The sequence below is a fragment of the Rhinatrema bivittatum genome, chromosome 2 (assembly GCF_901001135.1).
Source record: "Rhinatrema bivittatum chromosome 2, aRhiBiv1.1, whole genome shotgun sequence".
NCBI classification, from domain to species: domain Eukaryota; kingdom Metazoa; phylum Chordata; class Amphibia; order Gymnophiona; family Rhinatrematidae; genus Rhinatrema; species Rhinatrema bivittatum.
In genome coordinates this window covers 42,106,048-42,213,967 of record NC_042616.1, presented here as the reverse complement: position 1 = coordinate 42,213,967, position 107,920 = coordinate 42,106,048, and the positions used below count along the sequence as shown (strand labels likewise).

Below are 107,920 nucleotides of genomic sequence, written 5' to 3'. Positions count from 1 at the left end.
GTGGGAGCTACTCCCAGACGAATTGGATCCCTGACTGAGAGGTCTAGAAGTGTGGGAAACCATACTTGTCGAGGCCAATATGGGGCCTCGACAAGCATGAACCCCTTGCCTGTTGTTGCTTCACTAGAGTTTTAGTTATGAGCGGTATCAGAGGATACGCGTATAGTAGGCCTGAGTTCCAAGGATGAGCAAAGGCATCCTTGGCTGGCTGGTTCTTCTGTTTGTGAAGGGAACAGAATATGTCCACTTTGTGATTCAGATGTGATGCAAAGAGGTCTATTGTTGGTTGACCCCAATGTTGAAAGATCCTGGTCGCTACTGAGGGATCCAGGGACCATTCGTGTGGTTGGAATTGACGACTGAGTCGATCCACTAGTACATTTTGAATGCCTGCCAGATAAATGGCCCTGAGAAACATTGTGTGTTAAGGCCCAGGCCCAAATCTGTGCAGCTTCTTGACAAAGGAGATAGGAGCCCATGCCTCCCTGTTTGTTGATGTACCACATGACTACTGTGTTTTCCGTTTGGATGAGAACAGTCTTGTGTGAAAGGCAGTCCTTGAACGCATGCAGCGCATAACGTATAGCTCGAAGCTCTAGGAAATTTATTTGAAATGTTGCTTCGAGGTTTGTCCAAGTCCCTTGTGTTTGGAGATTGTCTATGTGAGCTCCCCAACCCAAGGTGGATGCATCTGTAGTTAGTTATCTGTGGGACTGGTTGCTGAAAAGGTAGGCCCTTGCGCAAGTTGTCCATGTTTGTCCACCAAAGTAGAGATGATCTTAGTTGGTGGGTCACTTGAATTGGATAATGTAGTGGTTGAATGGCCTGGATCCATTGTGATCTTAAAGTCCATTGGGTAACTCTCATGGCGAGTCGGGCCATGGGAGTGACATGAACTGTGGAGGCCATGTGGCCTAGTAAGGTTAGAAACTGATGAGCTGTCGTTTTGTTTCTGTAAGTAAATGGATCTTGCTAGTAGAGTAAGTGTCTGTGCCCGATCTACGGGTAGAATGGCCTTTGCTAGATTGGTGTTCAATTCTGCTCCTATGAATTGGAGTAGGTGAGGTGGAGTGAGATGGGATTTTTGATAATTGATAAGAAATCCCATGGAGTGAAGAAGAGCAATTGTTTGAGTCAGAGAAGTGAGAGCTCCTTGCTGAGTTTGACTTCTGATGAGCCAGTCGTCCAGATATGGGAAAACATGGACACTTTCATTGTGCAAGTGTGCTGCTATTACTGCCAGACACTTGGTGAAGACTCTGGGAGCAGATGCCAGTCTGAATGGCAGAACTCTGTATTGGAAATGTCGAAGGCCCACCATGAAGCACAGATATTTGCGATGAGGAGGGAATATGGGAATGTGAGCGTAAGCGTCTTGAAGATCCAGAGAACAAAGTCAATCTCCTCTTTGAAGTAGTGGAAGCATGGTGCCTAGAGAAACCATCCTGAATTTTTCTTTTTTTAGAAATTTGTTGAGATTTCTGAGGTCTAGGATGGGACGTAGGCCTCCGGTTTTCTTTGGAATGAGGAAATACCGGGAGTAAAATCCTCTGCCCTGTTGAGTCCGGGGCACTGGCTGTACGGCCCTGGCTCTCAGAAGGATGGATAATTCTACTTGTAATTGAATTAGTTGAGAATTTTGCTGGGGAAAGAAACTTGGTGGAGATTCTAGAGGAATTGAGAGGAAATTTAGTTTGTAGCCTCGAGAGACTATGGACAGTACCCATTGGTCTGATGTTATGTTTATCCAATGTGTGTGAAAATAGGATACTCTCCCTCCCACTGGCAGGTCTGGTCGGGGATTTAGAGTTTGGGCTTGTTCTCTGGCCTGTATATCAAAAGCCCGCCGCTGGGCCTGTCTGTGCAGGAGGTTGCGGGCGGGTAGGCCTAGGCTGTCTTGCCTGGGACCGTTGTTGAGGTCTAGTTGATCTACCTATAGAAGTTTGGGGGTAGTATCTTCTTGGCCTATAGTAAGAATGCCTGTTGTCTCTTCGAGGTAGGCGACGAGAAGATTGTGTAGTGGGATCTTGTGGTATTTGAGACAGTTGAAGTAAAGTCTCTGTAAGGTCTTTAAGCTTTTGTACTGCTTCTTGGACCTTTTCTCCAAACAAATTGTCTCCAAGACATGGTAGGTCCACAAGATTTTCTTGGACCTCAGGCCTGACGTCCGAGGCCTTAAGCCATGCCCATCTACGAGCGGTGATTCCAGCTGCTGCTGCTCTGGAAGCCGTCTCAAAGTTGTCATATACCGCCCTCACCTCATGCTTTCCGGCTTCTAGGCCTTTGTTGACTATGGCCTGTGCTGGTTCTTGAAATTGCGTAGGCAAAGAAGTAATCATTTCTTCCATAGGTTCCTCTGATATTGTGTTATATACAATTGGTAAGCAGAGATTTTTGTGTTCAAGATGGCACTTTGATACACTTTTCTCCCTAATGAATCGAGAAACCTAAGGTGTGGTAGTTGTTGCTTCTGATATCCTGGAGCTGTCATTTTGTGTCATCTGCAAATTTGATTATCTCACTCGTCGTATTTCTTTCCAGATCATTTATAAATATATTGAAAAGTAAGGGTCCCAAAACAGATCCCTGAGGCACTCCACTGTCCACTCCCTTCCACTGAGAAAATTGCCCATTTAATCCTACTCTCTGTTTCCTGTCTTTTAGCCAGTTTGCAATCCATGAAAGGACATCGCCACCTATCCCATGACTTTTTACTTTTCCTAGAAGCCTCTCATGAGGAACTTTGTCAAACGCCTTCTGAAAATCCAAGTATACTATATCTACCGGTTCACCTTTATCCACATGTTTATTAACTCCTTCAAAAAAATGAAGCAGATTTGTGAGGCAAGACTTGCCCTGGGTAAAGCCATGCTGACTTTGTTCTATTAAACCATGTCTTTCTATATGTTCTGTGATTTTGATGTTTAGAACACTTTCCACTATTTTTCCTGGCACTGAAGTCAGGCTAACTGGTCTGTAGTTTCCCGGATCGCCCCTGGAGCCCTTTTTAAATATTGGGGTTACATTTGCTATCCCTCCAGTCTTCAGGTACAATGTATGATTTTAATGATAAGTTACACATTTTTACTAATAGGTCTGAAATTTCATTTTTTAGTTCCTTCAGAACTCTGGGGTGTATACCATCCGGTCCAGGTGATTTACTACTCTTCAGTTTGTCAATCAGGCCTACCACATCTTCTAGGTTTACCATGATTTGATTCAGTCCATCTGAATCATTACCCATGAAAACCTTCTCCATTACGGGTACCTCCCCAACATCCTCTTCAGTAAACACCGAAGCAAAGAAATCATTTAATCTTTCCGCGATGGCCTTATCTTCTCTAAGTGCCCCTTTAACCCCTCGATCATCTAACGGTCCAACTGACTCCCTCACAGGCTTTCTGCTTCGGATATATTTAAAAAAGTTTTTACTGTGAGTTTTTGCCTCTGCAGCCAACTTCTTTTCAAATTCTCTCTTAGCCTGTCTTATCAATGTCTTACATTTAACTTGCCAATGTTTATGCTTTATCCTATTTTCTTCTGTTGGATCCTTCTTCCAATTTTTGAATGAAGATCTTTTGGCTAAAATAGCTTCTTTCACCTCCCCTTTTAACCATGCCGGTAATTGTTTTGCCTTCTTTCCACCTTTCTTAATGTGTGGAATACATCTGGACTGTGCTTCTAGAAAGGTATTTTTTAACAATGACCATGCCTCTTGGACATTTTTTACTTTTGTAGCTGCTCCTTTCAGTTTTTTTTCTAACAATTTTTCTCATTTTATCAAAGTTTCCCTTTTGAAAGTTTAGCACGAGAGCCTTGGATTTGCACACTGTTCCTTTTCCAGTCATTAAATCAAATTTGATCATATTATGATCACTATTGCCAAGCGGCCCCACCACCGTTACCTCTCTCACCAAGTCCTGTGCTCCAATGAGAATTAGATCTAAAATTGCTCCCTCTCTCGTCGGTTCCTGAACCAATTGCTCCATAAAGCTATCATTTATTCCATCCAGGAACATTATCTCTCTAGCGTGACCCGATGATACATTTACCCAGTCTATATTGGGGTAATTGAAGTCTCCCATTATTACTGCACTACCAATTTGATTAGCTTCCCTAATTTCTCTTAGCATTTCACTGTCCATCTCACCATCTTGACCAGGTGGACGGTAGTATACCCCTATCACTATAGTCTTCCCCGACACACAAGGGATTTCTACCCATAAAGATTCAATTTTGTATTTAGTCTCATGCAGGATGTTTATCCTGTTGGACTCTATGCCATCCCGGACATAAAGTGCCACACCTCCTCCCGAGTGCTCCTCTCTGTCATTGCGATATAATTTGTACCCCGGTATAGCACTGTCCCATTGGTTATCCTCTTTCCACCATGTCTCTGAGATGCCAATTAAGTCTATGTCATCATTTACTGCTATACATTCTAATTCTCCCATCTTACTTCTTAGACTTCTGGCATTAGCATACAAACATTTCAAAGTTTGTTTTTTGTTTGTATTTTCAGTCTGCTTTTTAATTGATAGGGATAAGTTAGAATTTTTTAGCTCAGGTGAGTTTTTAGTTACAGGCACTTGGACTGCTTTTCTAATTATTGGAACCTCACTGTCGGGATGCCCTAATTCTAATGCATCATTAGTATCCTTTAAAGATACCTCTCTCCGAACCATGCGTTGCTGAGCGACTGTCTGCGTTCCCCTTTGTTCTAGTTTAAAAGCTGCTCTATCTCCTTTTTAAAGGTTAGCACCAGCAGTCTGGTTCCACCCTGGTTAAGGTGGAGCCCATCCCTTCGGAAGAGACTCCCCCTTCCCCAAAAGGTTCCCCAGTTCCTAACAAAACTGAATCCCTCTTCCTTGCACCATCGTCTCATCCACGCATTGAGACTCCGGAGCTCTGCCTGCCTCTGGTGACCTGCACGTGGAACAGGGAGCATTTCGGAGAATGCTACCCTGGAGGTTCTGGATTTAAGCTTTCTACCTAAGAGCCTAAATTTGGCTTCCAGAACCTCCCTCCCACATTTTCCTATGTCGTTGGTGCCCACATGTACCACGACAGCCGGCTCCTCCCCAGCACTGTCTAAAATCCTATCTAGGTGACGCGTGAGGTCCGCCACCTTCGCACCAGGTAGGCATGTTACCAGGCGATCCTCACGCCCACCAGCCACCCAGCTATCTACATTCCTAATAATCGAATCACCAACTATGACGGCCGACCTAACCCTTCCCTCCTGGGCAGTAGGCCTTGGGGAGATATCCTCAGTGCGAAAGGACAATGCATCACCTAGAGAGCAGGTCCTTGCTACAGGATCCTTTCCTGCTACACCTGGTTGGTGCTCTCCCATCATGAGACCTTCTTCCTCCAAGGCAGCACCAGGGCTGCCAGTCTGAAGTTGGGACTTGACTACTATGTCCCTGAAGGTCTCATCTATATACCTCTCTATCTGCCTCAGCTCCTCCAGGTCTGCCACTCTAGCCTCCAGAGATTGGACTCGTTCTCTGAGAGCCAGGAGCTCTTTGCATCGCATGCACATGTACAACTTCTCACTGGTGGGTAAAAAATCATACATGTGACACTCGATGCAAAAGACTGGGAAGCCCCCCTCTTGCTGCTGAACTGCTGCCTTCATCTCAATTTTGATCAGTTCCTAGTTAAGTTTTAGGTTGCTATAGGAGTAGGAATGTGCTAACTTCCTTTAAATGTATTCGTGAATTCACTATGTGTCTGGTAGTGGCCTACCGGGGTCTGATCGAATTCTCAATAAAGTTTTTGTTGATGGGTTTTGTTTTTTTTTTGTGAAAGTGGCACCTGCCTATAAATTAAGGGTTGAGCTAGGGGTGGGTGGGAGGGTTGGGAAATACAAACAGTCTAACTTCAGTTAGTCAGCCTGAGTGACTCACTGCTCCCTTGATTAACAAATGTTGGTCCCTATTCAAACCCAATCACACTACCTCAACACCTTTCCAAGGTGAGTAACTGAGCTGAACTATTCAACTTTTTTACTTTGGTATATACTGCTCCTAGCTTATTTCTAGCTTCTGGCTACTTTTTGGGGTTTTTTTTTTGTGGGGGTTTTTTTTTTTTCAATACAAGCACTCAGTTAGTATTAAATACAAACACTCAGCTCTTTAAAAGAACACTCAGTTCTGCAGACTTTTAAAAATAAACACACTACCTACTGCTACCTTATTGACTGACTAAAAATACAAACAGTCTAACTTGTTTATTCACTGCCTACCTACTGCTACGGCTCGCGAGTTGAAAATCGGATGCTCAATTTTGCCGGCGTCCGGTTTCCGAACCTGTGGCTGTCAGCGGGTTCCAGAACAGACGCTGGCAAAATTGAGCATCGGCTGTCAAATTTCATCCCTCATTAACCATTCCTGTGTCAGGTTTTGATCCATACATTGATGGTGAAGTACCTCTTTGTTTTCCCCCACTGTATTTATGCTTTTGCTAATTCTTTTTCCTTGGTTGCTGCTCTCATTCTATAAAGAGGTTGGGTTTTTTTCTTGGACTGCAAATTGTTGCTTATTGTCTCAGATATTCTGGTAAATTCTTGCTCATTCCTTCTAATCATCAAAACACTTGTCCAAGCGTAAAAATAGAGTCCAATTTTGGCCTTTCACTTTTGTACTTGATCCCTTTTAGAGCATTTGGGAATGCTGATTCTGTTAAATAAGCAATTTCTATAAGGCCCATACCACATGCATTTCTGGGGATGTACAATCTATGCACACACAGGTTGCCATCTATCACCTGGTAGGCATGGAGTAGTTTTCTTTTTTTTTGTACTGAAAATTTTTATTGGATATTTATTGGATCCTTAAAAAGAACGATAAACAATCATCAAAAGCGTTTGTTCATAACAATCCCCAAGCCCTATATCCCATACCATATGCAAGAAACACAGATCAAATCATATCAAATATAACTGTAAAATAAAATAGAATAAAATAATGCTGATCAAAAATGGCCATGTAAACATAATTAGATTGATATTCAAAACAGAGCTATAAAGGAGAACTGCCCAGGCGCAGTAACACATTGTGTAATGCAACAAGAGGATTTCAACAGAACTCAACAATATTTGACCAGGGGAGCTCGAAATGTAAGCTAAGGACCAAAAAGCAAGAAGCATAAATGGAGAGTAACAGTAAAAGAATAGGTAGCACGGAGGGCTGTCTTTCCCCTGCAATCAGCAGGTATTGAACATTTACTGGCATTGGAACAGATGTCATCCCATGTCTCCGTCTCTAACTTTTCCCCCAGATCCAACTCCCAGGCATTAAGATGTGAGAATTTTTCATCTTTGCAATAACTGAGAATATCATACTCCTTGGATACTAGGCCCTTTAACTTATCCACTTGTTCACATAATTTCCAAACATTGATTTACCCTGTCTAATGGCCAAGGCCTTCTGCTGCCTATGGAAAAATGTCTGGCTTGTGCATACTGCAAAAGCTTTAGAGAGGTCATATGGTAGTGAGAAATTATGGAGTTAATTGAAATAACCTCATCACCCTCTATTAAATGACCAAATTTATATAGGACATGGGATTTCCAGCCTGAAAAGGCACGGATAGGTCTACAAATAGGGAAGGCTGTATTGTGAAATAAATGGGAAAGAGAAAAATAAGAAGCACTGCCCACAACCCTACGTCTCCACTGTTTCCAAACTCACAAAGTAGTTGATAATGCAATAGGCAAAGTGCACATGGAACGCCAAGTAGAAGAAGGCTGCCAGGGAAGCGCTGCCAAGGGCATTAAACCCACCATGCTTTGCTCCAGTAACATCCATTGTTTATGCTCTATAGAACGGTGGAGATCTATAAGCGCCCACAGTTGTGCTGCAGCAAAATACAAAGAAAGGCTTTCTTAGGTTGATATAGAATTGCCCTAGCTACATGTGGCGGGCACCTTCTCCAAAAAAATAAAACATTTTCTTTTGCCACCGACGTAGCAGAACAGTAGGTAAAAATATGGGGAGAGTGATAAATAAATAGAGAAACCTGGGCAAGATATTCATCTTAATAATAGCTATACTGCCTAGCCAAGAAAAGCAGTCTCTGTTCCATCTATCCAGATCCCTGTGCACCGCCTTTAATAGTGGTGTATAGTTCAAACCATGTAAGTCATCTATATGAGGGCTGATATGAATAGCGAGGTACTTCAGGGAAGCTTTTGCCCAACAGAAGGCAAAGGCCTTATTAAGATTAGACTGAGTGATTGGATCTAAATTGATATTCAAGAGTTCTGATTTATCCAAATTGACTTGTGATCTTGTGAAAACCTCTCATTTATATTAAAAATATATAATATTCCAAGATTAATGTTACTGTTATAATTTATGAGTAACAATAATAAAACAAAGTTATTGTGTTATTCAATTTACCTCTTTAATGAGATATATGAGCTTGATGGGATGAACACAGCTTTTGAATATTTGTTGTTAATAAAAAAGTCCAAAGGGTCTTCTGCGTAATTTTAAAAAGCTGGCCAGTTTCACACTATATAATTATTTGATAGCCTCATTCAACTAATGCTATATGGCTATGAGAGTGAAGTCTGGAATATATAGGCAGGGACAGAATGTCAATATAAATCCTGCACCTCCAGTTCTGTAACTGTGCATCCACTGAAATTCCCCCAAACAATGGAGCTTGGATGTTTCCCTTACAGCTCATCATACTAAAAGATATTTTCAAATTCTGGTGTCACCTCACAGTAACAGCAGCACAAATACCTTCCACTGCCAGGCACATTGTGAACTAACACAAAACCCCGAGAAAAAAAGACATTCAAAATCTATACTGCAGTCCCATCATAACATAACAGTAATAACGCCAAGGACTCAAACAACAATAACCCTACCTGTGAAAAAGCAAGGGTAAATATTACTTTGGGTCCTAGAATACAAATACACCACCTACTGAGGAAACAAAACAAACCCGATTGCTATAGATCCCTATGCTACCAGAATCTCTCCTCATGGTCACACACACAGAGCAGAGACAGACCCTCACCAAATACAGAATACAAAATAAAGGAGCACAAATTAGACAAAAACTGAAATGGAAACTCCAAGAAGCCAGACTCTGTGTATTAACAAGGGAAAAACAGAACCACCATTCCTCATAAAACAAATAAAATCAAGAAACATAAAGCATCAGTTATAATAGTAAAACCATACTAATAAAAGAATATTTTAAAACTACTGATAAATATAATTTCTATTAATTAAAATCATATACATTTTTTACAATTTCCCAAACACCAATAAAATATTTCAAAACAGCACATATATCAAATAACACCCAATAATTAAAACTAATAAGGATTTTAAAAAGCCCCTGCTGTCCATACGTGGGAGCTCTTGATTTCCAGTCACCCTGATATTGTCAAGGATTAGGAAGTTATCCTCTCTCACACAGACTCACATGTCCATTCTCTCTCACACATGCACTGTCACATACATACACATTCATGCTCTTATACCCACCATAACCTCTCGCTCTCACAGACACTGACACATTTTCAGGCTCTAAGACACTCTCTACCCCTCCACACACACCCCCCCCCACACACACAAACTCTTACTCTCCTGGATTTTCTAATACACACTCATGCTCTCACTCTCTCTGGCTCCCTCACATACACACAAACACACACACCCAGGCAAGCTCCCAGTCATTCTCACACCACTCCCTCACCATCCCCCAGGCATGCACACATTCATTCTCACACACACACATACACCACACACAGGTAGGCACCTATTCTCACACATACAAACCCCAGGAAGACACCCATACATTCTCATACACAGACACACCCTCAGGCAGGCACCCATGCATTCACACACATACACCCCCAGGCAGACTCCCATTCATACACATGCACTCACTAAAGGCAGACCTCCCCCCCCCTCTCTTTCTTTTGCCAGCAACCTCGGAGCCTCTCTCATTCCTCTGCTGCCAATGTCACTGATGCCGCATGGCTATTGGGGAGGCGCTGAATGCTGCTATTGGCACTGAAGCCCATTCTGCTGCCTCCTCTGTGCAGGCCCCTTGGGCTTCCATTTCCTCCATGTTGATCTCGTACATTGTGAGATCTGCATAGAGAAAGTGCTACTCTTGCACATTACCAAAGATTACATGTGCCAATCAGTAAAAAGTAATTTTTTTATTTTTTTTTACCTTTGCTGTCTGATCTTAGTTTTCTAATCGGTAGGTCACAGGCTTTTTCTACCTCCCCTTTCTTATTTTTTTTGCCAATTCCTTTCATATTGTCTTTTTTTCTATTTCTTTTCTCTCCATCCATCTTCTTCCCTCAAACATACAGTCAGGTTCTCATTCTCACATGCTTTCTCTCTCTCTCTCACACACACACAGGCTCTCACTCTCACATGCTCTCTCTCATACAATCATTCATACGCACAGGCTCTCACTGTCACATGCTGTCTCTCTCACACACACACAGGCTCTCACATTCTGTCTCTGCATTCAGGTCCTCACTCCCACACACAATCTCTCAACTCATCTCATACACGCGCAGACACATAATCTCTCAACTCATCTCATACACGCACCCAATCTCTCAACTCATCTCATACACACACTCTACGGGCCCTCAGCCTCTCTCTTACCTCTGGGCCTCCTCTTCACAGGTCGCTGCAGGATGGGCTCTGCAGCAGCCCTGATCTTCTCGGGCCGATCCGTGGCGGTGGCGGCCCTGATCTTCTCAGGCCAATCTGAGGTGGGGACCCTGCTACCGGGCCTCCTCTTCTCAGCCCACTACAACAACGCTGCTCCTCTTCTGCACGCTGCTGATGCTCCTCCTCCTTCCTGCCCGTGCGGTTCAGGCAACATTTTTCTTCCGGGGCCGAGTGGGCAGGAAGGAGGAGGAGCACCTGCACCTTTAGACGTGACCTTTTTCTTCGGGACATGGTGATGTGAGCTCCACCACAGCCCTGCCGATCTTCCTGCTGTGTGTCTCCAGCACACAGCACAGAGATTCTTCACTGCTCAGCCGCCAGTAGGATGAGGTCCACCGGCGGCCGCATTGGCTCCCATTTGCCGGTGTGTCACGTGTACCGGGCTTGCGCGACACACTGGCACACTGCAGGCAACACACTAAAGTGTCGCGACACACACTTTGGAAAGCTCTGGTATAGACCATTTGGATCAGAAAGACAAAAAAAGTACCTATGTGTGAAGAAATTAGAGATTAGGTTAGCAACACCCGCATATTTATTGCCCACTGAGCTAGCTGCAAAATGTTGATGATGGAAATCTTTAGGAGAAAGTAGGCATTCATACTTTTTCTGTAAGTGAGTTTCTTGGAGAAATGCAATGGCTATATTATGCTGTTTGAGTTCTGCAAATAAAAGCTGGCGTTTCCAAAAAGTATTAAGACGCTTGACATTCAGGGAAAATATTTTAGCTGTCATTGCATTACAATCACAGTTATCATAGGAGATTATGTGTTGCGCCTGAAGGCTCCATGAAATGAATACGTGCAATCCTCTCCAGCAACAGAAATATAAAGCAAATATAACAAATACCCACCCCAAAAATAATTCTGTATTTGATCTACCCCAACACCCTGGTAGATTCACCAACTCCTGGTGGACATTACTGACCGACCAATATAGAAAGAGAGCCAGGCCCCCCCCCCGACCCTTCAAATGAGACACTAACTAAAGTCAACCAACACAATTTCCCCACATACTAATTATTGGCCACAGCAGAAAAGGCTTTCAAAACATGGCACAAGAAGACTAAAAGTGCATAACCCAGCATATAAACAATTAAAGTTCATGTATAGAAAGGAAAAATTCAGGACTCCAAAAATAGTCCACAATGACAAACCGCTGCTGCAGAGAGCCCACATCTTCCCATCATCCCTGATCAGACATAGCATAGCAAGAGGTCTCTGACCGTCTTCGCAGTCTCCTTCCACCTTTGCCTGCGTGCTGCCATTTTGGGATGTTATCCACTTTTGCCACCTCGGTCGCCATCTTTGGGACTGGAAAAGTAAAGGAGATATTGGCTTGTTTGAAGGCAACTACCGCTTCTGACACTGTTTTCTCTCTGTACGTGAGTCCCTTGACCACGAAAAGCAGGCCAAAAGGAAAGGTCTATCTTAGCGGAGATGCGCATCCCATAATGCTTTGGTAACATCTCGCATCTCGAAACGTTTGCGGAGAGTAGAAGGCACTAGATCTTGGAAAATAGAACTAGAATGGCCTTCCCAAAGTAAATCAGACTGCTTTCTCGCCAGTTCAAAGATGAGTGATTTTTTAGCATAATTATGCAGGCAGAGTACAATATCCCGAGCCTTATTATCAGATATAGAGCCTAGGGCTCTATGCGCCCTCTCAATCTTGAATGGGTTAAGATGGCTGCCATCCAGTCCCTCTGTGTTGGTCTGAAATGAGAGGATATAAATGCAAATTTTTTTTGCCACTAACACTACATCTTTATAGGTATCAGATTCGGGATTCCCCTTATTGTAAATTGCAGCATCTGGAGCAGTTCTCCATGTCTTCTAATTTTTCTGCTAGCGCAGCCATGTCAATAGAGAAGAGTTTCTGCTGTTCTGAGAGATTTTGTAATACCTCTGCATGACCATCTGCGTGTGTTTCTAATTCATCAACACAATTATACAGCGCTGACAAGTCCTCCCTTATTTCAGATATAGATTCGAGTAGCTCTTTTTTCTGCTGCTTAAAATCTGACCTTAGCTCCATGAACCAACCCTGCAGCTCTCCTCTTGTCGGAAGATCTGTAAGGTCAGAAGCCGTCAGGGTTGTTGCAGATGCGTCGTCCATGACCGAGCTTGCAGAAGGATCTTCGGCCAGCCTTCTGGCCAGCCCAGAGAAATTGGCAGCAGGTCAGGAGAAAGAAAACTGCTTAAAGGTCGACAGTTTTGCATTTGGAAGCCATCCAGGTAGTAAAATCAAAAAAGCAGCCAAACAATCTTCGAATATATAATTTTACCAAGGGGAAATCAGCGAATAAGAAGATCGGGATTGCCGAGCTCAGCATTTATGCAGCCATCTTAGTCGATCGCTGAAGAACGCCCCCGCCCAGAGTAGTTTTCCTTTGTATCAAAGAGTTCAAGATCTTTGGGAGGTCTATTAATGATTGCAAAACTGTAGGAGAGTATAGAGTTTAGAAATTGATTTATCTTATTTCATGATGACAAAGCACTTCTCACAGTGTTTCAGTTACCTGTAGTATTCTTTGCTGATCTTTTCTCACAGTTACTTGTGCTTGTTGCACTGGAGGATAGGTGCAGGATAGGTACGGCTCTCTGATCGAACCCGGAAAGTGCCTGCCACCAGGAGGCGGAGCGCAGGAGGAGACAGAGGCTATCAGAAACTTCACCAATAGCAACCCGGGGTTCTCTCAGGTTGAGCCCTTGGTTACCCGGGCCTCCTGGTCTTAGGTGGGCCTCGCAGGGTCTCTGGGAGATGAAGCGCTGAGGAGTGCCCACCATGAACTAGGGTGCACGATCGATGTTCAGACAGGAAGGCTCAGAGATTACAATAGGCCAGAACAGAGTGTCAGAGTGGATAGCGAGGAGCAAGTCCAGAATGGTCAGCCGAAGCAGGGGTCATTACCTTTGGTCAGTCCGAGAGGAGTCAGGATACAGGCAGAGGTCTGGTTCCAGGCAGCGGTCAAGGATGGTCAGGAGCAAGCAAAGGTCAGTACCGTGAGATCAGTCTGAAGCGTATTACCAGAATGGAGAGACGAAGGATCGGGAGATGCTGGAACAGGAGACACTAGAGACGCAGGAACTGGAGACACAGGAGACGCTGGAATGCTGGGAAGGCAAACTAGATACACGTGAGTGTATGACCCGATTGCCAAGGCACCGTTCAGGGAAACAGGCCTTGCCTTTTATACTTGGAGGCAATAATGTCATCAGCGAGTGCCAGGTCCGGGTTTTCCGCGCTTGGCCCTCTAAGGGCAACGTTGGCCGCGCGCACGCCTAGGGGCAGGGACGAGAAGCAGGAAGATGCGGAGCCCCTGCGAGAGCTCCACTGCAAGGTCGGCATCAGCGATGGTGAGCGGGGGAGCCGGGGTGCCATGAGCAGGCCGCGGCGGCAGAGGGAGTAAGGCCTGCGCTGGTGGAAGGATGACAGAGGTGAACGGATGCGGCCAGGAAGCGCAACAGTGCTGGATTGTTGTATCATCTTCTTCTACTCCCAGATATTTATATACATTTTCCTGCTCAAGTTCTTTAGGTTACAGTCTATCAGACAGATGATTGTATTTTACTTAGTTTTCCTTTAAGGATAGCCACTATATTACATTTATCCAGGCAAATGTCACAAGAACTGTAATGCTTCAAATCGTCTACATATAAAGGTAATATGTTAAGTGTGGGTCATTAGTGTCTCTGAGATTAAGGCTAAATCCATAGCCAAAGGAGTCAATAAAAGTACTCACTGGATTCAATAAGATAATACAGGACTGGTGAGAGGTGACCTTGAAATATTCCTCACTGGTTCTTATGGTTGGGAATGAAATATTACCCATCTACATAATTCAGAGTTTAGTCTGAAACATTCATAGTAAACTTGATATACTCATTCAATTCAGGGTTCACCCTGGACATTTCAAAGTAATTTATTGTCCAGGAGTGTGGATTATAGTCAAACCATGCTGTATTTAGGTTTAGAGTTTTCTTACAACTGGTTATAATGGCTTTATTTAGAATTAGCTGATCTTTGGTTCCATGTACATCTGTTTTTTCATTACCTCTCTTCTGTCACAATGTATGCATTATTTGGTGGTTTCTGAGGCTTTCCTTCCTAGTGAAGCTTTTACCACACACAGAACATGTAAATGGTTTCACTCCTGCATGAATTTTCTTGTGGGCTGCGAGGTTTGATTTATGATTGAAAGTTTTACTGCATTCAGTACATGTAAATGGTTTCTCATTAGTGTGGATCCTCTGGTGGCATTTGAGGTATTTCTTCTGACTGAAGCTTTTACCACACTCAGAACATGTAAATGGTTTCACACCAGTGTGAATTACCTGGTGGCTTGTGAGATCAGATGTGCTTCTGAAACGTTTACAACATTCTGTACAAATAAATGGTTTCAATCCTGTGTGAGTTCTCTGATGAACTACAAGATATGACTTGCAACTGAAACATTTATCACACTCCGTACACATGAATGGTTTCTCACCAGTGTGTATTCGCTGGTGGCATTTGAGGTATTTCTTCACACTGAAGCTTTTACCACACTCAGAACACGTGAATGGTTTCACACCGGTGTGAATTCGCTGGTGAATTGTGAGATCTGACTTACTGTTGAAACCTTTACTACACTCAGTACATGCATATGGTTTCAGTCCTGTGTGAATTCTCTGGTGGACAGTGAGGTTTGACTTCAAATTAAAATGTTTACCACATTCAGTACATATGAACGGTTTCTCCCTAGTGTGGATTCTCTGGTGCCTTGTGAGACTTGATTTGTTATTGAAGCGTTCACCACAGTCAGTACATGTAAATGGTTTCAGTCCTGTGTGAATTCTCTGGTGGACTCTGAGATCTGATTTTGAATTGAAAGTTTTAATGCACTCAGTACATGTGAATGGTTTCAGTCCTGTGTGAATACTCTGGTGGAGTGCAAGGTTTGCCTTCCGATTGAAACTTTTACCACACTCAGTACATATGAACATTTTCTCACTACTGTGGATTCTTTGGTGGACTGTGAGTTCGGATTTGCTCTTGAAACTTTTATAGCACACTGTACACATAAATGGTTTCACTCCTGTGTGAGTTCTCTGGTGAACTGTGAGATTTGACTTCCATTTAAAACTTTTACTGCATTCAGTACATGTAAATGGTTTCAAACCTGTGTGGATTATCTGGTGGTTTGTGAGATGTACTTTCTGACTGAAGCTTTTACCACACTCAGAACATGTAAATGGTTTCACGCCTGTGTGAATTCTCTGGTGGACTGCAAGATCAGACTTACTCTTGAAACTTTTACTGCACTCAGTACATGTAAATGGTTTCACTCCTGTGTGAGTTCTCTGGTGAACTGCGAGATTTGACTTCCATTTAAAACTTTTATTGCATTCAGTACATGTAAATGGTTTCAATCCTGTGTGAGTTTTCTTATGGTTTACGAGGTGCATCTTCTGTTTGAAGCTTTTACCACACTCAGAACATGTAAATGGCTTCACACCAGTATGAATTCTCTGGTGGACTGCAAGCTCAGGCTTGCTCTTGAAACTTTTACTGCACTCAGTACATGTGAACGGTTTCACTCCTGTGTGAGTTCTCTGGTGAACTGTGAGATTTGACTTCCATTTAAAACTTTTACTGCATTCAGTACATGTAAATGATTTCAATCCTGTGTGCGTTCTCTTGTGGTTTACGAGGTGCATCTTCTGTTTGAAGCTTTTACCACACTCAGTACATAAGAAAGGTTTCTTAGGGAAGAATACTGTTTTTGTTATGAAGTATTTTTCACATTTAATACATAATGGTCTTTGATCAGAATTGATCTTGTGGTGAGATAATAACTTTCCTTTGCTTGTGAAACCTTTTGGACGTTTCGACCATGAAACGGGTATTTTTTTCCTTTTGATTTTCTGGTATGATAATTTATCCTTTCTGCTGATGCTATTATCACACTCAGTACATAAAAATAGTCCCTCAGTGGTATTGATTTTGCATTGTCTTTTACGGTTTATCTTCTGCCAATTTCTTCCAGACTCAGAACATGAAGAAGTATTCTCTTCCTCTTTTTCTGATAACATCTCGTTCTCCTCTGGATTCTCACTAACTTTGCTGTGGTTTGGTTCTGGATTATTGTTTCTGGATTCATCTTTTTCTAGACACAAAAAAGAAATCATTGGACATTATGATGTTTTCTGTAGAGACAGAATATGATATTTCAGAGATATGAAGGGCTCTGTTGTAACTAGAATTCAGATCAATAGGAAATAAAGGATTTTTTGATAATAATGGAAAGAAATACATACTGGGGTATGCCAAGTTCCAGCACAGAGCCTCTGACCATAGGAGAGGCGCAGGGACAATAATCAGGAGTGGCTGCTAAAGCGCGTCCTGTTTCCTTACTTTACTAAACCAGTAACATACATAGCTCTAAGCCAAAGAGACCTAACACTATCATGCTATGATTACTAGTCTAGGGGGATCCAACCCAAGAGGGAGCAGTTCATCTTACAGAAACCATGTCACAGGGCTTTGGATGTCTGGATTTGGAAAAGCTAACAAATATTATCACTTCCTTTTTTATTCCATTGATTCATTACTTGATTTACACTTAAATACTGTGAAGACTTGTAATACTTTTTTTTTTTAATTTAAGTTTTTATTGATACTTGAATACACAATAAAAAAGCAATATTGTATAATACAAGTAAGACGAGAAGGATTCAAGTCATTTTTTTAAAACTCCCAATCCCTTCCCTCCCTCCCGCCTCCCCCCGGAACAACAGTAACAAGCATAACTCGCACCTTTGTACATACATGAGAAACATACAACAAAACACGCAAGTTGAAAATAGCTGACACAATTGTATACTTCTGTGAACAGATAAGTAAATACATTACAGCAAAATATAGAGCACATGGGCATAAAATGAAATATCCTACTATCTAGTATCATGGGACACATACCATAGGTCACATGGGATCCATAAGGGTCTAATTACGAGACGAAGCATCATATAGAAAGAACACATGTAGAGTAAATTCCCTAAGAAGCAAGTTGAGAGGTTTAAAGTTGTGAGATATAATCTGTAAAAGGCTTCCAATTTTTCCGAAAAGAGGCTTGCCTATGATATTTGTCAGCGGTAAGGGACGCTAAATAACAAATTGAATGTAATTTTGCCATGACCTCAGAAACTGAAGGTAGAGCGGACGTCTTCCATCGAAGAGCTAGGGAGATACGGGCAGCTATGAATAACTGCGATCCAAAGTTCTTCTGATATTTGTCTAGGGTAGAGGGGAGCATATTCAGCAATGCTGCTTCAGCTGACGAGGTCACTCTCACACCTACAATATCATCTAGCAAGGCAAACATTGCTTCCCAAAATGGTTGAATACATGTACAGGACCACCAAATATTTTATTTATTTATTTATTAAAGGCTTTTATATACCGACTTTGATACAAATCAAATCAACTCGGTTTACATCGAACCAAGCAGTAACTATAACCAACCGGTCAACAAGAGACAATTTAAAGGAGCATAAAGTTACATTATAACAAGGATGCCTTAACTGGGAGGAGGAAAAAAAGAGATATAAGTATATATAAGTACCCTCTCCTTCACAGCACCGCCAGCAAGTCACTGGTGTGTTAGGATAAATTTTATGTAGTCTGTCTGGCGTAAGGTACCATCGAAAGATCATTTTGTAACAATTCTCCTGTAATCGGGCAGATATAGAGCAGTGATGTGCGAGAAGGAGAGCTTCTTCCCAAATCTTCAGGCTAAACTGCTTACCAAGATCACGTTCCCATTTTTGTCGGTAGTTGCAAGTAGCCTGGTCGGGGGGAAAGAAAAGTTGATATAGTTTAGAGGTTGCCCCAGTCAGGGCATCCCCTTTAAGAAGATAAGCTTCCAGTAAAGATCTGCCCAGTCTGAGAGAACTGCCACGAATGATGCATCGTATAAAATGGGCTATTTGTTCATACAGGAGGAAGTCTTGGTGGTCCATGTCATACAAGGCAAAAAAACGTTCCCTAGGTATGAGAGCACCTTGCTGGAGTAAATGGCCTACTGTAGTGATTCCTTGCTCTCGCCAATACCCCATACAAGAAGATTGGAACCCAGCAGTAAGTTGGAGATTGTGCGTTAGGGAGGTTTGGTAGATGTATTGATGATTGCCTATCATCTTTGGTTTAGTTAGAGCCCAAATCCGTAGAGTAACCCCCAATGAGCTAGGGATGCGAGTAATTGCTTGCCAAGTACGCCTAGGCTGCCAGAACAATGCTGCAGTCTCCATGGATCCCAATAACTCCTGTTCGATATGGACCCATTGCTTCGAAGGCACTTGGCGGGAAATATCAAAAACCGCCCTCATTTGTGCTGCATAATAGTACCATGTTAAATTGGGTACTGCCAAACCACCTTGGTTTTTGGGCAGGAATAAAACTGATCTGGTAATCCGGGGTGGCCTGCGCCTCCAAATAAAGTCAAAGACTTTCTTTTGCCAATTTCGGAGTAATGTGGACGGGATGAACACAGGTAATGCAGCAAAGAAATATAAAAATTTAGGCAGTACATTCATCTTGATGACAGCTATCCTCCCCAGCCAAGAGAAGGGTGCTTTGTTCCACCTGCTTAAATCAGTGGTCAACTTATTAACCAATGGTATATAATTGAGAGAAAACAGCTCAGACAGGTTGGCCGACATCAAGATGCCCAAATATTTGATATGTGTTTTGGCCCATCTAAAGGGAAACTGAGATTTAATGGATCCCTGATCTTGGGTAGATAGATTAATATTTAACAATTCAGATTTTTCTAGGTTGACTCGAAGACCCGCCACCTTGCTAAAATTAGTAAGTTCTCTCATTACTCCCTTCAGGGAGGTGAGAGGGTCAGTGAGCGTCATCAGAATGTCATCTGCGAATTAAGACAACTTATATTGTCTTCCCCTACTGCGACTCCCCGTATGTCCATGGCTGCCCGAATATATGCAGTGAGAGGTTCTAAATAGAGGGCGAATAGTAAAGGGGATAGGGGACAACCTTGTCTAGTTCCTCTACCGATGGCAAAGGGGTTCCCATATCCATTATTAACTTTAACTCTGGCTTGTGGATGATCATAAAGCAGTCTTTATCTAGGTGAGAAAGTAGGGGCCAAAATTCAGTTTTTGCAAGATGAGAAATAAAAAAGGCCAATGGACAAGGTCAAAAGCTTTTTCGGCGTCAATGGATAACAGGACAGTCGGTTCACCGGATTCCCGCACCCACCACATGAGGTCTAAGACCTTCCTGATGTTATCCGCAACCATTCTTCGTGGAACAAACCCAACCTGATCTGAGTGTACTAGATGTGGAAGGATTCTGTTGAGTCTGAGCGCTAGTAAGCGGGCTAATATTTTCAAATCCACATTTATGAGGGAGATGGGTCGATAGGAGCTACATTGAGTAGGGTTCCTGCCAGGTTTGGCTAGGACTGTGATACCGGCGACATTGGCTTGTGAAGCGATGACACTATCCTTTCTAAGGCTGTTGAAGTAGTCTGTTAAGGGTTCCACTACTGCATAGGAGCACTTTTTATAATATGCCCCGGGAAGACCTAGGGGATTTACCCGGTTTCAGGGATTTAATTACCTCCTCCACTTCTGATGCCGAAATGGGCAAGTCTAATAGTTGTTGAGCGTTGTTGGTTAGGCTAGGGAGATTTATTGATGCCAAGTAGCTCTCAATATCATCGTGAGATATAGTTTCCTCTGTGCTATAGAGCCCTTCATAAAATCGAGAGAAGGCTTCTCGAATTCCAGTGGAATCTATAATAATGGTTCCGGCCGAGTTAGCAATCCTAGAGATATGATTTTTGTGTTACTTTCGCCTTCAATTGGCATGCTAGCAGTCTGCCTGCTTTGTCCCCTCCCTCGTAATATGCTTGTCTAGTGATATCCAAAGCATGGAGTAATTGTTTATTGTCCAATTGCTGGAGTTTAGATTTAAGGCCCAACAATTTCTGATAACATGGTTGGGAATGGGTGCGCATATGTTCCTTAGAAAGCAGGCCAATCTGCACTAAAAGATCCTCCCTGTCTTGTAATCTCTGCCGTTTACATGCTGCAGCCCTAGCTATAAAAGTGCCTCTGTTTACCACCTTGGAGCAGTCCCATAACACCTCCGGGGAGATATCTGGATTCGCATTAGTGGTAAAATACTCCTGAAGCTGGGAGTCTAAGGACTGAACAAAGTGAGCATCAGATAAAAGTGACTCATTCAATTTCCAAAAGCGAACTCCAGAATCTCTCTGCCCCAAATCTACTGTTATACTGTTAGGGGCATGGACAGACCAAGTGATTAGTTCGATATCAGAGCTGCGCACTTGGTTGCTTACCAATTTGTCAACCAAGAAATAATCAATGCGGGAGTAGCTGTTGTGAGGGTGCGAGTAGAAAGTGTAAGAGCGGGAATGCGGGTACGTTTCTCTCCATACGTCTATTAATTGCCAATCATCCCGGAGGCCTTTGAGCCGTGCCCGGTGAGACCTCTGGGAGTGATGTTGCTGTACGGAATTATCAAGAACATTGTTTAAAGTTAGGTTAAAATCCCCTCCTATAATCAAAGCCCCTTCAGCGTGAGACAATAATATGGCCTGTAGGGATTGGAAAAATGTGGATTGATCCTTGTTTGGGGCATAGAGGGACACCAAAGTATAAATCTGGGCATTAATTCATATTTTAAGGAGGATAAATCTCCCCCCAGGGTCTTCAACCTTGGCTAACAGATCATATACTAAATGAGATGAAAGCAAAATTCCCATCCCTGTATATTTATGTTGAGAGCCACTGGCTGCAGAATACACATGAGGAAACTCTTTACAACATAATAAATGGCTGTGTCTACGTTTCAGATGTGTTTCTTGGATGAAGGCAATATCCGCCTTCAGGCGTAACAGTTCTTTCCTGAGTAAAAAGCGTTTCCTGTTTGTGTTCAGGCCTTTTACATTAAGTGAGATTATTACAACCATGGGAATGAGAGGGCAGAATGCCCATATGGTGATCCTAACATGTGCCAACAGTCCGCCGTAATATAAGCAAGTCCAGAATTATCCAATAGATTATAAAAAGCTGCCCAAGTGTTCAGTACAGTGAAAGTGTCTACAAGTGGTGCTGAAGATGTAATAATAATGAATCCAAAATAAGTCTGCCAAGTTTCCCCCTGACTATCATAGAGATTCGCTATATCTGCGCGAATCCCAGTGTTGGGGTAGCCAATCTTACAGCGCATGAACCCGATCCCCCCTCCCCCCCCGCCATGAAAATATAAACTCAACTGTAAAATGGTAAATAACCAAGCAACACTTTAAGAAAATTTAGCTCATGTCTAGAATCACCCATCAGCCATAACTAGCTGGGGGCTAACCTGATATAATAAACTGATACCAAACATAGCTGCAGTCCCCTTCAGCCTAGTCCATCGGGTGTTATGGCGGCTTGAGAACGCTGTCTGCGTAGTCTGCCTTTGCCCGGTCCTGGGCGACGCCATCTTGGGGCCGGCTCGGTCACTGTAGCTGAAGAGTGAGTCTTCGGAGCTGAAAATGGCGTCTCCAGGCCTGCTTGTTTAAAGCTCTCCACTGCATCAGATAACGATTTTATCCGGTACGTAACTCCTTTCCTCTGAAAAACAAGGGCAAAGGGGAATGCCCAACGATATCGGATTTCCTCATTGCGCAATGCTGAAAACATTTTTGTAAAGTAGACGGTGCCAAATCATTGTAGATGCTGATATCTAAGTTCTGCCATTTCAGGTGAGGTTGGTCTCTTGCCGCTTTGAGAATCTCTTCTTTAACTCGATAATGATGGAATTTTACAATGATGTCCCGGTGTTGGTTTTCTTTCCGAGGGCCCAGCGCCCTATGTGCTCTCTCGAGATCAATAGTAGGAATGCCATTTTCGCCCTCCACGGAACAGTTTGTGGAAGTTAAAATATACTGGCCGAGGGCTTTAACGGTGGCCATGCAGTCCTTAAAAGCCTCTGATTCTGGAATCCCTCTAATACGGAGGTTCGCTCTCCTCGAGCGATTTTCTAAATCCTCCACCTTTTCAGACAGTGTCTCAACTTCTAAAGATAGCTGAGACTGTTTGGAGAGCGATTCAGTTTGTATGCCCTGTCCCTCCACTCGGACATCCAAGTCATTGACCCGGTGGCCCAATGCATCCAAATCTTCTCTTACATTAGTGATGGATTCCAAGATTTCTGCTTTGTGGGACTTTAGGTCCGCTCTGACTTCTATGAACCAGTTGCGCATCTCGGATCTAGTTGGGAAATCTAGCTGGCCCGCTGCACCAGGGAGTGCCTCTGGTTGAGTGTCCGAACCAGTCACCAGTAAAATGTCCGCCGGACACGCCGCTTTCTCGGCCTGGCCGTCACTGTCAACCAGCAACTCCCCGGCGACTTTACTGAAGGCAAACTGCTTCAGGTCCAGATTTTTCTTGCAGGTCGCCATCCTGAGTTAATCCCACACCTGTAGCTCACAAAATCTCTTTCGCCGGTGCTGTATTGCAGCGGAAATTACCGTGTATAGCCGGGGGAGTAGGAGAGCAAAGCAATCAGACGTCCATTTTGCTGCGCTGCTCGCTAGCGCCCCCGACTTGTAATACTTTTATTAATTGTTAAGCCATACGCCTCTGAAAAATATTGTTTAAAAACGAAATTTTTTAAAGAAGAAGTGGAAAGTTTCATACATGGTTAAGCCACTACCACCCGTAATGTGCTTTCACTGTATAATCAAACGATCCACCTCTGTCCCTTATTTTTTACTTTTTTAATATATATATAGCATGTTAAACAAAAACTCATTTAAAAAAAAGTCCAAAGACTATCTAGAGATTTTTTGCTATTACAAAATTCTCGAAGCTATTGAATGCATTTATTACACTCATTAGACTGTATTGTTTCATTAGCGCCGAGACTTGATCTCAATATATACAAGCTCACTTCCAATGTAGCTCTTGTCTCAGGTGACCCAAAAACTTGAAACCTGACTTATCATGTACTCTGTTTGTCATCCACCCAATGGGGCCTTGTGTCAGACCTGATGGTCTTTCCTCAGGGGATGTCTGCCTGGTTCATAATGTCGGAATTTCAACCAGTTGCTTATAGCGCTATCTTCTCTTCACTGTCTCAGCTGTTAATTCGAGTGTTTGTGGCTTCAGTTTCGGAACACTCTAATCTGGCATGAAACTTTCCACTTCTTCCTTAAAAAATTTTGTTTTTAAACAATATTTTTCAGAGGCGTGTATGGCTTAACAATTAATAAAAGTATTACAAGTCTTCACGGTATTTAAGTGTAAATCAAGTAATGAATCAAAGGAATCAAAAAGGAGGTGATAATTTTTGAGTTAGCGATTATAGTGTAAATCCCTCCAAAATAGTTTTTGTGCGTGGTGGTTTGGATTTGGAAAAGGACATCCTGTGTGACTGATGCCTGTAACAGAAACCCTGTGAGTGTTTAAAGAGATCTCCAAAGGAGCTTGTGAAGGAGTCCCTGCAGTTCCCAGCTGCTCCTTCCACTCCTCCTCTCAGCAATTTTACCCCGGTCCCTCTCATTACTGAACTCACCTGAGCAGCTGCTTCTCCCAGTTTCTCTTTCCTCTGATCCCAGCTCATTCCTGATGTACGGCTCTTCCCCTCGTTCAATGTGGGATATAACATCAGGGGTGGCAGCTGAAGAGCCTGTTCCTGGGGTAAGGACACTGTATTAGGCTTCCCATCATTGAGTGTGAGTTGCTTAATTTTAGCAAATTGAAAAATGTTTTCAATCTGCATATATTCTCCAACATTAAGGAATAAAAATATTCAAACTATTGGTTACAGAGGATCACTTTAGAGGCCCTGTATATCTCAGAAAAGTCACATACAATAAACCTTCATTACTTATCCTTATAGTCTGGCTATCATCATAAAGAGTGCAATATGAGTCATTTTAAAATACATAAACTTCATTAACTTCAAAAGGTAGGGGAATGAATTCAAAAACATTAATTTTGCTTCATTCCATATGATTTTGTTTCTATGAATTTTAGAATGTGACAAATAGTTTTAGTACACTCCAAAACAATGTAACATATTTTTAAAGTATGAAACACAAAGTATTTAGTGCATACTAAACAAAACAATTTGGCTGAAACAGCGTAACCCTACTAATTGTCAGACTGCACCTCCTGCCTCTTCTGCTAGATGCACAGGTACTGGATATTATCAGCCTTTCAGGAAACCATGGAGGCAACACCTGCAGACACAACTGACTCTGACTGTTGTCAGTTCTCTCCCCTGTCAATTTGTAGCAGCAGACAGGAAATAGGAAGCAGTCAGCAGTTAGCCCTTTCCTCTACACAGACAGCCTGTGAGAGGGTCTTTATGGACTGAAGGTGTCCATGAAATTGCTCACACAGTTGGGAGCTAAAAGATCTGGTCAGGAGTGACCTAAACAGGTTCTGTCTCTCTCAAATCTTCCACATCCAGTCTGGGCAGGATTATTCACCGGCAGGAGGCTTCAGGATCCCTACAATATTTCCTCATTAGGAGAATCACCTACAGAGTCACAGATGAGTATATGAAAATTTCATACTGGATCTCAATTCATTTGATTTTAGTCATTTCATGATGGCAGCTGGCAGTCTGTGTTGGATGAGTTATATATATAATTATTTTATGCTAAGGTATTAATCATAGTGCTGCAGGATTATTATTAGATCTGGACAGGGGAAAAATGACTAATGAAATCAAGAATGCTGTGATTCTGAATTCTTCCCTCACCCAAAGCAAAGCCCATGATTTGGAAAATCTCTTGGAAGAGCACCACCAACATAAAATCCAAACACAACAAAAGTCCATAAACAAAAGACCAACCAGAGGTAGAGAGCAAAATAAAGATCAATTATTTTCCTAAAAACACAGGGCCTGGGTGTTGAACAGGACAGATCAGTCTCTCTTCTGTGCATCTTTCCTTACAATAGCCTAAAATTAAGGCTCAAGTAGTGATAGCCTCTGCTGAAATTATATGAACTTTCTAGAAATGACAGCCAGCAAATGACCACCTCACCTGAAAACCCATGACCGTAACCAGTCCCACCCTCTCCTCCATCTCAAAAAACTGAGAAAACCGGTATCACCTCATCTGGTATGTGACTGAGTTACTACACAACATGTGACCTATAACCAGAAAATGTTTCCTCAAAACTTTAAGAATAAAGACAGACATACAGACATATGAAGCAACAGATTCAGCAGAATACACAGACAGCCAGAGAAGCCGCCACCAGCATCATTCAGAAATCTGAGACCTGAGACTGCAGATGCACACAGACAGAGTATCAGAGTCCTCAGAACAAAGAATTCCTGCCATCAGTAAAGTTAGGTTAAAATTGAATTATTTTACAGAAAATCGTGCGCTCTTGCATATTTATCCTAACAGATTCTGAAAGAGAAACTGCAGGTATTTTAATGATATTAAGTATTCCTAAATTATAATACTGACAACTTTCTAAGTGATTGTTGTAACAAATAGCTAAGGGAGCATTTAATCATTTATTTTATAAAAAATATTGTTTTAAAACTAACAAGCTTGTTAATACTCATCTGTTTCTGGGAGGTTGTTCCATGCATCCATCACTTTTTTCTATGAACAAACGTTATCTGAAGTTACTCCTGAGATCTGACCCTTGTAACAATTTCGTAACAACCTGTGACCTTTTGAGGCACAGGGGCTGTAAAACTGTGGAAATCTGTACTGTTCTTCTGCCATTGTAGCAACATAGGGAAACTTGGTATCTGGCAGAGGACGGGTACAAGTGCCTGTGTATCACCACGACCCAAAAAGGTGAACCCAAAGTCCTTGTTTTACCTGTGGAAACTGTGCAAGAGAGCACCAAAGGGGAAATAGATGTGGGAAGTTAAGCTATTTGTAGAATGAAGGAAAATGTGTCCTGGCGGTCAGAAGGATGACAACTGACTGCATGCAGAGGGTTTGAGGTGAGACAGAGAAAAAAAAATAAACTGTATATAAGGAGTGGTTGGAATACTGGATATTTGGAGAAGGGTGGGACTCTATCAGCGTGTACACTGCGCTGTACCCTTCTCCCCAGCAAGACATTTTATAAAATACTTATAAACCTATTTGCATAAAATGAAACATGCTTGCTGTTATGATTCAATACTAATAAAAGATGGATTATCTGTAAAATTCTAAAAAGAAAAAGTCTTCTTCTGTGTTTTCTGAGACACAGATTATAGAAAAGGGATGTGGGAGAGAACCTTCCCCTTCCCGAAGGGTTAGCCACAGCAAGCAGTCTAATCTGAAAATACAGATAACTAATTAGAGAACTGAAACCCTTTGGAATAAGGAACAGTAAGGCTGAGGCTAAACAATGTGCAGTGCTTGGCAGGACCTCCAAGTGGCCACAGGGTAACCCTGCGTGGGTATCAGGAGTGGCGCTGCAGCATTACGTGTCACATATAATTTACCTGGAACTAAGGCAATCACTGAGGCAGGAGAGATCTCTGCAAGGACTGCATGTGAATCTTTGCAGAGGTCATCAAGTACATGGCTGCTGCTATCAAACCCAAGATTAGCAGTTAGTCCTGTGCCACGAAGCTTTGGTCAGATGTAAAATCGCACTCTGAATATTGAGAATTCTCTCTGGTTGTCAAACGTACTCTGCCCTTCTTCCTGTCAAACTAGACTGCCAAATATTCCAAAAACAGAACAGGTACCAGCTTGCTCTTTGCAAAAGTTCACTACCTTGTAAGATCTCTTAATACTCCAGTAGTAAATGCATGATCCTCCTCCCATTTCTTCATCCAGAAAAGACAATTGTTCAAGTAAGGAGGAACTGGAATACCCTTTCTGGTGCAAAGCCACTGACAACCACCATCACTTTGGAGAAAGGCCTGGGGGCTCTGAACTAGAAGTGCCCTCTGGACAATACAGAGCATAGGAATCTCTGATTTTCCACCCTTATGAGGATTTTAAGATAGGTCTCCATTAAATCTAGAGAAGAAAAACTCACAGTCTAACCACCTTCATGACTGACTTCAGAGTCAAGACGCCCTGTGAACTCTGTTGACCTGCTTCAGATCCAAAATGAACCAGAAGGACCTTAGTTCCTTCCTGAGTACCATGAAATAAATTGAATGCAGAAAAGGAACTACAGTTCCCACGTGACAAAGACACTACAGATTTACCTGAACCACTTCTCGTCTGCTGGAGTGACAGGGGACAGCAAAAAAGGTATCTGAAACAGGGCATGAAAACTGAAAGTTGTAACCATCTGACAGCAATCCAGACTGCCCTGTCTGAAGTGAACTGGACTCAACTCTAGTAAAACAATGGAAGGTGACTGCCTATCTGAAACTCCAGAGATAGGGCCTTCAAACCATTATTGGGAACTGTCATTACAACTGGTTCCACTTGTGGCCCCCAACATTTCTTCTCTTTTTTCCTCTCAAAAGGACTGTGACCTACAAACTTGCTAGGTTTGCTAAAACGCTAAGGATTTCCTGAGATGATATTGTTTTAACTCCCTGAAACGTGACATAGCTGCAGAAGGGTTGCATGAACCATTATTTCTATCCTCTGGAAGTTTGAGTATTCATATTTCCTCAACCTTCTCCTTTCAATAGCCAGTCTGTAAGCTAGAACAGAGCTGGATCTTCCCTTACCTCTGTGCCCTGTCTGCCTATGCTCATCCTGAGTGGTTTCTCCTTTTTTCAGCCTGATCAGATCTGCATAACAGGGGTATCTGGCCCAGTCCAGTGCCACTAGAATAACCAGTGTAGGATCTAATACTCTGGAAGGCCCCCCCTCTCATGGGATAATGTAGAAAATGCATACAGAAATTCTTCTGGTGGTCAAGGTTATATCAGGGCATCAATGCTTCTTTCAGTCAGCTGAAGAAATTCTTGGCCTTTGAATTCCAGCAGATTACCATCAGGTCCCACCACGGAGGGCCCATCTGGACACAATTTGTGTGAAGGCAGGTTCCACCAACTCCAGTTCCTCTGATGCATCTGCTCAGGAAGTCTGTCCACACATTGTCCACCCCTGTTATATACATTGCTGTATACTTCCACACATTGCTTAAGCTGGTTCATCTCCCTTGCCAGCTGAGGGCTCCTGGTGCCACCCTGCCTAATCACATAGGCTACTGCTGTGGCACTGTCCAATAGGATTCTTATCAACTAGTTCTCTATCATCTGGAGAAAACTGATCAATGCAAGCCTAATCACCCTAATCTCTAACTGGTTTATCATCTAATATGCATCACCTGTGTCCAGTGGCCCTGCACTATCTGCTCTCCATAATGGACCCCTCACCCCCCACCTGGCTTTTGTCCCTACCATGATTTTGTCTGGTTATTCTAGGTTAACTCCTTTTATTAGCTCGACTTCTGTTAGCCACCATCTTAGAATGTCTCAGGTCTTCCCTGGTGTGGGAGAAACTCTTCATAGCCCTGTGCATATGAGACCACTCACACGGGAAAGTCTTTTAAAGGGGGTGCACATGGGCTGTTGTCAGGCTTTCAGTTCTATGGTGATATATGGGAAGCCTAACATGAAGACTTTGGTTCAGAACTTTGGTCCACTCAGTTTATCTAGAATCCTTTGTTTTCTTGGCCTAACTGAAACTGCTGGCATACAAGGAACTCAGACTGACCTGAGCTGGCATGGCTACTGGGAGACATCTGGAAATAATTCAGACCTAGCCAGATATGATGAAGGATCATAAGGTTACAACGAACATATGGACTAAACTATGTTCTCACAGACTCCTTTCTCTCGATTGAAGAGACCCAGTGTAACTGGATATTCTCATAAGATTAGGAATTGGATCAAACGACTTGCACAGGAGTGACAGAACAATGAACTGCTAAGAACTACTAGAATGATTGATAGCCATCATCAGACACGTGACCTACTGAAACTAATCAGACATATGGGTCTCTGCTAGGCCTAATTGGATCTTAAGGTGGGAGGAGGGACCAGGGAGGTTTAGCCATAGGTCTCTGATGTGGGCACACATGGTACCTGATACTCTATGCAGTTCTATTAGGGATCATTTTATGTCCTATCTATAAAAGTCAGCATTGACTTACAAACGGGGAGATAGGCAGGCAGAGCTTGGAAAAATATAAAGCTCCCTCTCTATCTCCCAGGGGTCTCATAAGATTGGCTTTTAATATTAAATAAACTTAAATTGGTTTGTATTAAAGTTGGACCTCTGTGTCTTATTGGGGCAGAGCTTTGAAGCGGGTGATTCAACAATGGTAGCTACCACTGACCATAGCACCCAAAGGTACAATCTTACTCTGGGCATTCAGGCTGCCAGCAGCAACATCACTTGTGTCTGAAGCTTGGTGACTCTGTGTGGCATGATAAACACTGACCCTCTTTCAGTGTTGAATCTGATATCCAAATACACCAGGGACTGAGAGGACTATAAATCGCTCTTTCCTTTGCTGACATCCCAACCTAGTGATTCCAATAGCTACTGGACTCTGTGTGTGTACTGAATACTTTTCTGCAAGGACTTGGCTTTGATTAGCCAATATTCCCTCCTTATACAGGAAGGCTGCAACCACTATCATCACCTTCTTGAAGGTCCATGGTGCCATGGCAGAGTCAAACGTTATGAATAGTGTTTTCCATATATTTCTCTCCGATGGAAATACACAGATACACCTTGGATATATCTAGCACAGGAACTCTCTCTTCCATACCACTAGCATTATTTATTTATTTAAAATATTTATAACCTCATATAACAACTAAAATTGGGCTAGGCAGTGTACAATACAACAGGGTTTTAGGGTTTCCATTCAAAAATGTAGTGTGTGTTGACCCCTGTTGACAAATTTTAAGTCCAACACTGGGTGAAAAGTGACTTCTTTCTTTGGGACCTCAAAGTAGATGGAATACCTTCCACAAAGTAGATGGAATACCTTCTTGTTGATTCACCTTGCAGGAACTGACAGTATAGATTTCATCTGGATCAGTCACTATCATCCACTGAAAAGAGGGCCTCGGAGCTTGGTCTGCAAATTTGATGTGAGTTTCTGAAATAGGGACACTCTACCCAAAGACATATCCCTGCTGCTCAATCTCTGGGACCTATTTGTCTTTGGTGATCTGTGTCTACTTCTCGTAAAACAATTGCAGTTGGCTTTGACTAGCAGAGGCAAGGGGTGGACCTCCATAGTCTCATTTTGGATTTCTAGTCCCCATAAGGCTCCATTTAATTCCTTCCCTGCTCCTCTCTTCAGCTGCCCCAAAAAAGGCTGTGCTGGTGCCTATAATCTTCATTTTTGGAGGGTGCCAGAACTACCTGGTCTGTACAGGCTCAATTCCCTAAAATGAACATGGGATGCTCTTGATGTCCCCTTGCTATGTCTTCTGGTTGTCTTTGGGGCACAGAATCCCCATGTTCTTCACCAGTTTTTTCAATTCACTTCCAAATAATAACCAAGCCATAATCGGAAGCCTACTCAGGTGGGTTATAAAAGCAGAGTCCGCTGCCCAATTCCTCAGCTATAATAATCTCCTGGCTGATATGGCTGTCGCTATTCATTTGGCAGAAGTCCTAACTAAGTCATAGGAGGTGTCTGCTAAGAAGGCTGCCCCTATCTCAAACTTAGCCAATTTCCTGGGCAGGGAATGCTGGGTCCACGGTTCACTATCTGAAGGGATATCCTGGCTATCTCAAATGATCTTTTCATGAGTGATTCAATCTTCCTATTTTGGTAGTCCCTCAGAACCGTAACCTTTACTAGGATCATCGTCTTCTGTTAACAGTAGCTTGTGGCACGTCCACCTTCAGAAATGGAACACAAACTCTATGAAGAACTCCTGTTCTTCCTTTCCACTCTGCATTGCCTTTAGTGGATCCAGGGTCTCAATCATGCCTTTTACCAAATGCCCAAGTAGGTCCACAGTCAAGTCTCCAGCTACCTGGCCTCCCAGAGTTTTGGATGCCTCCTCTGTTTGGGGCTCACTCTATATTGGTAGCAACTCCTTCCCCCCATGCCTTACCCGCCTTCTATGGTGCCAGGCTCACTGTGTGCTCTGGGTTGCCACAGTTCCTGAAGAAGTAACCTGTGATGGAGCTCTGCCACTGACTCATGTAAAATAGGCACTTCCTTTCCTTTTCTTCCATCCATCTGGAAGGGAAAGGGTCTCCGAGAACAAAGCCTTCTCCCCAATGCTAGAGAGCTGTAGCATCTGGAGCTGGGAGCAATGCCTTACTACTGCTTCTTTCCTTTTTTTTTAAATTATTTTTTAAGCTTTATGTTCCAGTTGGGTCCCTACACCAGTGACCAGGCACAAACGGGAACTGCATTTATTTTCCCATGAAAGAACAGCCGCAACTGCTGCCCATCATCCTATGGTCTATGCATTTTTTTCTAGGTTGCTCCTGGATGCTCTAGGAAGATTGACCTCATAGGTTTTTGTCATAGAACTTTTTTGCCTCCTGCTATCCCAGTCTTGATTAATTTCATATTACAAAGCACATATTTGACATAATATCTGTCTTCATCATCTGCTGGAGGCAGAGAACTACTACTGGCAGCCTCTTCTGCTTTGTCAAGATATATAAGGAAACAAAAAAATGCTTGTGTTTTCTACCTCCATCTGCTGAGGAGGGAATGAAAGCCACTCATCCAGACTGGTCTGACAGGATAATAAGGAAAATACAATTAAAGAAATACAAAAAGCCTAGCAAGTCATCCCTCAGTAAGGGAAACTGAATTCATTAACTTAAGATTTTCAGCTAAATTTTACTGGCCGCCACTCGGTCAGGCTTTTAAAGACAAGCAAAGAATTTTAAAATAAAGCCTAACTAAAACAGGGAACCAGTGTAAATTTAGTAAGATGATGATTATGAGGTCCATATTCAAAAGCAGTTAGCCGGCTAACTGAAAAGTTAACCAGCTAAATGAATATTTGGGCACCTATCTGGCTTAATTCCAGCTGGATAAGTTAGGGATTTTACAGGGCAATAACTGGAAGGAGTTGAGCAAGCTGGATAAGTTATCTGGCTAACTCCAGTGTTCAGAGCTGATGGATGACTTATCTGGCTAACCTTGGTTGGCCTATTGAGTTGTCCGAAAGTTGGTCAGATTAATTTATCCAGCTAAATTTAACATATCCAGGTATATTCGACAGTGTGACCACACAACTGAATGTACAACATCTATTAGTTGGATATGTCTACCCAGCTAACTAACAAAGCCTCACAACAGCTGAATATGGACCTTTATGTGTTCCCCTGTGTTACAGCTGGAAATCTGCCAAGCAATTGTATTTAGAATTATCTGAGGACTTTGAATGTGTTTCTGAGGAAAGTCATCTATGAAAGAATTACAGGAATCCACCTGGGACAGAATCAGAGCCTACAGCACCGTCCTAAGCTGATTAGTCATCAGGTAGGATTTAAGCAGTCTAATCATATGCAGCTTAAATTAGGATTAATTTGTAACAATGAAGATATATTTCTCCAAGTCCTGCAGAAAATCTAAAACAATGTCTAGACTCTTTACAAATAAATGAAGAGGATGTACTACCCCACTGAGATTAATCTGCATGTCCAGTGTGTGTGCATGTTGCCATTACAGATCCACAGGATCTTTTTTAATGGTATGATTAAGTGTAAATTTTTCAGTAGCGTGTGATCACATTTATAGTAGGGGATTCAGTCTCTCTCCTTCAGTCTCCTCTCCAATTCCATCTCCCCCCAACCCTGATTCACCAGCAGTCTCATTCCCTTCTTCCCCTCTCCCCTCCCACACCCACCACCAAGTCTTCAGCAATCTTCCTCCCTCTGTCCTCTCTCTCCAAGACACAAAAGTCATTTGGAACTCATATGGCATTAGGCCCTCAGAAAGCCATGAAAAGCAAGTTTGCTTACCGTAAACAGTGTTTCCGTAGATAGCAGGATGAATTAGCCATGCTGTCATGGGAACTGCCAATCAGGGCCTGGGGGCGGAGCTTTAACAAGCAGAGATCAAACTTTTAGTCTCTGCAGCTGAGCGTGTGTTCCCGTGCCGGAAAGTAACAGATTCTCCTCAGTCTATAATTAAGCTGGAAATATAGAATATAAAGTCGACTACCAGGGAGGAGGGTGGGGACGCATGGCTAATTCATTCTGCTATCTACGGAAACACCGTTTACGGTAAGCAAACTTGCTTTTTCCCGTTGATAGCAGGGCTGAATTAGCCCTGCATAAGAAAATGCCATACTGGGTCAGACCAAGGGTCCATCAAGCCCAGCATCCTGTTTCCAACAGTGGCCAATCCCGGCCATAAGAACCTGGCAAGTACCCAAAATCTAAGTCTATTCCATGTTACCATTGCTAATGGCAGTGGCTATTCTCTAAGTGAACTTAATAGCAGGTAATGGACTTCTCCTCCAAGAACTTATCCAATCCTTTTTTAAACACAGCTATTACTAACTGCACTAACCACATCCTCTGGTAACAAATTCCAGAGTTTAATTGTGCGTTGATTAAAAAAGAACTTTCTCCGATTAGTTTTAAATGTGCCCCATGCTAACTTCATGGAGTGCTCCCTAGTCTTTCTACTATCCGAAAGAGTAAATAACCGATTCACATCTACCCGTTCTAGACCTCTCATGATTTTAAACATAAGTTGTTCGAGAACCACATTTAGGTTCCATGGTACTGCTGGTTTGACCATTGGTGGTCAAAGATGAGTTAGACCTTTGAGAAAACGAGATAGTAAAGTATGGACGGCAATCAGACTATTATGGACTTGCCTATGGTAGGCCAAAATGGCACTAAGGTGTACTCTTATGGATGATGTCGCTAGGCCATCTAGATAAAGTGAGTGAAGATTGTCTAATTTTGGGACTCATAGCTTAGGGCACAAGAACACTGCAATTCAGCAAGAGGTTTTAAAATTTAGTTTATTTTGGCTTTTTTAAAAAAGAGGCAAAGACAAGTGTTCTGGGAGATGCAATATGCCCTCTATCTATACCAACTAGCATCTCCGTGAATCTCTGCCATGCTCTGACTTATATAATCAAAATACAACATTCTCGAAGCTTCCAGAAAAGTGTAACTGCCCACAAACACATACTGTTGTCATGGCAATCTATCCTGTATAGGAAATGCTTGTGAGGACCTCCCTCAACTAAGAATTCTTCTAACCCTGTTTCTCCTCCCACTGTAAACAAGTTCCTGTATCATGCTGGCTTTTGATGCAAGTATTCTCTTCTTGTCTTCTGTTGTTCTTCTTTGTTTATTGTAAACACCTCACAGTCTGGGTCTTGAATAGAGCTTGGCACCAGGATTCATTCAACTTGGTTTCAGGTCATCGAAACCAGCATCTGCAAGATAAAGGCTTGCATCCTGGTTTCCTGCAAAATAAATTGCCATGTATTGTGGTGCAGATATTGTCATTGATGCCTTCCTGGCCTATAATTCTAAGGCTTTGCAGGGTTTACCAGTTTCCCAACTCTTCTGCATCCTTTGAATCTGTGATAGTCAGAAAGTCTCTCAAAGTTCATTCACCTCTGACAGGCCAGTACAGCAGAGGAGTCTGGGTATTCTTGGTTATCTTAATCAGACATATTCTTCATTTCCCTCTATGGGACACCGTTAATGGATAGGTGTCACATCAATCAGTCTTCGATGCTAAGCCATGACAGAGGAACTTAAAAGTGTAACCTAACCCCTAACCTTGGTATTTATCAGGTGTAGTGCATAGGTGTATGTCCCTCTAGATTCCTAATTAATATGAATGAAACTCCCACAAGCATTCACTAGTTAATCAAAAAATAACATCAAAACTAATTTTCACTAAGTAACTATTAGCTCTATAATGGAGCTATACAGATACCTGCATTATAAAAAGGACCTACTTCATAATAACATGATCACATATGTTATCTTTCAGAATCAAGTAAGTACATAATAGTGGTATAACATGTAAAGATAAGTAAAGATAAGTACACAGAGAGACTAGTATGAAAGTACTGTGTTTCTCATATAATACTAGGTATACTGGGCAAATCTTTTCAATGAATACTGTTGTTGTGAACAACTACCCAGGATAATATTCATTAAAATGGGAAACAGGGATATAATCAATGCACCTTACCAGAAAAGTAAAGAAACCAATAACATAGAAGAAAACCAAGAATCTATAGAAAAACTCATACTGTGTTGTGCATACATGATGTAAAAGTGTTGCAAAGCATAAGACATATTCTAGTCATATGCTGTAGTGATGGAAGATCAAATACAAAAGCATATGCATGATAGACAAAGGCATAGCAAAAGTCTGAAACATCATACTAATTCTGTAGGGTATGTATAATACTATCCAGTATTATGACAATAAACTGTAGCAGTGAAAGCACTCACTGTATGAACTGTCCTAATTCACTTGTGGCAGTCATATATCCAAGAGATAATACAGCTGTGTAGGGCAAGTATTAATTATTAAGGTAAATGATGACTAGTAATACTGCTTCGTCTTCAGATACTTCTAGGGGAAATGGGGCTCATACCCTTCTCAAATGATAGTAAGTCTAAATATATTGGGGATAATCATAATAATAGATGAAAGCTAACTCTGTGAGAAAGTCTTTAACATATTATGTGAACTACTTTACAGAATTGATAAACCATTAGTGTAAGATTTTACACAGGAAAAGAAGGAATGTCATATAAATAAAAGACAGAAATAAGGAAAATTATATCTTCCCCTTTGGAATCCTAAATAGAAACCCACTAGCTTATAAGTCACAGATAGAGTTTATAGTGAAAGGACCAAGATAAGAAGAAAAGAACAATGAGCAATTAATATGCCAAAAGATATAGTAATAGAATATTACAAATCCCTATAGCAGAGCTCCTCATGTGTAAGGTATATATTTGTTTTAAGGAGAAAAGAAATCTTTGTGAAAGAGAGTGAAACAGTCATTAGGTAAAATCTAGTAAATAGTGTCATAGGAAAAGATATTCAAAGAAGGGTTCAGCAAAGACATTAGAATATTGAAATATTAAAGATCAGCAAAGTGATTATCCTAAGTGCAAGCTGCAAAACCAAAGAATAGAAATAGCTTATAACTTAGGCTGGTGTGGAAGAGAAATATAAAGAGATCTCCCTCTTGAACCCTGAATTATCATATTTGAATCACAATGAAACACATCACCCTCTATGTGATCAAAGCAGCTTCCATAGATAAAGATAGAAAAAACCTAGTACATATGCATTTAACTGATTCAGCATATAAGTATTATAAAATCTAAGACTGGAAAATATTACTTAACTTGGAACATACAAACTAATAAAAACAGCATCACTTCAAATAATATTATTAACTTGAACACCTAAGTGCTGACAGAGAATGAAAGAACCCAAATTCTGCATAAAGTCATTCCCACAAAACATAAAAAACAAAAATCAGGTATAAATTGTAAGCCTTGCAGTCCATATAATATGTAAGAAAGTCTGTGACCATAATTTCTGCATTCAGTGCGTATATAGTTCTTTTAGTAGGATTCAGTGATGATGTCAAGGCAGAATCTCTTAGCTCCTTAGATTAGATGCATGTGTATGAATTCAAACCTAAATAAAAGTGCAACAAATCCGATTAAGTAGTAAGAAAATACTTTTATATCACGTACTCCCTATATTTAAGTTGCCAAATAATCCCCACATTATTTCAAAACATCATGCAATGGTCCAGACCACAAACATAAATACTCAAACTGTACATTAAAACATATATGTCACAGCACTGACCACATAATACATGCATTCATTCATTCCTCCTTGTACACATGTAACATGGAACAAACAACATGACAAACTTTTGAGCTCAAAAAAGAAAAACGTATTTTAAAATATAAAAGAATTGGATCGATCCACAAAAGAAAACAAAAACTCAGAATGAAAATTAAAATAGATCTATTCAAAAATTGAAAAGGAATCAAACTGGAAAAAACTGATCTTCATCTCCCATAGAACAGAGACAGATGCGCTTTGTGCTTTGGTACCCTGGAAAGAAATCTAATATATAACAGTTAATATAATGATTAAAATGAAAGTTAAAAATGACATTACAGGTTCCTTAAAAGTCAAACTACTGTTATACCTTAATTCAGCAAAAAGCAGTCATAAAGCTACTTTCCTTTCTATGATGGTCCACCCCTAAGAGGCGCTGTCCCCTGTGATAAGAGCTACTTCCTTTTACAAATCTAAAACCTTTTCTTTTTGTTTTCCTATGCTTGTAAACTCCTAACTCGCCTTCTAAAAGAAAAACTTAAAACAAACAACTTTGCACTTAATTAGAAGTCATTCTATTTCCATCCAATATGCATATGTTCCACAAAGTTCTTACTACCAAATCCTGCAAATACCCTAAATAGAAATACGAATCATTTCCAAAAGCACAGACATATCTCAGCTAGGAGTCTGGAAGTCTGAAAATAAAAGGATGGCACAGACTAATATGCATTAACCAAAAGTTTTTCTTACTGGCATATAAATAGATAATAGACATTGCTGCTTATTTCTCTGTTGTTCACCGTCTCACAATCTTTCTCCTTTACATATCATCTAACCAGTCCACAATACAAACATGTAATACCTGAACTCCCATCAAAATAAACCACCTAATTCATTTCCTTTCTTCTAAAAGGTAGCAGCTACTGAGGTATAATCAAAACTGAGAAATATTTATCATCCTTACTGCTGCATGCCGGCCGTTTATTTCTGACCTGTGTTTAAGTTAAAATAAATCCTATCGTCACACAATTAAATGCAACTGACTTACATCTTTTCTCTACCCAAAACAGTCTATATTGCTCAGCACACAGCCTTCTGCATATTCCTAAATCTCTTCCCTCTTTAACATTACTTCATCTCTCATCCCTAATATTCACTTGCCCCATACTTTCAACACAAATTTCTGTTTTCACATTAAACAGATCAATTCATTAGTCCCTCTTCTATCACCTGTGCACTCAGTCCTATAACATACTTAAACCTCAAACCTCTCAGCAGAACTGTAAAATCCATTTTAAAAGTGACTCACTCCCAGGTGTTTTTTTTTTTTTTTTTCTATCTCTCTGCCTATACCCCTGACCAAAGAACAAAACCATACATCCCTCTCCAATGATAAATCAAATCTAATTATGAATGGCTTTAAATAAACACAGGTTCATGCTTTCGTTCTTACCAAATGAAATAACACAATGCACAATAAACTCTCGGTAATCACACAATTCTAAAAACTTAGATGCAAATATGAGCATCTCTGCATTAATGGTAGGAAATAAAACCAAAAACTAAGAAGCTTACTGGGCTGATTATTCTTTTTCTACGTTTACAGTGAACATAAGAGTCCTTGTGGCCAGCCATGGCTACATCATTCAGCCCTGTACCTTGAGGGGGAGGGGGGAGAAGCAAAACACCATAAAACTGAAAAACTTCTCATTTCTCTGGTTAATGATACCCTAACAGCAATCACGCATTAACTCCAAAGCAAACGTAAATATGAACTGATAAAAATAAATCTCATAAACTAAAATAAACTGGAGACATTCATGTACCTCTAATCACAGACAGCTGTAAACTATAATATCCAACCATGCAGTTTCTAGTTTGAAAAGCACCGCATTTGTTTGTGTTTAACAACTAAACTTTGGTAAAAAATCCACTAACTAAAAACTCCTTATCATACTAATTATAACTTTCAACTTACCAATTGTAACTTATTCCCTCTTTCTCCTTCTGAATCTACACACTTACAACTGCTCTACTCAGCCGCTCCCCAGATGTAAAGTGAAAGTGAAAGTACTTGAGCGCAAGCCATGCGGTCTAAGAACAAAAGACCCCAGACTGACTAGTGCTGGCTACCCCTCTGTTTTTCAACTGTTCAATCTGAAAATACCAGAACTTAAGTTAGATTTTAATCAAATCATCAACTCATGTCCTGTCTCCCTAACATATATTAAAGAACATTGTGCAAAAAGTATTCTAAACCTGATATAACACACAAGCTATATACACTGTACAACAAATAAAATAAAAACATTGCTACTTACAGATTTTTCCTTTTTTTTTTTTTTCTTGTTACATACTCACAAAATAGATCCAACTTCATTCCACATCTGCTCTGAACTCATAATTCTCCGGGATAACCTCCAGTCTACCTGGGTAACTCAATCTTTGAACGGCAAGCCAAATTTTACCCTTCAAGAACCTAGTATTACCTTCGTCCGCCAAAAGCAATACTACAGCTTATTAATAATTAATAATTAATAATAACAACAGTTATTAGAGTCCCATCTGGGGTGCCAAAATGTCTAATTTTGGGACTCATAGCTTAGGGCACAAGAACACTGCAATTCAGCAAGAGGTTTTAAAATTTAGTTTATTTTGGCTTTTTAAAAAAAAGAAAAAGACAAGTGTTCTGGGAGATGCAATATGCCCTCTATCTATACCAACTAGCATCTCCGTGAATCTCTGCCATGCTCTGACTTATATAATCAAAATACAACATTCTCGAAGCTTCCAGAAAAGTGTAACTGCCCACAAACACATACTGTTGTCATGGCAATCTATCCTGTATAGGAAATGCTTGTGAGGACCTCCCTCAACTAAGAATTCTTCTAACCCTGTTTCTCCTCCCACTGTAAACAAGTTCCTGTATCATGCTGGCTTTTGATGCAAGTATTCTCTTCTTGTCTTCTGTTGTTCTTCTTTGTTTATTGTAAACACCTCACAGTCTGGGTCTTGAATAGAGCTTGGCACCAGGATTCATTCAACTTGGTTTCAGGTTATCGAAACCAGCATCTGCAAGATAAAGGCTTGCATCCTGGTTTCCTGCAAAATAAATTGCCATGTATTGTGGTGCAGATATTGTCATTGATGCCTTCCTGGCCTATAATTCTAAGGCTTTGCAGGGTTTACCAGTTTCCCAACTCTTCTGCATCCTTTGAATCTGTGATAGTCAGAAAGTCTCTCAAAGTTCATTCACCTCTGACAGGCCAGTACAGCAGAGGAGTCTGGGTATTCTTGGTTATCTTAATCAGACATATTCTTCAAGATAGTCTATGAGCAATTCTGGTGAACAGTCTAACGGTGGAATACTCTTAGCTGTACATCATGATGAATAACGCTTCCATTTGAAACTGTAATTGCGCCTGGTTGATGGTTTTCTGGACTCCAGAAGAACTAGTTGAGCCGATGCGGAGATACCCTGCTCGGTCAAGAGGATCCGTTCAACCTCCATGCAGTCAGATATAGGGACGAATGGAGTGGATAGATTAACTCTCCTTGGTGTTGAACTAGAAGATCTGGATGATTGGGAAGCCGAATTGGCGGTTCGATCGAAAGGCGTAAAAGGTAGCTGTACCATGGTTGCCTGGGCCAATTTGGAGCAATTAGAATTATTTGACTTCAGTCCTCTCGACATTTTTTAATCATCCTGGTGATGAGTGGAATCGGTGGAAATGCATATAGGAGAGTGGATTTCCATGGAATGAGGAACGCATCTTGAGCGATCCGTAGTTGCCTGGGACGGGTCGAGCAGAATCGTGGAAGTTGAGTGTTGTCTTCCGTGGCAAAGAGATCTATGGACGGAACACCCCACTGAGCGAAGATCTCTTGAGCTATGTGGGAATTGAGAGTCCATTCTTGTGGATGGAAAATTCGACTTAATTTGTCTGCTCTGGTGTTGGCCATTCCCGGAAGGTATGTGGCCTGTAGATGTATGGAATGGCGGTGAGCATGATGGAAGATTTGGAGGGTTTCCTTGCAGAGGGACCAGGAACCTGACCCTCCTTGTTTGTTTATATAAAACATCGCTACTTGGTTGTCTGTGTAGATCATCATTCTTCGCCCCCGGAGGTGATTTTGAAAGGTTTGAAGGGCACTGCATATCGCTCGTAGTTCTAATAAATTTATTTGACGTGATTGTTCCCATACCGACCGATTGAGCCCACCTCGACCTGTTAGAAACACCTTGTGTTTCTAACAGGTCGAGGTGGGCTCCCTAACCCTTGCAAGATGCATCGGTGGTTAGGATTGCGTTGTGTGACGGAGGATTGAACAGTGCTCCCTTGGTCAGTGTGGGTTTTAGAAGCCACCACTTGATATCTTGCTTCATCTGAGATGTTAGCGATAGACGTTTGCTCAATGGTTGTGAATGTTGTTTCCACTGGCGTTTCAGACCCTATTGTAATCGTCGCATGTGAAGTCTTGTGTTGGGAACAGTGAAAATTGCTGCCGCCATCTGACCCAAGACTTGTAATATGTCTCGGGCCGTCGGGCAACTGGTTGCATGCAGGGAACGGAGAAGTCGACACATCTCCTGTTTTCTGTCTTCCGGGAGATACGCTCTGGTGCGTGTAGTGTCCAGACGAGCTCCGATAAACTGCAGAATTTGAGTAGGTTGCAGCATTGACTTCTGAAAATTGATTACTAGTCCCAAGTCCTGGAGTCAAGTGATTACTATTTGAAGGTGTTGCAGGAGAAGGGTTGGAGTTGAGGCCACTATCAGCCAATCGTCCAGGTATGGAAAGATTGTCAACCCCTGTTGTCAAAGGTAGGCCACCACCACCACCATGCATTTGGTGAAGACTCTGGGTGCTGACGATAGGCCAAAGGGAAGAACTTTGTATTGGTAATGCTGAAGTTTGTATTGAAAACAAAGGTACAGCCAAGAGGAAGGGTGGATTGGGATGTGGGTATAAGCATCTTTCAGATCCTATGGAGCACATCCAATCATTGAGTTGTAAGAGAGGAAGGTTTGACTTCAACGATACCATCTTGAATTTTTCCCTGACTAATAATTTGTTCCGTTCTCGAAGATCCAACATTGGACGAAGGCCCCTGGATTTCTTGGGAGTGAGGAAATATGGGGAGTAAAAGCCCTTGGAACTGACCATCAGAGGAATTTGATGTATTGCCCGTTGATTCTGAAGTAGGTTTATTTCTTGGCCGATCTGGGGGATGAGATGTTCTTGGTGCTCTCAGGGATAGATAAGGCAGAATGGGCTTGGTCATGAATTGAAGATGGTAACCATGTTTCACAAGGTCGAGTACCCACTGGTCTGTCGTTATAGCTTCCCAGGCGGAGAAATGAGCCGTGATGTTTCCTGGGGGTGCTGAAGGGGATGGTGGCGGCCTTGAGTTTAAAAAGATTGTTGCGTTTTCAATGTAGTTGCTGGTTGTTGTGTCTGCTGACGTTGTGATCTTGGTTTGCCTCTTCTTTGTTGTTGTTATGCTCAAGCTTGTGAACCCTTGGGTGGACGGAAGGATGGTGTACCTTAGGAGGAGGATCCTTAGGTTCTCCCGTCGGGTGGTGAGGTGGAACAGAAGATGTGACCGGCTGACCCTCGGCACAGGAGACTGAGGTGACCGTGGAGGCAGAGGAAGAGTCGTGACGTCGAGGAGCCAACTGTGTCTTCGCCACTGGAAGCCCATGGTCTCCCTGGGAGGAGCCCGTAGGGACCCGGGCCGCTGGGACTTAGGTGGAACTTTGAGAAGTCAAGGAGTCGTGAGGTTGGTGCAAGGGCCAACTGGAGATTCACCCCTGGAAGCCCGCAGTCCCCCTGGGAGGAGCCTGTAGGGACCCGGGCCGCTGGGACTTAGGTGGGCCCTTGGAGACGATGTTCCAGAATAAGTCCAAGGTCAAGTGCCAGAGGGTCGTCGCTTACCAGTCCGAGGTCACACACCGAGGGATCACCACTTGCCAGTCCGAAGTCAGGAACCAAGGAATCAAAGAGACTAGACAGGAACCAGGAAGCAAGGATCCGAAGCACAAGAAGACTCACTGAAGCAAGCAGACTCTAACAACGCTGGAAGCTGTTGCTCTGGCTCATAAGAAACAACTGTAGTCAATTAAAGGGAAGAGGTCCCTTTAAATCTAGGAAGGAGGCGTGGCCTCGCTCCTAAGATGGCGGCAGCCATCTTGAACTTCGGCCACGGAGAAAAGGCTGCTCGACGCCACGAGGGAGGAGCAGGAACAGGTCCCAGCCCGGCGTCCACCGCAGAGGGCTTTGCCAACGCGCGGGACCGACAGGCATTGGGCTACTGGCGTTTCCCCCGATGCTGCCATGGCGGGTTGCCGTAGCGGGCCAGGTAGGGGGGGCCGTGGCCGTCTGCAGCCGCGGAACACAACAGTTGTTGCTGAGACTGAATTGGTTGTGGTCTTTGATAAGAAGAATATAAGGGTGTCCTGTACTGTTGGTAGGAACGGTATGATCTATGCGAAAATTGATGTCTACGAGAATTAGAAGAGTATCGATGGGAAGTAGAGGAATGAGTAAGAGTCGTTAGAAACTGCACCACTAATGCTTGATCTTTAAGTTTACTCACTGCTTCTTGGAAGCGATCTCCAAAGAGGTTGTCCCCCATTCAGGGCAAGTTAGTAGATTTGTCATGCAACTCTTCCCTTATAGCACTGGCACGTAACCATGCTAGCCTCCGTGCTGCTATCGCTGTGCCTGACGCTCTTGACGATGTTTCGAACGCTTTGTAAACAGTACGTAAAAGATAAAGAGAGCAGTCTTCCATATCTTGCAGTGGAGATGGAACATAAGCATGCCTTTAGTTGCTTGGATACATTCATATATATATATATTGGACCATATAAAATTGGTGATGTTGAATGCGGGCAGACAACATTGCATTTTGGTAGATGCGTCTGCCGAATTCATCCAAGGATGTGCTGTCACGGCCTGATGGAGTAGAGGCATGTGTTTTTGATCTTTTGGATCTTTGCAGTGCAGACTCAACTACTAGTGATGCATGTGGTAGTTGTGGAACAGAATATGGAGAACTGGTTCGAATCTGAAATTTCAAGTTCTTGACACCGCTGGGAGAGTGTGTGGTGTTTCCCAGGATTTTTGCAGTACAGCATTCTGTGGCAGAAGAGATGTAGGCTCTCCCGGGGTTTCAAATATTTTTAAAAGACCAAGCGTCTCGTCTCTGGGGTCAGGAAGTTTCTGGACATCCAGATGTAGTATAGTCGCCACCTTATCCAAAAATATTGGATAAGAAAGATCCTCCGGAGGGGAGTAGGGCTCAGGTGGTTGCTCAGGTGGATCCGAAGGGAAGCCTGTCGAGGAAGACAGAGTTTGGAGAGGACGTGGAGTAGTCATGTGGATTCTGATCATGAGTTAGAGTGCCGGGTAATGGAGGTGCAGAAGGAGGCAGCGGTTCCACAGATGACTCCCTTGATGCCTGTTTTGGGCTTTTAGGACTGGCTGGAGTCTCCACCGGGAAGTCAAAGGAAGATTGTAGTGTTTCAAAAAAACCCGAGAGTGATTGTGATAAAGCCAGAAATGCCTCTTTAGCTTGTGGTGGCATTTGTGTTCTGTTTTGTGGTGGAGGAAGTGGAAGCGACTGATGAGGAGTAGATCGTGGTGATCTGTGTTTCGCCTTTCCCGGGTGGAAGGACAGTTATCATTACCTTCCGATCCCGAAATAGAAAGATCCTTGCCCTTCGGTTTGCTTCGAGAGTGTGATGAGGTAGAAGAAGACGGAATGTGACTATGTCTTGGTCTGACTGGGAGACTGAGTCTGAAGACGATGTTCACCGGGAAGAAGTGGACTTGGAAGGCTGGGAATCAAACCTTCTATCCCTATGTGATGAATGATGCCTGTGTCCATGTCTATGGGAGCGTCTTGAAGAACTATGGCTGGGACGCTGAGTACTGTTGTGACATGAACGTTTATGAGCTTTGTGATAGACGTCACTATGCGATGACACCACTGAGGTGGAACAACTGGAAGAAAAATATCTTTTTTTTTGTTCTCTACTATAGTGTCTCCTTTTTTGCGCCAATTGCGCTGTGTCTGGCGCCGAATGTGCAATATGTTGCTTCGATTACGCCGTCTCCGGCGCTGTCCTCGGGGCTGTGTTCGTTGCTCTCAGAGCCTTTGAAATCGGCGCCATGTGCGCATTTCCGGCGCCGCATGTATGAACCTCGGCGCCGTATGTGGCCTTTCCGGTGCTGCGTGTTCCGTCCCTGGATCTCTCCATGTCTGGCGCCCTATCCGGCTTCGGCGCCGAATGTGCCGTCTGAGGTCGCTGACGCGTTGGCATTTGTTTAGTGGTACTTCGAGGATGCCCTTTGTCAGAAGATTGTCCGGGAGCATTCTGGTACTGTGACCCAGGTCCCTGGGTGTCACAGACCACCTTACCTCCAATCCTGGAGGCCTGAGGGTCCCACGATGAGGCTCTTCTTTTAGTTGGGCCCCTTCGCTTAGATGGGCCAGGAGACGAGTGTGCCTCTGAAGGGGATTGAAGGTCTCGCATTTTGTATGCCCAGTGACGTTGGGCTCGAGGTGACATTCTTTTACATAAATCACAGTCGGCCTGACTGTGATCTGGTCCCAAGCAGCGGTAACAGCGGTCATGTCCGTCAGTGACGGACAAGACCTTACCGCAGGGACATGGTTTAAATCCAGACGGCTTCTTTGACATTTTGAAGAGAAAAACAAGAAAAATCTGAGGAGAAAACAAGCTCTGCATGCACACCCGCACGCGGAAAGAACAGACTGGGGAGAATCTGTTACTTTCCGGCATGGGAACACACGCGCAGCCTCAGAGACTAAAAGTTTGATCTCTGCTTGTTAAAGCTCTGTCCCCGGGCCCTGATTGGCAGTTCCCATGACAGCATGGCTAATTCAGCCCTGCTATCAATGGGAAATAAACAATTATAATATAGTAAACCTCCCATACCAAAACAGCACTATCTGACAGCACTCAAACAGTAACAATGCTACCTTTAAAAAGATAACATTGCAAATATTATATCAGGCCCTAAAACACCAAAACACCACCTATTATTTAAACAGAACAAGCCAGGCTTCCTAAAATTACTTGCAAAATAAAAAAATACCCTTACCAAAAAATCTTGTGCAAAAGCTTTTAAAACTACACAGGCCCATTCTTAAAATGTCAGATCAGAAATGTTAACATCTAAAGACAGGTCTTACATTGCACATAAGCTATTGAGATAGTATTTTAAGATAATACTTACAAAGTCCAATAAAAGTTATAAGATCCTGCCAAGAATACAGTTTAGCCCAAGAAACAATCTGCCTTAGCAAAATATCACTAACTCCCAGGACTCAAAAAGCAACCACCCTACTCAGGAAAGACCAGCACTGCAAATATTACATCAATACAATGTTTAAAAACTGGAGACATATCAAAGATCACCCAACAATTAAAACTAATGATGAGTTTTAAAAATCCTCCACTCTTCATACCTGGGAAATTTTGATTTCCAGTCACCCTGAGATTGTCCTGGATTAGTGGGGGGAGGGGGAGAAGAGGGTTTACAAACTTTATCCTCTTTCTCTCTCTCTCTCTCACACACATACACACACACACACTCTCACACTCACTGGCTTTATCTCACTCACACAAACATAGGCACTCTCTGTCCCTCCACACAAAGGTATTCTCACATTCATTGACTCTCTCTCCCTCATATACACACACACAAAGTGGCTCTCTCTCCCTCATATACACACACACAAAGTGGCTCTCTCTTCCTCACACACATACACACTCTCACACTCAGTAGCTCTCAGTCCCTCACATGCACACACATACACACTCAGTAGCTCTCAGTCCCTCACATGCACACACATACACACTCAGTAGCTCTCAGTCCCTCACATGCACACACAAGCACTCGCTCTCACTCAGTAGCTCTCTCACCCTTACAAACACAAGCACTCTCTTACACTCAGTGGCTCTCTATGCCACACACACACACACACACTCACTCACATTCAGTGGCTTTCTGTCCCTCACACACATACTCTCTCACACTCAGTGGCTGTCTCTCCCTTACATACACAAGCACTCTCTCACACAAAAGGCACTCATATACTGTGGCTTTCTCATTTTCACACACAGGCACTCTGCCTCTCACATACACACACCCACATCCTCAGGTATTCTCTCACATTCAGTGGCTCACTTTCTCTCACACACACACAGTCTCTCTTACTCACTCACACATGTTCAGGGCCTCCCCCTCTCTTCTCTGCCTCTTCATCATGCTGCTGGATCATTGGTCCTCTTCTTCAGCTGCCATGGGATGGACACCATGTTGGCCTGCCGGGACTTGTATTTACCCATGAGTGAAATGGGCTCCACTGGCGGTCAATGGGTCCCCTTCTCTTCTTTAGCTACCATGGGATGGGCTCTGTGGTAACCTGCCGCATCACAGGTTCTCTTTGTGGCATGGGACATCATTTACTGCTGCCACCGCATGGTAAGAATTGCGTGATTGGCCCCCATGATAGCAGGAGATGAAATTGCTTCAATGCAACACCTACTGCCAGCTATGGGGTCAAGGAAACAGATCATGTAGTTGAGTGCTGCATCAGTTTGAACAGGAGTTTGGTTTATCTCTGCACAATCCAAAAAAAAACCAAACTTAAAAGAACTGATTAGGGCTGGGGATTCACTGAATCCCTTGAAGGCCCTGATCTAATGCCACTTAAATTTATTAAAAGCCACTGATATAGCCACGTGTGGCATCCATTCTATCCTGCTATAACCCACTGAGACAGTCAGTCAGATGTTACTTTTTACTCCCTGGTAATGTTGCATCTGTTGCATGTGTTCAGCTGACAGGAAGCCAACTGTCCACTTCAGCACTCGATCTCTTTCTTACTTTTTACCAGCTCACACCATTAAACCCTCAGACTCCGAACTGCCCTTTTCATGGTGCCCCAAGGCTACTAATAAAAATTGTAAAATTCTCCCTTACCCAGAGAGATGAGGGTCTCATAATTCTCCATCATCACATCCTTGTAAAGTTCCTTCTGCCATTCTTCTAGATCTTCCCACTCCTTCTGGGAGAAATAGATGCCGATGTCCTCAAAGGTTACTGGGACCTGAAACACAAACCCTGCCACAATCAGCACCTTCTGCTTCACCTTCATCAGGGGACCTCAGCATGACAGGGAGGGTTTTTCTTCTGTTTGTAAATTAAAGGGAGATATCAGAGATCCCAATTTCTATCAGATGCTCAGGGTAAATTCTGCATTTAATTTGTTAATTCTGTGGCAAAATGTATTAATAGGCAATACACTTGCATGAGTTTGCATAAATTAAATACATAAATCTATTTTACATTATAAAAGTAAATGAGAAATTACTACTTACCTGATAATTTCCTGTTCTTTAGGATGAATCCAGAACAAGTGGGTTATGCAAGCCTACCAGCAGATGGAGACGGAGTAAACTGACGTCACAGTACATACACCCCTGCAGTTACATCAGCCTGCCAGTATTCTCTTCATAAGCATCTGTGGACAGACTATCAAAAAGCTTGATGAAAAACAGATAACCATTGCAATACTCAGCCAACAAGCAACATTGAGCTTAGCAAGAATGTAATAACACTACTCTAGGGACTGGAGTAACAATTACCAGTAAGCCCTGTAATACATAGACACACAGGAGGATCATTATGCAATTATACGGCAGCCAAGAAAGGGAAGCTGGATTCATCTGACTGTCCTAAAGAAAAGGAATTTCTCATTTCTTAGAGTCCAGTCAGATGAATCCGGAACAAGTGGGATGTACCTAAGCTACTCCTGAATAGGGTAGGGGGCTGCTCGTGATCCAGTCAGAACCTCATGTGCAAAGGCTGCATCGTCCTGGGCTTGCACATCCAGACGATAATACCTGGAAAGGTGTGTAAGGAGGACCATGTCGCAGTTCAGCAAATGTCGACAGAGACAACAATCTAACTTTTGCCCATGATGCTGCTTGAGTTTGAGTGGAATGGGCCCGAACCCAACTAGGTAATTGCGTCCCAGCATCCACATATGCGGTCATGACTACCTCCTAAATCCAGCGAGTTATTGTAGCCCGCGAGACTAGCGCTTCCTATCCATTACCGCCATGGAGAGCAAACAGGCAATCCGAACTATGCAAAGGTCCAGTGACTTCCAGATACTTGACAATATGCTGTTTGACGTCCAAAGGCTTTCCCTGACCAGAGATGCCAGGGAAATGGAATGGTTCTCAGAGACCACTTTCGGTAAAAAGAGAAATGGCTCCTGGCAAGACAAGGCCTGCAGCTTGGAAACTCTATGCGCAGAACAATTTGCCACAAGGAACATTGCTGTCAAAGTCAGAAACTGCACATAGTGGTCGAAGCATAGGGCCTACCAAAAAATCCAAAACCAATTGAGACTCCATAGGGACACTGGAAATACAAAGGACGACGAAGATGTGCCACTCCTTTCAGAAAACAGACCCCATCAGAATGAGCCGACAAGGATCCACCATTGACTGGACCCCTGAAACAAACAAGAGCAGTTACTTGTATCCTTAAAGAATAATGGGTCAAACCTTTATTCAAGCCATCCTGAAAATTGTGGGTTTGCCTGTATAGAAGTGAATGAAGAGACTTTATCTACTTGATGTGCAAGTTCACTTATGAAAGACCAAGCCTTTCAGCTGGAGGAAACTATTAGGTGATCTTTTACTTCTCTTGGGATATCCTTCTCTGCAATCTGGCTCAAACAGTTCAAAGCAAAAAGGACCCAGCCAACTTTGTAGTAAATGATAAGGTGAGTATCTAGAAGTTGCAAACAACCAGTTAGATATGGTCTTAGCATACATGCCATATTGTACATTTGCATATTAGGACATTTAAAACTTCCCCTTGCCAGAGGTTTCATCAATAACTTCAATGGGATTCTCACCTTCTTCCTCTTCCATAAAAAAAAGTAAGGTTCCTATTTATTTCCCCAATATCTTTCTGGCATAGTCAAATAGGGCGCATTTGCATCACATACAACCACTTGGGAACTTCTATCATTTTCATTAGGTGTATCCTACCAATTAAAGAGAGGAAGTTTCAGCCAATGCTGTAGGATTTTGCCAAGTTCTTCAATAGGGCTATACAGTTCTTAACTGTAAAGCCTTTCACTGTACAGCTTTTGTACTGTTTGTTTCACAGAAACTTTCAAAGTTCCCTCATCCAAAGCAGCTAACGTTCCACCCAATCAGTCTTCAAAACAAGGATCTTTAAGTCTGAAATCTTTATTATAAAGATAACTTCTCATTACTTACAAGAGTTGTTTTCAAATGTCTATGCCTCTGGCAGAAATCCTTGCAGCTGGAGGAAGGCAGGGGAAGGGAGGTGAAGTATCTTGGGACGCAGGGTAAGAGAATGTGGGGTTGAAGCTGATTAGTCTTATAATTAAGCAGTAGGAGGAACGTGAAAAGCTGTTCATGTAACAAAGGTTACAGGCACTTGAGTTCTCTACTGGCTCAGCTGAGACAGACCACCGTCATGGATTGAATACCGGAGAAAATCTCCTCAGGCTGAGGTAAGGGGCAAGAACCAATAGCAGAGAGCCCAGGACCCAGTGACTCAGGAGGGAACATGAAGGGAGGGGGTTTCTGTTAAAGGCAAACTCCCTCTTAAAGGCAGGGCTCTCAGACTTTTGTGCTGGGTTACATAAAGTGTCACAAGTACTAGGAAGGAGGGGCTGTGGTAAACACAGGTGGGCTGCACTATATACAGACACAAACATGTACCCATTAATGGGGACAGAACAAGGGCATTAACATTACCCTCAAAGTTTACTAATGTCAGTTTGGATCTTTATCCCCAATTACCTCCTCTCCCCCTCTATCCAACGTAAGGGGAATTCCTTGCCCCACGATTCTCTCAAGGTTCCCTGGAGTTATAATACCTCAGACTTGTCCTGACTGATTTTTACTCCCCAAAATCCATTTGATTAAAATTCTCGGTATAGATTCATTTGGCTCTGTGAGGAAGACGAAGACATTGTTTTCAAACGCCACAACTTTAGAGGATTGACCTCCTTTATTAAATCCCTGAATTGTACTATCAGTATCAATTCTCCTCAATAGAGGATCTATGGACAAGATGTACAGCAGAGGGGAAAGAGGGCAACCCTGCCTCATCCCTCTTTCTATTCAGAAGTCATCCGACTTGTGCCCATTAGCGATATTATTTGAAATTATTGCTCTGTAAAGAAGTGTTATATACTTTAGAATATTTCTAGCAAAACCAGACCTCTGTAATACTGAAAATATGTACAGACGAGATTCTATCAAAGGCCTTTTCAGAGTCAAAGCCTATCTCCACAGCCTGAATATTGTTGGCAATACAAATGGTCATTGCCATAGTTAATCAGGTACAAACTTAGATTGTAAGTAGTCTGGGGATAGAGAAATACCTACAGTACCTGAATGTAAACCGATGTGATATGTCAGAATGAATGTCGGTATATAAAAATAAATAACTAATTTCACAACATGGGAGAATGCCACTCTGCCATTGAGAAATCCCACCTGGTTGTTGGAAACCATAGATGGTATTATCAGACTCAAATCTATCTGCTATGGGGTAGATTTTAAATGCCCTGCGCGCGTAAATCCTACCGGAGTGCCCTAGCGCGTAAATCCGGTAGGATTTACGCGCTAGGGCACTCGCACGCCGGCGCACCTATTTTGTATAGGCCGCCGGCGCACGCAAAGCCCTGGGACGCATGTAAGTCCCGGGGCTTTGCTTGGGAGGCGTGTCGGGGGCATTTCGGAGGTGACGCGGCTTTCGGGGCGGGTCCGGGGGTGTGGCCGCGGACTCCGGACCAGCCCCCCGGACCGGAACACTGCCACCGGCAGCCAGATCGCACAGGCATAACTCGCGGAATAAAGGTAGGGGGGGGTACAAAAAGCAAAATTGCTTACCTTGTAATAGGTGTTATCCCAGGACAGCAGGATGTAGTCCTCACATATGGGTGACGTCACTCACGGAGCCCTAATGCGGGAAAACTTCTGGCAAAGTTTCTAGAAGCTTTTAACTGGCAGCCTGGGGCTACTGAGCATGCCCGGCATGCCATGATATTCCCTGCCACAGGGGTCTCACTTCAGTCTCGTATGTAGCAATAAGCATTAGCAAAATAAAATAATAAAAAAATCTGAGGCCCAACTCCGCGGGGTGGCGGGGGGGTTCTGTGAGGACTACATCCTGCTGTCCTGGGATAACACCTATTACAAGGTAAGCAATTTTGCTTTATCCCAGGACAAGCAGGATGCTAGTCCTCACATATGGGTGATTAGCAAGCTAGAGGCTGAGTCATTGTCCATGAAGGTAGCAGGAATGCGTTGTTGAGGAAATGAGTCAGCCGAAGATCATAGCAGAATGGTTGGAGAAGGAGTTGGGATTAAACTGGAAACAAGTTCTAGACAGAATGTCCATAGGCTGAATCTTGTCGTCCTTGTTTATCCAGACAGTAATGAGCTGCAAAGGTGTGAAGGGAACTCCATGTTGCTGCTTTACATATGTCAATGATTGGCACTGAACGAAAATGTGCTTCTGAAGTTGACATTGCTTGTACTGAGTGTGCTTTTACTCACCCTTGGAGAGGAAGGCCTGCTGCTTCATAGCAAAACTGTATGCAATCTGCTAACCAGTTTGATAGAGTATGCTTGCCCACTGCTTTACCTGGCTTATTTGGATCATAAGAAACAAAAAGTTGACTGGATTTTCTGAGGGATGTAGTGCGGTTTAAATAAAAAGACAATGCACGTTTACAGTCCAAAGTGTGTAAAGCTCTTTCCCCTTGGTGAGAGTGAGGCCTTGGAAAGAATGTGGGTAGAACTATGGTTTGATTTAAGTGGAATTCCGTAACTACTTTAGGAAGGAATTTTGGGTGTGTACGGAGAACCACTCTGTCATGTAGAAACTTTGTATAAGGTTCATAGGTGACAAGTGCTTGTAACTCACTAACTCTTCTAGCTGATGTAATGGCTATTAGGAAGATAGTCTTCCATGTGAGAAATTTGAGATCACAAGAATGAATGGGTTCGAAGGGAGAACGCATTAATGCTGTTAAAACCAGATTCAGATCCCATTCTGTGACTGGAGGCCGAATTGGTGGTTTAAGGTGAGTTAGACCTCTCATAAACCTACTGACAAGAGGTTGTGTGGATATAGGTGCACCTCCCATCTTGTTATGATAAGCTGAGATTGCACTCAAATGTGCTCTGATTGATGAAGTCTGAAGACCAGAGTCTGAAAGATGGTATAAATAGTCTAGAAGAGAAGTAGTGGGGCAAGTGAACGGATCAATGTGGTTCTGTCTGCACCACAAAGTGAACCTTTTCCATTTGAAAGAATAATTCTTTCTAGTGGAAGGTTTCCGTGAAGCTATAAGCACTTGAGAAACATTTTATGAAAGATTGAGTGGTTGTAAGATTAAGCTTTCAACATCCATGCCGTCAGGGATAGGGATTGAAGGTTGGGATGGCGCAACCGACCCTGATCCTGAGTTATGAGATTGGGAGCTACTCCCAGGCGTATTGGATCCCTGACTGAAAGGTCTAGCAGTGTGGGAAACCATACTTGTCGAGGCCAGTATGGGGCTATGAGTATCATGGTCCCCTTGTCTTGTTGTAGCTTCACTAGAGTTTTCGTTATAAGCGGTATTGGAGGATACGCATATAGGAGGCCTGAGTTCCAAGGGCGAACAAAAGCGTCCTTGGCCAGCTGGTTCTGTTGTTTGTGTAGAGAACAGAAGTTGTCTACTTTGTAATTCAGATGCGACGCAAAGTGGTCTGTTGTTGGTTGTCCCCAACACTGGAATATCTTGGTCGCTACTGAGGGATTCAGGGACCACTCGTGTGGTTGGAACTGACGACTGAGTCGATCTGCCAGCACATTTTGAATTCCTGCTAGATAAGTGGCCTGTAGGAACATTGAGTGGTTCAAGGCCCAGTCCCAAATTTGTGCAGCTTCTTGACAAAGGAGATACGAGCCCGTAGCTCCCTGTTTGTTGATGTACCACATGGCTACTGTATTGTCTGTTTGGATCAGGACAGTCTTGTGTGAAAGGCAGTCCTTGAACGCATGCAGCGCATAATGTATAGCTCGAAGTTCCAGAAAATTGATTTGATTTGTGGCTTCGAGTTTTGTCCAAGTTCCTTGAGTTTGAAGAGAGTTTATGTGAGCTCCCCACCCCAAGGTGGATGCATCTGTAGTTAAAGTTATCTGAGGGACTGGTTTCTGGAAGGGTAGGCCCTTGCGTAAATTGTCCTTGGCTGTCCACCATTGTAGTGATGAGCGTAGTTGGTGGGTTACTTGGATTGGATAATGTAATGGCTGAATGGCTTGGATCCATTGTGATCGTAGAGTCCATTGGGTTGCTCTCATGGCGAGTCGTGCCATAGGAGTGACATGAACTGTTGAGGCCATGTGGTCAAGTAAGGTAAGAAACTGATGGGCTGTCGCTTGTTGTTGTCTGAAATTGAGTGTGCCAACAGGGACAGTGTGATTGCCCGATCTTCTGGTAGAAAAGCCTGTGCAATGTCTATGTTTAATTCTGCTCCTATGAATTGGAGTAGATGAGAAGGGTTCATGTGGGATTTCTGATAATTGATGAGGAATCCCAGTCTGTGAAGTATAGCCATTGTGCGAGTCAGTGAAGTTATTGCTCCTTGTGATTGACTTTTGATAAGCCAATCGTCGAGATAAGGAAAAACATGAACACCTTGTTTGTGTAAGTGTGCTGCTATCACTGCTAGGCACTTGGTGAATACTCTGGGAGCTGAAGCCAGGCCGAATGGTAATACTCGGTATTGGAAATGCTGATGGCCTACTGTGAATCGTAGATACTTGCGATGAGGCGGGAATATAGGAATGTGTGTATAAGCATCTTGAAGATCCAGAGAACAAAGCCAATCTCCCTTTTGTAGAAGTGGAAGCATTGTGCCTAATGAAACCATCCTGAACTTTTCTTTTTTTAAGAATTTGTTGAGATTTCTGAGATCTAGAATGGGACGTAGGCCTCCGGTTTCTTTGGAATGAGGAAATACCAGGAATAGAATCCTCTGCCCTTCTGACTGTGTGGTACTTGTTCCACGGCTCTTGATTGCAGAAGAGCGGATAATTCTGTTTGTAATTGAGGTATGTGATTGAGATGGGAGTTTTGTGGTGGAAACTCCTGAGGGAGAGATGCGAAGTCTAGACGGTAGCCTCGATGAATTATGGACAGGACCCAATGATCGGTTGTTATTGCTGTCCACTCCTTATAGAAATGGGGTATTCTCCCTCCAACTGGTAAGGTGGCTTAGGGATTGGAATATTGGCCTTGTGCTCTGAAATTTGTTTCAAAACCCCGAGGTAGGTCCTGTTTGAGGAGGTGGTTGGGGCCTCGCAGACCGTTGTTGTCTTTGTTGTGGTCTTTGTTGAGACCTTGGAGGTCTTGGCCTAGAAGCGGGAGGATAGTACCTCTTTGGGCGATAGAAGGGACGCTTTGTTTCTCTACGCGGTGGTCTGCGACTTGTGTGGGTTGCAGGGTCATGAGGCAGCATGGAGAGTTGTTTTAGTGTCTCTGAGTGCTCTCGAAGTTGAGCGACAGCATCCTGCACTTTGGTGCCAAACAAATTATCTCCCTGACAGGGAAGGTCTACTAGTTTGTCCTGGACTTCAGGGCATAAATCAGAAGCCTTTAGCCAGGCCCACCTTCTGGCACTAATGCCAGATGCTGCTGTTCTCGAGGATGTTTCAAAAGCATCGTAGGCTGCCCTGACCTCATGCTTCCCTGCATCCAAGCCTTTTTGGATTATGATTTGTGCTGCCTCTTGGTGTTGTTGAGGCAGAGAGGGTAGAAACTCTTCAATCTGTTTCCAGAGATTTCTCTGGTGTTGAGTCATGTAAAGTTGGTATGCTGCAATTTTGGAGTTGAGCATGGCTCCTTGGTAGATTTTTCTTCCCATCTGATCTAAAAATCTATTGTCCTTTCCTGGAGGGATTGAGGCATGAGTTCTGGTTCTGCGAGATTTTTTCTGAGCAGATTCCACCACAAGGGAATTGTGAGGAAGTTGAGGTTTCCCAAATCCTGGGGCAGCTTGAACTAGATAGATAGGTAGAATCTACCCTTTTATTAACAGCAGGGGTTGTACATGGGTGTTCCCAAATCTTCTGCTGAAGCTGCAATAGCACTTCGTGTACAGGGGTGGCCAGATTGTGCTTAGGAGGATCTACAAACTGTAAAATTTCCAGTGTCTGTTGCCTCTCATCCTTTTCAGCATGTAGTTGGAAGGGTATGGACTCAGACATTTCTTGGATGAAGGATGAAAATGAAAGGTCCTCTGGAGGTGACTGTTTCTTGGCTTGAGGTGTTTACTGAAGAGGATGTTGGGGAGGTACCCGTAATGGAGAAGGTTTTCATGGGTAATGATTCAGATGGACTGAATCAAATCACGGTGAACCTAGAAGATGTGGTAGGTCTGATTGACAAACTGAAGAGTAGTAAATCACCTGGACCGGATGGTATACACCCCAGAGTTCTGAAGGAACTAAAAAATGAAATTTCAGACCTATTAGTAAAAATTTGTAACTTATCATTAAAATCATCCATTGTACCTGAAGACTGGAGGATAGCAAATGTAACCCCAATATTTAAAAAGGGCTCCAGGGGCGATCCGTGAAACTACAGACCGGTTAGCCTGACTTCAGTGCCAGGAAAAATAGTGGAAAGTGTTCTAAACATCAAAATCACAGAACATATAGAAAGACATGGTTTAATGGAACAAAGTCAGCATGGCTTTACCCAGGGCAAGTCTTGCCTCACAAATCTGCTTCACTTTTTTGAAGGAGTTAATAAACATGTGGATAAAGGTGAACCGGTAGATATAGTATACTTGGATTTTCAGAAGGCGTTTGACAAAGTTCCTCATGAGAGGCTTCTAGGAAAAGTAAAAAGTCATGGGATAGGTGGCGATGTCCTTTCGTGGATTGCAAACTGGCTAAAAGACAGGAAACAGAGTGGGATTAAATGGGCAATTTTCTCAGTGGAGTGCCTCAGGGATCTGTTTTGGGACCCTTACTTTTCAATATATTTATAAATGATCTGGAAAGAAATACGAGTGAGATAATCAAATTTGCAGATGACACAAAATTGTTCAGAGTAGTTAAATCACAAGCAGATTGTGATAAATTGCAGGAAGACCTTGTGAGACTGGAAAATTGGGCATCCAAATGGCAGATGAAATTTAATGTGGATAAGGGCAAGGTGATGCATATAGGGAAAAACAACCCATGCTATAATTACACAATGTTGGGTTCCATATTAGGTGCTACAACCCAAGAAAGAGATCTAGGTGTCATAGTGGATAACACATTGAAATCATCGGTACAGTGTGCTGCGGCAGTCAAAAAAGCAAACAATGTTGGGAATTAAAAGGAAGGGAATGGTGAATAAAACAGAAAATGTCATAATGCCTCTGTATCGCTCCATGGTGAGACCGCACCTTGAATACTGTGTACAATTCTGGTCGCCGCATCTCAAAAAAGATATAATTGCGATGGAGAAGGTACAGAGAAGGGCTACCAAAATGATAAGGGGAATGGAACAACTCCCCTATGAGGAAAGACTAATAAAATTACAAGTAATTAAGCAATCTCCCCTTAGAGGCAGCTTATTTTAACAGCGCGCTTGTGTTTATCAGCTAGAGGCTCCACCGCAGATATCAGAACAACTCCACTCCATTTACTCAAACACAAGCACTAATGATTTAAAATCGGCTCACAGATAGCCAAATAAACATTACAGAATGAAAATTTAGATCAAGAGGAACAAAACCTCAGCTCAAGACGTTTACCTTGCAAACCAGCAATCTCCCCTTAGAGGCAACGTATTTTAACAGCGCGCCTCTAAGGGGCGCTGTTAAAATAAGCTGCCTCTAAGGGGAGATTGCTGTTAGCCTCTTAAAATGAATTGATGGTAGAAGATACTATACCATTTTAAATATCAGATTGATTTTTTAATGTTTTTTGTGAATTTAATCGTTTCATTTAATTATTTATTGTTGTCATCATTTTTAATAATAAGAATGTGATTTTATCTTTCATTTAATATTTATTAGATCTTAGGGATGTTCAAAAAGTATTTTTTATTTATAAAAAAGTCTTTTTAATATTTATAAGATCTTAATGTTTTTGTGGAAAATTTAATTTATTAAATGAATAGATATTGATATTTATACTGTATGATTGATGATTGTATGGTTTGTTTGTAGCCCCTGAGGCAGCAGCTGTTAAGCTGCTAAACTCGGCCTGAGTCGGGCATTTTTATGAACACGTCTCTGCTTCAATAAAAGTATTGAAAAAGATCAAGGCATCTATTCCTTTGTGTTTACCTGACAGCTATTATAAATCGCCTACCTCTTTGTTTTCTTGGACCTCTTCAATGTCCTCCTCCCACCTACCAGCAGATGTAGAAAGAGAAAGAAAGTTCAAAGCACACATCACTCCTCTTATAAAAGGTGTAGTGCTGCCTTCAGTTCTTCAGTATTTTCTCTCTTTCAAACAAATGGTGCAGATGTGTGGACTCATCTACAGCTACGAGTAGACCACTCCCAGAAAGGCTTTAGGCACAGGTTCCTGATAGCGTGGTCCAGGTGATGATCCTATGAGAATGGTTCTCCCTATTCTCTTTGGAACTGACTCAGTTAGGTTCTGAGTTCCCACACCAATTGATGAAGCACCAGGAGGTCCCCAGTGAGTTTGTTCCATTGATGGGTCTGGCAGCAGGGCTCCTAGAGCAACAGTCTTTGGGTTGACTTCCCTGGGATACTAAGAAAAAGAAAAAATGTTCTCCTATGGCGCTGTCCAAAAAGCATACAGGAGACAAAAAAGCACTCCAAAAAGTTAATCCACACAAAAAAGGGAGATGCAAAGAAAACACAGTCCAGAGATCAGCAAACATTGAAGAAAATCTTCTTAAAGTATTTATTATTTTATAATAAATTCAACACGGCTACTCCAAGGCTCATCACAATGTCAAGAAGTTGTCAACTGGGTCCCCCGACACGGACCCGTGTTTCGCCAAAGGCTGCGTCGGGAGTGACTATTATAGTGTATATTTTTCACCACTACAAGTAAAACAAATAATATTCATGAAGAACACAGACTGTAAAATAGGGCATATTGTTAATGTATTGCTGAGACACATACCTTAGCATATAGTCCATATCTGAGTACAGGGAGAGCGGGCAGTACTGAGAGGAAACAATTTAAAGGGCTCAATTTTAGTGCGAAAAAATGCGCCAATGAGACAGCAACATCGCAGAACGTATGAACCAATCACAAAAGGACAGCATAAAAACAGATGACAGAGCAATGTTAGCTGATACTTAAATAAAGTAGTGCCATTCTATTTCATTGTTGAGACCCTTAGGAGATAAACAATCCAGTCTATGAATCCATTTATGTTCTCTATGAACTAACGTATCAGAGAAATTACCCCCCTGTGCTGGGGGAGGTAACATATCAATCACAAAAACCTTCAGATCCATTTCAGTGTGTCCATAATGACACCAATGGGAAACCAAGGGAGCAGTTTCTCGACCAGTCCGGATGTTAGAGTGGTGTTCAATGATCCTGGTAAGCACCGAACGAGTGGTTTTGCCAACATACAATTTAGGGAAACCCTTGTTCGGTGGTTTTGTACGGTGGCTATATTTGAGGACAACCACTTTGTAATTGTCCCTCTTTATAGCCCCATCTATTACTCTTTATTATATATTCTTTATATCTATTATTCATTTATTTTCTGTTTTTTATTATTATTTCACTTCCCCCTGGCTGCTTATCCGACCAATCCATCAATTGTTTCTTACAACATGTACTTATCTGGGCTGCCGCCCTTATTGCTTCTTATGGGTTCGGATCTGCCTGCCCAAACCCATTCTGACAGGGATTTAAAAAACAGCCAGGGCTTTCCTGATTCACTCAGCAATTCAAGAAATGCTAGCAGCAGAATGGGAGGTTCTGGAATCAAGGCTTAGAAGCCGAAGGACTATGTAGAAACGTAGAAGCTGTATATGATAGAATTGCAGGATAAGGGGTGACTGTTGAACATTCCAAAAGTAGATGTGGCAATCTCGGCAGTAGCCAAAAAAACTACAATCCCAGTAGAAAGGAGAGGGATACTGAAAGACCCCCCAAAGATAGAAAGATGAAGACATTATTAAAGAAGGCCTTTGAACCTTGGCCCTGTAAGCCGCAATCTGTGGGAGGTTAAGTGGCCAGAGCATTATTAATCTGGACTCAGCAAGATTTATCAGGAACCAGAGGAAGCAGGATCCCTTAGGAACAGAGTGGACATGAGTTTACTGGAGTCCATGTCAGCCTTTCATGGCATATACCATGTTTGACCTCATAAGGGTATCAGACAAGCAGGCTGCAACAGAGGTAATGGCTAGGCACCTTTTATGGCTAAAGCATTGGGGGACAGATTCAGCTCCTAAAACTTCCTTGAGGCTCAACACCTGCGACAGCCTTGTAATGAATGTCCAAAAAGCATTCAGGAGACAAAAAAGCACTCCAAAAAGTTAATCCACACAAAAAAGGGAGATGCAAAGAAAACACACAGTCCAGAGATCAGCAAACATTGAAGAAAATCTTCTTAAAGTATTTATTATTTTATAATAAATTCAACACGGCCACTCCAAGGCTCATCACAATGTCAAGAAGTTGTCAACTGGGTCCCCCGACACGGACCCGTGTTTCGCCAAAGGCTGCGTCGGGAGTGACTATTATAGTGTATATTTTTCACCACTACAAGTAAAACAAATAATATTCATGAAGAACACAGACTGTAAAATAGGGCATATTGTTAATGTATTGCTGAGACACATACCTTAGCATATAGTCCATATCTGAGTACAGGGAGAGCGGGCAGTACTGAGAGGAAACAATTTAAAGGGCTCAATTTTAGTGCGAAAAAATGCGCCAATGAGACAGCAACATCGCAGAACGTATGAACCAATCACAAAAGGACAGCATAAAAACAGATGACAGAGCAATGTTAGCTGATACTTAAATAAAGTAGTGCCATTCTATTTCATTGTTGAGACCCTTAGGAGATAAACAATCCAGTCTATGAATCCATTTCTGTTCTCTATGAACTAACGTATCAGAGAAATTACCCCCCTGTACTGGGGGAGGTAACATATCAATCACAAAAACCTTCAGATCCATTTCAGTGTGTCCATAATGACACCAATGGGAAACCAGGGGAGCAGTTTCTCGACCAGTCCGGATGTTAGAGTGGTGTTCAATGATCCTGGTACGCACCGAACGAGTGGTTTTGCCAACATACAATTTAGGGAAACCCTTGTTCGGTGGTTTTGTACGGTGGCTATATTTGAGGACAACCACTTTGTAATTGTCCCTCTTTATAGCCCCATCTATTACTCTTTATTATATATTCTTTATATCTATTATTCATTTATTTTCTGTTTTTTATTATTATTTCACTTCCCCCTGGCTGCTTATCCGACCAATCCATCAATTGTTTCTTACAACATGTACTTATCTGGTCTGCCGCCCTTATTGCTTCTTATGGGTTCGGATCTGCCTGCCCAAACCCATTCTGACAGGGATTTAAAAAACAGCCAGGGCTTTCCTGATTCACTCAGCAATTCAAGAAATGCTAGCAGCAGAATGGGAGGTTCTGGAATCAAGGCTTAGAAGCCGAAGGACTATGCAGAAACGTAGAAGCTGTATATGATAGAATTGCAGGATAAGGGGAGACTGTTGAACATTCCAAAAGTAGATGTGGCAATCTCGGCAGTAGCCAAAAAAACTACAATCCCAGTAGAAAGGAGAGGGATACTGAAAGACCCCCCAAGATAGAAAGATGAAGACATTATTAAAGAAGGCCTTTGAACCTTGGCCCTGTAAGCCACAATCTGTGGGAGGTTAAGTGGCCAGAGCATTATTAATCTGGACTCAGCAAGATTTATCAGGAACCAGAGGAAGCAGGATCCCTTAGGAACAGAGTGGACATGAGTTTACTGGAGTCCATGTCAGCCTTTCATGGCATATACCATGTTTGACCTCATAAGGGTATCAGACAAGCAGGCTGCAACAGAGGTAATGGCTAGGCACCTTTTATGGCTAAAGCATTGGGGGACAAATTCAGCTCCTAAAACTTCCTTGAGGCTCAACACCTGCGACAGCCTTGTAATGAATGTCCCGGGCTCTTCAGGCCTAAACAGGCACACAGGTGAGTCCTTAACATCCCCTTTCTTCTCCCACATTGCCCCTTCCTGAGAGCTTTCCTCTTTTTTTTCCTGCCCTGCAGGCCCTTCCCATGCTGCCTTGGATTTGGGCCTTTCTCCTGGAGAGTCTCCTACTGCAACTTTCTTGTCCCAGTCAAGAAGCCTTAGCCATAGCCATAGCCATAATGAACTCTGTAGAGAACTCCATGCTTCTTCCTGCGGCGATGCAGGGTGTTCCTTCTGATGGCGCGGAAAAGTGCATTAAGTGTTCTGACACTGGCACTAGCTGGGCTGTAAAGGAAGCACTTACTGTGCCGCACTACTTGTTCCCGCCGGCCCCACCCCTCCTCCTCCTCTGGGGCTTGCTTTTCGCCATCCAATTTCGGCAAAACAAGCCAGTCACACTAAGCATGCATCTGGCCTCATACCTAGCATGTTTCCTTCTCTTGTCCATACCACAAGACAGGGCTGAGGGTGCGACAGGACAGGCTGCTTCGCCTTTTTTTTTTGCAACTCACTGTGTTTCAACAGGGGACCATGAGACTGGAATATCTGGTTGCCCTGGGGGAGGGAAGATCAGACCCACGGAGGCTGTCTTCCCTCACCCTGACTTCCTAGTGAAAGGGACCTTACAGAAGACCATTGCCCTGGAGCCACTCCTTCACTGCTGGACCAGCTATCTTCCACTTGTCCCTGACCTTCTGCTGCAGGCAAAGACTCCTGTCTTCCCCCTGTTGGGCCATCCTATATAGAGGTGACATCAGAGAACAGGTGTTGGCATTCTGCCTCCATCTGCAGGTAGGAGGGAGAATCCCTGCAGATATCACTGGTCTGGCAGGATGAAGAGGAAAATATTTATTTTTTAGAATCCTGCTCTCTCTCCTTACACTCAGAAAAGTCCCAAAGTGTGTTTTCTGCACCCCAGGTCTGCTCAGGGTCCTATTAAAGTCAGGGTTGACGCTGCAGTGTCCCAGGTTAGAAATCTGCAGAAGTTTGTATAGAGAGAGCAGGAAGTTGGGGGGCAATCTCCTATCTGATTTCCTGCAGGCATTTTCCTCTGCTTTTGCTGCTTTCTGGATTAGAAATGATTTATAGCTCCGTCTCAGGCTGGGAAAGAGCTGATTGTTTGCCTCTCGTGCTGCTCAAGCTAATGGCTCCTTCTTTCACAGCACGCTTCAGAAAGTTAAGCTATTTCCTTATTTTCAGTTCCGGGTTCCTTCTTTCACGTTACTTTTATATATTGTATAACAACATCAGGGAACTTTTGTGCTCATATTGAGATTAGTGTAAACTAACAGGTTCTATATAAACCACAGCGACAAAACAAGCTTATATCAACAAGAAACTGTAGTGGGCAGAGACTTCACCCTGACAGAGGACAACCTGAAACTCCTGCCAAACAGAACTTCATGTACCAGAATCCCCTGCTTCATAACAGGTCTACTTACAGTCTGCAATACAGCTATAGTTAGGACATTGAGAAACTCTGTGTCAGCACATTTTCATCTTTGGCTTCGCTGTTCTTATTGTCTGATAAGCTTTCACTGCCTGCCAAGTCTGTAACCTAGATTAGAAGAATGAATGTATTATGAGCAGAACAGTATTGCTATGAACTCGCAAATTCCTTTCCAGAACTGCAAGTCCCGGCAGCCTCTCCTGCAGAACACGGGAGAAGTGCAGGAAAGTTCCAGACTGAAGAGGGGCGGGGGGGGGGGGGGGGCAGCAGCCCCTCAGCAGGAATATGCTTGCTCAGCAGTGTGTACAACGCATGTGTGAAAGATAAGAAATGTGGAATGTATAAGAAGCTACTCCCTGCTTGGGAGGGGGAGGGGGGGGTGGTGCAGTCTTACTGAGCGATTGAGCTGCACCTGTTTGCTAGCAAAATTAAAACTTTTCCTTTCTCGGCCCAAGTGCCTGGAGTCTTCTGTTTGTGCCTGCTCTTTGTAGCCTGTTACAAAACCAGTTATATATAGGTTCTATGACACAAAATATTACTTTTGGGGAATCCTGCTCTCTCTCCTTACACTCAGGGGAGTCCCAAAGTGTCTTTTCTGCCCGAAAGGTTTTCTCGGGGTCCTATTAAAGTCAGGGCTGACTTTGCAGTGTCCTCCCAGGCTAGAAAGCTGCAGCAGGGTTTGTACAGAGAGGGCAGGAAGCTGGGGTCCATCTCTTACCTGGGCAGAAGCTCCTGCAGGCATCTTTCGCTCTGCCTTTGCTGCGATCAGGATAAGAAATGAACTGGGGACTCTTTCTCTGGCTGGGGAAGAGCTGCGAGTTTGCCTCTTGTAGTGTTGGGGCGGGGGGAGCTCCAGCGGAACAGCTGCAGAAGACACTCTCCCTGCTTTTCCTCTAGAAGCAGAGCAGCTCCTCCTCCTATCAAGCAAATGCCGATGATGTCACGATGTTACAAGCGGGAGCGAGCTGTAAACTGAGACCTGGAGGTACTGGCTGCATGCTGCAGGGATTCTCACGGTGTGAAGGGAGTTTTCCTTCTAATCTAGAAAAGCTGCAAAGAGAAAAAAATGAACTATTGATTTTTAAATGCGATGAGGGGAAATAAAAATAAACACTGCATATTTAAATTCTGAAATGTTCTTGGGTATTGGTTTGGACGTGTCCTTCCCTCCATTTCTCTTTCTTTGGATTTAGTTTATCTTCCCGCCTCTTGGTGCTTACTTTGTGTGGATGGCGAAGTGCTGAGGTAAAAGTTAAAAAAATGTATTTATTAAATGAGACATTGCTTCTTGATATTGATCCAGTTTTACTGTCACAATTGTGCCCACCTAATTATTCCATTTTTGATAAGCCTTCATCCATTAGGAATAGAGGGGAGTTGTTCATTTTAGCTAACGATTTATATTTTTTTACTACCACAGAGTTAGCCACTTCTGGATGCTCTGAGGTGCTATTGACTACTAACAAATCATTTGGAATCTATTTCATTGTCCTCCAGGTATTTTAGCTGCAAATTATCTTTAGTGTACACTGAACTGAAGTATTTGTTTAATATTTCCGCCATTTCCTTGTCTGTCTCGACACATTGCTCCTCATCACCTTTCAGTTTCACTCTACCACTTCAGGCTTTCCTTCTTTCTCTTATATATCTGAAAAATGTTTTGTCACCTCTTTTTGGGGCCAATGCAAAACTGTTTAACTAGCAGTTGGACAGGCGTCCACAACCCCTTATGCTAAGAACATAAGAATATGCCATACTGGGTCAGACCAAGGATCCATCAAGCCCAGCATCCTGTTTCCAACAGTGGCCGATCCAGGCCATAAGAACCTGGCAAGTACCCAAAACTAAGTTCCTGCTTGGGTGACCAAATACCAACACATTAATCATCCAAAGTATGAACTCCCAAGTCCCGATTCCAAGCTGCTTTCTACTTGAGACATAGCAAGGTTATTTCTATTAGGATTTGGTACAACACAGAAATGTTAGCGTTATCAATAATTAAGACTTTTAGAAGGCAATTTTCTAACAGTTTGCATAAATCTGTGGACCATGTGTCCAAGTTACATCAATTTTCATAGCAAACTTCTGCACATATGCTCACTTTGAAAATTCTCCTACAAAATGTACATGCACAAAGTTCCACATGCTACTTTGTATGGGGAATGTTTTCAGGGAAATTAAAACCCCACCCAAACTCAGGCCTTCCCCCACAACTCCCCAGTGCACCTCGTCCCGAAATGATTAAGCTTACACACATATTGGCCAGGTAGTTTTCAAAAGGGATATTTTTGTGGGTAAAGCCCTTTTTTACCTATGCAAGTCACTCTGAAAATTACCCTCGTTAAGTAATATATATATATATTTTTTTATATTTATACTTTATTAGAATTTTCAAATTACAAACAATATCAAAACTGTGCCATACAGAGTGAGGTAGAAACAGTCAATGTAACAAGTAAACTTAACATAGCGAAGATACCTCACCCCCATGGATCACAACAACCACTAATCAGCCCCTCACCCCCCCCCCCCCCACCCCCCTTTTTCCCCGGATCCATTGTAGTTCCATCACACACAACATTGTTGTGGATATCTGTGTATATGCCATTTCCATGTCTCGATAAGTTCAAGTCATAAAACATGGTCGTGAGTAGAGAAAACAAGATCAATATATGAACTAAAGTAAGTAGCAAATGGATATCGTCCTGGGTACGTGTTCCCACCACACTGGATAGTGAATGAAATAAGAGAAGCAACAACCTTCAAGAGTCCAACTTCTCCTTGAGAAAATGCCACACGTTGCGATGAGAAGCCAACCTTTTATTACGAAGTGCCGTCAAATAGTCCAGTCGCTGATAACCCTGTAAAGTGGTAATCACTTCAGTGAGGTGCGGGAGGGTCGCAGACTTCCAACATCTGGCAACATTAGTACGAGCGGCCAAAAAGGCAAAGGTACAAAATTTACGTTGATGTAGGTTTAAATCGTCAATGGGCGCATTTAATAGAACATGCACAGGCCCCCCCTGAAAAGAGTAGCCAAATAAGCGCCGAAGCCAGTCAATTAACATCTGCCAAAAAATAACAATTTTCGGACACTGCCACCAGACATGAAAGTAGGTGCCAATCCCACCACAGTGTCTCCAGCAATAGGGAGAGATAGATGGATAAATTTTATGCAACCTTTCGGGATCAAAGTGCCATCTGTAGATCAATTTATAGCCATGCTCTTGTAGTCTAGCTGAAATGATACCTCTACTGGCTCTCTGATAAATCACATCCCAAGTTTTGGCCGGTAGGGATTCCCCGAGGTCCTGTTCCCATTTCAATACATGCAAAGGCAAGATGTTCTCCCCAGAGTTCAATAGTTGATATATTCTTGAAATTCCTTTAGTTAAGGAGTCAGCATTAATACAATAATTTTCAAAAAGAGACCTATTTCCCCTCAGTCTCCCCGAGCTGTCGATAGCTGTAATAAAGTGACGTATTTGAGCATAAGCCAAAAACATATTGTGATTAAGATTATACTTATCGACTAGGTGTTGCCAGGGCAATATCCTTCCCCCTTGGAAAAAATGTCCCAAGGTAGTTAAACCTGCATCATGCCATGCTTGAAAAGTCTGCGACTGGGACCCTATAGCAAATTCCCTATTGTAAAGAATAGATGTCTGATAGTAGTAAGAATACTTCCCTACCAATTTAAATTGCCATTTATGCCAAAGTTTCAGTGTAGTCTGTAAAGACCAGGGAATGCACCGTATCGTTAGCCATGTGGACTTGGGTTGCTAAGGCATAGCACCAATAGCCATATTGCCCAATATAGATTGTTCAATGGCTACCCATTGTTTACCGGTGTGATTTCTAGCTACATCCAATATGGCTCTCAATTGGGAGGCAGTGTAGTATGCCTGCAGGTCAGGGACCCCAAGTCCACCTTGGAGCTTATGCTGAAACAATATGTTACGGGCCACCCTGGGTGGTCTTTTCCGCCAAATAAAATCAAATATCTTTTTTTGAAGCCTACGGAGAAGATGCGGGGACAAAAAAACAGGCAAAGTTGAAAAAAGATATAAATAACGAGGAAGGATATTCATTTTGACAATGGCAATCCTACCTAGCCATGTGAAGGTGCCTCTGTACCATGTGTCAAAATCTCTTCCCATCTTTTTAAATAACGGGGTATAATTGAGTTTGAACAAATCATCAACCTCTGGATTCAAATGAATTCCCAGATATTTCAAAGAGAGCTTGGCCCAGCGGAAGTTAAGTAATATTTTATTGGTGAAGTCCTGAGCCCTGTCAGATAAAACCTTGGCACTAAAGCACATCTACTTGTCACAGCTTTGACAGATTAACTCTTATAAGAGACCGACCTTGCCACTTGACTCCCATCCCAAACTAGTCTGTATGTACTAGGGTATATTGAAAATTAGCACTGGATCAAAATCTCATGACACTAGATTGTTAACATGAAGTCAATTCTGCCAACTCCAAAGCCATTGGGGATCCTATGATTCAGTTCTGGCATTTCTGTTCATATCCCCCAGAATTCTGGGATTTGCAGTTCTCTGGTAAGTTATATTTTATTTCTGTACTCCACCTTTTGTGACTGGTCAGCCACTTCAAATAGGATTACATTCAGGTACAGTTGGTATTTCCTTCTCCCCAGGGATTAGCGCGTCCAAAATGCGCGTCCAACCCCCCCGCAAAACTAATAGCGCTAATCACATACAAATGCATGTTGATGAGACTATTAGCTATTCTCCCCAGATCCAAAAACAAATGTGCGCCCGACCCGCATAAAAAAGTGTACAGAAAAGCAGCAAATACTGCTTTTCTGTACATCCTCCAACTTAATATCATGGCGATATCAAGTTGGAGGAACCACAAAGTTAAAATTTAAAAAAAGTGTGCCAGCAGTCAGGTTAGGAAAAGTGATGCTCAATTAACGAGCATCCATTTTCCTAACCCGTGGCTGTGCACAGGTTAGGAAATGGACGATCGTAAAATTGAGCGTCCATTTTCCTATCCCACTGATGGCCACCTGACAGCTTCCTTTCCTGTGCGCCCACTGCCAAGGAGGCACTAGGGGGGCGCACATTTGTCCCTAGAAACCTCCTTGGCAGCATGACCCCTCATTTAAATATTCAATCCTGGGCCCAGGAAAGATGAGGGGCGCGCGTTAGGAATGCGGCCGCTCAACACTGAGGGCCCGTTTCCCCCGCTGATTTATTGTATTGGCCCCTTTATCTCTTGGGCAGTCCTTTCTTGCACTTGACCTTGACCTTTTGCTTTTCTGATCTCTTTCTTCGTCTTCCTCAGTTTCACCAGGTATTCGTTCCCTGTGTTCCTCTTTTCGGGATCTTTTATACCTCCTTTATTTTTGCAGCCACCTCCTTTGAGAACCAAATTGGTTTCTTTTCCAAAGGAGGTGGCTGCAAACATAAAGGCTAAAAGATCAGTGGTTCAGGAAATATAAAAGATCCCTAAAAAGAGAAACAAAGGGAACAATACCTGGTGAAACTGAGGGAGGCGAAGAAAGAAATCAAAAAAGCAAAAGGTCAAGCGCAAGAAAGGACTGCCAAAGAGATAGAGAGGTGACAAAACATTTTTCAGATATATATGAGAAAGAAGGAAAGCCCGAAGTGGTAGAGTGAAATTGAAAGGTGACGAGGAGCAATGTGTTGAGACAGACAAGGAAATGGCGGAAATATTAAACAAATACTTCAGTTCAGTGTTCACTAAAGAAGACCTTGAAGAAAGCAGAGTTGCTTACCTGTAACAGGTGTTCTCCCAGGACAGCAGGATGTAGTTCTCAAATATGGGTGATGTCATCAGGTGGAGCCCTATTTCGGAACACTTTTGTATAAGTTTCTAGAAACTTTGACTGGCACACTGAGCATGCCCAGCATGCCATGATCCCTGTGCCCACAGGGGTCTCCCTTCAGTCTCGTTTGTAGCAAAAAGCACGAGCGAAAAAATAAAATAATAAATGTAAGTGGACCCAACTCCGCGGGGTGGCGGGTGGGTTTCATGAGGACTACATCCTGCTATCCTGGGAGAACACCTGTTACAGGTAAGCAACTCTGCTTTCTCCCAGGACAGTAGGATGGTAGTCCTCACATATGGGTGATTAGCAAGCTACAGGCTGACTCATATTATAACAGAACTTCATTAATTAATTTCAAAAATGTGTCCAATTTAAAACAACACACACATCCGTACACACTCATACCTTAAAAACATACATTTCAAGGAAAGTACACATGAAAACCCCTTTGATACCCGTAATAACTTGAACCATTATACCCTGTGGGAAAGACCCACTTACAGTCTATTTATACACATTTATCTACGACGAACAAAACTCCTTGAGTGTCTCCTTCCTTCTTGGTGCTATGTTTGAATTTATGTCTGGCTTGTCTCGATGTAATCAACCCCAACAAGCGGCCCCTGTTTCGCAATCGTTTGCTTCCTCAGGGGGAAAACCTCTGAGAAAACCAAACGAAACATAACATTAAAAATGAGGACACATTCCCTTGTTGCAATTCTGTTTCAACATAATTACAAAAACTCAAACAATCCCAAACCATTATCACCTCAACACTTACCCGACCAGAACTCTTCTGTGCTCACTTTCAACCCGAATCTCAAACCGTCTACAGCGCGGTCTTTTTCATATCGAATGTAGTATTGTAACAAGGGAATTCCATCTGTAACATATCCATATGTATGACTATAGGGTACTATGACTTCAAAATTCCTACACTATTCCATTATGCCCCTATTGAAACTCACATACCTTGCAAACATTTTTTCAATCTCTCTTCAGCGGCAAAAAAACGCCCAAAGGTGAACCACCCTCTTACGCTGCGTCAAAGTATGTTAACCCTATGCTAACAACTCAAAGCTTTATTGTGCCGCATCGGCCACCACTCCCTTCTACGTCTCTTCAACGTCAAAAACGCACAAAGGAAAACCACCATCTTACGCTACATCGAAGTGTGTTAACAATTCCAAGTTTTATTATACCGCGTCGACATTCTTAATTTAAAGAAAACGTGTATACGCAACCACGCCCCCCACAAAACAAACAACAACTATGCACCCTCTCCTACTAATTCAAACAGCGTAATAGAAAACAAGACATTCAATCTCACTAGCAAAAATAAAGTATCTGCCCTACTGCATTCAAAGAATATACTCCATCAACTGTAACCCTCAGGTACCTACCTTACTCCATTGCCCAATCCTCCAACACCCCTCCTTTAAGATATCCATAGTATAGAATAGCATCCAAGATAAAGAACGCTCTAAAAGCAAGCCTGCCACTCAATTTCAGCGTTTAAACCAGTCGGCAACAAAGTCTGCCACTTAAATATACATTGTTGCTCCCATTTAATCAATAAACGATGCACATCACCCTCTTTACTGACACATTGTCTTATAACAAAGTATCTAACATCTTCCACAGTATGTCCCATCTGTAGCCAATGTGTTACCAATGGGGCAAATTCCTTTTTTGTTCTGATGCAACTTTTATGTTCTATTATCCTCTGTCTGATGGCCCTAGTTGTGTGGCCAATGTATATCATATCACAAGGGCAAACTATGGCATAAACCACTTGCTCAGAGGAGCATGTATAATAACCTCGCAATTCGTATGGGACTGACAACGTTTTACATCGATAGTGTTTAATTTGTAAAACGTTATTGCATACAGAACAATGTCCACACTGGAACTGACCCATAACAGTAGTGTCTATGTCCACTGGTTTTCTGTATTTCAGTCGTTGTCTTAAATTTCTACCCTTCTTGGTAGCAAATATGGGTGGCTCAGAAAAACCCGGTAATGCCGATATGATCCTCCATTGTCTCTTAATACTCTGTTTAATGGCTGTAGTTTTCGTGGAATATGGAAGGGTGCATACCACTCTGGAAATCTTATCTTTAACCTGCACTGATAACAAATTATCACGATTGGCGAACAATCCCCTTTTATACGCTTTCTTGATGATTCTTCTACTATAACCCCTCTCCACAAAGCGGTTGGATAACTCTTGAGCTTTGACTTTGTACTCCTCCACAGAGGAGCACAACCGTCTATATCTAAGGAATTGACCTGCTGGGATGTTCTCTTTTAACCTACGGGGATGAAAACTCTTCGCATGGAGTAAGGTATTCCTATCTGTGGGTTTCTTGAAAACTGATGTCTCAAAGTGATTCCTACATCTAGTGATAGCTATATCCAAAAATGGTACCTTCATTCTATCTTTCACAAATGTAAACTGTAAATTGACATCACACATATTCATATAATGGCAAAATTCAGCTAATGTCTCATCATCACCAGTCCATATAAAGAACAGGTCATCAATATACCGCTTCCAGGTTGTAATCTGGGTAAAAAAGTCAGAGGAGTATATATGTAAATCTTCATATCGGGCTACATACATGCACCCTTCCATATTCCACGAAAACTACAGCCATTAAACAGAGTATTAAGAGACAATGGAGGATCATATCGGCATTACCGGGTTTTTCTGAGCCACCCATATTTGCTACCAAGAAGGGTAGAAATTTAAGACAACGATTGAAATACAGAAAACCAGTGGACATAGACACTACTGTTATGGGTCAGTTCCAGTGTGGACATTGTTCTGTATGCAATAACGTTTTACAAATTAAACACTATCGATGTAAAACGTTGTCAGTCCCATACGAATTGCGAGGTTATTATACATGCTCCTCTGAGCAAGTGGTTTATGCCATAGTTTGCCCTTGTGATATGATATACATTGGCCACACAACTAGGGCCATCAGACAGAGGATAATAGAACATAAAAGTTGCATCAGAACAAAAAAGGAATTTGCCCCATTGGTAACACATTGGCTACAGATGGGACATACTGTGGAAGATGTTAGATACTTTGTTATAAGACAATGTGTCAGTAAAGAGGGTGATGTGCATCGTTTATTGATTAAATGGGAGCAACAATGTATATTTAAGTGGCAGACTTTGTTGCCGACTGGTTTAAACGCTGAAATTGAGTGGCAGGCTTGCTTTTAGAGCGTTCTTTATCTTGGATGCTATTCTATACTATGGATATCTTAAAGGAGGGGTGTTGGAGGATTGGGCAATGGAGTAAGGTAGGTACCTGAGGGTTACAGTTGATGGAGTATATTCTTTGAATGCAGTAGGGCAGATACTTTATTTTTGCTAGTGAGATTGAATGTCTTGTTTTCTATTACGCTGTTTGAATTAGTAGGAGAGGGTGCATAGTTGTTGTTTGTTTTGTGGGGGGCGTGGTTGCGTATACACGTTTTCTTTAAATTAAGAATGCCGACGTGGTATAATAAAACTTGGAATTGTTAACACACTTCGATGTAGCGTAAGATGGTGGTTTTCCTTTGTGCGTTTTTGACGTTGAAGAGACGTAGAAGGGAGTGGTGGCCGATGCGGCACAATAAAGCTTTGAGTTGTTAGCATAGGGTTAACATACTTTGACGCAGCGTAAGAGGGTGGTTCACCTTTGGGCGTTTTTTTGCCGCTGAAGAGAGATTGAAAAAATGTTTGCAAGGTATGTGAGTTTCAATAGGGGCATAATGGAATAGTGTAGGAATTTTGAAGTCATAGTACCCTATAGTCATACATATGGATATGTTACAGATGGAATTCCCTTGTTACAATACTACATTCGATATGAAAAAGACCGCGCTGTAGACGGTTTGAGATTCGGGTTGAAAGTGAGCACAGAAGAGTTCTGGTCGGGTAAGTGTTGAGGTGATAATGGTTTGGGATTGTTTGAGTTTTTGTAATTATGTTGAAACAGAATTGCAACAAGGGAATGTGTCCTCATTTTTAATGTTATGTTTCGTTTGGTTTTCTCAGAGGTTTTCCCCCTGAGGAAGCAAACGATTGCGAAACAGGGGCCGCTTGTTGGGGTTGATTACATCGAGACAAGCCAGACATAAATTCAAACATAGCACCAAGAAGGAAGGAGACACTCAAGGAGTTTTGTTCGTCGTAGATAAATGTGTATAAATAGACTGTAAGTGGGTCTTTCCCACAGGGTATAATGGTTCAAGTTATTACGGGTATCAAAGGGGTTTTCATGTGTACTTTCCTTGAAATGTATGTTTTTAAGGTATGAGTGTGTACGGATGTGTGTGTTGTTTTAAATTGGACACATTTTTGAAATTAATTAATGAAGTTTTGTATCAATAAATGATTAAAAGATATATGCTATCCTCTTTTTGAATTAAATGATATAGTACTCATAGAGGAGTTAGTTCTATTCACCCAGTGTATATACCTCATATTATAACAGGCCAATAGCAGACAACTCGTGCAGCAGGCACAATAATTGGGATGCTATTGGCAATGATGAGGCAGCCTGGAATCACAGCAGGTGGTTGTGGAAGGAGTTGGGAATTATACTGGAACAAAGTTTTTCAAGACAGATTGGCCAAAGGCAGAGTCTTGACGGACTTCCTTATCTAAGCAGTAGAAGGCTGTGAATGTGTGAGAGAGCTCCATGTCGCAGCCTAACAAATGTCGGCAATTGGTACTGAACGATAGTGTGCTACCGATGTTGCCATGGCCCTTACAAAATGTGCATGCACTCACCCCCTGGAGAGGAAGGCCTGCTTCCTCATAGCAGAATTCGATACAGTCTGCTAGCCAGTTGGAGAGAGTTTGTTTGCCCACTGGAACTCGCAGCTTGTCTTTGTCAAAGAAGCAAAGAGTTGGCTGGATTGCCTATGGAGTGCAGTGCAGTCCAGATAGAATGCAAGTGCACGCTTACAGTCCAAAGAGTGCAAAACCCTCTCGCCCTGGTGAGAGAGAGGCCTTGGGAAAGAGTGGGCAGACTATAGGCTGAAATTTAGGGTGAGTACGGAGGACCACTCGGTCACGGAGGAACCTAGTGTCGGGTGAGTATGCAACAAGGGCTTGTAACTCACTGACCCTTTTAGCAGAGGTGATGGCTATGAGGAAAAGAATTTTCCATGTTAGAATTTTAATGTTATAGGAACGCAAAGGCTCGAACGGGGAACGCATGAGCCTTGTAAGACTACATTTAGGCCCCATTCCGTAACCAGTGATCGTAGAAGAGGCTTAAGATGTAGAAAACCCATGAAAAGCAGACGCATAAGGGATTGAGTGATTAACAGGGCATCACCTACTCCCTGGTGGTACGCTGAGATGGAACTGAGGTGTACCTGTGCGGAGGATGTCTGGGGACCAGAATCCGAAAGGTATCCTAGATAGCCTAATAGAGATGGAGTGGGGCAAGAAAAAGGGGCCAATACCTTTTTGTGCACACTATTTGGTAAATCTTGCCCATATCGAATGGTAAGATTTACGTGTGGAAGGTTGTTGTGAAGCTACAAGTACCTGTGGGCAGGCGAATTGGTTCCTGGAGTGATAGGTTGAGAAGTATGGGGAAGCATACTTCTCGAGGCCAGTACGGGGTTATGAGAATCATTGAAAACCTGACCTTCACGACAGTTTTGGCTATGAACGGTATTGGAAGAGATGCATATATGAGGCCTCTGTTGCAGGGGCGAGCAAAGGGCCCATGGCTAACGCAGTTCGATGCCTATGTAGGGAGCAGAATCTGTCCACTCTGTGGTTGTATTCGGACGCAAGAGGTCGATGGTTGGTTGACCTCAGCACTAGAAGATTTTGCTCGCTACACATGGATTCAGAGACCACTTGTGGGGATGGAGACATCGATTGAGATGGTCTGTTAGTATGTTCGATATGCCTGTTAGATAAGTGGCCCGGAAATGCATGGAGTGTGCAAAGGCCCAGGCCCAGAACTGCGTGGCTTCCTGGCAGAGCAGATAAGAGCCTGTGCATCCCTGTTTGTTAGAGTACCACATTGCCACTATGTTGTCTGTCTGTATCCACAAAGGTTTATGTGAGAGGCAGTGTTTGAAGGCATAAAGGGCATAACGCATGGCTTGAAGCTCCAGGAAGTTGATGTGAGACTTTTCATGGAGCGGAGTCAACGCATTTTGGGTTTTGAGGGTGTTGATACGAGCTCTCCAACCTAAGTTGGATGCGACCGTGGCCAAGATCATCTGAGGATTTGATACTGGATCGGTGATGTGGATCAGGGATGAAAGTAGTTGAACGGCATAGAGCCACTGAAATTTTAAAATCCACTGAGTTTTTCTCATGGCTAGTCTGGCCATAGGAGTGCGTGGATGTGGAAACCATGTGGCCCAGCAATGAAAGAATTGATGGGCTGAGGCTATGTTGCATGCATGCAGAGATGTGGACAATTTGATAGGATGTCTGTGCAGTTGTTGGGCAGGAAGGCCATTGCAACTGTAGTGCCCAGATCTGCTTCATATGGGATTTATGGTAGTTGATCAGAAATCCCAGCCAAATTTAGTAGATTTATAGTGAGTCTTAGAGAATTTAGAGCTCCTTGTTTGGATTGACTCCTTATTAGGCAGTCGTCCAGGTAAGGAAACGCGTGAATGCTGCTGTTCTTTGTAGATGAGCAGCAGTCACTGCTAGGCATTTGGTGAAATACACAAGTTGTCAAAGCTAGTTCGAATGGCAGAACTTGGTATTGAAAATGTTGTTGACTCACTATGAAGCATATAGAAAGTCCAGAGAATAGAGGCAACCCCCTTGTTGTAGTAAGGGAAGCATGGTGCTGAGAGACACCATTCTGAACTTTTCTTTCTGATGAAATTTGTTGAGATTTCTGAGGTCCAGAATGGGCAGAGGTCGTCTGTTTTCTTTGAAAATAGGAAATAACGGGATTAAAATCCTCTGCCTTGTTGCACCCGGGAAACGGTATCCCGAGCCCTGGTCCTCAGTGGGATGTCCGTTCTGTTGTCTGGCAAGGTTGAAAAATCCAGGAGCCTGCCCGACTGGCAGAGCTGGTGTGATCTGGATATCAGTTGGTCTCATGCGGGAGCGTGAGCGGTAAAAGGTCCTTCTAGCATCCCTCTTTGCTGTGCAAGAAACGTAGAGAGCTGTCGCAGGGTCTCACGGTGGTCTTGCAATTGAGCCACTGTCTGCTGGACCTTGTGCATGAAGATATTATCTGTGGTGCATGGCAGATCAGCTAGTTTATCTTGGACTTTGGGCCGTAAATCAGGGGCCGTAAGCCAGGTTACCATCTAGTACGGAGTCCTGTTGCTGGCAACGGGAGGACTTTTCGAAGCAATCACATGTTGCTCGAGTTTTATGTGGATGGCAGAGAGGTTCCCTTGGTGTTGTGTCAAACATAGCTGGTAAATAGCAATATGTGACACCAATATGGTTCTTGGAAGATGTTATGACCTAGAACCTCCTGAAAACTTCTGGTCCTTTTTAATGACCAGATCGAAAGGGATGGTTTCAGACACGTCCTTTACTTAGGTCTTGATGGGATCGGTGCCGAAGCGGGATTAGAGTGCCCATCGCCCTTCGAGGATCCCGGGATAGGTATAGGGGTCCGTGGAGGCTCAGAAGGACGAGTCGGCGTTGATGACTTAGGCTGTTGTTGGTAGGTGCCACAACGAGGCGGTGCCGCAACGGTGCGAATATCAATGGCTTCGGTGTTAGTAGATTCCGGAAGGCATCGAGGACAGCCTGACGGACGAGGACATCCAGCTCCTACCTGGAAGCTGGTATAGGTAGCGCAGCTACAGGGGGAGACAGGCTAGGCATTACTGGTACTTCCACATAAATCTGTGGTGGCCCAGTACCTGGCACTGGTGTCGGTGGGAAATGCCTCGGTGCCTCGGGTGCAGAGAAGCATGGAGACTCTTGTACCCGGGCCCGCTTCGCAACTGGCTCAATGGACATTGATGCTGGTGCGGTATCAGTGCCGGCACCGAACGTGGAACCACATCGGTGCCGGCGACGATGTTTCCCTCTGTGCTCGGCCCGGTCATTCTCCAGCACCGAGGAAGCTGCCACCGATGTCATGGATGGCGTCGGTGACGGATGGTCACCGTGCCAGTGAAGATGATTCCCACGGTGCTCGGCTCGGTCATTCTCCAGCACCGAGGAAGATGCCCTCGCTGTCCCGGATGGCATTGGTGACGGGCGGTCACCGTGCCTCTACTGCTCCTGGGATTGTTTGCTGCCCAAGGATTACACGGGGCTCTGGTTTAGAACCCAAAATATGGAGAGTTTTCTTTAGTTGAGGGCATCAATGGAGGTATTGACGGTGGCTTCGATAGCATCAACGGAGGCATCGACGGACGCATCGATGGCATCAACAGGGGCATTGATGGCATCGACGGGGGCATGGACGGTGACCCTGGCAGCAACGGGAACAGCAGTTGTCCCAATCCCTCTAGCCCCGATGGAAGATCGCAGAAAGGACACTCGTGGGCATCATGGGGCGGACCGAGGGTGATAGACATAGGGAGAAAAGAAGGTCACAATTCGGTTGGTAACCCGGTGGAACCGATAGTGAGGTGACAGGAACTGACCGGAAAACAGGACATAGTACTCACCGCACGTCGATGAAATGCATGCGAAGAGAGACCCGTGTAGGGAAATTATTTGTGAAGTAAAACTTCAAGTGTTTCCATGAGGAAAAGTTGTGAGAAAAATCTCACAGAGCTCCTAAACGCAAGGCAAACTGCAGCGCGGAAAAAAAAGAGACTGAAGGGAGACCCTTGTGGACACAGGGATCATGGCATGCTGGGCATGCTCAGTGTGCCAGTCAAAGTTTCTAGAAACTTTGACAAAAGTGTTCCGTAATAGGGCTCTGCCTGATGACATCACCCATATGTGAGGACTACATCCTGCTGTCCTGGGAGAAAGACAATTGCTGGCTGACAAGACCATAGAATGGAATGGGCTAGACACAACTCTTTTTACCAAAGAGTATGTATGGGAAGAGCTAGGAAAACTGAAAGTGGACAAAGGGCTGGATGAGGTACATCCCAGGATACTACAGGAACTCAGAGATGTACCAGTGGGTCCGCTAAATGACCTATTCAATAAATTCCTGGAAACAGGAGTGGTGCCGTGAGATTGGAGAAGAGCAGTTGTGGTCCCGCTTCATAAGGGTGGTAGCAGAGAGGAGGCTGGAAACTACAGGCTGGTTAGCCTCCCCCCAGTGGTAGGAAAATTAATGGGGATGCTGAACTATCTACAATAAGTAAGTTGCTGGACCTGAGGCAGCATAGATTCACCAAGGGAAGTTTCTGTTAGACAAATCTGATTGTTTTTTTTGATTGGGTGACTAGAGAATTGGATCGAGGAAGAGCACTCAATGTCATCTACTTGTATTTCAGCAAAGCTTTTAATACATAGGAGGCTTGTGAATAAAATGAGAAGCTTGGGAAAGAGCTCCAAGGTGGTGGCGTGGGTTACAAATTGGTTGACCGATAGGAGACAGCGTATAATGGTAAATGGAACCTACTTTGAAGAAAGAACGATGTTATGTGGCGTGCCACAAGGATCGGTATTGGGACTGGTTCTGTTCAATATCTTTGTGAGTGACATCGCGGAAGGGATAGAAGGTAAAGTTTGTCTATTTGTGGATGATATTAAAGATCTGCAACAGAGTAGACACACCTGAAGGAGTAGAGAGAATGAAAAGTGATTTACAAAAGCTTGAAGAGTGGTTGAAGATTTGGTAGCTGCAGTTCAGTGCCAAGAAATGCAGAGTCATGCATCTGGGATGTGGTAATCCAAAAGAGGGGGGTGAAAGACTGATGTGTACAGACCAAGAGCAGGATTTTGGAGTGATAGTATCTGGTGATCTGAAGATGGAGAAGCAATGTGTCAAGGCGATAGCTAAAGCCAGAAGAATGCTGGGCTGCATAGAGAGAGGAATAACCAATAGGAAAAAGGAGGTGGTAATGCCCTTGTTCAGGTCCTTGGTGAGGCCTCACCTGGAGTACTGTGTTCAGTTCTGGAGCCGTTATCTTAAAAAGGGATAAAGACAGGATGGAGGCAGTCCAGAGAAGGGCTACCAAAATGATGTGTGGTCAGTATCAGAAAACCTATGAGAGGTGAAGGATCTGAATATGTAGACCCTGGAAGAGAGGAGGTGCAGGGGAGATATGATACAGATCTTCAGATACCTGAAAGGTTTTAAAAATGCATGAACTTCAAACCATTTCCGTTGGAAAGAAATCAGTAGAATTAGAGGTCACGATTTGAAACTCCAGGTAGGATGTTTCAGAACCAACATCAGAAAATATTTCTTCACGGAGAGGGTGGTGGATGCCTGGAATGCCCTTCTGGAGGAAGTGGTGAAGACCAAAACAGTGAAAGAATTCAAAGGGGCATGGGTTAAATACTGTGGATCCCTAAAGGCAAAAGGATAGAAATGAAGAAAAAAGTGCATGGAGGTAACTTTCTGCTGTGGCGGTTACTATTCTTAACCAATAATCCTAGGTAATGTTGATACTACTCCATCATTGCTCTCTGGTTCAATGGCAGAGGAAAAGGAGAACTGAATTCAGACAGCAACCAATGAGAGCCCTGAACTTTTACATTCTAGGGAACTGATAAGTATGGGGGTAACTTGCTCGTGCGATGGTTATTACCTATAACCAATAAGTCTTGATACAGTTGAAGCAGAGAGCAATGATGGAGTTGCATCAACGGCAGGTGGAAAAGGGGAATTGGATTCAGATAGCAACCAACAAGAGCCCTGACTTTTACGGTCTGGGGAACTGATAGGCAGACATAAGGGAAAAAACCACAGGACTGCTTCTATGGCCAAGTCCATAAGCACAGCGCGTGAAGTAGCACAGTCTGAATTTTCAAAAAGGCTCATCACTCAGTAAAAATGTTGCTAACAGTAATTGTTTTCGGTTATCATAAGGCTTGGGGGTAACTGCACAGAGCAGCAGTTGCTAGCCTTAAGAGAAACATGGGGTAACCTGCATGGCGCGGCAGATACTACCATAAGCTTGCTGGGAAGACTGGATGGACCACTTTGGTCCTTTTCTGCCATCATTTCTGTTTCTATTCTCCAGTAATTGAAACTATGGGTGGTGGGATACCTTTTCGGTTGGAGGGGGAGAGGACATGCAAATTGCCCTCAGCTCCACCAACTGTTATTCTCTTACATACTTTCTTAATGTAAACCATATAATGCTAATTTCAAAATCAAGTTAAAACACTGTGTAGGAAGAATGAAGCTGTTTTCTGACATTTCTGTATCCAGTTAATTTATTTTGGTTTTTATTAGAGGAAAAGGGGGCTTTAGTGATTAGGGATGGGGAAGGAGAGGAAAGAGTCTAGAAATGGGGACAGGAAAGCTCAAAAGAGGGAACTAAAGAAAGAATCTTAGACAGGAGGGATAAGGGATGGAGGAGAATAGAGGCACAGAGGGAGAAAAGGATGAGGAATCATGGAGGATAAGGAAACAGAATAAGGGGAGAGAAAAGGAATCAGGACTGGGGAGGAGGTAGGAAGAAGGGGAAAATTCAGGTTGGGAATGGAAAAGGAGGAAAGATCAGGACGAAGAAGAGAGGACTAAGGATGGGGATGGAGAAGGAGGGAAGATTGGGCTAGGGGTAGAGAAGGAATGAAGCCACAGCCCCCCAATCTCACCCAATCCTCTTACTCTCTCTCACCTGCCCCCCCCCCCCCAACCTGGTCCCCTTAACCTTCTGGGTTTACTTCCCTCTAATCCCCTTCCCTTCATTCTCTCCCTCTCCCCAATCTATTTACTCACCTCCTTCACTCCCATTCCCACAATCACCTCACTCTCCTTTCACTCCCACCCGTACAAATCCATTCCCTCCACCCATCTCTTCCACTATCCTCCCCCCAATCGCCTCGCTCTTTCACTCTCGCTCTTTCACTCTCTCCCTGTCACAATCCCCTCACTCACTTCTTTCATTCCCATTCCCCCTACAACACACTCCCTCCCATCTCAATCCCCTCACTCCTTCACTCCCCCACCACGATCCTCTCAACTCCTTCACTCCCTCCCTATCCCTCACCTTCACTCATCCTGGAAGAAAAGCCTCATTTGTGACAGGTGGTCTGACACATTATTTCCTATCTATGCCCCCGCCGGCTGCTGTGATCCCCTCGCTCACCCTCCATGTTCTGAAAGAGGAGTAGGATTGCAACTTTGCAATGCCTCCGTTTCTTTTTGAGGTGCTACAAGGCTGTGATCCTCCTCCTTTTTCAGATCAAGGAGGGTATGTAAGGGAATTGAGGCAGTGGCAGCTATGGGGAGAGAAGGGGCATGAATAGGAAATAATGCTCCTTCCCACCTGCCACCAAGGAGGCTTCTCTTCCAGTTGGGGGAGGAATGTATCTGGCAAAAGGTTCTCTTCATTGTGGCACACCACCAGCTTTCCCATCATCACTTTCTCTTCCCTCTTCCCCCATTCCACTGACATCATCATAACCTTCCCTCTCCTCTCATTACTTGGTACCATCACCTTCTTGCTTTCCTTTTTCTCCACTCCCCAGCATCATAATTGCCTTCTCACCCCTCTCCTTTGGCATCTTCATCTTCTTCCTTTCCGATCCCCTCACTCCACTGGCATCATCATCATCTTCCCTTTCCCTTCAACCATCTCCCCTACATCCTGACATATCATCTCCTTCCCTCTGCCTCCAACCCTTCCTCTCCCCCTAACATCACAATCTGCTTCCCTATGCCTCCACCTCAACCCTCACACCTTCTCTTCCCTTCTATCTCCCTGGCAATCATCTTCTGTTCCCTTTTCTTCCGCCCCCTGGTATCATCATCACCTTCTCTCTCCCTCCAGCCCCTGGCATCATCACCTTCCTTTACTTTCCCTCTCCCCCTCCACACACCGTGACACATTCAGCAGTCCTTCCCCACCCCCAATTCCTGGAATGGCATAAGCCTGTACTAGGCTTACCTAATGATATTTCTTCCTCCTGTTAGCTTTCCTCTGCAATTAGGGTGACCAACTGCCCGGTTTTGGACCGGACAGGCTGGTTTTCCAGCCCGTTGTACAGTGTCCGGTTACAAGGGTAGCTGGATACCGTGATAGGTGGCCCAAAAAGGCTTGCTGGAAGGCTGGCCAATCAGAGCAAGCTTGGCAGTGGTGATCCAGTCCGGTGCCTATTCTTCCCGGTGCAGCTGCAGAACAAAGTGTGCAAGAGGGGACACCTGCAGAAGTTTGGGCAGCTGAGCATGTTGTTAAAGCAACTGCCTGTAACTCTTCCTTTCACTCTATGGGGTTTGAAGTACTGCGCTACCAGGGGCTACCCCCCTAATACCAGTAAGGGCTGCCCTCCTTACAGAACCCACTAACTTAAAAAACTTAAAATACTAATTCCCTTTTGCGAAGTTGTCGTCCATATCTAGGTATAAACTGCTGGGTCGAGATGTCTTAGTGATCTAAACTCTAGGGGCCCGATATTGAGCGCTGGCTGGTTATGATTTATCCGGCTAAGTTACAAGGCATATTCAGCGGCATGGCTGAATATCCCCTAGCCAGATAAGTTATATCTGGCTTAGTTAGACCAGCTCTACGGCTGGTCTAACGTATCCAATTATTTAACCGGATAAGTAGCGAATATTGCTACTTATCTGGTTAAGTTAACCAGATAAGTAGTGCCACCCTGATGTGCCCACTGCCCACCCACAAATGATGGGCTAAAAGATAGCCAAATAAATGACTATCTGGCTATATAGCAGCCACTGATTTTCAGCAGACCGCTAGATAGCCAGATAAGTTCTAGTTATCTCAGCCTATTAATTTTAATGGCTATGGGAAAAACCTATTGAATAAATGATAATAAATTGTTCCAGAAAACCCAAATAAAGTAGGCTTGACAGTTTTTAAATTGACAAACGTGACTACATGTCCATGGGCCAATGCACTTTTAAAAATGTATCAACCTTCTTGCCAACTGCGCTCCTCGCAACGAGGTTTGCTAGATGTGCCATCTGTTCAACTTGCTCATCTATCATCTACAAGGGAATCAGCTTTCTCTGTTGCAGCACCTACATGAAGGAACAACCTTCCAAATGAATGGAGAAATTACTTACCTGATAATTTTGTTTGACGTCAGTACTACATATACCCGTGCACGAGGCTCTGCTCCTCAGTTTTCTCCTTGAAAAGCAGTTGTGGATATATGCGTGTTTGATTAACTTGTTCAACTTGGTTAACTTGGATTAACTTGTGAAACTTGATTAACTTGAATTGGTTGGTATGATTTGTAGCTGGAGACCGACCAGCGTCCAACCGAAAGGCGTCGACACTCGGTCATTGTGGGTGTCGTAGTTGCGGGTAAGTGTTGGCTTACCCGTGCTTGTCTTGTTCTCGGGAAGTGACCTCCAAGGTTTTCTTATTTCGGGGCAGCCATGGGCGGGATGCTGAGTCCATCTGTCTACACTAAGGAAAACGAAATTATCAGGTAAGTAATTTCTCCAGTTCCTAGCGTGTAGCCAGATGGACTCAGGACCAATGGGATGTACAAAAGCTACTCCCAAACCAGGTGGGAGGCTGCCCGTGGGCCACTTAGTGCTGCCCTTGCAAATGCTGTGTCCTCCTAGGCCTGAACATCCAGACGACAGAACCTCAAGAAGGTGTGGATAGAGGACCATGTTGCCGCCCAAACGATCTCTGCTGGTGACAGCATCTTGGTTTCTGCCCAGGATACCGCCTGGGCCCTAGTGGAATGGGCCTTGACTTGTCTAGGTGGCGGATCTACGTAGGCTGCCTTAATTACTTCTTTGATCCAGCGGGCTATGGTTGCCTGCAAGGCCGCTTCCCCTTCTTCCCGCTGTGAAGAACAAATAGGCGGTCCATCTTTCGTACAGTTTCCGATCTTTCTAGGTATCGGACTAGGATTCTGCCAACATTCAAGTAGCGAAGAAGGCGTGAGTCTTCCGAGACCTTAACCTCGTCTGGAGAAGGTAGCGAGATGGTTTGGTTTAGATGGAAGTGAGAAACCACCTTTGGCAGGAAGGATGGTACAGTGCGCAGCTGTATGGAACCTGGCGTGAATCTGAGAAACAGTTCCTGGCATGATAGTGCTTGAAGTTCGGAGATTCGACGGGCTGAGCAAATTGCCACGAGGAACGCAGTCTTCAAGGTCAGGAGTCGTAGGGACAGACCGCGGCTTGGTCCGAAGGAAGCTCCAACTAGGAAGTCTAACACTAGGTTGAGATTCCATAGAGGTATCGGACACTTTAGGGGTAGTCAAACGTGCTTGACTCCTTTCAGGAAGCGGGAGATGTCTGGGTGGGCCGCCAGGCTGATGCCGTTCACCCTGGGTCTGAAGCTGGCCAGGGCGGCCAGTTGCACCTTGATGGAGTTGAGGGCCAACCCTTTGTTCACGCCATCCTGCAGGAATTCCAAGGATCATGGGGATTTTGATTGTCCGCGGAAGGATGTCGCAGTCCTCACACCAGGCTTCGAATATTCGTCATACTCGGATGTATGTTAAGGAGGTGGAGAATTTGCGCACTCGGAGCAGTGTGTCAATCACTGGTCCCGAGTACCCCTTCTTTTTCAGGTGAGATCTCTCAATGGCCAGACCGTAAGCGAGAATCTCATTGGGTCTTCGTGGAGGATCGGTCCTTGCTGAAGTAGATCCTTGTGTGGAGGTAGGCGTAGAGGGTTCCTCGCCAGAAGTCTTCGCATGTCCGCATACCACGGTCTTCTTGGCCAGTCCGGGGCCACTAGAAGTACCAGCCCTTTGTGGTGTTCTATCTTGCGGATGATTCCGCCCAGGAGTGGCCATGGAGGGAAGGCGTACAGTAGGTCCTCCTGCGGCCAGGTCTGGACGAGGGCATTGATTCCCTGGGATAGAGGTTCTTGTCTGCGGCTGAAGAACTTGGGAACTCAGGCGTTGGACCCGGTTGCCAGCAGATCCATGGTTGGGGTTCCCCAGCTGTTTCCTATCAGCCGGAAGGCTGCTGTAGAGAGTGTCCATTCCCCTGGATCCAGACTCTCTCTGCTGAGGTAGTCCGCAGTGACATTGTCTTTTCCCATGATGTGGGCGGCTGAGATCCCTTGTAGGTGTGATTCTGCCCACGTCATTAGGGGCTCTATTTCCAGAGACACCTGTTGGCTTTTGGTTCCCCCCTGGCGGTTGATGTAGGGCGCTGTTGTGGCGTTGTCCGACATGACTCTGACTGATTTGCCCCGTAGTCCGTGACTGAACCATAGGCAGGCTAGTCTGACTGCTCGGGCTTCCAATCGGTTTATGTTCCATGCCGACTCTTTTTTGTCCCATTGCCCTTGAGCCGTTAGTTCCTGGCACTGGGCTCCCCATCCTCGCAGGCTTGCATCCATGGTGAGCAAGCTCCATTCCGGAGGGGATAAGCTTGATCCCTCGCTTAGATGGTCTTCTTATAGCCACCATTGTAGCTGGTTCCAAACCTTCTCCGGTTGCTGGAGGGGGGCGGAGACGTTTTGAGACATCGGGTTCCACCGTGACAGTAGGGTATGTTGTAGGGGCCACATGTGGGCCCTTGCTCATGGCACAACTTCTATGGTTGACGCCATGAGTCCGAGGACTTGAAGGTAGTCCCATGCCATGGGGAGAGCGGAGTTCAATAATGCTCTTAGTTGATCCATTAGTTTCCTTCTCCTTGGTGGGGGGAAGGGTGACCTTGTTCCACTTGGTGTCGAACCGGACTCCCAGGTACTCTAGAGATTGGGAGGGCTGCAGGTGGCTCTTGGATGTGTTGACAACCCACCCGAGGCTCTGCAGTAGTTCCTTGACTCTGGTGATCGCTTGGTGGCTCTCCTCTGGCAATTTAGCTCTGATCAGCCAATCGTCCAGGTATGGGTGCACGAGGATTCCTTCTCTCCTCAGTGTCGCTGCTACTACCACCATGATCTTGGTGAACGTGCGTGGAGCCATAGCTAGCCTGAAAGGGAGAGCCTGGAACTGGTAGTGATGGCCCAATTTTGTGAAGCATAGGAAACGCTGATGGGTGTGATGGATCGTAATGTGGAGATAGGCCTCTGACAGATCCAGGGAGATCAGGAATTCTCCCGGTTGTATCGCCTTTATGACCGAGCGCAGGGTTTCCATGTGAAAGCAGGGTACCTTCAGGTAGCGATTGACGGTCTTGAGGTCCAGTATGGGCCGGAATGTTCCCTTTTTCTTGGGCACAATGAAGTAAATGGAATAGTGCCCAGAGTTTTGTTGGTGTGTGGGCACCGGTGCTATTGCCTTCAGGACGATGAGCTTTGCTAGTGTGGTTTCCATAGCCGTCCTCTTGGAGGGGTCGTGGCACGGAGAAATCACAAACTTGTCTGGGGGATGCTGTGGAAGTCCAGGTAGTATCCCTCTCGGATGATGGATAGAACCCAATTGTCCGACGCTATTTCGACCCATCTTTGGTAGAACAGGGTGAGTCTGCCCCCTATGCACTCTTCCTGTAGATGGGTCCTGCTGATTCTCATTGTGGGTTGCGGCTGGGGCCTGGTCCTGAGCCGGCTCCTCTTTTGTTGTGTCTGTTCCGAAAGGACTGTCCCCTGCCGGCGGGGCGAGGGCTTTGGTAAGAGGTTCTGTATGGTTTAAAATGCTGGGTTCCTCTGCCCTTGAGTGCCCAGGGAGAGGGGCGTTGGTTCCTCTTGTTCCTGTCCTCCGGTAGACAGGGTTCTGGGGACTTGCCCCATTTGTCAGCTAGTTTATCCAGCTCGCTTCCGAACAGGAGTGATCCTTTGAAGGGCATTCTCGTGAGCTTCGTCTTAGAAGTGGCGTCGGCTGACCAGCTTCGGAGCCAAAGTTGTCTTCTGGCTGCCACTATGGACGAGAGGCTTCTGGCTGAGGTGCGTACCAGGTCTGAGGTCACATCCATGAGGAATGATATTGCCGGGATTGTGGATGTGCCGCTGGTGGCCCTGTCTGAGCATGGATGTAGGAATGCAGCTTAGCGAAGAATCCCGCCCAGGTAAAGTTACCTGGGACCACATTAGGTCCGACGGTGATCCCTGAGGGCCCCCGGGGAGGGGGGGGGGGCCGAGTCGGGAATGGAGAGGTCCGGGGTAGCCTCGCTGGAGGAGCCGAGTTCCTCTGCAGGCTGAGGGGGGCCTTGTGTCGGTTCCTCCCGAGCGTCTTCGCATGGCAGGCACAGGGCAGAGGCCAACTCGGGTCACGCCGCTCTCAGATGGCAAAGCTTTTAAAATGATGGTATCACAGGAATTTAAAGGACAATTAGATTTATTCATAGCTTTAACCATACTGATGGTCTCCATCTTGGACACAATACTCAAAACTGTACCAAGCTGTGATCAAGGCCACAGGGATGATAGGAACAGATTAAAATCTGGCACTAATATCAAGAATTTTTTTTTTTAAATGAACAAAGGATTCTGGACTTAACTCTGCATTTCCCAACCATCATGCCACAGCTGCAGTCTTCAATTTCTCTTTTCTTCCTGGCCTTCAGGGTGTCCCTCAGTCATTGGGGGGGGGGGGGGGGGGGCAGCGCTTATCTGCAGCTCTTCCTGCTTTCTGACTCGGCTGGATCTTCTCTGCAATAGAAACTACATGGGGTCCTGTAGTTTTGCCAGACCTGCTGGCTCTGTGCAGTTCCTATTGCACAGGGAAGGCAACAGAGGAGGAAAAAGAAGCTCAAGGTAAGCCTGCTCACCGACTACTGCCAGTCGAGAATATGGGGGGATTGGGGGGGGGGGGAGTAGCAGGAGGGACAGCTGAATATGCATAGGGTGTGGGGTAGAGGGAAGGGAAAAAAAGGTAATGATGCTAGGTGGGTGGGGAAAAAGGGTGGAGGGAGAGGGAAGATAATGGTGATGTCAGGGAATGAGGGAGAAGAAAAGTGATACCAGGGGGTGGAAGGACAGAGAAGAGAAGGTGATTATATCAGGGGGATGGAGGGGGAAGGGATGGTGATGATGCCAAGGGCTGGAGGGAGAGGGAAGGTGATTACGATGCCTGGGGGTGCACTGCCCTGATTCCCTCACTCACCCTCTATGTTACAAAAAAGGAAGAGAAATGCGGTCTTGAGGCATTTTGTACGTCTTGTATTGCTTCATCCTCCTCAGCTGCCAGTGCCTGCATGATGTCATTCAGGCAACAGTAGCCAAGGAGAAGGAAGTGGCCCAAGGCACTCCCTGTAACCTGTCACCTCGTACTGAAAATGAATGATGTTCTAACTGTGCTGTCCCTCCCGTCATAGCCAGCTTGGCGAAACACGGGGTCTGTGTCGGGGGACCCTTGAATTGAATTGAGATACTATGTACTTAACAGTGGAGTTGCCATATTAAAATCTTTGATATATGAAAAAGCTTTGGACCATCAGTGAATTCTTCTGCACTTGCTGTGTATATTCCAAGGCACTACAAGGCCATGATCCTCCTCCTCTTTTACAACATGGAGGGTGAGTGAGGGAGATCGGGGCAGCCATTAGGGAGCACAGGAAGGAGATAATGCGCTGTCCCACCTGCCTCCACTGAGGATTTTCTTCCAGGGGAGAGTGAAGGTGAGTCAAGGGGAAACACTGAAGGAAGTGAGAGGATCATAGAGAGGTGGAAATGAAGGAGTGAGGGGATTGTAGGGGGTGGGAGTGAAAGAGATGAGTGAGGGAAATGGGGTGGGAATTAAAGAGATGAATGAGGGAATGGGGATAGAGGGGAATGTGGGCGGAGGGAGGAGATTGTGGAGGTGGGGAGTAGGATGAAGGAGGTGAGTGAGGAGATTGGGGAGAGTGTGATAAAAGTGAAGGGATCAATGAAAGATTGTGGGGGCGGGAGTGAAGGAGGTGTGGGGATTGTGGGTAAGGGTGTAAGAGGGTGTGGGGGTGGGGGTGGGGGTGGGAGAGAATGAGGATTAGCGAGAGGATTAAGGGGAAGAGAAGTAAACCCAGGAGGGTAAGGGAATCAGGTGGATGGGTGGGGAGAGAGGGAGAGTAATGGGATGGGAGGAAATGAATGAGGAGACTGAGGGAATGGGATGTGATTGGGTCTGCAGCTTCCTTTCTTCAGCCCTATCCCAACCTCCTCCTCCACCCCCATCCTTAGTCCTTCCTTCTTCAATCTAATTATCCCTCCTCCTCCTCTTCCACCCCATCCACAATACTCCCTTACTCCCCACCTCCTCCTCCCCATTCCTGATTACTTTTCCCTTCCCCTTTTGAATTTATCCTCCATGATTCCCCATCTTTTCCTCCACTGTGCCTCTATCCTCTACTACTTAACACTTCTATAGCGCTACACGACACACGCAGCACTGTACAAACATACAAAAAGACAGTCCCTGCTCAACAGAACTTACAATCTAATAAGACAAACATACAGGAGAAGAGACTTATTTATTTTATTTGAAGAGTTTTTTTATGCCGGAAAATACAATGAACAGGTATTGGGGGAGGGCTCACATAGGAACAAGTAACAGTAAAGATTAGAGAAGAACAAAATGAGGGCTGCTCAAAAGACGATTGAGAGCCGTTAAAACAATAACATAATGGTATGGCAATTGTGCCCAGAACTTTGTACAGGGTTCAGTAAGTACTAGTAGAGGGGGGTGGGGCCGGGAGGGGCAATGGGGAGGGGTTTATGGGGGGGAGGAGTTATTGGGGTAAGCTTGCTTGAAGAGCCAGGTTTTTTCGTTGGCCCTGAATTTAGAGGAGCAGGTCTCGAGCCGGAGATTAGGAGATTGAACGAGTTCCAGAGTGTGGATCTGGCAATGGAGAGGGCTCGATCCCTCGTGGAGGTGAGGTGTGCCTTTTTAAGGGAGGGCACGTGGAGGGTCCCATTGTTGGAGGCTCTGGTGGATCGTATTGGACGGAAGGGCTCATCAAGCCAATTTGAGTTGTGGGAGTGTATGGATTTGTGAATCACGGTCAGGGTTTTGTAGAGGATACGCGAGGGGATAGGGAGCCAGTGCAGGTTTTTCAGGATGGGGGTGATGTGGTCGTATTTACGGGCATTAGAGATGGTTCTCGCTACAGCATTCTGTAGCATTTGGAGAGGTTTTAAGGAGGAGTAGGGGAGACCTAGGAGGAGGGCATTGCAGTAATCCATTTTTGTTGAGAGGGTGGCTTGAATGACGGTGCGGAAATCGGCAGCATGAAGTAAGGGTTTTAGTTTTTTCATCACATTGAGTTTGAAAAGAGACTTGGGGTATTTCATAAAGCAAGACAATGGTTAAAAAGAAAAGAAAAGAAAGTTAACAAGACTATAAGAAGTCAATCTGGCATAAAATTTAAAAGCGGTTTCCCACCCCTTATCCCTCTACCCCTCCTGCCTAAGATTTCTTCTTCATTTCCCTCTTCTGAGATCTCTTCTCCCTATTCCTAGATCCTTTCCCCTTCTTCTTCCCCACACCTAATCACTCAAGATTCCTTTTTTCTACTAAAGAACCAAATAAATTAACTGCATACGGAAATGTCAGACAGAAAACAGCTTCATTCTTCCTGCAGAATGACAGCTGGTGAAGTTGGGGGCAATCTGCATGCCCCTCCCCCCACCAACCAAAAAGGCAGTCCACTGCCCCTGGTCTCAATTGCAGGGGAAAAGTTAGCAGCTAAAATACCTGAAGACGATGCAATATACAGATTTGAAATGATTTGTTACTGGCCGACAGCACAAGGCCCTAATGCGTCCCCGCACGCAAGGGGGGATTTTAAAAACATACATGCGGGGACGCAATAGGGCCTTCCCCAGTTCCCTCCCAGTCTGCTCCAATTAGAGAAGGGTGACCAGGAAGGTGGAGGGTCTTCACAGGATGACATACGAGGAGAGATTGAAGAATCTAAATATGTACTCCCTGGAGGAAAGGAGGAGCAGGGGTGATATGATTCAGACTTTCAGATACTTGAAAAACTTTAATGATCCAAAGACATCGACAAACCTTTTCCATCAGAAAAAAATCAGCAGAACCAGAGGTCACGAGCTGAGGCTCCAGGGAGGAAGACTAAGAACCAATGTCAGGAAGTATTTCTTCACGGAAAGGGTGGTGGATGCCTGGAATGCCCTTCCGGAGGAAGTGGTGAAGTCTAAAACTGTGAACGACTTCAAAGGGGCATGGGATAAACACTGTGGATCCATCAAGTCTAGAGGGCGTGAATAAAGTGGAGACATTCAAACACTGCACGGAGCGGCAGTAGCCACAGCGGCATTCAAACACTGCACGGAGCGGCAGTAGCCACAGAGGCATTCACGGAGCGGGATGCCAGTGGCCAGTAGTTGGTGTTCCACCTTCACGGAGCGGAAGGATGGAGGGCTGCTATTTCCAAAAAAAAAACAAAACAAAAAAATAAAAACAGGGGTGGGTAAGAGTATGGGGCAAGGGGGTGGCCTGCTTGTTACAGCGGTTGCTAACCCTAATTGAGCTGGATGTCACTTGGATGCAGATTCAAAGCTGCTCTCTAAATTGGGTGGAGGGGAATTAGGGCTGGAGGGTACTGGAAGCCAATAGTAACAGGTGGGAGAGAGAAAAAGGGAAAAAAAAATGGATAAAGTGCATAGCTTGCTGGGCAGACTTGATGGGCCATTTGGTCTTCTTCTGCCGTCATTTCTATATTTCTATGTTATTAAGAAGTGGACTGGGAGGGAACTTCCCTATCCCCCTAACTACCCTTCCTGCCTTTCCCCTCTCCAGCACTTCCCGGAACAGAGCCTAATGGCCGTTGTCTCAGTTGGCTCCCGCCCCGCCCAGACCTCACCCCACGGCCCACCCCTTTCATCGACCCGGCGCTTCTGTGCGTATTGGGCGATACACGCGTGGCTGGGCCATTTTTAAAATGCGCTCGGCACGTGCATGGCCCAGCCCAGCACATATCCCCGATTTTTGCGTGCGCAGGCTTTTTAAAATTAGGGCTTAAATGAGCTGCTGTGCTGAAAAGGACGCGCTAGGGAAAATTGTGCATCCCTAACGCATCCTTGGTATTGGGCGCCCAGAAAACATGGCTGTGAGCGGGTTAGGAAAACGGACTCTAAGTACTAGCATCCATTTTATCGCGATATCGGCACAATATACACACACACACACACAAAATATACACTGCCTGTAGTGTATATAATGTGCGCACCGAATTTTTTTCCACTTTTCATTTTGTCATGATACAGCTTTCTATGGTTCTTCCGAACAGAAGAATGCTGGGCTGCATAGAGAGAGGAATATCGAGTAAGAAAAGGGAAGTGATTATTCCCTTGTACAGGTCCTTGGTGAGGTCTCACCTGGAGTACTGTGTTCAGTTCTGGAGACCGTATCTTCAAAAAGACAAAGACAAGATGGAGGCGGTACAGAGAAGGGCGACCAGGAAGGTGGAGGATCTTCATCGGATGACGTACGAGGAGAGATTGAAGAATCTAAATATGTACACCCTGGAGGAAAGGAGGAGCAGAGGTGATATGATACAGACTTTCAGATACTTGAAAGGTGTTAATGATCAAAAGACAACGACAAACCTTTTCCGTAGGAAAAAAATCAGCAGAACCAGGGGTCACGATTTGAAGCTCGAGGGAGGAAGATTCAGAACCAATGTCAGGAAGTATTTCTTCACGGAGAGGGTGGTGGATGCCTGGAATGCACTTCCGGAGGATGTGGTGAAGACCAGAACTGTGAAGGACTTCAAAGGGGCATGGGATAAACACTGTGGATCCATAAAGTCAAGAGGCTGCCAATGAAGAGTAGGTGACTCGCCAGAATGATGGCTACTGCCTGGAGTCAATACCCTTATTCAATAAATATACACATGGTTACTGTGACTCCAACATCGCTCTAAGCTTCAACAGCAAGAGGAAATGTGGAAAAAAGGATTCGCACTCACAAAGAGGGGAGTAGCTGGCTTGTTACGGCGGTTACTACCCCAAATCAAATAAGCCTGATACTTCACTTTCAATGCATATACAGCATAGTTCTCTGATTCAACGGCAGGGGAGAAGAAAAACTGATACTTCACACATCCAGCAGAGCTCTCTGCTTCAACGGCAGGGGAGAAGAAAAGAGGGTTCGCACTCACAAAGCGGGGAGTAGCTGGCTTGTTACGGCGGTTACTACCCCAAACCAAATGTGCCTGATACTTCACTTTCGATGCACATCCAGCATGGCTCTCTGCTTCAACAGCAAGGGAGAAGACTGATACTTCACGCATATCCAGCATAGCTCCCTGCTTCAACGGCAGGGGAGAAGAAAAACAACCAATAAGGGCTGTATAACATAGTCTGGGTAAAACAAATAAGCATGGGTGTAGCTTGCTTATTGCGGCGGCTACTACCCCTAACGAATCAAGCTAGATATTTCACTTGGATGCAGCTCCATCACTGCTCTCTACATTAAAGGTGGGGTGGAAGGGAAAGAGAACCAAGAGCTAAGAGAAACAGATAAGTATGAGAGAAAAAATGTGTGAAGCTTGCTGGGCAGACTGGATGGGCCATTTGGTCTTCTTCTGCCGTCATTTCTATGTTTCTATGTTTATGTTATGTTATATTATCCAAGTTGTTCACTCCCTTGTTCATTGTAAGACATATGTTGTCATTGTTTTCTACTTGTTATAATGTAAACCGGAGTGATAAGTAATTCTGTTAACTGAACTTCGGTATAAAAAAAGTTATAAATAATAAATAAATTGTCGCAATACTAAGTAGGAAGCACCACAGAAAGCAGGAATTTTTTTGGTGAGCCTTTGACGCGCGGCAAGGCTTAACGCCAGCTCCAGGGCTGGAGTTAAATCTGCCGCATTAACAAGGGCGTTGAGTGAGCGGTAATTTATTGCATCGCAGGGTAATAGCTTATAGCACTCATCTGCATGGACTCTGATTGTGTTGAGCACGATTAGCTGCACGCGCACTTTCGATGCGCTGATCCCCTTTTTGCATTGGGTGTTATGGACTCGTGTCCAACTACTCGTTAAGCTGAGCGCACTTTATTATATAGGCCTCAGCGGAAATACCAAGAGACACTGGGGGAAGAGAAACTAAATCCAATAAAACAGGAATGGAGGGAAGGACATGTACAAACCAATGTCCAAGAACATTTCAGAATTTCAATAAAAATAAACCTTGCATAAGTTCCCTCACCACATTTAAAAACCAATAACTTTCATTTTTATCCTTTGCAGCTTCCTTAGATTAGTAGGAAAACTCCCTTCAGATCATGAGAATGCCAGATCTCGGTTTACCGCGCACTGAACTCCCCGCTCCTTCCTCCTGACGTCATCAGCGCGCGCCGGTCAGGAGAAGGAGGAGGAGCTGCCCAGTTTCTAGGGAAAGAGCCGGGCAAGGCAGGGAGAAATCACCCCTGCACGCTTCCACTTGTAGCTTTTTTTTTTCTTCTAGTGCTGCAAGAGGCAAACACTCAGCTTTTCTCCAGCCAGAGAAAGAGACCCGATTCATTTTTAATCCTGAAAGCAGTGCGGATAATGCCTGCAGGAGCTTCTGCTCAGGTAGAGATTGCTTGCACTTCCTGCTCTCTCTCTCAATACAAACACTGCTGCAGCTTTCTAACCTTTGATACTGCTGAGTCAGCCCTGACTTTAATAGGACCCCGGGCCGACCTGAGGTGCAGAAAACGCACTTTGGAAGTCTCCTGATTGTAATAAGAGAGAGCAAAGGACCCAAAACTGTTATATTTTGTGTCCTAGAATCTATATATAACTGGTTTCCTATTGATATAATCTTGTTTTGGAACTGTATTATGTGACCCTGATTTATACAGATTCTGTTAGTGTATACTAATCTTAATATGACCAGAGCTCAAAAGTTCCCCCGCTATTCTTATACAAATATATAAAAATAATATGAAAGAAAGAAACCAGAACTGAGAATGAGGAAGTAGCTTAACTTTCTGAGGCACGGGGTGAAGAGAGGCGCATTAGCCTGAGTAGCACAAGAGGCAATCGGTCAACTCTTCCGTATCCAGAGAAAGAGCCACAAATCATTTCTTATCCTGAACGCTGCAAAAACAGAAAGGAAAATGCCTGCAGGAGCTTCTGCTCAGGTAGGAGATTGCCCCCAACTTCTTGCTCTCTCTATATAAATACTGCTGCAGCTTTCTAAGATGGTAAACTGCAGAGGAGCCTGAGCAGACCTGGGACACTGGCGAGGTACTTTGGGACTCTCCTCAATGATGTGGGGCAGCGGCAGCATGCGTGTGTTTTAAGGGGAGATTATTTTGGGATGGTGTATATGTAGAAGAATGCAGGAAGTTTGTGGTAGGAAGATTTCTTCATACGGTCAGTGTGTGTGGTGTTTCTGTGAGGGTGTGGGAGGTGGATTTGTGTGCTTATGGAAGTATATTTATTTTACTTTCATTAAAGCATTTTATAAACTATGCAATCCAATGTTCTTGGTGGTATATAATACAGCATAAACGGTGAAGTTTATACTTATTTGTTAATTTCCCTTCCTTTAGTCCTACCAGAACAGTACAGATAAGTGGGTTATGTCCTTATTCCACCAGAAAGAAAAACATCAAAGCTGACTTCACTCCCATATAAGGGTCTGGGGATGCCTTCAGCATTCTATATCAAAGCTAAGGCAATGGTTTGCTTTAGTTTCCAAATCACCAGCACAAACAAACCAGGAAAAATCCAAAAAGCTCCCTCCCTAGTTATTAACTCAGGAAAAAGAATCCCTACATGGAGTTCAAGATTATGCCAGTTGCGTTCAGAGTGGGCAACAACATATTTGCTATTAGATTTATGAACCTATCAGACTTCGCTTTTGATTGCTGTGACTTCCTCTGTTGGGTTCTAGACTGGGCTGGCAGGACTAAAGGAAAGAAAATTAACAGGTAAGTTTAAATTTCAGCTTCCTTATCCATGCCAGACAAATCCAGAAGGATGCCTCGATAGCGCTCAGGACTTCTGCATCCAAAGCTTAGCTTCCCCTCACCTACACGCCCATAGTGAGGTGTTCAGAGCAGGAATGCAATGAAGGCATCAGCATTGCCCTGCCATTATCTTCTGGAAAGACAGATTCTGACTCTACCTTCAAGGACTCCTGCTCCCTTGTTGAGTGGGGTCACTGATCCTCTGAGCCCTGCAAGCGCTTGCTGGAGTGGGCCAAAGTGCTCCTCTTCTTGATTTCTCCTGAAATTGCTGCCTTAGAACTCACTGTGCTTTTGCAGCATTTATTAATGGAGCAAAGAACTATCTGAAAAGAAACTGGTTACCTACAATGCACTTGATGTGACCATCCCTGCCCTGGTCTGTCACCTGATTTCTCACCATCATTAAGTGAGAAAATCTCGATTCTGACAAAAGTGAAACACCACCCTCTAAAAAAGGAGTGCATTGGGCACAGAGATATCCTTACTTTTAAAATGACCAAAAGACTGATTTCAATAACAAAACTCAGATGCTATCCTATGACGCTCAAGAGGAAGACATGGCAGATCCCTTCAAAACTAAGTGCACTTGCAAATCGAGGAGACCTCCCTCAGCAGAGGACTTGTGTTATTGATTCCTTTGAAGAATATAATCTGAGAGCGTAGCGCAAGAGCTTCCATGATTGTGTCTCTTGCAGCAAGCTAGAGTCAGTCTCTGCCCTCTGCAATCTCCTCCAGTGGAAGGACAAGATTGAAGAAATGAATACCTGAAAGGGAATTATTGTCTCCTGTAAACGGACCTCGCAGAGGCTTAAAATTATCAAGCCTACTTTGTGGTCCTCTTTTTATATCACTGAGGCTGTAATCCTAACATTAAATATTCTCTGGTTCTCTTAATAGTCAAAGTTGTAAAATGGAAAGGATCATCTGTGGAAGAATCCTCTGATTAGGAGAACGGGTGAATGAATATTCCGGCTTGCACTATCTGAACTCAATCCAAGGAATGCCCAGGCTTCTAGTGAAAACACACACCAAAGACTGGATGCTGCTCATGGTTCTACCAGGATATCTGAGCCTCCTAGCTCCAACTTTAAAGTCATGGAAAAAGTAGTTAATTCCCAAATATCTGACTATTTAGAAAACCATAACTTACTATACCCATCTCAATTCGGCTTCCGAAAATTCAACATAGAAACCCTTTTAATTTCACTCTCCAACACCATCCTCAAAGGCCTTGACCAGGTTCAATCCTATATCCTAGCCCAACTAGACATCTCGTCAGCCTTTGATACAATAAGCCACAACATACTAATGAACCGGCTATCAGAAATTGGTATCATTGGCTCAGCACACCTTTGGCTTAAATCCTATCTTGATAATAGAGCCTACAGTGTCAAAATTGGTAACGCTGAATCCTCACCCATCTATTTAACCCAAGGTGTACCCCAAGGTTCCTCCCTATCCTCCACCCTTTTCAATATATACCTCATGCCCCTTTATCAACTCCCCTCCGATCTTGACCTCAAACATTATATTTATGCAGACAATGTTCAGATCCTTATCCCCATACAAGATTCCTTAGCCAAATCTCTCAAGATCTGGGATAAATGCCTCTCTGCCATAAACACCCTCTTCACTAATCTACACCTGGCATTAAACACATCTAAAACTGAACTATTAATCATATCACCGCAAAATAACATTGTCTCCTCTAAGCATAGACCCCTCCCCCCATCTATCATTTTCCCTTTCAGCGTAAGGGATCTTGGCGCTACCATCGACCAACAATTCAACATGAAAAAACACATCAATGCTACCAAAGAAGACATTTTTTTAAACTACAGGTTCTTAAAAAACTTAAACCCCTGCTTCATATCCATGATTTCCGCACTGTCCTTCAAGCAACCATTCTCCCCAAACTGGACTACTGTAACTCCCTCCTCAGCCTCTTGCTCACCACTGTCAAACCCCTACAGATGCTACAAAATGCAGCAGCCAGAATTCTAACCAATACCCGCAAATCTGATCACATTATCTCCTCTCACATAACCTACAAAACCCTCACTATGATACACAAAACACTACACTCTCACAACATCAGTTGGTTTAAAAACTCCCTCCACTTCCTCTCCTCCGACCGACCCACCAGATCAGCCTACAAAGGCTGCCTATACACTCCCTCCCCCAAGACCACTCACCTCATCTCCACTAAACAATGAGCCTTTACCATCGCAGGCCCCACCCTGACCTTTGCTTAGAGCCATATACACACAAATTCAAAAAGAAACTTAAGACATGGCTTTTCAAACAGGCATACCCAGAATAGACCTCGTCCTACCCTAACACTGCATTTTATCTCCTTGTATATACAGTCATTTTTCCTTGTACAGCATATATAGTTACTTTTCCCTATACAGTATTTTTATCACCTTGTATAAAAAATTACTTCTCCGTGTTTCTTTGGACACAGCATTCTGTGTCCTTTGATTTCTCCTGTTCTCCCTACCCTTGTTATTTGTAACTTTAAGTTCTCTGTAAACCGATATGATGTACCCACGAATACCGGTATATACAAAAAACTGTAAATATATCCAGATCATTCCAGATCAGTGGGTTTATACCTCCCTACCAGCAGATGGAGGCAGAGAACAAAACCTTGAGGCATCTTTGCATAACCAGCACAAGTCGCGTAGAAAAATGCTGAATCTAATGCCTGCCCGCGTGTCCCACACACGCGGTAGGCCTGCGATTACAATCGTGGTCCCAGGGGAAAAAGCGCGGCACCTTGTGGTCGGAAGAAAAGGAAGGCCGCGAAAAACGACAAGCCGCTCGCAGCCGCGACGCGGGAAAATGTCAGATCTGCAGAGACAGAAATAAACAAATTTGCCAAAAACTATGTGCAGCCGCGCCACGGTAAAGAAAACTGAAAGGATGGCTCGACTACCCGCAAGTGGCCTAGTGTTTTGCCGGAAAGTTTAAAATAAACGGGTCACTTGTAAACTTACCCCTCCCTCTGAAGCAGCCCGGAGATCCGGGAGTTGAGGGAAATGCTGACTGCCTTCCACAAAGTTGGTCCCAATGGGCCCGATTCCTCCTGCACTGCTCCTTACCTCAGCACTGCTGAAAAACAGACGCTCAGCCGCAAGTAACTTCTGAATCTTACTTTTTTTTTTTTTAATTCAAAGTGTGTGTGTGTGTGTGTGTGTGTGGGGGGGGCTCTTTGTGTGCAGGGGATAAAACAAAAGAAGCTCTTGCAGGGGACAAGGGAGCAGCTGTAGTAGTACCGGTGGAGAGTCACCAGGAGCCCCTGGCCTTCGTCCACCGAGCTGTGGCGGGCGAGACCCTGCCAGGGATATCCAACCCCCCGGACGCCCGGCTTCCACTGGGGGATGGCCCACAAAGGTGCCTAACACCCCAGGAAGCGACCACATGAAAAAAAAAAAGAGGCTAACTAATTAAAAGAAAAAAATTGTAAACTAAGACTGCAGGAGTGCACTCTGCCACCTGCTGGAGTCAGAGAAATACTGAGGGGCTGCAGGTGGCACTCTTGTATATATCCAGAAGAACACAAGAGCAACAGCTGCACTCAAAACCAATAGTCCACCACGAAAAGAGCAGAGAAATATTGACATAGTCCGTTTAATTATTTCAAATAAATCTTTTTATTCATATGGCAACTCCACTGTTTTTCATTGTTATTTTTCAAAAGAGGGGTCCCCCGACACGGACCCGTGTTTCGCCGCGGCTGCGTCAGGAGAGACGGACAATTTGTAACAAGTCTAAAGATAAAACATGAAAAGGACTATGTTAACAAATGGATCACATACCGACATGCATTTCATACAAATTAAAAAAATATTTAATACCATATTGTGCCTTGAAATTGTTTAACAGGAAGCATGTACACTCAACATACAGAAGGGTTTTAAACACCGTCAAAAAAGGCGCCAAATACCATGGACTAATCAGCATACAGGGAGGAAACAACCAATCAGAGTCAGAGAAAAGTAACCAATCAGAGTTAAGTAAAGTACATCCATTCCAGTTTCTTGTTGAGTCCGTGAGGTGTAACAGTGTTTAACACATATATCCATTTTTACTCTTTTCGAATCAGATGTTCAGAAAAATTCCCCCCTCGATTTGGGCAAGGAACAACTTCTAAGACGAAAAAATATAAATCAGATACAGTATGTGAAAACTGAGTCCAATGGTCAACCAAAGGTGCATTTTCTTGTAAGTGTTTAATATTGGACCTATGTTCAATAATTCTAGTTTTTATTTTTCTGACAGTTTTCCCCACATACAGTTGCGCTGTAGTTGTCCCGAGTCTAAAAAAGATATAGCAATAGATGAGTAGGACCCAGAGGATGAAGCTACATTTGAGGTTATCATCTGGTTTTCCTGAGACGTATGTGTTGTTTTTTGTCCTGCATCGTCTCCGGCTGAATCGTCCGAAGACGATTCATCCTATTGTTTTTGTCACAAAATTGTAGCACAGACATCACATTGAATTGTTTATTACCCTTTTCCCCGTTGAGTAATTCCATCACACATGTTATACGTAAACACTGGCAATCATTATCTCTTCAAGAACGTTTTCAGGGTGCATTGCGTTTTACATACCGGAGAGGCATGAACTTGCGGGACATGTTGACACATTCCGACTTAAGTCTAACACGCACCCATCATCAGGTTATCGGAGAACATAAACCTTGTGGATAATGTAATGTTCTGTGTGTTCCCATACAAATACCATAATCATTCTTTGAACATCCCCGATCTGAGAAAAAGTATGTGTTAAGAGGTTTTTCAGATTGTAATTCAGAAGGGGTGATTTATATTATTCAATGTCCGTGTCAAAAACTGTCAGAAAAATAAAAACTAGAATTATTGAACGTAGGTCCAATATTAAACATTTACGAGAAAATGCACCTTTGGTTGAACATTGGATTCAGTTTTCACATACTGTGTCTGATTTAAATTTTTTCATCTTAGAAGTTGTTCCTTGCCCAAATCGAGGGGGGAATTTTTCTGAACATCTGATTCGAAAAGAGCAAAAATGGATGTGTGTGTTAAACACTGTTACACCTCACGGACTCAACAAGGAACTGGAATGGATGTACTTTACTTAACTCCGACTGGTTACTTTTCTCTGTCTCAGATTGGTTGTTTCCTCCCTTTATGCTGATTGGTCCGTGGTATTTGGCGCCTTTTTTGACAGTGTTTAAAACCCTTCTGTATGTTGAGTGTACATGCTTCCTGTTAAACAATTTCAAGACACAATATGGTATGTAAATATTTTTTTAATTCGTATGAAATGCATGTCTGTATGTGATCCATTTGTTAACATAGTCCTTTTCATGTTTTATCTTTAGACTTGTTACAAATTGTCCGTCTCTCCTGACACAGCCACGGCGAAACACGGGTCCATGTCGGGGGACCCCTCTTTTGAAAAATAACAATGAAAAACAGTGGAGTTGCCATATGAATAAAAAGATGTATTTGAAATAATTAAATGGACTATGTCAATATTTCTCTGCACTTTTCGTGGTGGACTCTTTTACATATATGGCAGTGCCCAAAGTTTTTTTTTGCTCTGTGACTCCACCTGCTGGTAGGGATACACAACCCACTTCTCTGGACTGATCCTGTACGTACTGGGAAATAGATTTATGTATTTAATTTATGCAAGTGTACTACGGATTAATACATTTTGCCACAGAATTAAATCATTCAATGCAGAATTTACCCTGTGCAATTGCTAGAACCTGGGATCTCTGATATCTCCCTGTGACTTTGTTACGGGTTCAGACCGTCACACTGGCATTCTGCCCAGGGGCTCTGACCTGGGGGGGGGCTAATGTCACTGAGGTCTACACTGGGTGCTCCTGAGGGGCTTCTCACCTGTGTGCACATGATTACCTTAGGGGCTTACACAATATATACACACTCAATCACTGGGATTATACCTGGGGGCTTGAACCCAGGAGCTTATCCCCTGCACACAAAGAGCCACACACACTTTGATTCAGTACAACATGGTTACAGGTATTTATGAAAGTACGTTTATTTGAGCAATAAGAGGATAGAACAAATAGATTTCACAGAAGAAGTAATAGTAGAAGTAAAGCTTACATGTTTCCAACGGATGAGCCTGTGCTTTCACGTCCAGCGTGCTCTCCACCTTCTCTCCCTCTTATTTTTTCCTTATTCACTAAATGCTTGGGGAAAAAAGCGATGTTCCCTCTCTCTGAGTTCTTATCAATCTTAAGCTCAGCTGTGTGGCCTTCATTCTCTCTCAGGCTTTAGTATAAGTTAATTGCTTGCTTTTCTTATCATAGACGTACTGGAATAACAGACTCTTGCCTGTTTGTAAACATTTCACAGTGCAAGACAGTAAATAGTAGTTCACTCAGAGGTTGGCCTGTTGCCTTCAAACTAGTCTGTGTCTGGGTGAAAACTCTGAATCCATACGGCCTACCCTTTTATATACATTCTCAGCAAAAGTAACAAAACATTACTCCAACAGACTTACAAATACAAGGAACATTCTCCCTTCCCTGTTGAGCCCTGGGGCTGGGAGGTCTCCTGATGGACGATATGTAAAAGGTGCTGAGTGTGGAAGGGTCTGTGTTTCAGGTCCCATTAACCTTTGAGGACATCGCAATCTATTTCTCCCAGGAGGAGTGGGAGGATTTAGAGGAACAGCAGAAGGAGCTTTACAAGGATGTGATGAAGGAGAACTATGAGACCCTCATCTCTCTGGGTAAGGAAGAACTTTACAATCTTTATTAGCAGCCTTGGGGCATCATGAAAAGGAAGTTCAGAGTCTGCGGATTTAATGGTGTGAGATAGTAAAAAGTAAGAGAACGAGTGCTGAAGAGGTCAGTTAGCTTCCTGTCAGCTGAACCATATGCAACAGAAGCAACCTTACAGGAAGTAAAAGTAAGTAACATCTGACTGTATCAATGGGTTATAGCAGGATAGAATGGATGTGTCAGTGGCATTTAATATATTTCAGTGGCATTCGGTCAGAGGAATTACAAAGAAGCAATGACATCTCCTGCCATGGAGTCAATCTCGCAGCTCTTACCATGCACGGGCAGCAGAAGATGTCATTTCAGTGTGACTCATACTATATCCCAAGCCACAAAGAACCTGGGATCCAGCAGGCCACTACAGAGCCCATCCCATTGCAGCTAAAAAACAGAAAGGACCCAATGACTGCCAGCAGAGCTCATCCTGCTGGCGGGTGAATACAAGTCCTGGCAGGCCATCACAGTGTCCGTTCCGTGGCAGCTGAAGAAGGGAGGACCTATGATCAAGCAGCATGATGAAGAGGTAGAGAAGAGAGGGGGAGGCCTGAGCCTGTGTGAGTGAATAAGAGAAACTGTGTGTGTGAGAGACAGAAATTGAGCCACTGAATGTGAGAGAATACCTGAGTGTGTGTGAGCAAGACAGTGTGAGAATACCTTTTTATGTGTGAGAAAGTACTTGTATGTGTGAGGGAGAGAGAGCCACTGAGTGTAAGGGAGTGAGAACATAAGAACTTGCCATACTGGGTCAGACAAGGGTCCATCAAGCCCAGCACAGAGAGCTAATAAGTTTGAGAGAGTGCCTGTCTTTTTTTGTAAGGGTGAGAGAGTCACAGACTGTGAGAGAGTGGGCTTTTGTGTGTGGGAGGAGGAGAACCAATGAGTATGGGAGAGTGTTCCTGCATTTTTGTGAGCAACAGAGAGCCACTGAATGTGGGTGTGAAAGAGAGCCCACTGAGTGTGAGCAAGTGCCTATATATGTGTGTGAGGGAGAGAGAGCCACTGAGTGTCTGATCTTTGTATTTTTCTAATCACTTGGTCCAGGTCTCTTTTTTTCCACTTTCCCTTTGTCAGTCTTTTTCCTAATTCTTTCTTCAGGATCACTCTTCTGTTTCTGCTTCTTCTGTCTCCTATCTTCTTCCCTTCCTCTCACAAACACGCTTTCTCAGACTCCCTCACACAAACAAGCTCTCACATACACACACCCAGGCGCCCATTCTCACATACACACACCCAGGCGCCCATTCTCACATGCATGCACCGGGGCTAGCCACCAAAAAAAATCATGTGATGGGAGCGACCGGCCCACCGGGGCAAGCCCAATCCCCCGATATGGCAAGCCATCCCTCAAAGAGCACACAATTTTCTTTAAAAATTAATTTTTATCCTAACTTACTGAAGGCAGGGATTCTCTGTTGTGAGGACTCTGGAACTCTGTCTTTGTGCATCTACAGTCCCAGGTCTCAGATTTCTGGATGATGCTGGTGGCGGCTTCTCTGGTTGCCTGTGTGTCCTGCTGAATCTGTTGCTTCATCTCTGTCTTTATTCTTAAAGTTTTGAGAAAAAATTCTGTGGTTATAGGTCATATGCTGTGTAGTAACTCAGTCACATACCAGATGAGGTGATATCCATTTTCTCAGTTCTTTGAGATGGAGGAGAGGGTGGGACTGGTTACGGATATGGGTTTTCAGGTGGGGTGGTCATTTCCTGGCTATCATTTCTAGAAAGTTCAGATAATTTCAGCAGAGGCTATCACTACTTGAGCCTTAATTTTAGGCTATTGTAAGGAAAGATGCACAGAAGGGAAACTGATCTATCCTGTTCAACACCCAAGCCCTGTGTTTTTTAGGTAAATAATTGATCTTTATTTTGCTCTCTACCTCTGGTTGGTCTTTTGTTTATGGACTTTTGTTGTGTTTGGATCTTGTGTTGGTGGTGCTCTTCCAAGAGACTTTCCAAGTGATGGGCTTTGCTTTGGGAGGGGGAAGAATTCAGAATCAAAGCGTTCTTGATTTCATGAGTCATTTTTCTCCTATCCAGATATAATAATAATCCTGCAGCACTGTGATTAATACCTTAGCATAAAATAATTATAAATATAACTCATCCTACACTGACTGCCAGCTGCCATCATGAAATGAAATGAATAGAGATCCAGTTTGGATTTTAATTTTCATGTACACATCTGTGACTCTGTAGGTGATTCTCCTAATGAGGAAATATTGTAGGAATCCTGAAGCCTCCTGCAGGTGAATAATCCTGCCCAGACTGGATGTGGAAGATTTGAGAGAGACAGAACCTGTTCAGGTCACTCCTGACCAGATCCTTTATCTCCCAACTATGGGGCCGATGCTATAAAAAAAAACGTGGAAAGTGGGTGCTTAATGTGCGCATGGCACCCGCAAAAGGGGGCGCTATGCTATAAGCAAATTAGGGGGTCGCGCTAGGGTCGCTTGTGCGCCCCTAGTGTCTCCTTGCTTAACAGAACCCGCGGCGGCTGCCGGTTACAAAAACAGACGCCAGTAAACTCTGCATCGGTTTTCATAACCAGCCGTCTGCCAGTAATGAAAACGGACACCAAGTGCATACGGATGAGTTTATCAGTGTCCGTTTTCATTAATGGCAGACGGCCGGTTATGAAAACAGATGCCGAGTTTACCGGCGTCGGTCTTCATAACTCGGCAGTTTGCCGAGGTATGTTTTTTTTTCTTTTTTTTTTTACTTAAGTAGTAAAGAAAAGCAGTTTTTCTGCTTTTTTTTCTTCTTTTACATGCGCTCAACTATTAATGTCTGAGACGCACACTTTTTTTTTTTTTTTAATGTGGAGTGAATGAGTAATAGCCTCATTCACATGCATTTGCATTCACTCCGCTTGGCTGAGCGCACTGTATTTCATCGGCCCCTGTGTGAGCAATTTCATGGACCCCTTCAGTCCATAAAAACCCTGTCACAGGCTGACTGTGGAGAGGAAAGGGATAACTGCTGATTGTGTCCTATGTCCTGTCTGCTGCTACAGATTAACAGGAGAGAGAACTGTAAACAGTCGGTTCTGTCTGCAGGTGTTGCCTCCATGGTTTCCTGAAAGGCTGATAATATCCAGTACCTGTGCATCCAGCAGGAGGTGCAGGATGGCATTTAGTAGGGATACGCTGTTTCAGCCAAATTGTTTTGTTTAGTATGCACTAAATGCTTTTAGTGTTAGATACTTTAAAAATGTTAAATTGGTTTGGAGTGTACTAAAACTATTTGTCACGTTCCAAAATTCATAGAAACAAAATCATATAGGATGAAGCAGAATTAATGTTTTTTAATTCATTCCCCTACCTTTTTGGAGTTAATGAAGTTTATGTATTTTAAGATGACTCATATTGTACTCTTTAAGATGTTAGCCAGACTATAAAGATAAGTAATGAAGGTTTACTGTATGTGACTTTTCTGAGATATACAGGGCCTCTAAAGGGTGCCTCTGTAACCAAGAGTTTGAATATTTTTATTCCTTGTTGTTGTTGTTAGAATATATGAAGGGTGAAAACATTTTTCAATTTGCTAAAATTAGGCAACTCACACTCCATGATGGGAAGCCTAATACAGTGTTCTTATCCCAGGAAAAGACATTCTGACAGTCTCCCCTGATATTATCTCCCACATTGAACGAGGAGAAGAGCCGTACATCAGGGATGAGCCGGGGTCAGAGGAAAGAGGACCTGGGAAAATCAGCTGTTCAGGTGAGTACAGTAATAAGAGGGACCGGGGTAAAACTGCTGAGATGAAGAGAGGAAGGAGCAGCTGGGAACTGCAGAGACCCCTTCACAAGCTCCTCTGGAGATCTCTTTAATCACTCACAGGGTTTCTGTTACAGGTGTCAGTCACACATGATATCCTTTTCCAAATCCAGACCCCAAAGCCCTGTGCCATGATTTCTGTAAGATAAACTGCTCCTTCTTGGGTTGGATCCTTTTAGACTAATCATTGCATGATTTTATAGTATTAGGTCTCTTTGGCTTACAGCTCTGCATTTTACTGGTTTACTAAATAAGGAAACAAGAAGTGCTTCAGGATTTGGTCCTGATTATTATCCCAGCTCCTCTCCTATGGTCAGAGGCTCTGAGCTGGAACATAG

At 43.8% G+C, this 107,920-nt stretch overlaps 2 protein-coding genes across 3 annotated transcripts in view; one reads left to right on the top strand and one right to left on the bottom strand.

Moving 5' to 3' along the window:
• Window positions 1–11,069: 11,069 nt before the first annotated feature.
• Window positions 11,070–65,306, bottom strand: LOC115085907 (oocyte zinc finger protein XlCOF6-like). The gene is made up of 4 exons (XM_029592445.1): window positions 65,018–65,306; window positions 48,550–48,676; window positions 24,333–24,452; window positions 11,070–16,881 (listed from the first exon to the last, which is right to left on the bottom strand). The coding sequence occupies exons 1-4, from the start codon at window positions 65,039–65,041 to the stop codon at window positions 14,798–14,800; spliced, it is 2,355 nt and encodes a 784-aa protein (XP_029448305.1). The 5' UTR covers window positions 65,042–65,306; the 3' UTR covers window positions 11,070–14,797.
• Window positions 65,307–95,336: 30,030 nt separating this feature from the next.
• LOC115085920 (gastrula zinc finger protein XlCGF26.1-like) overlaps window positions 95,337–107,920 on the top strand; it is a 15,667-nt gene continuing 3,083 nt past the window's right edge. Inside the window, exons 1-3 of one of the 2 annotated variants that reach the window (XM_029592462.1) lie at window positions 95,337–95,600; window positions 103,625–103,751; window positions 107,406–107,525. In XM_029592462.1, the coding sequence (XP_029448322.1) occupies window positions 95,577–95,600; window positions 103,625–103,751; window positions 107,406–107,525 (271 nt within the window). In that variant the 5' untranslated portion in view covers window positions 95,337–95,576. Of the gene's footprint in view, window positions 96,155–103,624; window positions 103,752–107,405; window positions 107,526–107,920 lie in introns of both variants that reach the window. The other variant, XM_029592461.1, reaches the window with a different exon arrangement.

Bases quoted from the DNA above. Each gene is read 5' to 3' on its own strand.
- LOC115085907 (XM_029592445.1), bottom strand. From the start codon at position 65,041: ATGCCTGCAGGAGCTTCTGCCCAG. The intron at 24,453-48,549 runs GTAAGGGAGAAT...TCCTTACCCCAG, and splicing joins TGAGACCCTCATCTCTCTGG to GAACAGGCTCTTCAGCTGCC. The intron at 16,882-24,332 runs GTGAGTTCAGTA...TTTTGTGTCTAG, and splicing joins TGGGAGAAGCAGCTGCTCAG to AAAAAGATGAATCCAGAAAC.